We start from the raw sequence: 104298 nt of genomic DNA, 5'->3' as shown, positions 1-104298 counted from the left end.
TCACCCCTCCGCCCTGTCCACTGCACAGGAAACTGCGGCCCTGGTGTGTTGCCTTCTCCCAACAAGGTGACCTTCTGAAGTAGAGCGGCAGAATTTTTTAGAACAACAGTGCTCAGCTGTAGAGCTGCACACCTCCACCAATTGCAGAAGCATTGCGCTGCTCTCCACTGACAAGGGATGTTTGACACTATTCAGAGGTGTCTGGCACACATTTGTACAATTGTTTTTCACACCTATGAGGATGCTGTTGTGAATGATAGAACAAGACTGATTAAAAGTGTTACTGTATTTAAAGTAACTTTGTCATTACCCCGCCCAAGTCCCTACTTTGAACAGGTGTTAAAAATTCAACCACCATCATATGGGAGGTGACCTTAAAAGACCTCCTTTGTAATTGAGAGTGTGGGGAATTATTATTTTTTCTTTAATTTTTGGGGGTATATAATTGATTTACAATGTTGTGTTAGTTTCAAGTGAACAGCAAAGTGAATCTTTTATATTGTATACATGTATGCATTCTTTTTCAGTTTCTTTCCCCATGTAGGCCATTACAGAGTATTGAGTATAATTGACTGTGCTATACAGTAGGTCTTTATTAGCTATCTATTTTATATATAGTAGTGTGGGTATGTCAGTCCCATTCTCCAAATTTATCCTTCCCTGTTGAGAATTACTACTCTAGAAAGTTTTTTCACTAATGGAATATCTTCTCATGTGTACTTAAAGTCTACTTTTTGTTCACACACAAATCACTTGGCTTCTCTCATTTCCAGCTTGATTCAAGAGACAAGAAAATATATATTTTTTTATTTTTAAAATGTAATGTGACTTTGTGAGTATTCTATCTTCAAGAAGTAAATTATCTACCTTTACACAAAATGTGTCGTCAAGGTGAAATACTTTTACAATTTCAAAATACTAAAAAGATGTGTATTATTTATCATGATAACCATCAAAATAATGAGATTTCTACACATTCTTCAATTCACTTCCTTGGATTCATGAGAAATTCTATCAAGGTGCTTTCAGCTACAATTCATAGAACACCTGATTCAGTTCAGTTCAGTCACTCAGTCGTGTCCGACTCTTTGCCACCCCATGAACCACAGCATTCCAGGCCTCCCTGTCTATCAGCAACTCCCAGAGTTTACCCAAACTCATGTACATTGAGTCAGTGATGCCATCCAACCATCTCGTCCTCTGTCGTCCCCTTCTGTCCCCTTCTGTCGTCCCCCTCTGTCATCCCCTCTGTCCCCTTCTCCTGCCCTCAATCTTTCGCAGCATCAGGGTCTTTTCAAATGAGTTAGCTGTTTGCATCAGGTGGCCAAAGTATTGGAGTTTCAGCTTCAACATTAGTCCTTCCAATGAACACCCAGGACTGATCTCCTTTAGGGTGGACTGGTTGGATCTCCTTGCAGTCCAAGGGGCTCTCAAGAGTCTTCTCCAACACCACAGTTCAAAAGCATCAATTCCTCGGTGCTCAGCATTCTTTATAGTCCAACTCTCACATCCATACATGACTACTGGAAAAACCATACCCTTGACTAGACAGACCTTTGTTGACAAAGAAATGTCTCTGCTTTTAAATATGCTGTCTAGGTTGGTCATAACTTTCCTTCCAAGGAAAAGTGTCTTTTAATTTCATGGCTGCAATCACCATCTGCAGTGATTTTGGAGCCCAGTAAAATTAAGTCAGCCACTGTTTCCACTGTTTCCCCATCTATTTGCCATGAAGTGATGGGACTGGATACCATGATCTTAGTTTCTGAATGTTGAGCTTTAAGCCAACTTTTTCACTCCTCTTTCACTTTCATCAAGAGGCTCTTTATTTCTTCTTCACTTTCTGCCATAAGGGTGGTGTCATTTGCATATCTGAGGTTATTGATATTTCTCCCGGAAATCTTGATTCTAGCTTGTGCTTCCTCCAGCCCAGTGTTTCTCATGATGTACTCTGCATGTAAGTTAAATAAGCAGGGTGACAATGTACAGCCTTGATGTACTCCTTTTCCTATTTGGAACCAGTCTGTTGTTCCATGTCCAGTTCTAACTGTTGCTTCCTGACCTATATACAGGTTTCTCAAGAGGCAGATCAGGTGGTCTGGTTATTCCCATCTCCTTCAGAATTTTCCACAGTTTATTGTGATCCACACAACCAAAGGCTTTGGCATCGTCAATAAAGCAGAAATAGATGTTTTTCTGGAACTCTCTCCCTTTTTCCATGATCCAGCAGATGTTGGCAATTTGATCTCTGGTTCCTCTGCCTTTTCTAAAACCACCTTAAACATCTGGAAGTTCACAGTTCACGTATTGCTGAAGCCTGGCTTGGAGAATTTTGAGCATTACTTTACTAGCATGTGAGATGAGTGCAATTGTGCAGTAGTTTGAGCATTCTTTGGCATTGCCTTTCTTTGGGATTGGAATGAAAACTGACCTTTTCCAGTCTTGTGACCACTGCTGAGTTTCCAAATTTGCTGACATATTGAGTGCAGCACTTTCACAGCATCATCTTTTAAGATTTGAAATAGCTCAACTGGAATTCCATCACCTCTACTAGCTTTGTTCTTAGTGATGCTTTCTAAGGCCCACTTGACTTCACATTCCAGGATGTCTGGCTCTAGGTGAGTGTGAGTGATCACACCATCGTGATTATCTGGGTCATGAAGATCTTTTTTGTACAGTCCTTCTGTGTATTCTTGCCACCTCTTGTTAATATCTTCTGCTTCTGTTAGGTCCATACCATTTCTGTCCTTTATTGAGCCCATCTTTGCATGAAATGTTCCCTTGGTATCTCTAATTTTCTTAAAGAGATCTCTAGTGTTTCCCATTCTATTGTCTTCCTCTATTTCTTTGCATTGATCACTAAGGAAGGCTTTCTTATCTCTCCTTGCTATTATTTGGAATTCTGCATTCATATGGTTATATCTTTCCTTTTCTCCTTTGCTTTTCACTTCTCTTCTTTTCACAGCTATTTATAAGGCCTCCTCAGACAGCTATTTTGCTTTTTTGCATTTCTTTTTCTTGGGGATGGTCTTGATTCCTGTCTCCTGTTCAATGTCATGAACCTCCATCCATAGTTCATCAGGCACTCTGTCTATCACATCTAGCCCCTTAAATCTATTTCTCACTTCCACTGTATAATCATAAGGGATTTGATTTAGGTCATACCTGAATGGTCTAGTGGTTTTCCCCCCTTTCTTCAATTTAAGTCTTCTAAATTGAAGAACACCTGATTAGAAGTGGCTTAAACAATAAGATTTTGTTATCTGACCTAAGAAATTTTGCTGCTTCATCTTCACATTTGCCTCCTTATGATTGCAGCATGACAGCCTGGGCTCCAGGCGTCACAGTTACACAACTGAACCAATATTAGAAAAAGGATTTTCCTTCTTTCAGGAGGAAATCTTTCCTAGAAGCCACCTATCCCCTTCAGCAGAATTCCATAAATTTCTTATTGGCTGGAGTTGTCATATCCCTACCTCTAAAGCTGTCTCTGGCAAGCAGAATGATGTCATGGTTTTGTTTGACTACACAGCAGTCATTCCTTGGGGCTGGCAAAGAGGCCACTATCCTTTAGCTTATGGGAGGAAGAACATCCACAAAAATAGGATTCTGTAAACAGCAACAAGTGGGGGAAATGGCCATTTTCTGGGCAATCTGACATTTCACTCTCATTTCTTAAAGTTTATTTATTTATTTATGGCTGTGCTAGGGCTTCGTTTTTGCACAGGCTTTTCCCTAGTTGTGGTGAGCAGGGACTCCTCTCAAGTTGCAGTGCTCAGGCTTCTCATTGTGGTGGCTTCTCTTGTTGTGGAATATGGGTTCTAGGGCGTGTGGTCTTCAATAGTTGAGGTACACAGGCTTAGCTACTCCATGGCATGTGGGATCTTTCTGGATCAAGGATTGAACCCATGTCTCCTGCATTGGCAGGTGAATTCTTTACTGCCGAGCCACCAGGGAAGCCCTGTCATTTTTAAAAAATAAAGATTCAAAGACTTCCCTAGTGGTCCAGTGTTTATGAGTCCACACTTCTAATGCAGAGGACACAAGTTTGTTCCCTGGTTGGGGAATTAAGATTCCACATTAATCTTAAGGTGGCACAGCCAAAAAAAAAAAAAAATGCAGCTAAGATGATGAATTTGGGAAGAATATGAAGACTATGAAAGCTCCCTGTCTCCCCTCCAGAAACAAAATCTTGTACTTGTCTCCTTTTGCATTATATGTCCCTGATTAAGAAACTCTCAGGGAGAAGGCAATGACACCCCACTCCAGTACTCTTGCCTGGAAAGTCCCATGGACGGAGGCACCTGGTGGGCTGCAGTACATGGGGTCACGAAGAGTCGGACACAACTGAGCAACTTCCCTTTCACTTTTCACTTTCATGCATTGGAGAAGGAAATGGCAACCCACTGCAGTGTTCTTGCCTGGAGAATCCCAGGGATGGGGGAGCCTGGTGGGCTGCCATCTGTGGGGTCACACAGAGTCGGACACGACTGAAGTGACTTAGCAGCAGCAGCAGCAGGAAGAAGTCATATGTTGAAAAAAATAGGAACAATTACATCCAATTATCTTGTGAGAATGCCCATTAGTGGGATTGTGTTTGTGTCCTTGGAGTGGAATTGTGGATCTGCGGGCATCTAAGAGAAGGAGGGAAGAGAATTCTCAGCTCTGGAGAATTAGGAATCCTAGAGGTTGGAGAGGGAAACCGGATATTCTTTTGTTAGTTCAACAGCTATTTGAAGTGCGCCCCCTTGTGCCAGATGCTGGACTAGGCACTGAGGGTAGTGTGACTAAGACACCAACCCTCCTTTCCAGAACTCACAGTCCCTTCAAAGAGTCAGACACCCAACCTGGTGATCTCAATGCACTGTGGTAAGGGCTGTGATGGGACTATAAGCCAGGAGGTCCGAGGGACAGACAGAAGGAGTTCAGATCTGGTCTTGGAGGTCCAGAGAGATTCAAAGAGAAAGTAACATAAAATCCCAGACCAGAGATGAATTTATCCTGAAGTTTATAGCGCTTAAGCTTTAGGCCCCCAATGAATGCCGGGAGTGTAGCACTTTCTAGACAGCAAGGAGAAATTGGATACAATTCGAAAGGACATTTACTAAGCATTTCTGCCACACTGTCCAAAGAGATCACAGGACGGGATCAGAATCTCTAAGGTGCCAGTACTGTGTTCTGATTTTCATTCGGAACATTCTTTCATTTTGCACCTAATTTTGAATTCATATTTTTTATCTTTTTTTCAAAGCTTCTCCCCAGACCAAATTGTCTAGGTTTCAGGCCCCATTAAACTTAGATCTGCCCCTGCTTATGATCTGAAGCATGAGTAGGTGTTTACCTGGCGGAGGCAGTGGAAAGAATTTTCATGGTGTTCTAAAACACCATGTGCAAAAGCCTGAATTAATAAAAAAGGATATTTATAATAAGACAACAGCTTATAGGTCTTTGTTGATGGAGCATGGGAGAGAGGTGAGGTTGGATCACTGGCCACATTGTAAGGGGGAGAAAAAAAGTGTTGACACAAGCCAGGTCCTCTGCTAAGCACCAGTATCCACGTGATCACTTTTATTCCTCACAATAATCCTATGCAGCCATTGCTGCAATTATTTCCATTTTACAGAAAAGAAAGCTGAGAGTAGTGAACTAAAGGAATTTTCCTGTGGTTGCACAGTAAGTAGTAGAGTTAGTATTCCAGCTCAATATTGTCTGATGCCAAAGCTAAAGCATTTAATCACTAGACTCTCCTGACTGCTAAACTTTGCCCAGATTGCAGATGTGATTAAGTTTGGCAGATGTCAGAGACCAAGGAAAGAAGCAAGCCTGGTGGCACTTCCCAGGGTAGCCTGGAATGAACGGGCAGAGTACATAGAAGGCAGCTCTTACTCAGTAGGGAGGGATCATTTCTGCTGAGACCCCAGGCTGGGGGCTGAGGCAGGGCACCCCCCACAGCTCCCAGCACTGGAGCCCTGCTCTGAAGCCATAAGGGGGACACTGGGCTGAAACCAGGAGGGTCCCAGGAGAAAGAACTCTGGGTTGAAGTCCTGTTCTTCTACAATATATCTGCTCAGGGCCACGGTCCTCTTTTTCTAGAAAAACTTATAGAACTTCTCAAGGCCAGCAGGTGTAGTTCAGCACAGGTGAACCTAGAACCCAGTTGATCAAGTCTTATTCTTTGGAACCAAAGAAGTTAACACTGCCTAAGTAGATAAATGAGAAAAAATATATATTTTCTTCAAACTGATTTTCAGGAGGGACACTATTAAGTGCTTACATTGTACAGGGAGAGTTTGGCTAGGGGGTCATAGTTATGGGACAGGTGATGGTGTCAGGCCAGGATCCAAGGAAGACTTCAGTCCCTACCCAGACCATCCACTTCTTTCTTCACAGTGGCCAAGGATGGTGTTTCCTGAGAGAAAGAAGAAAGACCTTTTGTTATGTCCCCCAACCCTGATGGAGAACTCTAGTTGGCTGGTGTGACACGTCTAGAAAAATCCTTCTTCCCCCATTAGGAAGGTTTAAGTAACATATGTTAAACAGCGAACTGCAAGACCTATGCCATTGATTTTGTGTGACCGCCAATCCTAATACTTGTGAATGCCATGATGGCTAAGCCAGCATTGTCCAGTATGGCAGGCATTAGCCATGTGTGATTACTAAGTACTGAAATATTCCTAGTCTGAGTTGAAATGTGTTGTAAATGTAAAACACACATCACATTTCCAAGACTTAGTACCAAAAAGAAGAAAATATTAATAATTTTTATGTTTGATTATATTACAATGATAACATCTTGGATATATTGGACTAAATACAGAATTTATTAAAATGAATTTCACCCCATCTAGTTACTTTAAAAAATTTTTTTAAATAAATATTTATTCTTGGCTGTGCTGTGTCTTCACTGATGCATGGGCTTTTCTCTAGTTATGGTGCACAGGCTTCTCATTGAGTGACTTCTGTTGTTGCAGAACACAGACCCATGGACGCACAGGCTTCAGTAGTTGTGGCTCCCAAGCTCAAAAGCACTTACTCAACAGTTGTGGCGAGTGGGCTTACTTGCTCCTCCGCATGTGGGATCTTCCTGGTCCAGGGATCGAACCCGCATCACCTGCATTGGCAGGCAGATCCTTTACCACTGAGCCACCAAGGAAGCCCCTACTTTTAAAATTTTTTGTAAAAAAATGTATTGGCATAGAGTTGATTTACAATGTTTGTTAGTTCCAGGTATACAACAAAGTGAATCAATTTTGTGTGTGTGTGTGTGTGTGTATAAATATAATCTCCAGTCTTTTCAAGATTCTTTTTCCACATAGGTCATTGAGTAGAGTTCCCTGTGCTGTGCAATGAGAGTGTTAGTCGCTAAGTTGTGTCCAACTGTTTGCAACCCTGCCAGGCTCCTCTGTCCATGAGGTTTCCCTGGCAAGAATACTGGAGTGGGTAGACATTCCGTTCTCCAGGGGATTTTCCTGGCCCAGGGATCAAACCCAGGTTTCCTGCACTGCAGGCAGATTCTTTACCATCTGAGTCACCAGTGTGGCTATTAGGAAATGTAAAGTGTTGTATGTGATTGGCTTCTGTGGCTTGTGGTATATTGGCCAGCGCTGCTCTAGACATTTGAATAGCTAGATACCTTGAGGACCTGCTTTTCTATGAAGAGTACTAAACGCACCACAGAAAAGTCAGCCTGGTCTCATTTCTGGATGTGATTTTCCACCCATCATGTCAGAAAAATTGTATTTGCAGTAAGAAGGAGTCATCCTTACTCTATTATTTCTGTGTTCAAAGAGAGGGTGAACACAGCATGTCCTGGGCAATGGGGCTGATGTTTTCCTATATAGTGGTTCTTAACCTTGGCTGTGCATTAGAACCACCTGGGGGCTTTAGAAAATTCTGAGGTCAGGCTACACCCCAGACTACTCAAGTGGCAATGTGTGGGGGTGAGACCCGGGCATCAGGGTTTTCCTAAAGTTTCCCCAGGCGATTACACTACAGCTGGGCTGTCCAGCAATTCAGAAATCTTGCTGTATAAGAAAGGCAGGTGTCTGGGACTTAACAGCAGGTGAATATTTCATCAGATATATGTGTCAAAAGGTAACAGAATCACTGATTTCCTCACACTGAGCTTAGATAGCCAAATAAAATGTAGCTTCTTTGTATTCTAGAATGGATCTGAACTTCCTCCTGACTCCCCTTCCCCAATGGCACACACAAACACACAAAAACCCAAACACACAAAAAAACCCAAACAAAACAAAACTTTCCTAAGCCTGGTGTCTCCATCTATGCTAAACTGAATAGTCTCTCTGCACTAGCTGAAGATCTTAGACTTAAAATGCTTTGTATTTCATTTAAATTTTTTTCTTTAAATTTGTTTTATTGAAGTATAGTCATTTTACAATGTTGTGGTAATTTGTGCTGTACTGCAAAGTGACTCCAGTTATATATATATATATATATATATATATATATATATATATATATATATATTCTTTTTCATATTCTTTTCCATTATGGTTTATCACAGGTTACTGAATATAGTTCCCTGTGCTATACAGTAGGACCTTGCTGTTTATCCATCCTTTATATAACAGTTTACATCTACTAACCCCAAACTCCCAGTCTATCCCTCTCCATCAGTCCCCTCCTCCTTGGCAACCACAAGTATTTTCTCTATGTCTGTGAGTCTCTTTCTATTTCATAGATATGTTCATTTGTGTTATATTTTAGTTTCCATATATGTGATATCATATGATACTTGTCTTTCTCTTTCTGACTTACTTCACCTAGTGTGACAATCTCTAGGTCAATCCACATTGCTGCAAATGTCATTATTCCAATTCTTTTTCTTGGCCAAATAGTAGTGTGTGTGTATATGTATATATATACATATACACACACACCCCACATCTTTTTTACATTTTAATTTTCATATGTATTTAATAAATTTACACATTTTAATTTTTCCTTATAATTTGTACAGAAGACTCAAATATGGACAATCTGTGTTTTTCTCAGTTCAGTCGCTTAGTCATGTCCAACTCTTTGTGACCCCATGGACTGCAGCATGCCAGGCCTCTCTGTCCATCACCAACTCCCGGAGTTTACTCAAAATCATGTCCATTGAGTTGGTGATGCCTCCAACCATCTCATCCTCTGTCATCCCCTTCTCCTCCCACCCTCAATCTTTCCCAGCATCAGGGTCTTTTCAAATGAGTCAGTTCTTCACATCAGGTGTTCAAAGTATTGGAGTTTCAGATGCAACATCAGTCCTTCCAATGAATATCCAAGACTGATTTCCTTTAGGATGGACTGGATGGATCTTGCAGTCCAAGGGACTCTCAAGAGTCTTCTCCAACACCACAGTTCAAAAGCATCAATTCTTTGGCACTCAACTTTCTTTATAGTCCAACTCTCACATCCATACATGACTACTGGAGAAACCATAGCCTTGACTAGACAGACCTTTGTTGACAAAGTAATGTCTCTGCTTTTTAATATGCTGTCTAGGTTGGTCATAACTTTCCTTCCAAGGAGTAAGCGTCTTTTAATTTCATGGCTGCGGTCACCATCTGCAGTGATTTTGGAGCCCCAAAAAGTAAAGTCTGACACTGTTTCCACTGTTTCTCCATATATTTGCCATGAAGTGATGGGACCAGATGCCATGATCTTTGTTTTCTGAATGTTGAGCTTTAAGCCAACTTTTTCACTCCTCTTTCACTTTCATCAAGAGGCTCTTTAGTTCTTCTTCAATTTCTGCCATAAGGGTGGTGTCATCTGCATATCTGAGGTTATTGATATTTCTCCCGGCAATCTTGATTCCAGCTTGTGCTTCCTCCAGCCCAGCATTTCTCATTATGTACTCTGCATATAAGTTAAATAAGCAGGGTGACAATATATAGCCTTGGCGTACTCCTTTCCCGATTGGAGCCAGTCTGTTGTTCCATGTTCAGTTCTAACTGTTGCTTCCTGACCTGCATACAGATTTCTCAAGAGGCAGGTCATGGGGTCTGATATTCCCATCTCTTTCAGAATTTTCCACAGTTTGTTGTGATCCACACAGTCAAAGGCTTTGGCATAGTCAATAAAGCAGAAATAGATGTTTTTCTGGAACTCTCTTGCTTTTTCGATGATCTAACAGATGTTGACAATTTGATCTCTGGTGTTTTTCTAAAAAGATACAAATGAACTTAATTTACAAAACAGAAACAGACTCAGACTTAGAAAATGAGCTTCTAGTTGTCAGGGGGAAGGATTGGGGGCAAGGATAGATTGGGAGTTTGTCCCACATCCTTTTTATCCATAAAATGCTATCTTTCAGAATATCATCCCTGCCCTCCTCCTTTACTAAGATGGAGTCAAGGAAAGACACCATATGGGAGAGACACTGTGTGCACTGGCCTCATGGCAGAGGGACAGCCGAACCCTGTGGCCTGAGGCTGGTCCTGGGGCCAGGTCGGGCCAGTGTTAGCTCACACCTGGGCCCTACGTCTTCTGCTGGGTTCTGCTGCCCAGGTCTGCCATGGATAGGGCCAATCCTCTGCTGCCTTCCTCAGCATTCCTCTTCTCACTGTGGCTTGCCAACCCCAGAGCACACCCCATTCCCTCTTTTGGGGCCTGCAACCTGGCTGCTCCACAGAGGGCACATTGAAGGCTTTTGGCCTGAGCCTCATGTCCCACCTCCCCAGCAAGGCTGGGCTTCTGGATCCCTATGGCCACACCGGAGGGCTCATCCCTGCCCTCTCTCTGTGTGACCTCAACTCCTCCTTGGTTACTCATGATTAGGTTGGGCCTTGAACAAGTGTCACTCATAGAGTCAACGATGGGAAGAGAAGCACAAGCTCCGAATCTCTCAACTGATTCCATATGTCCCTTCCCAGGCTGAGGTCAGGGGAGGGCCTTCAACATGCAGAGGACTCCCTCTTCTCTCAATCCCACCCCAAGGGCCCACTGCCCACTTTTTCACTCACATGACCTGCCTTTCTGTGGGGCAGAAAATCTGTTCTAGGTGACCCAGGCTGAAATAGTATCTTCTCTATTCTGCCAGAGCAATGTGGCCTCAGCCCTTTAGGATTTGATTTTCTTTTATTTTTTTTATTTGTTTGTTTTTTTAAGATTTTATTTGGGTGCACCAGATCCTTAGTTGCGGCACACAGGATCTTTAGTTATGGCATGTGGGATCTAGTTCCCTGACCAGGGATCTAACCCAGGCCCCCTGCCTTGGGAGGGCAGAGTCTTAGCCACTGGACCACCAGGGAAGTGTCTCGGATTTGCTTTTAATGTGCTCAGTGAGAACCAAAAAACTTAGAAAATGGTTCTCACAGCAAAGCCTGGCTCTCGAGATCATGGCTTCAACTCAAAAAAATCATTTCTCCAACCTCAAATGGAAACACTACCCTCCTCTCTTAGATGCTAGCCTCAGTCACATCCCTCCATTCTGCCATCTCAGGCCGATGTTGCTTCAGGGTGACTAGGGACAGGGTCAGCCACATGGAAACGCAACAGGGAAAAGTCCACTAATGTGCATTTTCAGATATGATTATTACTCAGTATAATTACAGAGGAGCAGTTTACTGAGGACCAGGTCCTGTTCTGTATGCTTTGCATGAATTAAGTCATCTTAATCCTGATCACACCCTCATGAGAAAACAGACACAGAGAAGTTAAGTAACTTGCCAAAAGTCACACATCTGTCAAGGTCAGCTAGGGATTTGAATCTAGACTGGGCTTCAGAGTCTATTTTCTTACCTTATTTTTTAAATTTTTAATTGGAGGATATTTGCTTTACAATATTGTGTTAGTTTCTGCTGTACAACAACATGAATCAGCTTTAAGTATATGTATATCACCTCCCTCTTGAGTCTCTCTCCTCTGGGAGACTCCTCCTCCTCCTCAGACTCACCCTCACCCGCATCCCACCCCCCTGGGTCATCACAGAGCACTGAGCTGAGCTCCCTGAGCTATACAGCAGCTTCCCACTGGCTGTTTTACACATGGTAGTGTATATCTATGGAGAAGGCAATGGCACCCCACTCCAGTACTCTTGCCTGGAAAATCCCATGGGCGGAGGAGCCTGGAAGGCTGCAGTCCATGGGGTCACTGAGGGTCAGACACGACTGAGCGACTTCACTTTCACTTTTCACTTTCATGCATTGGAGGAGGAAATGGCAACCCACTCCAGTGTTCTTGCCTGGAGAATCCCAGGGGCAGCGGGGCCTGGTGGGCTGCCGTATATGGGGTCGCACAGAGTCGGGCACGACTGAAGCGCCTTCGCAGCAGCAGCAGCAGCAGCCATGTACTAGCAGTGTGCAGTGTACAGTGTAGTAGCAGTGCTACTCTTTCAGTTTGCCCCACCCTCCGCTTCTCCACCTGTGTCCACATGTGCATGCTCTACGTCTGCATCTCTATTCCTGCCCTGCAACTAGGATCATCTGTACAGTTTTTCTAGATTTCACATATATGTGCTCATATACGATATTTGTTGTTCTCTTTCTGACTTACTTCACTCTGTATGACAGACAGAATTCATCTTCTTAACCTCTTCTCTCCCTCCATGAGGACCCTTCCCCTCTGCATGCTCCCCACTTCTATTCTTGAAAGGTATAAAGACAAAGAGCTCTAAGAAAATATTCTTTTGACATGGGAGGCCCAGGATGTCTCACTACCAAAAGACTTTTCAGAAAGAGCTGAAGTACAATATTTTAAAAGTAAATGTATGTGCCAGAAGACTATTCAGTTGGGTTAACTATCAATCATTAAGTCTCCTACTCCCAGCAGAATTTAATCTGTCTCTGTGGAGTCCAAGTCCTTGCTTCAGGCTCTTTTGAATTCTAAACACTTCCATTAACCTAGTTTGATTGTGAAATGCTTCCACTCTCACTCCTTAGCCTCAATCACTGCTGCTGCTGCTGCTGCTGCTGCTAAGTCGCTTCAGTCGTGTCCGACTCTGTGTAACCCCATAGATGGAAGCCCACCAGGCTCCCCCGTCCCTGGGATTCTCCAGGCAAGAACACTGGAGTGGGTTGCCATTTCCTTCTCCAATGCATGAAAGTGAAAGGTGAAAGTGAAGTCGCTCAGTCGTGTCCGACTCAGCGACCCCATGGACTGCAGGCTACCAGGTGCCTCCATCCATGGGATTTTCCAGGCAGAAGTACTGGAGTGGGTTGCCACTGCCTTCTCCAGCCTTGCTCACTACTGCCTTTTAATTCCTTCTGTCCATTGCCTATACCTGCACAATGTACAGCATAGCCTGGTGAGATTGTATATTGTTTCCTTTAAAACACACACACACACACACACACATTTTTGTCTTGAGATGAGAAGTCAGGATTCACTTTGTTTTTTGTTGATCTATATTTTTAGTTGTACTGGATCTCTGTTGCTGGGTGGGCTTTCTCTAATTGCAGTGAGCAGGGGCTACTCTTCATTGCAATGCACGGGCTTCTCTTTGCAGTGGCTTCTCTTGTTACAGCGCACAAGCTCTAGGCACGTAGGCTTCAGTAGTTGTGGCCCACGGGCTTAGTTGATCCACAGTTTGTGCGATCTTCTCAGACCAGAGATCGAACCCATATCCCCTGCATTGGCAGGCAGAATCTTATCCACTGTACCACCAGGGAAGTCCTATATATTGTTTTCTGATTGTGTCCTCCGTGTATATTTTATTTCCCCAAACTGACTATGAACTCCTGGAGGGCAGAGACTGTATCCTGTATCAGACTCACAGCCCCCCAGTGTTAGCACAGGAGGGCGCACAGAGAAGGGGCTCAGTCAATATTTGTGGATTGATTCTCTTGGGAAAAAAATAAATGATCTCTATTTGCTTACTTTTAAATCTTTGAAACTTAAATTCAATCTCTGGCTTCCTTTATTTGTCAAATATATACACTGGGCTCTGTGCTAAACTGCGTAGGTCAAAACTTTAGTACTTCCAGTTCCTGGCTTTGGGCTAGGTGCATTCACCCTCTGTGCCTCAGTTTCCACAAATGTAAAATGGGGATATAATTGTGTTATCTCACAAGGTTGGTGTGAGGAGTATAAATGAGATAATATACACTGAAGAATTAGACTAGTGCCTGGCATGTTGTAAGCATTCAATAAATTCCAGCTATAAAAAATGGATGCACATTTACCTTATAATTCCACTTCTACCCTCTAGCTTGAATACCCCAAGCACACATTTACATGCACATGATAAAACATAATATTTAAAATATTTAAAATTTTCTATCCATTCACCCATTCCTCACATTTTTCAAGCACTGTTTGTTATGTCAATTCCCAAGAAACTCCCTGATGGTCAGGCTTTCCAGATGGCGCTAGCGATAAAAAAAAAAAAAAAAAAAAAAAAAAAAAAAAAAAAAAAAAACCCTCCTGCCAGTGCAGGAGACATAAGACACCCAAGTTCGATCCCTGGATTGGGAAGGTCCCCTGGAGGAAGGCATGGCAACACACTCCAGTATTCTTGCCTGGAGAATTCCATGGACAGAAGCGCCTGACAGGCTACAGTCCATGGGGTCTCAAAGAAATGGCCGCAAATGAACCAACTTCACAGGCACGTCAACGGTCACATGATCCTGGCCACCAGGTGGCGGTGTTGTTCAGTCGGGTACAGTATATTAGCAGTTGCCTTACACTAGGGCTTGGCCTGAACTTGCAACGCTATTTCAGAAGTAGCACAAGTTACTTTCTTTGTCCTGTGACTGGCTGTTTTTTCCTTCTGCTTCTTTTCCCGTCTACTGCTTGACTCACCTCCATTACACATCTCACCATCTCCTCAAATGACCCACCTCCATTACATATCTAACCACCTCCTCAAATATGCACCGTATAACTGGCCTCATAGAAATCTGGTTGACCAGAAATGAGAAAAGTGAAAGTGTTAGTTGCTCAGTCATGTCCAGCTCTTTGTGACCCCATGGACTGTAGCCTGTAGGCTCCTCTGTCCATGGGATTATCCAGGCAACAATACTGGGGTGGATATAATGTTTTTTTAAAAGAGCCACCTTGAACATCCTGGAAATTAAAGGTTAAATCACTAAATACCTGCAGTAAATCACTGCTGCTGCTGCTGCTGCTAAGTCGCTTCAGTCATGTCCGACTCTGTGCGACCCCATAGACGGCAGTCCACCAGGCTTCCCCGTCCCTGGGATTCTCCAGGCAAGAACACTGGAGTGGGTTGCCATTTCTTTCTCCAATGCATGAACATAAAAAGTGAAAGTGAAGTCGCTCAGTTGTGTCTGACTCTTTGCAACCCCATGGACTGCAGCTTACCAGGCTCCTCCGTCCATGGGATTTTCCAGGCAAGAGTACTGGAATTGGGTGCCATTGCCTTCTCCGGCAGTAAATCACTAACGGGTAGAAAAGGCAAATGCCCTGCTGGTCTGTCCACGCCAATCTCTCCCCTCCTCTGCACTCCAAGCCCACAGCTGGGCCACGGGGACCAATCCTGACATTTGGTGGCCACCCAGACACTCTCCATGGCTTCAGAGTCCTTCCCAGGGCGACTTTCCTTGAAGCTTCCAGTAACCAACGGGCCAGCAAGCCAAACCCGTGTTTGCCAGATAGAGCAAGCTTGTGGGTTCAGGTGCAGTGTATGTGCAGTTCCCAAGCCCCACACCTGCATTCAGCTGCTTCCCAGAACCACCACTAGGCCCCTGCACCATTTCCTCCTCCCCAATATGATGGCAATAGCCAGGCGTTTAGTAACAGCTGCCACCTCCAGTGAGCCTGTCCCGTGTGCTCACTGATTCACAGGCATTAACTCATTTCACCTTCAGAACAGGGCTGAACTGTGGCGGTAACACTTGTGGACACCATGGCTGAGGTTAAACAATCAAAGTCACGCAGCCCCAAAATGGAAGAGCTGGGGTTGAGTCCAGGTCACTGACTTGAAAACCTTCCCTCTTACCCTCCCACTCCCTGGAGGTCCCACAGGACATCACATGTTCTTGCTTCAGCAGCTAAAAGTGGAACAAAGCTGCCACCCTCACACCCACCCCACACCCACAATTCCCAGCTGTCCCTACCCCCCCCTCCACCCACCCACAGCTCACGACTCTGCAGAAAAATCAGATCTGACAACTCGACCTGCCACTCTGGAAAGGCTGTGGTCTGTGGTCTTTCCCTCTGGGGCCCCGGCTCCAGCGAGCTAAGAAGGTACCCTGTGATACCCAGACAGGCAGGGTGGCCTTGTGGCAATGATAGTTGGGCACATGGAGAGGGAGCTGACACCGTCTGCAGGGCTGAAGAAAGGCCCTGAATTTGGGAAGGAGAGAGGGTGAACTTAGGAAGGATGGGAACACAAAGGTTGACCTACGGGGACCCTTGTCCTCTGACTCAGAGCTGAGGTGCAGCTTCTCCGGGTCATCAGGAATTCTTCCACACCCTGCAGAGGGGCAGCTCCTGCATGGAGAACTTCTCCGACATGAGGGAAGGGCTCAGCACCTCCCTAGCCGGGGCAGGATGCACAGATAAACCATTCCTAGGCCACGAGGCTTCCTACGGAGCCAGGCCTAGAGTCTCTCTGGAGCGCTGGTGGCGGGGTCCACCTTCCTGCCACTGCATCGTGTGTTGCATTCCCAGCCCCATGCTGCTGCAGAGAGGAAGGAGTAGGTGGCCGTGACAGTGTTGGTTCACTACACAGTAGATTGTGTTGGCCTGAAAAATGGGTCATCATGGAAACCATGGAGGGCTTGCCCTGGAAGGGCCCTGCTAGCCTCATGTTTCCACCCGTGTCTCATGTAAGGCAGTTTCCAGAATTCTTCCACCTGTAGCTATAAACCACTAATGGATCCCAAAATCAGTTTCATGTGTCACAACCAGAATTTTGTTTAAAAAATAAAATAGGCTAGAGTTGAATACAAGGGAAAATATCAGAGTGCCTAGAACATATCAAATCACTTATTCTCTGGGGGCATTTTTGTTTCAGTTCTATATGTTTATGAGGGTAGTGAGTCACAGTATAAAATAGATTCTTGATGTAGCTGTGGTCCAAAATGCTTGTAAACGGCTGCTAACCTGAGTCTCATCTTGACAAAAGGGAAAAGCTTGCATTTTTTTTCAGAGGAGAATAACATTTCTAGTAGTCAAAAATGGGACACAACCCAAATGGTTCTCAAAGATAGAAGAGATAAATAAGTTGTGGCATAATCATGCAATGGGCATATTATATATATGGCAAAGAAAGTGAATGAACTATAGCTATAAACAGTAACATGGATGAAATATATTAACATCATGTTGAACATAAGCAAGATGAAAAGGAAGACATAATTTATGATTCAGCTTATATAAAAATTTTAAAAGGCGAAACTAAACTCTGTGGTTTACAATTACATCTATAGATGGTAAAATTAAAAAAAGAAGTAATCATTACATAACATCAGGCAAATGGTTACCCCAGAGGCAAAGGGGTTTGACGACGATCAGAAAGGGACACCAGGCAGGGAAACCAGAGGCCTGACTGTGTTGTTTCTTAACCCTGCTGGTGCTTACCTGGGAATCCACTTTAACATTATCCATTAAATTCTATGTTTATGTTATATGCATTGCTAGGTATTCATCTTTCATAGTTTAAAACAAGATCATAAAAGTATAGCGATGAAATTTTACCTTTCATTCTACATGTTTATTAGTTTCTAGTTTTATGACTTTCTGGAAAACATCTTGACAGTGAAAAGAAGTAATTATGAAGTAAAGTATGTCAGGGCCTGTTCATTCTAGACCAGCACTGGACAATAGACATTTCAGTGATAATGAGAGTGTTGTGCTTCTGTGCTATCCAGTGCCAAAGCTACTAGCACATGTGGCTGTTGAGCACTTGAGACAAGGCTAGTGGAACTGAGAAATTTCAAATTGTATTTAAATAATGAAATCTAAAAAGCCACATGTGACTAGTAGCTAACATATTGTACAACACTGGTCCAGACCCACTTGCTTGGTATAATCAAATGTAATAATGCTTTTCAGATCAACCTAAATTTGAATCCTACTTCTGTTCCTACCACTGTAAGAATTTAGGTGGAATAGTTGGTTTTTCTAATCCTTACCACACTCATCTGTAAAATGGGGATAAAAAGAAACACATCTTAATCTTGATATGAGGACTGTATTAAATTCATGAATGCAGACCACCTATCACAGACCCTGCCGGTGGTTGATGTCAAGAAATGTTGATTTCCTTCCCATAACTGTGTGGCCATCTTAAAATCAAGTGATCTCCAAGTAAGGCCTGGATGAGTCAGTTCAGATGACTTAGTGCTGTCTACACCGCATCTCTATCATCAATTCCAGGGATCTATCTACAGGGCAGCAGCACCATCATTTGCAGATTGTTAGTCCCTGACCAGGGATGGAACCTGGGCCCTTGGCAGTGAGAGTGTGGGGTCCTAACCACTGCACCACCAGGAAGTGACTGAGCACACACACAAACATAGTTGATTTACAATGTTGTGTTAGTTTCTTGTATATAACAAAGTTAGTTATATATGTTGTTGTTTAGTCATTAAGTCATGTCTGACTCTTTTGCGATCCCATGGACAGTAGCCCACCAGTCTCCTCTATCCATGGGATTTTCCAGGCAAGCATACTGGAGTGAGTTGCCATTTCCTTCTCCAGGATATCTTCCTGACCCAGGGATTGAACACACGTCTCCTGCATCTTCTGCATTGGTAGGCAGATTCTTTAGTGCCGAGCCACCAGGGAAGCCCATATAAATATATAATATAAACATATATATTCTTTTTCATGCTATCTTCCATTATATTTTACTACAGGATATTGAATATATCAATAGTTTCCTGTGCTATATAGTAGGACCTTCTTGTTCCTCTGTTTTATACATAGCAGTGTGTATCTGCTAATCCCACATTCTAATTTATCCATCCCTCACGCCCTTTCCCCTTTGGCAACAAGAAGTCTGTTCTCTATGTCTGTGAGTCTGTTTCTGTTTTGCAGATAAGTTCATTTGTATCATATTTTAGATTCCATATATAAGTGATATCATATAATATTTGTCTTTCTCTTTCTGACTTCTCTTAGTATGTATAATCTCTAGGTCCATCCATGTTACTACAAATGGCATTATTTTGTTATTTGTAATTGTTGAGTAATATTCAGTTGTATACATGTACCACATCTTTATCCATTTGTTTATCAATGGACGTTAGGTTGTTTCCATGTCTTGGCTATTGTAAACACTGCTGCTATGAAGGTATGGCTGCATGTATCTTTTTTAATTAGAATTTTGTCTGGGTATATGGCCAGGAATGGAATTGCATCATACCAGCCAGATAATTTTTATCAATTTTTTATCAGCCACATCGACTTGGTTGCTGTAGTTTACATTAAGATGTTTTGAGTCAAAGTTGATTGCACACTTCTCTGTGAGCCAATAATGTGAGGCAAGTCTTTGAAAGGGTAGCACATTCAGTCTAGGATTACACCATAGATATACTATCTCCAAAACAATGGAAGTCAGGATCCCCCTTCCCTCTTGACCAGTCTGACTGCACCTAGAATATTTTCCTCTTCTTTGGACCACATTTTGAAAGGGAGGTAACTCACACATCATGCAGTCACCATGTGTCGAGCACTGTGCTATATGCATCATGTACCTTCATCTTCCCACCAACCCAATGAGCTAGGTATTAATACCTCTCTTCCATTATACAGATAAGGAAACTGAGACTAAGAGAGGCTAAGTGGATTGCCAAAGATCATGTATCTGGTAATAGGAAGGTCAGAATTTAAACAAATTCTGTGTAATTTCAATAAACCCCTTTGTAATGAGTGGAGGGCCTTCCTTCTGGTAACTCCCCTGGATCCAGAACCTTGCCTCACTCTTCCTTTGCTTGCTCACCCAGAAATCTTGCCCCCTCCATTTCAGCCACCCACGCCCCCAGGCCCCAGTCTGGAGCCCATCACCTCTCAGAAGTGCATCATGTTTAAAATCTCCATTGCAGACATGCCCCCTCAGAACACCACCTCCTCTCGGTCCCTCATTCATTCACACCCAGACGATGGTCCTTCAGCCTCATCCAGAGCTTTGATTTCTTCCCAACTCTTTGGCTCTGTTTCCCTCTGGTGTTCCCATCCTAGTGTTATGCTTGTCTTAGATGCCACCATCTGTCATTTGAGTGTTCTCGTGCACATGTCTGGAGTCCCCTCACACTGTCCTCCTGTGCCCTCTGCCAGCACAACCCAGGCCCAGTCCCCTGCACTGCCTGCCTCCTCTACATGTGCACATGTATTGGTAAGGAGATCCAGGACCATTACCCACTATTCAGACCACTATCGGCTTATGATCTCCAACCTCACTGGGCTCTTAGGTCTCTGCAATCATTTTGGCCTCTGCAGTCAAACCCCACTTTTGAACAGCAGACACGGAACCTGAAAATTTTCATCATCGTCCTGAAACATCCATTTACCACTTCATTTTCAACAGAAGACCTTCTCTGCTCTTTCACAAAAGAAAATGGAAACCACGAAGAGGAAGTCCTGGGCCTCCTGCCCCCAGCCCTGCACACGCTCCTGCCTGTGCCCTCCTCCTACAAAGGAGGCCCCTCCTGACCAAGGCTGCTCCCATCTCCCTCCTGCCCTGTGCCCAGAAACCTGGCTCCATCAAAGAGCTTCCGTGTGGCTCCTCCCTGCCTCCTGCCTGGCTCCTTCTCCACCACGTGTACAGGCTCCTATTTGAAAACAAAATGGAACCAGATCCATGTGGTGTCCACATGTCTTCTCCATTCCAGCCACGCGCTCTCTTCCCCTCACAGGTGGTGTTTTGAGGTGGTGCCACTCTGCACCCCAACCTGTTAATATCTAGAGCCCTCCTTGATGTCCACTGAGACCACGTCTGAGGTCATTCATGGCATCCTCACTGCTGAATGTGGGTCCCTTGTCAGTCTGCATCGCACTTATACGCTCGCATTAGATGCCGGGTACCTGGGACTCAGTGGCTGCAAGACCCCTGTTGCAGGTGCAGCCTTTCCTCTCCGCCTGCCTTTCCACGTCTGCATCTCAGTCACCTCCTCTTCTGCTTTCCTCTGAACCCAGGTCTCCAAGAAGGCCGCGTCATGGGACCCCCTCCTCCTCTCTCACTGCTGCCCTCTCCCGTGACCTTTTGTAGCTTCCTACTCTAACTTCTGCTGATGATGCCCACACCTGTGTCTCCAGGCAGTCCTGAGCTCCACACTTGCTCGTCCGACTGAGCAGCCAGTGCCTCCACTCGGAGATCTCATCTCCCCTCACCCCCACCTACACTCAGGCCTGAGGAAACCAGATTCCTTACCTTCTCCACTCAGTGACTGTTCTTCCTCCCGCTTTTCTTCAGGGGATGGCGGCACTGTGGCACCCACACTGGCTACCCAGGGCCAACCTCCACTCCTTCCTGTCCCTCAGTCTCATGCAGTTCACCCCGCAGGTGGCAAATCCTGGCAGTATGGCTTCCAAGTCCTCCCGTGGCTTGTCCATGCTGTCCTGTCTAGTCTGGTCTCACTCACATCACCCCACCTCTCACAGTGGTGGAGTGACTTCTGGCTGCTGTACTGATGGAAAAGATTCAATTCTGCATAAAAAACAAGAAAACGCCACCAGTTAGGTGTAGATAAGTGTCTCAGCAGCTCAGGCTGCATTAACCACATACCATGGACCAGAGGTTTAGTCGGCAGAGATTGGTTTTCTCATAGCTCTGCAGACTGGCCATGCCAGGGTGGCCGGGTTCTTGTCAGGCCTGTCTTCCTGAGTTGTAGATGGCCATCTTTCTGGTGTGTCCTCACCTGGCCTTTCCTCGGTGTGTGTGCATCGAGAAAGACAGATCTCTCTCTCTCTCTCTCGCTCTTCTTATAACGAGGCCAGTCCTATCAGACTAGACACCCCATCTTTATGATCTTATTTAACCTTCATTTTCTCCTAAAAGCCCTGTCTCCTCATACGCTCCCATTGGGAGTTAGAGCTTCAGCGTATGAGTGAGGAGGGAGGGGATGTAATTCAGCCCATAGCAGTAAGTTATTAACCTGAAAAACATGAGATAAGTAAAGTGAGTAGTGCATATTTGTGTAAATATAGATAAAACAGGATGGAAGGACAAATACACACTACTATGTATAACATAGATAACTAATGAGAACCTACTGTCTAGCACAGGGAACTCCACTCCGTGCTCTGTGGTGACCTAAATGGGAAGGAAATCCAAAATAGAAGGGATATATGTATACATATAACTGATTCACTTTGCTGTACAGAAGAAACGAACACAGCATTATAAAGCAACTATACTCGAATAAAAATAAATAAACCTGCCAAATACACACACGCAGACACACACACACAACAAAAAGGATAGAAGGAGGAAGGAAACACTATTACTCTGGGTGTATATGATAAATAAACATGAGGTCCATGAGGCAGACTATTTTTATATCAGAATTATGCAAAAATACACACAGAATCTTAATTCAGTCACCCATTGGTGACACTGATCCTGGCCCCTGCCTAAGAAATACAAATAAACCCTTTAGCTGTTCAGCAGACTTACTGACAGGTGACAGCTGTGGCCAGGTGTGCTTGTCTCTGCATTTCTCAGAGAAGGTATGTGTCATTGGTCCCAGGCATCTTCTGTCTCTGGACCCCTGGCTCCAAACTCAATGCTGGTGCTTGTAAGCGCACCATTGGCAGGGAAGGCCGATGCAGCAGGGACAGAGAGAGACCAGATGTGTGCCTACTGTGTGTTCCAGGATTCAGGAAGCACAGTATTTCTGCTTGTTTGCACCCTGTATTCAGTGTCCTCATCTCTTTTGCCTTGCTATTTGCTGTGTGTTCTAAAGCTTATTGATGAACTCTGTGATTCAAGCTTTTTCATATGGTCAGCAGGTTTTTCTTTGCTGTGCCCTCTTATATAACTTGCCTGGTGGTGTACTTGGAGGCCACTCTGACATCATGACGGATAGACTCGTACGTGACAGGGAGGACACTTTAATGGCCTCAACTCTTCACCCTTCCCTATGTGCACTGCCTTTGTCATGTGACTTTTCAGCTCCCCCCATCAAGGGATGACATGTATTTCCTCCCCTTTGAAACTGAGCTCAGCCATGTGGTGTGCTTTGCTCCATGGGATGTTAGCAAAGGCTTGAAAGAGAGCCTGTCTGGTTGGGCTTGCTCTCCTGTACCACTTCCACCCATATAAGAAGAATGTGTGCAGGTTTGCCCACTGTTCCTAGGAGGAGGATGAAAGACACAGGGTGTGGAACCGTGGCCAGCCAAGCCCATTCTAGATCAGCTGACTCCTAACTTGCCCAGCCTAGATTAGTCATCTATCAGTTCAGTTCAGTTCAGTTCAGTTCAGTCGCTCAGTCATGTCCGACTCTCTGCGACCCCATGAACTGCAGCACGCCTCCCAGTCCATCACCAACTCCTGGAGCCTACCCAAACTCATGTCCATTGAGTCAGTGATGCCATCCAACCATCTCATCCTCTGTCATCCCCTTCTCCTCCCACCTTCAATCTTTCCCAGCATCAGGGTCTTTTCCAATGAGTCAGTTCTTCACATCAGGTGGCCAAAGTATTAGAGCTTCAGCTTCAACATCAGTCCTTCCAATGAACACCCAGGACTGATCTCCTTTAGGATGGACTGATTGGATGTCCTTGCAGGCCAAGGGACTCTCAAGAGTCTTTTCCAACCGATCCACAAATTCACTGAAATAATATTGCATGTTATTTTAAGCCACTGGGTTTGTGGCATTTTATTAAACAGTAATAGCCAATTTGTTATATTCATCTAGACAAATTCTGTGACCTCCTCACTTTTATTCCTGCCTACAGTGGTATCTTCCAGTCCATTCCCTACTGAAGTCATAGTACTCTTATAACACATAAATCTGCTCATTTTACCCATCTTCTTTAACCATTCAATGAATCTTTTCTTTACCTTTAGGATAAATTGCAACCCCCCACATAATCTGGTCCCTACTTGTTTATCTAGCCAGCCTGATTTCTTGGCATGACCCACCTCTTTCTCTAGACTTTAAATACACTGAACTCTTCACAGGTGTCTGACTGAGTCATTCTCTCTCTTGCCTCCAGGCCTTGGAACATGTTGTTTTCTCTACAGGGAGCATGTGTGAATTTCCTAGGACTGCCTGAACAAAGTAGTACCACAAAGTGAGTGGCTTAAAACCGCTTAAATTCATTGTTTCCTGGTTCTGGAAGTGAGAATTCCTAAATCAAGTTATCAGCATATTCATGTGCTCTGTGAAACCAGGAGGGGAGACTCCTTCCTCACCTCTCCCTAGTCGTTGGTAGTTGCCAGCCATTCTTGGCATCCCTAGGCTGGCAGTGGCTAAAATTCAATTTCTGCTTCTGTCATCACATAATCTTCTTCCCTTGTGTCTTCACCTCCTTTTCTTTTTTTAAATTTTTATTGTTTATGAATAATGAAGTCCTGGGTCTTCATTGCTGTGTATGGTCTTCTCTAGTTATGACACATGTGCTTAGTTACAGCATGTGGGATCTAGTTCCCTGACCAGAGTTCGAACCCGGGCCCCCTGCATTGGGAGTGTGGAGTCTTAGCTACTGGACCACCAGGGAAGTCCCACACATCCTTTTCTTATAAGGACACTAGTTGGATTGAATTGAGGGCCCATTCTACCCCAGGATGATCATATCTTTTTATTCCCCCACGTTTATTGGGATATAATTGACAATGATGTATAAGTTTAAGATTAGTTATCTTAAATAAGGTTAGTTATCACCTCTGTCACCACACATAATTAACATTTAATTATTGTAATAAGAATGTTGAAGATCTACTCTGTTAACAACTTTCAAGTATATGATACAGTATTGCTAATTATAGTCGCCATGCTATACATTAGATCCTCAGAACTGATTCATATAACTGGGCATTTTTACCCTTTGACCACCAAGTCATACTGATCTAGGGTGGCATCATCCTACAGCAGCTTGGGTTTCCAGCCAGAGATTGAGGTTGGGTTGTGGTGCTGAGAGCACCGAATCCTAGTTACTAGACCAGTGGTCAGTGACAAGGCCCTGGCCCTTCGGCTGTGCAGAAAAGAATTCCCACAAAGATGGAAAGTAGTGAAACAAGTAAAGTATTTATTGGGAGGAAAATAGAGTACAGTGTGTATGGTTAAACACACAGGCAAGCTCAGAGAGAGTCACTGAGTCGCACCCTTGTGGCAGTTTGAATCACTTTTATGGGCATTTCTTCCGGGTTTTCTTTGACCAATCATCTTGCTTTGTCTGGTCCTGAGTCTGTATTTGGTTTGTCTCAGGGTCCTCCCGTGTGTGTGTGTGTGTGTGTGTGTGTGTGTGTGCGCGCGCACGCGCGCATCTCTCAGCCAAGATGGATTCCAGCAAAGAGACTTACGGGTAGTTGAATCACTTACTATGAGGTGACAACACCCTCTCTCTTTTGACCTCCAAGGAGCCTTTCTGTGTATGTGTAGTCAGGGAGGTCTCCTTGACTTCAAGAATGAGAAATATGTTGTCTTTTATCTCTTATCTTGGCAGGGCCCAGAATCCTCCATCAATCCTGCTTTTATGGAGTTTCTGTTGTTATGGAATTTCTGTCCACAGAGGAGAAAGTGTTCAGCCTGGGGCATATCTATCTTCTATCTCAATACATATAGCTCACATCTTCTTTATCCATTCATCTGAGCCATACTTTCTTGTTTCTTCACATGCCTGTAATATTTTGCTGAAAACTGGACGTTTTGAATCTTATCCTGTACTGATTTAGATTATTTGCCTCACTTCCAGGATTTGTTGTTGCTTGCCTTGGGTGGTAGTTGTTTGTTTAGTGACCTCTCTAAACTACTTTTGTGAAGACTGTATTCTTTGCAATGAATGCTATATGAGGTCTCTGTTCCATCAGCTCAGTGGTCAGCTAGTCATTGAACAGAGATTTCCTTAAATGCCTTGAGTCAAATTTTTAAAAATAGAAAGAAAGAAAAATATACTCTCCAGGTCCTTGAAGAATGGCTCCCTTTTGGGATAATCCTTTATACATCAGTCATGCCATTTACAATTCTGCCTAAATTTTCACATCCTACTTAGTTGGAGCATAAAGATCAGCTACATGTAGAAGTGTATAGTTTTCTCAGATCTTTTTTGAGCATGCATCCTTCCCTGGACATGAGTGTGGCCTTCTAGTTTCCCCAGTCTACAAAGCAGCTTGTCAAAAGTTTTATTCCCCCAAGAATGTCCTACGCAGCTTTTCCTGCCAGGCTATCAGTGTTTCTGTCATTTGCCCCAGTGGTTATGTTTGGCCCCAGGTCACAGTGGCTTTCCTTTCAGTGTTTTTGAGGGAGGATCTTTGCATGGCCCCTCCTCCACTCTGAGAGAGCTCTGATTTAGAGGAAACAAAAGCAAGCACTTGTGCCAGTCCTTCATGGAGCCCCTAGACCAATCAAAACAGACAAATGCTGTCCTTGGGATTAAGGTCTGCTCTGGTCCCTCCACAACCAGGTACCCACAATGGGAATGCAGGCTGCTGTCTTCAAAGTCACCGCCATCCTGCAGAGGGGGATGGGACTAAGGTAAATTAAAATGCCACAAAGCTCTCCTACTGTGTTTTCAAGGCCTTAGTTAAGTATTCACTTGTTGCTGTAAACATTTCTTTATCGTCCAGTGTTCTGATGAGGTTTCTGCTGACACTTTTTCCCCAGGTTTTTCAATGATTCTGGGCATGGACAACCTCCCCGATTTCCTTATTATGCCTGTATTAATCTACTCAGGCTGCTAAAACAAAATACCAATAAGTGGCTTCAATAAGTGAATTTTTTTTTTTTTTTGCACAGTTCAGGGGGCTAGAAGTCTTAAGGTGCCATCAGGGTTGGTTTCTGGTGACGCTTCTCTTGCTGCTTCCTCACTGTATCCTACATGGACTCTTCTCTTGCACACAGGGGAGAAGAGAGTGTCAAAGTCTTCTCTGGTGTCAAAGTCTTCTTATGAGGACACCAGTCCAATCAGATTAGGGCCCCATCCTTGTGGTCTCATGTAACCTTAATTACCTCCTAAAGTCCCTGAGTCCAAATACAGTCACAATGGTGGTTAGGGATATAACAGATAAGCTTTATTTTTTATTTATTTTTTAAAACTTTATTATTGGGTTATAGTGCTTTACAATGTTGTGTTAATTTTTGCTGTATAACACCGTGAATCGGCTATTTGTATAATAATTCCTTCCTTCTTAAGCCTCCCTCCCACCCCCACCCCCAGATTTTAGAGGGACCGAATTCAGTCCATAAAACCACCATTTTCACTGACATCATCCTTGACTTCATTATTATTACAGTTTTTCAATGAAAGGAAATTTTTTCCCTGTAATGTTTTATCTTCCATTCTCCTGGAAGATATTTTTTGATTTTTGGCCATGCCGAGTTTTCATTGCTGTGCACTAGCTTTTCTCTAGTTGCAGTCAGCAGGACTACTCTTCATTGCAATGTGTGGGCTTCTCTTGCAGAGGAGCACAGGCTCTAGGTACATGGGCTCGGTAGTTGTGGCACACAGGCTTAGTCACTGCACGGGCAGGTGGAATCTTTGTGGACTAGGGATCGAACCCCTGTCCCCTGCTTTAGCAGGTGGATTCCTAACCACTAGACCACCAAGGAAGTCCTGGAAGATTATATTTTAAAGTCTACTTGTGAGGAAGTTTGGGAGCTTCCAGAGACCTTGTATTTGTTTTTATTTCTGTTTTTGTTTTCATTCTCTATATTGGGAGGCAGTGGAGGAGAAGGGAGTTAAGAAAATCTTGAGAGTAATGAAAACAGTGCCTGCTGTGCTGATATTTAACAGGCTAAACCATCCTGGGGAAATGGATCGAGTTAGAGAGTACCTCATTTTGACTCTGAGTTTGCATTGCTCATGGTGCCTCTTTGATTTCAGCTATTTCATTAATGCCTGCAATGCGGGAGACCCGGGTTCAATCCCTGGGCTGGGAAGATCGTCTGGAGAAAAGAATGGCTATCCATTCCAGTATTCTTGCCTGGAGAATTTCATGGACAGGGAAGCCTGGCAGGCTATAGTCCATGGGGTCACAAAGAATTGGACATGACTGAGCGACTAACACTTTCACTTCATTTCATTAATAATTGCAATTTTATACAGTCACTTAAGACCCAAACATTGTTCATCATTGCACCATATTGCTATAGATATTTTATGAGAGTTTTAGCATCTAGAGCCACATATTTCCATGGACACTATCAGCTTTGATGGGCATGTGTTGTTTTTAAGCCCAATCAGTGCTTTTAAAACTGAATCACACTCTCAGGACTGATATTTATCCAATTATATGTGTATAGATATAGACATTTAAATTTCTAAGGCAACTGAATAAATGTTAAATATCATCCAGAGTCATCAAATCTTTCTTTAATTGTGGTTTCATTTCCACAAAAATGTTTGCCTTTGTTCAAAATCATGAATCCGTTGAGTCCAGGGAAGTTTAATAAGGGAAATAGATGTGATCTCTGAATTATATAACAGTCTGAGTTGTGTCTGAATATCTTCACTTCCTTGAACTGACAACAGTATTTCACATTTTTAGCCTGTAGTTTCAAGTTCAGTGTGTGCAGATGTCTTCTCACATCAGTGAGAAAATAAAACTTCATGGTTCATTTGAACTCTTGTTGTAGAGCTTCTTAGACTTTTTAAATTCCTGAAATCTCAGTGTCAAGAAAGCAGTGCAGTAAATCTCACAAGTAACCACAAATTAATAATCTCACTGTGCTAAAATCAAATAAATAGTCATTACCTGCCTTCTTATTTTTACACATGGTCCCTAAATTAGCAAAGTTTGAAAGTCCACACAGAGGAATATTCTCATTCTTGATCCACCTCATATGCAAGGGATGAATTTGCCTAAAAAAATCATTATTCTCCTGGTGCTTGTTGTAGTAGAAGTTAGGCACACCAACTCTTCCTTTGGACTTGAATAAACCACTCAAGCATATTTTTTTAACCATTTATTGTACATGACCCACATGTGACCAATGAACTCTACTTTCCTATATATGCTCACATTCTCCGGAGTTCTGCAATTTTCTTCTCCTTAACAGCCAAATCACTACAATTCAAACACCACAGAATGCCTGGAAGTCCAGTGTCTTTTCCCAAATATTTCCAGGAAGTTTTCAGACTGTTGGTATCCTCCTGATTGTCTCCTGCTCTTCCTTTCACGTCTGATCATCTCATCATTTTATTTTTCTCCTTTCTGCCTCAGACCCTCCTAGTCTATTTCACCACATGGCCAGCTTCCACTTTATCCCTCAAGATGACCATTAATTCAAGGCTGATGCTATGTTGAGCTGGTTTATCAGCTGTAGTGAAGACAGAGGAACAACATGAATGACACTATAGAAAAGGGAAAACCAACAATCATTATCATGTGGCCCCGTTCTCACAGATTATTACCATGAACAGGAAAGTTCCTTATTGCCCATGTCCTCTTTCTCTTTTTAAAAATTAGATGACTTCCCCACCCCCGCCCCTGCCACCACCCCCCAATCATGCCACAAGGCATGTAGAATCTTAGTTCCCTGACAAGGTATCAAACTGGCGCCCCCTGCATTGGAAGCATGAAGTCCTAACCACTGGGCTACTAGGGAAATCCTGCCCATGTCCTCTCTTGAGCCAGATACTCTGTTCTGTTCTTGGGCCTGTTACTCATCTCTGTGAGAAACACTTCTGTCCTCCAGGACATTCTATTTCATGGTCTCCAGTGCAAGCCTCATATCAAGGTAACACTGTAAGTTTCTCCACTCAAGGCCATCATCCTTTTGTTGTATTATGCTAAGCAGCTTAGCTTTTCTCTGACTCTACCTCTAACCCCTTGACCAGGCAATGCCTTTGAATCACCAAGAAGCCCGTTGAAGTGCCTTCCCTCACAAAAAGCAGCATCCACCCCCCAAACCAATGCTGCCCTCAAGTGCCAGAGCAATCTGTACACACTGAAGACAGCTTCTAATATGTCAGATTTTTAAGCTGCTTTATTTAAAAATGATGTCAAGCCTGCAGTAGAGTTATCAGAACAGGACAAGGAAATCCAGTGTGCTGTTGACCCAGATTTATCAGCTATTACCATTTTGTCAGATTTCCACGATCATGGTTATTGTTTTTAAACCATTTGAAAATAAATGGCCTACATTTACTCTTAAAGATTTCTGTGTGTATTGTCTAAGAGTAAGGTCATCATCAGCAATGTGACAGACTGTGACATCATGTGCCTCCCTGATGTGATGCTCTAACAAGGACACTTGCCATTTCTAGCATATTCCCACCCAAAAGGCGTAAATTGAGTCTGCTGCTACTGCTAAGTCACTTCAGTCGTGTCCGACTCTGTGTGACCCCATAGACGGCAGCCCACAAGGCTCCCCCGTCCCTGGGATTCTCCAGGCAAGAACACTGGAGTGGGTTGCCATTTCCTTCTTCAACGCATGAAAGTGAAAAGTGAAAGTGAAGTCGCTCAGTCGTGTCCGACTCTTAGCGACCCCATGGACTGCAGCCTACCAGGCTCCTCCGTCCATGGGATTTCCCAGGCAAGAGTACTGGAGTGGGGTGCCATTGCCTTCTCCAAAGTTGACTCTAGTCATAAACAAATGCAGTACCTCAAAGGAGGGACATTCTATGCAATAACCAGCCTATATTCTTCAAACATGCCACAATCAGGAAAAATAAATAAATAAAAACTCAGGAACTGGTCCAGATTAAAGGAGCCCAGAGATAAATGACAACTATATTCCATACATGATCTTAGACTACATTCCAGAGCACAACAACAAATCACAAAAAGGGCAGTTGGTAAACTCCATGAACTGTAGATTACACAATAATATTGTATTTGTATTGTATCCCCTAATTTTGACAACTGTACTGGATTATATATCTTAACAGATTTTTGCATGTGGCTACAAGTATTGACCTGAAATATCTTCAGTTTCTCCTTAGCAAGCAGTCAGATCCTATTATTAATAGTTTTGTTAGGCTAGACATTATTTGGTGAAACTGTCAAGGGAACTAGACCTCAGGCTCACATGAAATGAAGATGCTTTTTCTCTTGGAGAGAATCCTATTTCAATGCCAGTGGTCCTACAAGAACTGACACTTGCCTCTCTCATGTGGCTCACACTTATGATGACAATGATGATGTTTAGTTCCTCAGTCATGTCTAACTCTTTGCGACCCTATGGACTGTAGCCCACCAGGCTCTTCTGTCCATGGGATTCTCCAGGCAAGGATTTCCTGACCCAGAGGTTGAACCTGCATCTCCTGCATTGGCAGGCAGGTTCTCCACGCTCTGAGCCACCTGGGAAGCCCGGCTAACACTGAAATGACTGATTAGCATCTTCTCCAGAATGAACCCTTGCTAACAGCTGCAAGTGGGGCTATGAGAGCTCAGATACCCTCTGGGGCAAGGAAAGGTGATGGCAGAAACACAGAAACAGAGTTTTCCTGCTTCAGGTCAGAGTGAAATAGGCAGAAACTGGTAGTACGGAGTCACCCTTGTGGCTCAACAGACTCCTTCAGGCTTCTTGGGTGGAGCCAGTTCTGCATGCCAATGGTTACTGCAGGAAACCATCTGCAACATCTAGACTGTCAGAGGGAGACTGGAAATCAAGGGCAATTCTGGTCAGTCCTAGGTGGGAGAGCCATGTGTTGCAAACTAACAGCAGGATAGCAGAGTTCAATCCAGGGATCTTGGGACAGCAGCTGATGCTCCAAAATAAATGATTTTATTATTGACAATGAAAACCTAGCTTTACAAAATGATTCTGGAGGTGCGAATAAGCAGTGATGCATCAGACTGCCCGCATTCAAATCTCAGCTCCAGCATCAAGCAACCGTGTGATTCTGGGCGAGCTACTTTATCTCCTCACGGCTCTTATCTCTGGTCTTTAAAGAGGGATATGAGTCTTCTATTGCTGCTGTAACAAATTTCCACAAACGACTGGCTTAAATCAGCACAAACTTACTTTCTTGCAGTTCTGGAGGTCAGAGGTCTGGAATCCCTTTCATGGGGTTAAAATCAAGGTGTCAGCAGGCCTGCATTCCTTCTGGAGGCTCCAGAAGAAAATCTCTTTCCTTGCCTCTTAGAGATTCTAGAGCTGCGTTCCTTGCATTCCTTTGTTCAGGGCTTCTTCCTCCATCTTGGAAGTCAGCCACATAGCATCTTCTCTGCTCTCTGAATTCTAGCTCATCCCTCACATCCTTTCTCAATGCATCTGAACCTCCTGCCTCCTTCGAATAAGGGCCCTTGGGATTACATTGGCCTACTCAGAATAATCCCTAATAATTTCCCCATCTCAAAATTTTTAACTCAATCATGTCTTCAAAGCAAAGTTAAAGTTACTTTAACCATGTAAAGTAACATATTCATAAGTTCTGGGAATCAGTACCTAGACATTTTGGCTGGGGCGGGGGGGGGGGGTGCAATACCTTCCCTGGTGGCTCAGATGGTAAAGAACTCGCCTGCAGTGCAAGAGACCTCAGTTTGATCCTGGGTCAGGAAGATGCCCTGGAGAAGGAAATGGCAACCCATTCCAGTATATTTGCCTGGAGAATTCCATGGACGAAGGAGCCTGGGGGACTACAGTCCATGGGGTCGCATAGAGTCGGACGCAACTGAGTGACTAACACACAATATTCATCCTACTTCAAATGGACATGATAAGTTTGCACACTTCATAATATGACTGTGAAAAGTGAATGAGATAAAGCACATCAGGCACTTGGCATGTGTAAAATGCTTTACAAATGTTAGCTATTGTTAGGACCTAGCTAAAGTCTGTAAAAATAGATTTTTTTCAAGAAAAAAAATTATTTACTCAGGAAGTGTCCTCGAAAGTTTTAAATTCAAATCAGTGATTAGTGAGAGAAAATAGGTAAGCTTTCCTCATTTTCTTCCTTATTCTTGTGAATAAATGTATGCAAATCACAATCTAAAGAGTTAAATTTTAAATCCTCATCACCAGACATTTTCACTTTCTAATAAATAAAGTATCAGGTAAAACCATGTTCTTAATGCCTCTAATCACCTACATCAGTAAATTACCCCTTCCTCCCTGTCTCTTCTTTTACTCTTTTTTCTCCTTCAAACAAGAAATAGACTATCTGGATCCCATTCCAGCAGCCTTATTCAACTTTCACTAACCTTTGAGACTGTGGTTATGGAATAAAAGTGGTTACCATTACAACATGCTTTAGTAGGAACCCTTCTAGGTATAAGTGGTAGAAAGCCAACTCAAACTGTTTTTTCTTCCCCTTAAAAATAGGAATTTATGGCTTGTGTAACTGGGTTGGATACTATAATGTGGCAACTTCAAAAGTGAAAGACTTAGTCCCCTGCTGTCTACACCTCCAGGGAGTGTCTTAGTGAAGAGCAACTGTCTTGCCCAAGATCATCCAGTCATCGCAGCTTCACATCTCCCCACAGGGTTGCTGAAGCCTTCTTATGACCACATGATAATTCAGCTTCTCCTTTTGCCCACTGCTGTTTTCTTATTTTTCCTTCCTTTACGTGGGTGCATGCCTCCAAAGACACTCTCAGATCAAACTCCTCAGCACTAATCTCCAACTTGTAATGTACTTCCAGGGAACCCAATCTGTGAGAATAACTGAGATATCCAAGTGTCTCAGGTAGATCAGACCCAGAAAACAAATGCTGTTATATTTGTCTCCAGACCTCTCACTCCTTCCCCAACTACTGATCTGATTTTGTGTTGGCATGATTCTTATGCAGCTTATTGGCACAAAGTAGTAGAGATGGTCAGTGGCAGCAGCAGACATGCATATTCACAAAGAACAAAGAAAGAAGAGCTTTGCTGTCTCATCTCCATAGACCCTAAAAATTCCCTCCTTGTGCAAAAAGAACTCTCATTTGGGTCAAGTGCCCATCCCTGAGACAGTTACTATTTCTAGGAGGATGAGGTCCTCTCATTAGTCATCCTTAAGCAAGGGAAGTGGGGCCACATACCTCATGGATGGATAGAGAGTGGGAACATGGTAGTTCTGAAAAGAATAGTTTGCACAGTAGAGATAATCCATTTTTCATCATTACCAGGAATGAAATTTTTCAGGAATCTTGGTGCAGTAACGTACCTATCCTTCTTCACCATTCCATACATCCTTCTGGAAATAACTTTCGCATACTTTTTTTTTTTTTAATTTGACAAAGCTTCCCTGGTGGCTCATACAGCAAAGAATCTGCCTGCAGTGCGGAAGACCCAGGTTCAATCCCTGGGTCAGAAAGATGCTCTGGAGAAGGGAATGGCTACTCACTTCAGTATTCTTGTCTGGAGAATTCCATGGACAGAGGAGCCTGGCGGGCTGTAGTCCATGGGGTCACAAGGAGTCAAACATGACTGCACAACTTTCACTTTCACATACTTTTTTAATTTGACAAATCGGGAAAGAATTATACTCAGAATGCAAAATCTAGGGATCTCCTAGAGACATGGGTCTGTCTCTCTTTTTTCCCTCTGCAAGAGGTGTCTAGGATTTCAATCACAAGCTGATGGTGTTGGTCATTGTCATTACTGCCTGCTAGAAGGGTTGAACACTTTCTTGCATTTATCACAGTCTAACTTGACACTAACAGCTTAGGAGGCAATGGAAACCCAAGTGACCGGGAGAAGATAAGCTATTAGCTGATGCATAGAGGTTCAATTTTCTTCATTCTCCATGTCCAGTCAATACCAGTCAGCCAATACCTGTTGCTCCTTTATCAAACTTCCTGCTTGTCTTTTCAAGAGCAGAGAGCATTGAAATTAACTTGAACAGTGTTCTCAAAAGGGAAGTTACTTGCTATAAAAGAACGATTTTACTCTTCATTGCAACTGAGCTCTCTTCCTCCAACTGTGAAACTGATTGAGGTTCCTAAGTCTCTCAAGACATCTCTACTCACAGCCTTGTGATTATTTTTATAAAGGAGAAAAAAGAAGCCATAGGAAGGAATGGTTGATCACCCATAAAAATATTCTTTCTTTTTTGAATTTTCTTCTCAAACTGTGGAGGGAGGGGAAAGGAGTTAGGAAATGTTCAAGGAGCATTATTTCCTAGTATATGAGTATCTATGGTCCCCTTGCAATTGCTGCCCCAGCAGAGCATGGTCCTTGGGAGGTAGATGACAAAATGTGGGAGAGACTTGAAGTTTAAGATAGGTAGGGTAAAGGGATGATCAGCCAGTAGGTTAGGAAAGAGAGAAGCGGGGAGGGGTGGAGAGGGGAAGACTTTGGCAAGTTTTGTTTTTTTTTTTTTAATTGGGGTATAGTTGCTGTACAATGTAGTGTAGGTTTCTGCTGTACAACGAAGTGAATCAGCTATATGTGTGTGTGTATATATATATATATCTTCTCTCTCTTGGACCTCCCTCACACACACACCCCCTCCCCCTCTAGGTCACCAAGACCTAGACCACCTCAGACCACCAAGCTGAGCTCCCTGTATGGCAGGTTCCCACTAGCCATCTGTTTTACACATGGTAGTGTATATGTCAGTCCTAATCTCCCAATTCATCCCATCACCCCACCATGTCCACTCGTCCAATCTCTACATCTGCATCTCTATTCCTGCCCTACAAATAGATTCATCTGAACCAATTTTCTAGATTCCACATATATGCATTAATATATGATACTTGTTTTTCTCTTTCTGACTTACTTCAGTCTATATGACAGACTCTAGGTCCATCCACATCTCTATAAATGACCCAATTTCTTTCCTTTTTATGGCTGAGTAATATGCTTCCCTGGTGGCTCAGATGGTAAAGAATCTGCCTGCAGAGGAGGAAACCTGGCTTTGATCCCTGGGTTGGGAAGATCCCCTGGAGTAGAGTATGGCAACCCACTCCAGTATTCTTGCCTGGAGAATCCCATGGACTGTATAGCCTGGTGGGCTACAGTCCATAGCGTCACAAAGAGTCAGATACAACTGAGCAACTAAGCACAGCACAATATTCCATTGTATTTATGTAGCACATCTTCATCTGTCGATGGACTACTTTGGTAAATTTCAAAGACCCTGATGGAGCAGGAATCATCCCTGTGGAAGAGTTTGAGAGTAGCAGGAAGAGAGAGAGCAGATTTTAAGGTGTTTATTCCTCTTTAGGCATACATGCCTCACTTCTTTAATTCCATGAGAAAATGAGTACAGGTCTGAATTACTTTCTGTATCAGGCAAAGTTCAGTCAGAAAAACAGAAACCACCCTGTTTCAACAGAGGGAATTTCACACCAGGGATTTGTTACATGGATGATGTGAAACTGGAGAATCCCAACATGGGTACAGAGGCAACATAAAGATTAACAGCTACAGGAAGTGGTGACCACCCTCCGGGTTGGAGGGAACCTGGGAGGAGTTGGTGTAACTCAAGCCCAGAAGCGATGGCCATCTGGTAGGAGCTGGACGTATAGTGGTGATGGCCAGCGGGAGCTCAGGCCACAGGGAGAAAGGGTGACTGGTGGGAGCTGGAGTTTCTGGTTAAAGGCAAGCACTTCTGAGACCCCTCTTGAAGCCGAAAGCCAGGGGAAGAAGCACTCTGACTCCTCGCCTGCTCCTCATCCTCCAGTTTAACTGAACATCCCAGAAGCCAATGGGCCAAGGAGCCTGGCAAATACAACTCTCTCTAAAACAGAACAGAACAAGGAAAGGGTGAGGAATAGATCCCAGAGCAGAGAGGCAAATTACTGACACATAACTTGATTGTCTGTGTTTCTTTGAATTCATCTCTGTGTGTAACTGAACCATGAAGCTGATTGTCCTTGATGTGGGTTACGCATGATTCAAGAGCCATGCAGAAAGTCACGGTTGAGTACCTTTCCTTAAATATTAAAAGGTGAAAAATAATTACTTTACTCATGGTCACAATTCTGCAGGTTGTCTCAAGTGCTTCAGTAGACACCAACCCAAATAGTTCAGGCCTCTCTCTCTCTCTTTTTTCTTCTTTTTCCCTTTTGCTCCTCCAGTTTCTTCTTTTACCTCTCTACTCTAGCTGTTCTACAACCACCTTGATGCAATTAGTCAACTTTGAACTCATAGTGGCGTTACCACCCTACCCTTGTCTCTTTCATGTCCTGAAGACTGGGTGGGAGTCGGGCGGGGGTTGGGGGGGATGCTAAATCTGACTTTTGACATCCACCACCTCGAACATAGCTTTGTTCTGACCCTGTTTACCTACCCTGCCTAGAAAAATGACCTGTCAACCTGGGACTACTACAGCCATCCAAACATTTTGGCCTGTTTGTTGTTTTCTTTGCCCATAGTTGTATTGGAAGTGATTTGGGATGGGGTTGCCACTGTCAGGCTTTTTTATTTTGGTATCATGGTCAAAGTATGGCCAAATTACTTGGCTTTCAAATCCCAACTCCACAGTTTCCTAATTGTATGACCTTGGCCAAGTAACTTAACTGCTCTGGGTCTCAGTTTCCTCATTTGTAAATGTAATCATAATAATAGAAACTACTTTATAAGGTAGAATATTAGAATCAAATTAATTTATTTACATACTGAATTTATATATGTGTGTATATGGGTGCCTTTGTGTGTAGACACACACATAGAGGTGTATCAACTTATATGTGTGTGTGTGTGTGTGTATGTGTGTGTGTGTATCTTAGAAAATTGGCATAATGTAAGCATGGTATAAATATCAGCCATCACTATTGTTATTATTTTTCTCAGTAAGATTATAAATGCTGCTCCAGCCTATCAAAAAAGATCACATCTATCTAATTTTTTTTTTTTTTTTTTTTTTTTTTTTACCTAACACGAAGTCATGGCTAGTTGGGTGACTTTTTAAAAATTGCCATTTGCTAACCAGTCAGTCCAAAAATTAATTCACTGTGTAATTCACTATGAATTACACTGTTATTTGTCTCTAAGTTGTAGAAATTAGTTTCATTTCTCACTATGTTTAATTGTGATTGGATCATTGTAGACTTTTTTTTCTGTCTTTTTTTTTTGTGGTTTAAAAATTTAAATTTGTTATGGAAACAAGCTCTTCAGTTGACCAATGATTAGCTAATTTCTGATAATAGAAAAGGAAACAGATTGCCCCAAGGCTGCTGTTTTCATTTCCTCATGGGAAGAAGAAGCATAGCAGAGAAGAAAGGCAAACTCAAGGCATTGAACCTCTGCTACCATGGGGAACTGGGCTGTGAATGAGGGCATCTCCATCTTTGTCATTGTAAGTACCAATAAGAAAGAAATTACAAATTCTCTAACTTGTCTATGTTCTCTTGAAAATGAAAATAGAGCAAAGCTTTATTTCATTCGTTTGAGAAATTGTGTTGAAACTTATTTATGTGAACATGCATCCATCTGATGGATATAGAATGAGTCCATTCTTCCACATTTACTCATGGAAGGAATGTATCTAGGGGCTCACTTCGCCTAGTTTATTTCTGGAATTTTTTAGAAGTACTAAATTAAACTGATAAGAACAGAAGTACTAAATTAGCCAGCATTTCACAGTGGGAGTATAAGACATTTCATGATAATGATCCCTGAATATGAATTGGTTACAATGTTTACTTAGAAGCAAGTTTTTCTATTTTTTATGTACTTATACCACCTAAAAATGGGCAATTGAAACTTTATACAGTTTTCCAAATAACAAATACAAGATTGGCTGATGTCCGGGAAATTGGCCTGTATTTTCAGTAATTACCAAAAATAATTGAATTTCTCAATTTTCTCTTTTTAAGAAGTATCTTCTTTCTTCTGAGGTAAACTTTAGTTATTTATGAAGTTTTTTTTTTTTTAAGTCAAGGAAAAGAAATTGAAATAAACTATCTAGATATATGTATATAATGTATGTATGATATATATTACACATAGTTATATATAAATTAATATAATCTATCATGAGAAACAACTTTTAAGTAAAGATATGGTGATTTTTCTAATAGACATGTTGATTTCTTTAGTTTTTAACATAACAAATATTAACTATTATTTTAAGGTGGTGGTCTCAGCAAAGCAATCACAGTGGTTGGGAAGATAGAAATATGATTTATAAGTAGCTTTTCCAGTAGCCAATGAAAGTATTATCCAGATTTTTTCAAAGGACACCTATGAATGAAATTTTTGAAAGAATTGTCATGAAGTAAATGACTAAAAAGTAAAACTTTTTTAGCTGGAGAGGTAGAAACAAGTGGCACAAATAAAATAAAAGCCACAATATTTTTTTCATTAAAAAAATCAAACCAAATTAACACTAACGAAATGCAGAATTGTTCTGAGGACTCAAAGCTCTTAAGTTGATTTCTCATTTCTGTTTTAAGAACAGATGACTCCTCTAGAAACTAAGTTCAAATTATACTTTTAGCCCTTACCACAGTTTTCCCAGGGAAATGACCTCCATCTAAATTATGTATTCATATACTTGAAAGTGAAGACACAGCTTGGAAATCAAGAGTAAACATGACAAAGTTAGGAAATGGAGAAGTGGCTTTAGCACCTTCTTCTTTGTAAAGTGAGACTATTTTCCAGCATTGAAGGACATTAAATAAACTGAAAGCTCAGTTAAGATAGCCACTGGGGACCTGAAAGTGGAGCACCGGGCAGAGTCATTGTTGGATGCAGTCAGTGCTTGAGATGAAATCAACCCTCACAGTCTAGAAGAATCTCCTTTTAATAATAATAATAAATCCCATGCCTCTCATCCCCTTGGGCTTCCCAAGTGGCTCTATTGGAAAAGAACCTGCCTGCCAATGAAGGAGACACAAGAGATGCAGGTTCATTCCCTGGGCTAGGAAGATCTCCTGGATGAGGACATAGCAACCCACTCCAGTACTCTTGCCTGGGGAATCCCATGGACAGAAGAGCCTGGCAGGCTACGGTCCATAGGGTCACAAAGAGTCAGATATGACTGAAGCAACTTAGCATGCAGTCATCCCCTCATTGATGCTCACTTGAAGCAAAATTCATCAAGTAGAATTAAAGACTTGCCATTTTAGCTGAGGAGATTCCCACTAACTGGGGCAAGATGCTGTGTAATGGAGGGAGATCTTCCACCTGTGAGAATTGAGAATAGAACACAGAGTCTTCCTGATGTGAGAGACAGCATAGTAACAGATTCCTTTCCCTTCAAGTCACTTGCTATCATCTATCAACCTAAGAGAAGGAGAAAGAAACAAGAAGAGATAGACAGATAATAACGGCATAGTGGCCAAGTAGTAGAACAATCACAGGGGACAAGACAGAGTGCAAAGGTTACTGCCAAAGTGCAGAGACACCTTTGCAGGAAAGAGCTGGTTCGAAGCTGGTTCCACCCAGCTTTGTAACCACCTTTATTGAGGGCTGTCCATGGGGAAGTCTTGACCCTGGTCTGACTCCAACCTGGTGTGAAATTTGTCTGTTGAAACTTGAAAACTTCACGCAACCATTTCTATTTGTGCAGCTGGTATGGCTGGGGATGAACGTCTTCCTCTTTGTCTGGTACTACCGGGTTTATGATATCCCAGATAAGTTCTTTTACACTCGAAAACTTCTTGGGGTAAGTATAAGTTCCATTTCCCATGTTATTGACTGGCTCCCATGTCTAATCAGAGATTCTTGTTCCTATTCCTCTTAACATTTTAAAGAAATATTCTGACCAACCCAACAGCACCATCGGCCTCAGTCCCTCCATTGCAACCCCCTGAGCAAGAGTCTTTAGGTCTTCCAGTGTGGGACAAACAAAAGGGTGGCAGAAGGTCCCAGCAGCAACCTTCCCCTCCCAAGAACTACTGTGCATCTGTTTAGCTTAAAGGAGAAATCTAATACTGACTCTGGAATAGATGGCCAGGTTGAAGAGACCCATCCAGGGTGACACAGGTAGCACAAGTGGGACTTTCTGTATTCTCTAAATCATCTGATTCCTACTACTTTTTTTCATGAAAAGCCCTAGTGACATGTTATGAAATAATCTTCAGGAAATAAGCCTCTCCCTACATATGGAGCCTTTGAGGAACTTGCTCAAAGGTCACATCCGTTGACTAGACTGGCGGAGCAAAGGCCCCTGCGTTTCCTTGGGTCCATTAGCATTCTCAGTTTCCTTGAACTGCCAGAGTTCTTCTTCATCATAAACAAAATAATTACAATTAGGGCTGCCTCAGAGGATGTCATTTGTTACATCATGCTGAAACCACAAATTGATTACTTAATGATACTAATTATAATATGTATTATGCATCATATGCGTAAATATTATAGCATATAATTATACTATGTTATTATAATTGTTGTTAATTTATTCAGGTTGATGCTTAAAAGGATGATTTCCTTTTGCATTTTCCTCCCCCCATATTTAATTGCATATATGCAATTTCTTTAGGCATTACAAGGAACAGTTTTAATGTCAAAGCATTACACCATACCTACTTAGTTACTGTTGAGGTTAGTCTAAGTGCTAAGAAAATCTTCTTTACAAAGCCCCAGTTTCTATATTGAACTCTAATTAATGATATGCATACCAAAGTATTTAGGAGGAAGTGAACTGATGTCTGCAACTTGGAAATGCATCAAAAATAAGATGCATTGATGGATACAGAGGTAGGCAGATGAATGGATAGATTAATGGACATGTGCTAAAGCAAGCTTCATAAAATGTAAAAGGTAGAATCTGGGAGATGAATAAACAGGTATTCATTGTGAAATTATTTCAGATTCTCTTTGTGTTTGAAAATGTTCAGAATAAGAATGTTGGGGTGGGGAGCGAGACCTTAAAAATAAATCCTTGGCTCTGAAGAACCTTCATTCCCAGATAACTTGATGTCTCTGGAATGTGGTCCTCATGCTTGCTGGGAAGCCTGGGGGTTGGGGGGCCGAAGTGAGATGGGGGGGTGTTCTGGGCTCACAGGAGTCACCTGCTTTTCATTCTGCCCTTTCCAGTCAGCGCTGGCCCTGGCCAGAGCCCCTGCAGCCTGCCTGAATTTCAACTGCATGCTGATTCTGCTGCCTGTCTGTCGAAATCTGCTCTCCTTCCTCAGGGGCTCCAGTGCGGTAAGAACCAACGTTTACAAAGTTTGAGTTCCTCAAAATTTCGAAGGCCATCAAGCTCAACGCCCTTTTATAGGAAAAGCAAACCAAGGGTTTATGAGAATTCCAACCACTGTACAATATTCATTCATGTACAATCAAGCCATGCTTGATTCTCTAGTTTATTTTTATATTATCTGTCGATGGAGCTCCCTGAGACAACTTTTTAACCTGGAACAGACATTGAAAACAAAACAAACCCCGCCCCCAAAAAACAAAACAACCAATCTACCTATACTTCCACAATAGCAAAAAAGTACATGTACACACACACACAGATATACATAATATGACATATATATATATGTATACATATAGAAATTTATGAGACTGATGTGAAATTTGGGGATTAATCTCATAGTGTCATGTTTTTCAAAATGTTTAAATCAGAGAAAATCTCTTTGATGGATAATATCCCAAGAAGATGGGAACAATGAGCCATGAGTCACTATGTAATGAATGTGACAGGTGTTTGGTCCATGGAATTGAGGAGTTCAGAGCTTTCTAAATGCCCCAGGCTCCTTCACCCTCGCTTCAACAGTCTACTGAACCCCTAATATACTATGCTGGAAGAAAAAAAGATTATGTAGGAAGGACTTTTGTAATCTGTAAAATGGCATACAAATGTCTTATTGTTATACAAAGATGAGAAGCAAGGAACTTGGAATCTACATACATACTCAAATATGATACAAAGGAAAATGTGATGGGTCCCACAAAATGTTACAAAGAAGGAGCTACAGGGAATCAAGCAAAGGCAAAGGAAATTGTATCAAGTGGTGCAGGGGATGAAAAAAGAATTCTTAGAGAAGGTGGCATCAGATACGGGCATAAAGGATAAAAATAAGCCTGTAGAAGATATAAAGCACAGGAAATGGTGAAGAAATCATATTGAAAGTCCTGTGTGATCATGACTTGTGGCTTCTCTTTGGCTGTGTTGGCCATTCCTGACCACACCACAGAGGGTAGCTCTTCCAAACTTAGGGACTGATGCCTGGGAGGACCCATTCCACTGCTCATTAGTGACTAGTTGCCTCTGTTTGGGGGCTTCCCTGCTGGCTCAGTGGTAAAGAACCTGCCTGCAATGCAGGAGACCCAGGTTCAATCCCTGAGTCAGGAAGATTCCCTGGATTAGGAAATGGCAACCCACTCCAGTATTCTTGCCTGGAAAATCCCATGGACAGAGGAGCCTGGTGAGCTACAGTTCATGCAGTTGCAAAGAGTTGGACATGACTTAGCACGCATGCAGCCTCTGTTTTTCCTTTTAATAAAATGTTCCTTTTATATTAACTAGCTTTTTAAAAAATTACCTATTAAATAGAAGTCATTTATAGTGGAGAGAAGCAAGCAATCTACTTTGATGAGAGTGAAGGATTTTAAATGGTAGATACCTGAGGTCAAGTTGGAGCTTTGCTAGTAAACTTGGATCTGAAATGTATAGCTTAGGTGTTAATCTTAATTGATAATCAGTGACTCCGTGGGGGAAGGAAAGTGATCTAAACTGTCAATAACAATTAGAACTTGCCTTGAACTCTACCTCGCTTTTCCTTAGTCTTACTAAATTCACATTGATCCTAAAGAGATTTTTTTTTTTTAAGAGCAATACAACACTTGATTTACAAATATAGGGTTAACAAGCCATAACTAACACATTGATCACAAGGATTTCCAAAATAATCTTCTCAACCTAAGAAACCACAGAGGTAGAACTCCATTTGATGGAAAAGTTTTCTTTTTTATTGAAGTATAATTGATTTACAGTGTTGTGTTAATCTACACTGTATACCAAAGTGACTAAGTTATACATATATATACATTCTCCTTTATATTCTCTTCCATTCTAGTTTATCACAGGACACTGACTATAGTTCCCTGCTCTCTACGGTAGGACCTTGTTGTTCATCCATTCTAAATGTAATGATTTATGTCTGCTAGTACCGAACTCCATCCCTCGCCAACACTCCTCCCTTTTGGCAACTGCATGTCTGTTCTCTATTTCTGCAATTCCATTTCTGTTTGTAGATAGGTTCATTTGTGTCATATTTTAGATTCCACATATATGGGATTTTTCTTTCTCTTTCTGACTTTTTTCACTTGTATGATGATCTCTAGGTGCATCTCTAGGTGCATCTATGTGCTGCATTTCGTTCTTTTTATGGCTGAATAATATTTCATTGTATATGTGTACCACATCTTCTTTATGCATTCATCTGCTGATGAACATTTATTTAGGTTGTTTCCATGTCTCAGATACTGTAAACAGTGCTTCTATGAACATAGGGGTACATATCTTTTTGCATTATAGTTTTGTCTGGATATATGCCAAGGAGTGGAATTGCTAGATCATATGGCAATTGAAAAGTTTTCTTGAAGGGTGACCTGTAAAGTACAACATCTGGACATTTTCTAAATGAAGTTCAGGGACTGTAGCTGTTTTATTCTCCCCCAATACCTCCTGTTCAAATAGTTTCTATTTAGAGGAAGTAAACCCTGAGAAACAGGCAGTGTTTTCACCAGGACAGCCTGTTAAGAAATCCTTGTTACTCCACAGGCTCAGATTGCACTGCCATTTCGTGGCTATGATCAGCACATGTTGTAATGCCCACTTTTAGGGTTCCTGTGACCTTAAGGGAGTGAAGATTCTAATGAGGGTCTCTAAAGACAAGGGTGAAATGAGGCTGTTCTTCAAATTGCAGAGAAGTTCGGCTCTCTAACGAGAGACCTGTACATCAAAGAATGCATTTTTCAAAAATGAGGAGCAAGTAACATTCTTTTATAGATGGGGTGTGTCCTTCCTTCCAGATTTCCCAACCTGAAATGTGAACTTGGCAAAGAACCTTCTTTTTTGATTGGAATTAAAATGAGTGGACATACTGTGACTCATTGGAAACGGAAACAGCTGTCACTTACTGAGTCTTCATAAACCTTACCTCCATGAAATCTGCATGTCAGGCCAGTGAGGTGGGGATGAAATTCAGTGAGAGTGTTGAGGTTCCAACCCAGGTGTTTGTGCCCCCAGAGCCTGTTCATTTTCCCACTTGGCACCTAAACTCAAAACTCTTGTGGTGCTGTTATAGTCTTAGGAAGTCCATCAAATTATATGAATGTTTGGGCAGGCTGAAGAACCTAACCTAGAAGTGGCAAGGATGTTGTAGATTCAAGGATTTATTAGTTGGCCTTTATGAAAACTAAACAGTCACAGAACTTCAGTGTCTAATGGTCTTAATCCTTTAGAGCTGGTTTTATAATCCTTCTGGTTAGCTGGAGAAAGAAAACCCCAGGGTTGGCCTTTCCCAGGGAAGATAGGGATAAACTCTCTGAGCCTGCTCTGTTGAGGGAAATGGGGAACAGTGGGATTCAGCAGACAGACGTCCCTAAAGAAACCTTAACAACCTCAGCTTGGATGGAAGTTCTAGTCTGAAGATCAGAAAGAAACAGAAATGTGAGAGAGTGAGCTCTTTTCTATAACCTTATATAGCCTGAGAGTCAGAAGCTCTCAACGTAGCCCTCTATCCAACATGTGGTCCAGAGCAAGGCTCTTAGACTTGCTGTCTCATAGTTGTTGTTTTTTTTTCTCTTTGTTGTTGTTTTTAGCTAAAAAGCAAATGAAATAATGTGAATGTAAGAACAGATATGAATGATATTCTAAAATTGTATTAATTGACTAAGTCTGTCAACTAGTGAGTTGTCACTGAACAAATATTTGTTGAGTGCTAACTATGTGCTAGGCACAGGGACACATAGTGAGTAGAGGGTAAGACATGGATGAGCCATGAGCTCAGAGAGCTTAGAGTTTTATGAAAGAGATAGAAGATAAACATGGATTTTAAAATTATAGACAGTGCTATACGAATCCAGTGGTGATCTTCATATTTATCGCATATTCTAATGCTTCCAGGTTTCTGTCAGCTTCTTTGCCTGAGTTCTGTAGAGTCAAGGCTGGCTTTGCAATTTCTCTCAAATTGCATATAGATACCTAATTCAGATTCATTTATGGCATTTGTGGTGAGACCAGGTGAACATAAAATAGAACTTTAAAGTTTCCGTAACACTCATGTTACAGAAGCTAATGTTATGCTCCATTAAATATGCACTTCTTTGTAGTTCTGTTTCTCAACTTTTTAAAATTTTTTTACTCTTGCAGTTTGAATCAAGCGTAGAAATCTGCCAAGGTGACTCAGTAATCTCCCTAGCACTTGAATGTTAGCTTATTGAGATTGAGCAAGGCTCTAGCTGACAGTAACAGAGGGCCTCCCCGTTATAAGTCAATGGAGTGGAAGTTCCCTGATGGTCCTGTAGCTAAGGCTCCATGCTCCCAATACAGGGGGCCCAGGATTCAATCCCTGGTTAGGGAAGTAGATCCTGCGTGCTTCTACTGAGGATCCCTCATGCCACAACTAAGACCCAGCACAGCCAAATAGATAAATATTTTTCTAAAAAAAAGAAGTCACTGGTCATTCAGTGAAGAAGCTATGGTGCATGATGGAAGCTTGGATCATTAGTGGGTGGCTAGTGGTAATTCACAAGTGACTCAAAAGCATAAAAATGGTATCTGCATGGTAGCAAGGAAGAATAAAGCCCTGGGCAGTCACAGACATCAAAGCCCTCCCTTCCCAACCAACCATCTCACCACCACCCCTCCTTGTCAGGAAACAGTGAGGAAATTGTATCTGGAAGCCTGGTATAATCATGATATATGGCTTCTCTTTGGATGTGTTTGCCATTCCTGACCACATTATAGAGGGTGGCTAGGAAAAAAATGAGGGATTGGTGCCCTAGTAGGACCCCATTTTACTAACTCATTAGTGACTACAAGTCTCTGGTTTTCCTTTTAATAAAATGTATATGGTGGTGGTTTAGTCACTAAGTCATGTCTGACTCTTACAACCCCAAGGACTGTAGCCCACCAGGCTCCTCTGTCCATGGGGATTCTCCAGGCAAGAATACTGGAGTGGGTTCCCATTCCCTTCTCCAGGGGATCTTCCCTACCCAGGGATCAAAGCTGGGTCTCAGGCTTGGCAGGAAGATTTTATTTTTTACCACTGAGCCATCTGGGAAGCTTCAGTTTTGTTATCTGTAAAATGAAAATAGTAATATTTATCTGGTTATATTAAATGGTGTAGTGATTATGGATAAACTGCCTGGCTCATAGAAGGCACTCAACAAAGCCTAATTTTTTCCCTTTTTCTGGAATCATGCATCTTCCTTACTAGTATTTCTGCAGTTTCAGGAATCTGCTTTCATGATCCAAACAGCCTGCCCTCCCTAAATGTAAATAACTCCAAGATAGTGGAGTAAGCACAATTTTCCATGTAATTCTATTTTTTCTGTAAAACCAGAATATTTTATTAAAAATAAGTAAGTCAAATATTTTTTTAATTTTATTTTATTTTTAAACTTTACATAATTGTATTAGTTGTGCCAAATATCAAAATGAATCCGCCACCCCTGTATTGAAATTAAACATGTTTGCTGCTGCTGCTGCTAAGTCGCATCAGTCATGTTCGACTCTGTGCGACCCCATAGACGGCAGCCCAACAGGCTCCTCTGGCCCTGGGATTCTCCAGGGAAGAATACTGAAGTGGGTTGCCATTTCCTTCTCCGATGCATGAAAGTGAAAAGTCAAAGTGAAGTCGCTCAGTCGTGTCTGACTCTTAGCGACCCCATGGACTGTAGCCCACCAGGCTCCTCCATCCATGGGATTTTCCAAGCAAGAGTACTGGAGTGGGGTGCCATTGCCTTCTCCATAAACATGTTTAGAACCAGTTATTTATAATACCTAAGTTTTTTGTTTTGTTTTGGGGTTTTTTTGCTTTGGTCTCCTTAAAAGTTTTCTGAATCTATATGCCAGTACATCTACCCTTGGAAACAAAGCAGCCAGAGCGAGCACTTGACCCCTTTTCAGGAAAACAAGGTTCTGATTCAACCAAAAAGCAGAATTTTTCTCTATTTTGGGCGATGACCTGAATCCAGATTGAAGCATTGAAACCCACAGCCTCTAACATATGTTCCTAAGAAAACTACACTAACCAATTGGCCATAATTCCATTGTAATGCCAAGGTAATCATAAAAGGTATGAAATATCAGATTGTTGATATCTCTAGCATCAGGGAACTGGGGTTTAGACCCCAGCCAACTCTGCCACTTATTAACTATGAAACCTAGGGGAAGGTAACCTCTCTATGCCTGTCATGTGGTGATAATAATGGTACCTCCCGCATAGAATGAATGTAAGAATGAAATGAGTCAATGCATGTAAAACACTTCTGCACAAGCTCTTTGTAAATACCCTTGGCTATTATTATTTTTGCTGTGATTGCTTTAATGATTTCCCATGTTTTGTTGTCTCTATCAACATGTGCAGGTGGACACTTTTCTACCTTTCATAGTGTGTATTTCCTGGAAGGGTGCTATTCTAAAACTATTCACTTGTAGAACTGTTTATTTGTCTGTGTCCCCACTGGACCTTCAGATCTTTGAGGGCATTCCTGTCCTTATAAAATTTCTATATCCTCTCTTTATTGAATAAATTAATCTGAACTAGAGGCTACGTAGTTAGATGCTTTCTGTCCAAACTCATATTTTATACAATTAAGCAATGAACTCCATGCAAGGCTTTTTATGTTAATAGTATGAGAATCTAAAACATTGTTTAAGCCAACCATGCTACTCATTGGCTGTTTGACCTATCTGAGCCTCAGTTTTCTTATCTGTCAAATGGGTAGGATGATATAGGTTTGTTTTTTTTTTTTAGAGAATTGGTTGTAATAATTAAATGAGAAAATATGTGTCTAGTATCTGGCACAGAGAAAACTTTCTTGTTAACAATTACTATTTTTCCCTTTAATCCAAAGTGCTGCTCAACAAGAATTCGGAGACAACTGGACAGGAACCTCACCTTTCATAAAATGGTGGCATGGATGATTGCACTTCACACTGGTAAGTTCATTCAGATATTTGAGATTGCAAAGAAAACTTGGAACCAGAGTATTCCCTCTAAGATACTTTTAAAATAAGAGATCAGCCTTTGCAGGTAGGTTGAGATTTTTTTTTGAACGAGTTCTGTTAGAAAAATATTCAACACTCTTTCGGCCATCCCAACATTAGGATTTATTCCTTCAAGTCTTAAAACGTTATTCCCTAAGGCTCTTCTGATAAAATCCCAGTGCACTCCCCCTTTTCCACACTTTTTAATGTGAAAATTGTTTGTTAGTTCACATATAAGAGCTTTTGTTCATTCATTTTTTAAAAAAATACTTGGTTGAACATATAGATTCATGGATTTCTTGCAGTAACCCTACAAGGACCATAGCCCATAAATTGAGAATCTAAGATAGACGTTATAAGCTAAACATTTTATTTGTATTATTTTTTGTATGTGTATATATAATAGTATTCATGTATTTATATGTGTTAAATATTTTGTTTTATTATTATAATTACTAAGAAAGTGGTGTTGGTGTAAGAAGGGATCCTTATCAAATCTCCACTACTTTATTATAGAGTCAGGAAATGGCAACCCACTCCAGTATTCTTCCTGGAAAATTCCTTGGACAGAGAAGCCTGGCAGGCTACAGTCCATGGGATCACAATGAGTCAGACATGACTGAGCGACTGAGCACCACACAGACATACACACACACACACAGGGACTATAGCCAGAAAGTCAGCTCCAAATAAAATTATGTATACCACTCACCCTCTTTGTTTCTCTTCTCTGCTCTCTTTAGCAATTCACACCATTGCACATCTATTTAATGTGGAGTGGTGTGTGAATGCCCGAGTCAACAATTCTGATCCTTATTCAATAGCGCTCTCTGACATTGGAGATAAGCCTGGTGAAACTTACCTCAATTTTGTTCGACAGAGAATCAAGGTAAGCCTCTAATTTCCTAATTCAGATGTTCTCTAGACTATTAAAACTGAGGATTAGATTTCAGTGAGTGAACAATTTTACTTGATCAGAACAGCAACAATGACAAAAGTAGACTAACTATATCAGAGGGCCAGGTCTGTAGGTTCTAAGAATGTGGGCACAGAAAAAAATGCCTCCCATACTCTTGATGCTAAATGTTGAAGGTCACGAGATGTTTTCCAGTTTCTTAAACTCGCCTGTAAGAACGAGTATACATGAAGCCTGGAGCAACTCAGGCTTATCCTTGACAAGGCCCAGCAGTCAAAGAAAGCCAGAAACATCGTCTAGTCAAACAAACTTGGGTTTATTACTTACTGCAGCAAAGAAACCTCACACTCTGAGGAAATCTGGGGTTTCTCAGGAGGATGTTGAGAAAGGCTTGTTGTGGGATTTGTGTCAGATGATTTGGGAGGGGTTTCAGAAAACAAGCATTTGCTCTGGGTCAGATTCAGTCCAGAATTGGGGATAGTTCCAGCATTAGGTATCTTAATAATTTTTTTTTTCTAGGAGGCAGAAGAATGGGGCTAAGTCTGTAATAGGCTAAGAAGCAGCAGTCATGCATGTGTTTGTCTTGACTGGTCTTGAATGACAAGGTCACAGAATGACCTTGTCTGATGTTGGTGTTCTATGAAACTGTTTATGTGAAATAGGGAAGCTTCTGGCTGAGGTGTTAATACCAGGTCAGCCACCAGCTGACACCCATCAGCAATGCTTTTCCTCTTCCTTGCTTACAACATCTGAGAGGTGGCCTCTGTCTGCTAATTGCTCCAGCAGCAGCCATATGGGCAATCCATAGGCAAGGATTTCTTCCCTTCCAGTAGTTGCTAGAGCCTTCTACACTCAGAGGGAGAAGGTCAAAATCATCTTCATGTGCCCAGTCATTGGGTAGGATAGCTGAATCAAATCACTCACTATACACTGAATTCTAAACACATTTTCTTGTCCATTAGATTACAAAAAAAGTCCTTTAATTTTGCAGAAATCATTATCGTCAGGCTGATATTAAAAAACGTGATCTATTTAGGGACAGAATTAAACAGCATCAAATAAAATAGGAATTCTTTTCTATGATGTCTTGGATGACTTTTCTTTTATGTATACAATGATACATAGAGGCGGCACTGCGAACATATCCAGCGAGCTGGCACTGCAGTGCTGGGCCCAGATCACTCTGCTGATGTCTGTGCTCCCCCGCCCTTCTGTGTGCTTTCATTTTCAATTGTCTGTATTTGTGTTTCTTCCTCAGAGGATTGCCCTGGGGCCACTGGAGGCCCTTTGCCCACAAGCTCCAAGATCTGAAAGGGCCTAGGTAGCTATCTTGCTGAGCTGGTCTTAACCAATAACTGATGGGTTCGGGCCACAAAAACCCAGCTTCTTTGCCTCTAGTCAGGCTAAACACTGAGGTGTATTTGACCCTCCACAGTTTCCCTGCAGCATCAGGCTGAAGATTTGGCCCAAGATCACCCTCTTGGAAAGGACCCTGATGCAGGGAAAGATTAAAGACAAAGGAAAAGGAGGCAGCAGAGGATGAGATGGTTAGATAGCATCACCGACTCAATGGACATGAATTTGAGCAAACTCCGGGAGATAGTGGAGGACAGAGGAGACTGGTGGTCTGCAGTCCATGGGACATGACTAAGCCACTGAACAACAACACCCTCTTATTTGACTTGACATGTTCCTCTTTCCTGTCCTGTTAACCATTCTCTTACCAGTTTCTCCAGGAGCACATTCTTTCAAAATCACTTACCCATGAATCCTCATCTCAGGATCTGCTTTGGAGGAACATAGCTTAAGATGTGGCATGCCCAGAATACTTTTACAAGCTAAGCATTATGACACTTTCCAAATCAAAGCGGGAAAAGAGCTTCTGACCCTTTTAGGACATAGAGTTGACAAATGTCCTTTTTTCTGATACTGAGAACTACTTCTGTATATCAGTTGATATTTCCTGTGACACTTCAACCATGTAAGACTTTTAATTTGGAACTATCCATTCTAAGTCTATATGGGCTTCTCTGATGGCTCAGTGGTAAAGAATCCTCTTGACAGTGCAGGAGACATGGGTTCGATCCCTGGGTCAGGAAGATCCCCTGGAGAAGGAAATGGCAACCCACTGCAGTATTCTTGTCTGGAGAATTCCATGGACAGAGGAGCCTACAATCAATGGAGTCACAAGAGAGTCAGCCACAGCTGAGAGACTAAACAACAACAATTCAAAGTCTATACCACCCTGTTGAGGGACGGTTAGGATTATCTAAAGAGGGAAAGAACATACCTATTGCCCTATTCATTGGACACTCTATAGATAGGGAGTCCTGCATCTGAGAGCATACAAATAATGTGTGTGTGTTTGTGTCTGTGTCTGTGTATTTTACAGAATCCTGAAGGAGGCCTGTATGTGGCTGTGACTCGGTTGGCAGGCATCACTGGAGTTGTCATTACACTGTGCCTGATATTAATTATCACCTCCTCCACCAAAACCATCCGGAGGTCTTATTTTGAAGTGTTTTGGTACACACACCATCTCTTTGTGATCTTCTTCATTGGTCTTGCCATCCATGGAGCTGAGTGAGTATTTAAACTCCAAGGCCAAGTACTTTATGCCCCTCAGTTCCCAGATGTGGTGCTCTGTTAGAGGCACAGTGTCCTTGTCTTGGTGTGATCAGCCTGTCTGTTGAGAGAATAAGAGGTGAAAACAGAAGTCACTTTGATAAAAACCACTCAGTACCACTTTAGTTTCTGGTATGCAACTCATAACTATTTATAGTGCAGTTATTTATAGCAAGCTTGAAAAATACACCAAAGTTTTGAATATCTTTGCAAGCATATATAAAGCATGCTGAGAGTGCTGGTAGAGTCTTGGATGTCTGCAATGATGTTTCCCATGGCTTAATCCCTCGTAAATTAGACAAACTCCCAAACCAGGGAGGGTAATGATTCATCAGGTGAAAGGGTCTGCTGTAGTTCAATGAGTTTTGATTCAAACCAATCATTCACTGATTACCTACCGTATATGAGGGCCAATCTCAGACACAGTGGGGAATACTAGAATGAGAAACACATGGTTATTGCCTTCAAGCATCCTAACATAATAAAGGGAAGACCTAGCTTCTATTGAGCATCTGTGACAGCCATGTTTCTTTTAACCTGTAAAAGGAAGACATGCTCTTACTGTCCTCGTTTCCTGGGGAAATGATAGACAAGGAAACAGACTAAAAAAGGGTAAGTACAGGGTTGGCCAGAAAGTTAATTTGGCTTTTTCTGTACCATCCTATGGACAAACCCAAATGAACTTTTTGACCAACTCAGTATGTAGCCAAGCCATCACCAGTGGTTTAGATGGGATTGGAGCTCAGAGGGGCTAAGGCAGGCAGTGATGAATCTGTCCTAGAGACACTCAGTGCCTGGATGTGCGGTTGAGAGAGTTTGCCTTATTGGGACCCCTGTTTCATACCAGGCTTCCTTTTTCTACTGTTTCACACTAGCCGATTCTCCCACCTGCACGCAAAAGCAGGCCTGGGAAGTTCCCCAGTGGGTATGGGGCTGCAGATAACTAAGAGTAGAGGAAGTAGGTGCTCAAGGCTCAGTGATTCTGCTCTGAGTCAAGTCAGCCTAGAAGTGGCTGAGACTTGAGTATGAAAAGGGGAAGAGTGGGGAGAAGCAGCCTGTGGCAACTCCTCATGTGCATTCTTTTTTAAAAATGTTTTATTGAAATATAGTTGAGGTACCATGTCATGTTAGTTTCAGGTGTATGGCAAAATAACTTACTTATACATTCTTTTTCATCTTCTTTTCCATTATGGTTTATTACCAAATATTGAATATAGTTCCCTCTCCTCGTGTGCATTCTTAATCAACTTGCAGACCCTGACCCCTGGTCATCCCTTTCTAAGCACTGAAAAATCTGTATAGACAAAGACTCTTTCAGTTCAGTTCAATCACTCAGTCGTGTCCTACTCTTTGTGACCCCATGGACTGCAGCATGCCAGGCTTCTCTATCCATCACCAACTCCCGGAGCTTACTCACACTCATGTCCATAGAGTTGATGATGCCATCCAACCATCTCATCCTCTGTTGTCCCCTTCTCCTCCTGCCTTTCTTTATAGTGTAACTCTCACATCCATCCATGACTACTGGAAAACCCTCTTAAACCAATGAGTATCTTTAAACGGGACTTGGTCATCATCCAGTTGTTTCAGAGAATCCTAGAGAAAAAAAAAATTAATCTCTTCCCCTCTCTGAGTAATTCCACCACTTTACATTTGTATAGATTCATAGATTTGTATCTTTTTTTTTTTTTTTTTTTGGCCAGGGATCATGTGGTATCTTAGTTCCCAACCAGGGATTGAAACTGTGCCCCCTACATTTGAAGTGCAGAGACTTAATCACTGGACTGCCAAGGAAGTCCCTCACAGATATGTATCTTACTGTGGAGCAGGCCAAGGACAGATATGTTCCCTGTTCACCTGAGGAAAATCTGCCACTTACACTGGTTGACTGATTACTTATTCTCATAGCTAGGTAGCAGCTGAACTGGGATTAAAATGCAGGTTTTCTGACTTCCAGTCTTGGCACTGAGAAGAGAAGAAAGTCAGATTTTTTTTTATCACTCCCCATGTGATCTTGAACATTAAGAACTCTAATAGCTATCATTTGTTGGATCATTACTTTGTGTATGGCGTCTTATATGCATCATGCCAATTGATTCCTAAAGTAAACTTTTAATGAGGTACTTATGCCTAATCTTATGGGCTTCCCAGGTGGCATTAGGGGTGAAGAACCTACCTTCCAATGCAGGCGACATAAGAGTTGCAGGTTCGATCCCTGGTTGGGAAGATCCCCTGGAGGCGGGCATGGAACCCACTCCAGTATTCTTGCATGGAGAATCCCATGGACAAAGGAGCCTGGCGGGCTACAGTCCATAGGCTCACAAAGAGTCAGGCATGACTGAAGAGACTTAGCACGCACGCACATGCCTATCTTACAGCTGAAGAAACTGAGGCTCAAAACAAGTAAAATAACTTGCCCAATTTGCCACTAAATTAGCAAGGGGTGGATGTGGGATGTGAAACCAAGGCTGTCTGGCTTGGGTCCAGAATTGCTTTCACCAAATCATTCTGCTTCTAGTTACCTGGTCTCTTTAAGCCTCAGGGTCCTCATATGTAAAATGAGGGTGCTTACATTTCAGGCCTGTTATGAGAACCAACTGAAATAATTTGTGTACAGTGCCTTTCCCATACCTGGCACATGACAGATGTTCAACACCTGGTAATTCTCTTCCCTAGGACCCAGGGATAGAAAGCGATGGTTAATGACCTTGAAGTAAAACACCCTCTGAATATACCAAGTGGCCCAAACTTTTACAAAGGGCCTTCTATGTGTCATCTTATATATTTTGAAGTGTTAATGTTAGTCACTCAGTCATGCCCGACTCTTTGTGACCCCATGGACTACAGCCCGCTGGGCTCCTCTGTCTATAGGATTTTCCAGGCAAGGATTCTGAAGACCTTGCCATTTATGTTTCTAGAGACCAGAGACCTGACTCTTTCAACTTTGTGCCTCCCTCCACCTGTTCCTACTCAACCTGCATTGTCTTATGTTATAGCAGTTGCTCAATTAATACTTATTGAAGTGAATGGGCTCTGAGCATTTCAGGGAGCATACTATCAGTGTTGACGTCTGTGAGAATGGCATAATCTCCACAAAGTCATCTCAAGTGAATTTCAGCCTTTTGATTTAATTTAGACAATTTTGAAAAAACAAATAAAGTAGCCTCAGGGCTACTGTAGATGATTGTAAAGGTCGTCAACTACACAAGCGTACCTGGCCAATGGGAATGAAATTAGTCCATGCTCTGCTGGCCAAACTCTTTGCCTCTAGGACTGTCCTCAAATAGGTGGGGCATCTTGTTCTAATTTTCAGAAAGACCCTGTACCCGTCAGCAGTTGCTCTTTTAGATTTGCAGTTTTTCTGTTTCTGTTTCTAAATGAGAATAATATTTGAAACAGAAGCACAAATGTTGCACTTCAGAAAACATGTATGGATGATCCAAAACTTACCCTGTAGATGTAATGTTGCATATAAATATCCTTTGTGCCACCATACATGTTTTTCCTTTTTATTCTTTTTCTCTTTTTTTTTTTTGGCTATGCTGTGGAGCGTGTGGTTTGTGGGATCTTAGTTCCCAGACCAGGGATCAAACCCACATCCCCTGCAGTGGAAGCTTGGAATCTCAACCACTGGACTGGCAGGGAAGTCCCCATATAATTTTTTTTTCTATTGCTAAAGATCATGCATTTTTCCCTTCCTCTAATCTATTTGGAGGGGACAATAAGATATTGCTTGTAAATGAAAAGTGTAAGACCCATATTAGAATACTAAAAACATGTCCAGAATCTCAAAAAATTAAGAACTTAATGTCCAATTTCTAAATGGTCAGGTCTTACATTTCCTCCTCAGGCGGATTGTACGTGGGCAGACTGCAGAGAGTTTGTTGAAACACCAACCAAGAAACTGTTATCAAAACATCTCACAGTGGGGAAAAATACAGAACTGCCCAATCCCAGAGTTCTCTGGGAACCCTCCTATGGTATGTACAACCCATTGTTGCTATTATAGTTTCATTACCAATAATCTTCAAACTGCATCTAAGAAATACATACAAATGTCATAGAGTTGTCCATTATGAATGTCATGGAACTGCTAGGATAAGTATCCAGTGTTTTTCTGCTATGCTAATTGTCTAGAATTAGTTCTTGAAAAGTAACCTTTACATTAGTCTGTTATGAGCATCCTGGTATAAAACTTGGAAAAGTATTGTTTTTTTAAAGTGCATTTGGATTCAAGAACTTCTATCTCTTCTGGATATGATGGCGATGATATCAGTTAATGATTTTCAGAGGGATTCCATCCTGAGCTGAATTGGAAAGCTCAGATAATGATTTATAATATAAGGAGCCAGGAGCCTCCTCAGATACCAGGAAATAAGATTTTCCATCCCGCTTTCAGAGCTGGGTGGAAATTTGTGAGATGGTACATAGGGCTGCCATTAGGTATCAGGAGGTCCTGTCTGTGAATAAAGGAGACTGGAGAGCTAGGTTCATGGCAACACCCAATGGCACTTCATGGTAAAGCAGGAGTGTGGCAAGGGTGACCAAGGGGAAGGAGGCTAAAATATTTCCCTTTTGTTGGGAACTCTCAAGAACTCCATTTTGTTTATTCTCAATATCTCTGTTCCATAGAGTGAGACGTGAACCCTATGATTTTCATACCTTTTCCCCCATTGGCAAGCAATACATGTTATCGGTTATTATGTTAGCTATTGGTATAAAACTCAGCAAAAATCAACGTTTATATAGGTCTTCTGAAAAGGATCATTAATTGTGTCCTTAAACACAGTATAATATAAAGGCAAATTTCCCATCCCATTTCTCCTTCCTTTTTCCCTACTCTCCTAATATAGGAGTACTCTTCCTCTAGAAACAGCATGCTGTCTGAGGACTTAACATCTTTTGCATCCTTACTTATTAATGAAAGTAACCAGACACATCACTGAACTACCCCCACTACATAGAGACATCAATTGTTGTTGTTGTCGTTGTTTTAGTCACTCAGCCTCATCCGACTCTTTGCGACCCCTATGGACTATAGCCCACCAGGCTCCTCTGTCCATGGGATTCTCCAGGCAGGAATACTGGAGTGGGTTGCCATTTCCTTCTCCCGGGGATCTTCCCAACCCAGGGACTGAACCCACATCTCCTGCATGGCAGGTGGATTCTTTACCGCTGAGCCAACAGGGAAGCCCAGAGTCATCAATAGAAAGGATTAAAAGGGAACTGTATTGCAGGTCCTCTTCTGAGTTGGGGAAGGCACATTTCCTTGAAGACAGCTGGAGTCAGAATGCTACTACCTTAACAGACACGTACCTCAGAAATGCTCCTGGGTTTCTGGGAAGATTAGAGGCGATGTCCAACACCTGGCTGCATTCAATGTGGCCCCAGGTGGCCCCCAGGAAATAGATGGATAATGCTAGATGGTTTGAAAAACCTGTCCCATGAAATTGAAGGCCAGTAGCAGAGAATTTATGACCTCCAGGCAGATATTTTTCAACTTTAATTGGAGATAGGGCTATTTGGGTGCTCTCAACTTCCAACAATAAGTTTCTTAAAAATTTTCATAGGAAGATCATAAGTGAGAGTACGGAAAGTCCTCTGGGATTTCTTCCCCTCTTGGAATCCCTTCTGGAATGTCATATTTTAGATGATATCACCTTCTAAAATTCTTTTCTACTTCAGATATTCAACTAGGAACCTAACTGACTGAATCCCAGGATGGATCTGTTTGGGCTAAATATTTTTGGACAGCCAACAATGCCACAGAGTAATTCCAGTGGTCTGAAACATTGCAGATTCTGACAAGAGGGGACCCTAGAAAAAGCTAAAAATCTCTGGATCTGTCCCTATTCAGCAAGTACATTGCTCTGAGAACTTGCCAGAATATTGGAGAAACAGCTAAATTCTTACATGAAATTTCTCATCTTGTGATGAATTAAGCTTTGACTACGTGACTGAGAGAAAGTAATTGCAATGTTACATTAAAAATATGATGTTGTTGAAATGCTATCCTTTAGAGAAATGTTAATTCCGAAACCAACTTTACTCTGCTGTAGGATTATTGCAACTCCTATTGCAACAATAGGAGGAAATCCCATTCTTGGGGGCAGTTCCTCTTGGGAGAGTTTCATACTGTAGATATAGTTCCCCAATGTGACCAAAGAGAATGTTCATTTTTACTGGCTCAGAAATTTATTTTAACTTTAGGTATTTTCATGCATTCTTTTATGGAAGAAATTTACTAATATAATATCAAATATTTAAACAAGCCCACAAATGTTAATTGCATTTCTAAAATGTTTTGTCCTCGTGAATCTTTTATTAACTACCACCCCTTAACACATGCTTTTTTTCATTGTTTGTTCTGATTACAGACTTGGAAATGGATAGTGGGTCCCATGTTCCTGTATCTCTGTGAGAGGTTGGTACGGTTTTGGAGATCTCAACAGAAGGTGGTCATCACCAAGGTAGGCACTGGCTTAGGAATGACTATCTAACTATATCATGGACAAGTCTACCCAAGTTCTCTACAAAACTGTCAGAACTGTCTTTTACTTGGTTTCTTTTGATTAAACTTAGGGCAGAGCGATGACCTATGGTTTGTTTCAATGCCCCTAGCCTGATAATCAAATGATTGGACCTTTTCATTGGGGAAACTAGAATTTAACATTTTCTGTTGAAAAATGAATGAAAATGTTTTATGTAAATGAATTTGCGTTTTGTGTGTGTGTTTGTGTGTGTGTGTGTGTGTGTGTGTTAAGGGGAGAGGCATGAGGGATGATGTGATTAGTTAAGAGTAAAGGAGCAAAAGAGATGAGTTCAAAAGGTCACAAAGGTCATTTATTGAGCTTTAAAATATTCAGATGCTGAAAGAATCAGGTAACCAGGGCAGGTCTTACTGAGATAGAGATCATTCCCCAGGTCCTCTTTGCCTCCTTCTCTGCTTTGTATGTAGTAACAGAATGTCAGAGGTAATGTCCTCAAAGTCTTCAGTAAGCTAACTAAACTTCATTGAGAGTTGAGTCTAGTAACTTCAAATATATAGCGGTTTATTCCTCTCATGTAGATGCCACTTCTTATCACTAAATAAATAAATATCTAACTAAATAAATAGAAATAGAATCACCTTATTATAGTTTCAGGAAACATCAGACGAGACTATTTTTATCAAATAAAATTGAATTCAATTCAGTTCAAAAAGTATTTACCAAAGTTTACAATGAGTTGCTTTTGCAAAACACACAAAACCTTCCTGTCCAGCTACCTCTTCTTTCTGGACCTCTATGGCAGGTCATAGGAACGTAGTCCAGCTGGCAATGGAGATCTTGAAATATAGGAAGCCACAACAGTTCTCCTTTTATGATATTTATATTGTATGAGGAAAAGCCCACAGATCAGCAAAAAGATCAACCACAAAATTTCCCTTACTAGACTAAAATGAACTAACCAGACAAGTATTTCTGCTAGGCCTATTTCTAAGGCAAACTTGTTTTCCTGTGAATAAAATGAATATCCATTTTCTTCTCATGTCAACACATGTAAGAAACGAAGTACCCTCCAAAAGTATTTTGTGACTGTGTTGTCCACTAGGACATTTTACTCCCTCCTATCCCAGTGTCGCCTGTGGTGGCAACATTGCGATATGGTAAAAATCATGTTCACCACACAAAATTGCAATGTGAGCAGCATAATTTGCGAAGTCATTTTCATCAATCGTTATTTTCTGTTTTCAAAATGAAGCTTTACACCTCCTTAATTCAGTGATGAAGGGACATGGATTGCAGCCTTGTCATTTAAGTTATATTTGAATCACAAATTTTGGAAACATTTGACAATTTTTCTTAAAAGAATTTCCTATTCTCCTACTCCTCACTCATGAAAAGAAAAGCTCAGCAGTATCAGCCAACATTGTGCTCAGTCCCTTCAGTCGTGTCTGACTCTTTGCAGCCCCATGGCTGTAGCCTGTCAGGCTCCTCTGTCCATGGGATTTTCCAGGCAAGAGTAGGTTGCCATGCCTTCCTCCAGGGGATCTTTCCAACTGAGGGATTGAACCAGTGTCTCCTGTGTCTCTTGCGTCACAGGTGGATTCCTTACCACCGAGCTACCAGAGCAGCCCCTCAGTCAACATTAGGAGACTGATATTTTGTTTCTATTGATTTTCCTTTCCTTTGATGTCCCTTGGTTTGTTTTCTGTTGTACATATAAAGTCCTTCTAAGATCTCAGGAATTATCATGGGAACAGCATATTACAATGAAAGCACTTTGTTGTGTTCTATTTTTATTTTTATTTACCAACTCACCAGTTGATGGGCATTTAGACTGTTTCCAAACTATTTTGCTATTGTAAACAAAGCTATTATGAACATTCAGGTACATGGAGAACGAACAATGGGTGGATGGGGCCTGGCTTTGGGAGAGATGGACAGTGTACTCCCCAAGTAGGGAGAAACAGAAACAATGCATGAAATCAGGCAGGCTCAAGGTGGGACTTGGGACAAAGACAGACCAGCACCTTAGGCTTGGTTTGGGGGACGTTGCTATAGAACTGTGAATGGGGTCACCTTCTGCCTCTGTCTGGCTGCTAAGGCTCTTGATCATACCCCCTGGGGAAACAGGAAAGCTGAGTAGGAAACCATCTCTTCTTCCTGTTTCTAGCCACTGCCTTGATTTCTTAAAGGAAAAAAAAAAAATCACAGTAAGCCGGAGTCTTAGGTTGAATTCCCTAGCCAAGACTCAGAGACAGAGAACTGCATGCAGAAGGCTTATCCGGGGCGTGTTCTCTGGAGATGAACTTGTAAAAGGAAAAAAAGGCAGGGCTGGGGGAAGAAAATGGGTGGCTGTCAAAGTGGTTGCAACTGCAGCCTCAGCTGATCCTACAGGAAGTGCTAGAGCTGGGATGGCCCCTGGGAGTTGTCCCAAAGTGAGGACAAGGGCCAGGCCTTTGGGTCCCTGCATCAGAGCTCATTGTGGGCCACTGGCTACAGCCAAGGGCTATTCCCAGTTAGAGATTCATTTGCTGGAAGAACTACTCTGTTGGCCCTGAAGAAGGAACCTGGGTGGGGCCTCTTAGCTCAGCCTCTTATCCATACAGACACTGAAAGACAAGTACTGGGAGAAAGGGGCATTTCCAGAGACATGTTTTATTTCCATAGGTGGTCACTCACCCTTTCAAAACCATCGAGCTCCAGATGAAGAAGAAGGGATTCAAGATGGAGGTGGGCCAATACATTTTCGTCAAGTGTCCCATGGTGTCCACGCTGGAGTGGCACCCTTTCACCCTGACCTCTGCCCCCGAGGAAGACTTCTTTAGCATCCATATCCGCATCGTGGGGGACTGGACAGAGGGACTCTTCAAAGCTTGTGGCTGTGATAAGCAGGAGTTTCAAGATGCCTGGAAACTACCAAAGTGAGTACAGAGTGCCTGTTACAAAGGTGCATGAGTTCAGGAAAATATGTCACTAAATAGTTTTGCTTCTCCCATCTCTTACTCCAGTAGCCCCTGAGTCTTGACAAAACACACAGATTCTACAAACAGAGGTAACGATCTCTGTGTTCCCCATCTTACATGTGGTGAAGTGTTAGTCTCTCAGTCATATCCGAGTCTTTGAGACCCCATGCACTGTAGCCCACCAGGCTCCTCTGTCCATGGAATTCTCCAGGCAAGAATACTGGAGTGGGTTGCCATTCAGTTCTCTAGGAGATCTTCCCGACCCAGGGATCGAACTCTGGTCTCCTGTGTCTTCTGCATTGCAGGTGGATTCTTTACCATCTGAGCCACCAGGGAAGCTGTTTATGCATATCTGTATAAATCTTATGTAAAATATAAAATATTTGAATCATATGTTAATCATGAATATTCCCCAATGCCTTTACATTTGTAAGGGTCAAGGTCAAGGTATATTAACTTTCAATCAAAGCTATACTTAAAATTTAATTGCTGTACATTATTTGAGGGGAAATGCCAGGTGGCGCTAGTGGTAAAGAACCTGCCTGCCAATACAGGAGACATAAGACACTCTGGTTCCATCCCTGGGTCGGGAAGATTCCCTGGAGGAGGGCATACCAACCCTCTCCAGTATTCTTGCCTGGAGAATCCCATGGACAGATGAGCCTGGCAGGCCACAGTCCATAGAGTCGCAAAGAGTCAGACATGACTGAAGTGACTAAGCATGCATGCATGCCAGATATTACTCAGTTGGCCTCCTTCTTCCCACATGCCTAACATGGCGTCAGGTGCTTAGTAGATGCTGAAGAAAAGTTGGTCAAATAACTCAATGACTAGACAAATGAAAAGTGGAGATAATAAATTCATAAGATATTATAGCATGGAAAACTTCTCACTTTAATGTGCAAGAATTTCAAGTGCGGGCTGCCCTGGCGAAACACAGACATGTGTGTGTGGGTGTGTATGTGAGTGTGTGTGTGTGTGTTTGATGTGTGAAGGGAGGTACAGGAAAAAATACCCCTGAGAGTTACCGCATATTTTAGCTAAATATTTAGTTAGCTAAAAATTCCTCTTCTTACTTCCAACCCCAATGTTCACACCGAGTTGGTTACTTGAAAGCCGTCTCACGGAAGAAAGTGCCACATCATCAATACATTTTCCCGGTTTGAAGTGATGTATTGCACACCCCCAGTGATAATGTGTGCCCCCTCTGCCTGTGAAGAGCAAGACATCTGTGTAACCATCTCCCCCCATACTTCCCTCCAGGATAGCTGTTGACGGGCCCTTTGGCACTGCCAGTGAGGACGTGTTCAGTTACGAGGTGGTGATGTTAGTGGGAGCAGGGATCGGGGTTACGCCCTTTGCATCCATCCTCAAGTCGGTCTGGTACAAATATTGCAATAAAGCCCCAAATCTGAGGCTCAAAAAGGTAGGTTCTTTGTTTTTTTCAGAGAGCTTGGACTGGTCATCACACTCTGCCAAGTGAAGCCTCAAAGAGCCATCAGGGCAGTGGCTGGCAGAGATCAGGCAAAGTGAAGACAAGTTCTGGGTGGTTTCAGAGAGGCAGGCTTCTCACAAAAGGGCTATTTGATAAATTAAAGGTGTCTCTGGGACTTACCTGGTGTTCCAGTGGTTAGGACTCAGTACTTTCACTGCCAAGGGCTTCAGGTTCGATGCCTGGTCAGGGAACTAAGATCCCACAAGCCTCACAGCACCACCAAACAAACAAATAAATGTGGTTCTATAGAAGCAAGCCTATTATTGAAAGTAATATACCATAGAAGCAGGCCTATTATGGAAAGTAATATACCATATTTGCATGGTATTACTAGAAATTCAGAAGAGAGAGAGCTAAAGTGTTCACAATCCCAATCCAGTAATTTTCCTTTTGGTAAATTCTCTTCCAACACTTTTCCACTTGTTTATATATTTTTAGAAAGCTGCATATATTGAGTACGTACAATTTCATGTCCCAGTCTTTTGGAAACATATAGTGTTTTTCAGTGTTGTCACAAGCTTGCTAATAATCATTTTTGATGAGTCCTTCATGTTCCGTTGAGAGGATATAGAATACTTTTTCTATCATCTTATGTTAGATATTGAGGTAGATTCCACTTCCAGTCACCCCTCCCCCACATTTATTTGCAGGGGGAGGGCAGGAGACATGTCCTTTCATGACACTTTTACTTTTTTACTTTATATGGCTGTCTCCTCAGAGTAAAGTCCCAGGGGAATTTTTGGTCCCATGTAAGTTGGGTTTCATTGCCTGAGAAACGACATCTTTAATAAAGCTTGAGTCACTCTAATGACTGTTGTTGTTTAGTCGCTAAGTTGTGTCCAAGTCTTTGCGACCCCAGAGACTGTAGCCCAGCAGGCTCCTCTGTCCATGGGATTTCCCAGGCAAGAATACTGGAGTGGGTTGCCATTTCTTTATCCAGGGGATCTTCCTGAGAGATAACCTCTAATAGGCACATGGAGCTGACTTTGACTTTCATTCTCCCTTCCCCTCTTTTCGATGTTGAGGAGGTGTGGGTAGAACTACTTTTTCCCCTAGAACTCAGAGGTGTCTGGTGTAGCAGGCAGGGAAGTTTCATGGTGGCAACCATGGCTCATCTACATCCTACTGATCTTTCTGAAAGGAGAGTCCAAGGAAGTGACGAAATCTGAGAGGGCAAGAGCAGCCCCAGGGGGCAAGTGGTGGGTTCATGTTTTCTTCTTAAGCTACAGATTTCTAAGAACAAGCTGTTTATTTACTATCCTGCTGTGTAAAGGCCAGAGCAGGTTCATGCAAGCTAGTTTGTCAAATATCTAGAGTTCTCTGAAAACATATGTTTCTAGGCATTCTGAGCAACAGGGAAAAGTGGAAGGTGGGAGGGTAGAAATCCATATGTCAATGCTGATAGGTCTCTATTTAAATATAATCTACTCAATTCAGAGATATAGAGAACTAACTGGTGGTTACCAGTGGAGAGAAGGGACAGGGAAGGGCAACATAGGGGGAGAGGATCAAAAGATACAAACTATTAGAAATAAAATAAGCTACAAGGATATACAGCATGGGGAATATAGCCAATGATTTATAATAATTATAAATGGGGTATAACCTTTGGAATTGTTGATCACTCTACTATACACTTGTGATTTATATAATACTATACATCAACTATACTTCAATTTAAAAATAAAATATATATATAATGGTTGGATGGCATCATCAACTCAATGCACATGAGTTTGAGCAAAATCCGGAAGATGGTGAAGGACTGTGAAGCCTGGCATGCTACAGTCCATGGGGTTGCAAAGAGTTGGACATGACTGAATGGCTGAACAGCAAATAATCTGCTTCACGGTCTGTCCGCCTCTCAGATCTACTTCTACTGGCTGTGCCGGGACACACATGCCTTTGAGTGGTTTGCGGACCTGCTGCAGCTGCTGGAAACACAGATGCAGGAGAAGAACAACGCGGACTTCCTCAGCTATAACATCTACCTCACTGGCTGGGATGAGTCTCAGGTAAGGACAGGATCCCCAATCTCAGGTCTCTCCCATAGCACCCAGGGCTTACCGACTTCCCTTTGGCTCTTGGAGTGTCTTGTGTACTGGTTTTAAGAATAGTCAATGTGTTCAGGTGATCCACCACATTCACTCTGACTCAGTATGCCCTTATATTCAGACTGTTGAGACTAAATTCAAAGCTGGTATCTGTGGGACAGGTCAAAGCTAGGGAGCCTACAAAGAAGTCAGAGCCATGACTGTGACCTTGTTAGAGCAATGCCCCACCCAGGGGTATTGAACCAGGTGGATAAGATGATCCACTGGGTTATGGGAGAAAAGAAAATATTAGCTTTCTCTCACTCTCTTTCTGTGTGTGTGTGTGTGTGTATATATATATATACACACACACACACACACATGCATATGTATGTTGCTGTTGTTTAGTCACTAAGTCGTGTCCGACTCTTTTGTGACCCCATGGACTGTAACCCTCCAGGTTCCTCTGTCCCTCGGATTTCCCAGGCAAGAATACTGGAGTGGGGTTGCTATTTCCTACTTCAGGGGATCTTCCAGACCCAGGGGTCTCCTGCATTGGCAGGCAGATTCTTTACTGCTGAGCCCCCTGGGAAGCCCATAAATACACATGCATATATATGGGTATATATATGGGTATATATTCCTTTAATTTGTATTATGTATGTTTTATAATATACATAATACATTTAATAAGGAGTCATAATAACTGGTAATAATTCTTAAGCATATGCTTGTGCCAAGTATTCTTCTTAGTGTTTATATAGATTGTCTAATTAAATCCTCACAACCACCTTATAAGTAGCTATTAGCCTTATCCATATTTTACAGATAGGGAAGCCAAGGCCCAGAACAGCTTAGGTCATTTGTCCAAGGGCATCCAAGTAATAAATGCTCCAGGACCTGCACTCTTAGCCACTTCCAGTAGTTCATGATAATCATTTGTAAATAAATCAGTATATATCTAGTGAAGGTGATATATGTATGTATATATGTATACATGTGTGTAGTACACATATGTATATATACTCCCTCCTGAGACATTTAGCAATGAAATTGTGAATTTTCAATGGATAAAACAATTACAGCTACAAGTATTGATAAGATAACAATTCACGAGACAACCCCCCACAACAAAGAACTATCTGGCCTCAAATGTCTAAAGTGGTGAGACTGAGAAACTTAGAAACAAGTTAATGATTCCTAGCGGGTAACGTGTTTCTAAATAAGCAAACATTAATGACTTGGCCCAGAAGCAGCATAACTGTCCTCCTGAGTGAGGAGCTAAGGCAAGAGTTTCTGGTCACTGGCTCAACTGGCCACACCCATACACTGGCTCCTCATCAGAGACATTTTTCACATGTGCCTTGTACCTGTGAAAACTGACTTCTTCTCATTCAGGTTTTGGCATATTGCCTATCATAAATTCTCCAAGTCTTCAGAAAGTTTTGTAGGTCCCGTAGGTCCCACAAACGTAGGTCCCGGGCCACATGACCATGAAAATTGCTGCTCTAGAAAAAGTGGTTTTAAGATGTCACTTCTGCAATTTAAAGACAAAGCAACAACAGACTTTGATAAAAATGAAACCCGGGGGAAAAATGTATAATATATAAATTGCTCTGCAGTTCTGTTTTTTTTTTCAAAAACCAATTTTTTTTTTCCCAGTGGGGAATTTTTTGCATTGAAAAATAGTTATCTTGCTTTGCAAAACTTTGTGTCTACAGGATTATTAAACCAGGGAAACCACCCTTCTTAACCTCTTCCATCCCCATTATCCATCCCCTGTCCAGTAAATTTAAAATCTGATTTAATTGTTAAATTTAATTAACCATTTTTACTAAAAAATACCTGTGGTTCAAACTGAGGCTCCCTAGAATGGTAACAGAAAGCAACCCCCCCCCACCCCCCGCCACACACACACTATTAATAGCTTTAGGCTTGGTTTGATGTCTCATTACATTAGCAAAATATGAGTGCATTTTAATCTATGATTGTCTTAATTCTTAGTGATTCTCTCAAAACAGTGGGAGTATATTCAGGACAGACTGCTAGATGTACTGCAGAGAGAAAAACAGTGAAACAGAATTTAAATCGTACCCACACTTTAAAGTCTGGCTCAAATGCTGCCACCCTGAGACCTTCTCATATCCTCCACTTGTCCTCCCTTCTTTGTTCTCATGGAGATGTTTGTGCCTCCTCTATGGCATTCATGGTACCTTAGTCTACAAACAGGATTGCCCACCTTTTTACTTCAAGTTCTCCCTTTCTAGACTATAAATGGCTTGAAATCAGTGCGTCCAGTGTTGTTGACCGCCTAGCTTCTGGCATAATGCCTTGCTTCATATATGAACATTTAGAATGGGTAGAGCTTGGTTTGTGGGATAGGTTCGTCTATCTGTGTGTGTTTATAGAGCATGACTCTTTTTTCTGAATTCATGTCCTTTCCTGCAGGCCAGTCACTTTGCTGTGCATCATGACGAGGAGAAAGATGTAATCACAGGCCTGAAACAAAAGACCTTGTATGGACGACCCAACTGGGATAACGAGTTCAAGACCATTGGAATTCAACACCCCAAGTAAGGAGTTCCCCCAACAGAGTGTTCTTGAGGCTTACAGTCTATGTAAAGCAGCAGCTCCCAAACACAGCTAAATTTATATATTCTGGAAACTAAAATATCTAGATAACTATATTCACACTCATAAAATGTTCTAAATATCTCTCACTTTAAGAAGTCTTTAAATCACACCCAACATTGACTGGTGAGTTCCAAACAGATTCCTAGGCCCCACCTCAGGCTTTCTGAACCCTGCTGCCCCCAAGTAGGCCTGTAACTCAATTCTTTGCTTTTATCTCCTAAATTTCACTCATGTATCTGCTTCTATTAATTCAACAAGATTTATATTGTTTACTAAGGAGACACTGGCCCCATTTTCATGTATAGCTTTTGGGTCCTAGATCATAAGTTGACAGATACCCCAGGTCCTTCCTGCCCTCACTAAAGCTTTAGTCATTATGAAGCTTTGAGGAGATCTTTTATCTTGTTAGAACACATGACAAACTCAAGAAATCACCATAAATACTCTCTTTATGTCATTGCTTCTTACACTTTAATGAACATGTAAATCACTTGGAGGAGCTTTTTAAAATGCTGATTTAGTATATGTGGGGTGGGGCCCAAGAATCTCCATTCTTGGCTTTGAATGGCTTTTTGAGTTTTCTTGAAATCTTAACATGAACAAGGAATTGGAAATACAGTCACATCAAAGAACAAATCATCACAGCTTTGACATTTAAGCCAAATAGATATTTTAGGGCAGATTTGAAAAAATTGTGAAGTCATAACAATTTAAAAACACAGCTGACCTACTTCAATAATATGAATTCCTGAAAAGCTGACACCAGGGCTCTGGTCTGAAACCACAGCTAGAGGAACAAGGCTTTAGAATCTAAAAAGTTGAAGGACAAAGCCACACCAAGTTGTTAGCAGAGTTGCCGTTCCTAAGGCGGGTTTGTTCCTGATTTTAAGGCACTGGAGGGACTTCCCTGGTGGTCCAATGGTTAAAAGTCTGTGCTTCAAGTACAGGAGGGTGTGGTTCGATCCTGGGTCGGGAACTACACATGTCCCATGGTGTGGTCAAAAATAATTTTTTTTTTAAAAAGATGCTGGAGTGTTTGAGAACACAGAGCCCTGAAAGGAAGTAGACCACAGGCTCACAAATTCACCACCATTTTCTCTGTGGTAGAAGTTTCCATAAACCTTGCTTGAATGTCATTTTTTTTTCTCAATAAAGTCAGCTGCCTTTTGAAGTAGCCAGCTGCCCCCATAAATAGGACCAAGCCACCCTTCCAAGGGTCACCTGAACTCTATCATTTGTGGAAAGACAAAGGAGCTGAGGAGACTGCTCTGAGGCCTAGAATCAGTAGGAAATCTCCCCATGTGCTTTGTAATTGATCCCATCCCAAAGCCTAAAACTGTCTTTTTCTTTCTCTTTTTCTCCCCAAAAGTACCAGAATAGGAGTCTTCCTCTGCGGACCGGAAGCCTTGGCTGACACCCTTAATAAGCAGTGCATCTCCAGCTCCGACTCTGGCCCCAGGGGAGTGCATTTCATTTTCAACAAGGAAAACTTCTAACTGGTCTCTTCCTTGAGGAAATAAATGTGGGTTGTACCACTGAATAACCAAGTAATGCTAGTGGGTAATATAAGTTCCTCCCTTTAAAAAAAAAAAGAAAAAGGAACTATGATGTGATGATTTTCCCTGAGAGGAATGTCAAAGATTTTTAATGGTGATAAATTTGCATTTGTATGGAGCTTTATGGTTTTCAGAGCAATTATATAAACTTTTTTTTTCCATTTTTTTTCCCTTCACAGTAATGCCAGAGAAACGTAGGGCAAAGATTCTCAGACTCAGTTTTCAGGATGAAAAAAAAAAAGGTTCAAAATGGTGAAGTAACCTCCCTAAGATGAGACTGGCTCTAGGCCATCTGACTCTAGGTTTGGTGATCTTTCAGCAACAGCAGGTTGCCTGGAAATTGGTTTGCATGCTCCCCCAAAGAAGAAGCAAACCAGGGAATAATTATTCATATTCCCTTTTGTGTCATCTTTGTTATCATTATTGTTCTATTGAAGGAAATTTTCCAAGTAGGAGATAATTTATGTTGAGAACGATTCATCACTTAATAGTGATGACATCCTCCAGTTTACCAATACAGCAGCCTAACTGGGTCAGAGATTTCTCCTAGAAAAGAATATTAGACTGACTGGATGTATGTATGACCCACCATTTACACTGGTGCTTGGAAGAGAGTGGATACTCATTGAAAGTTAGCTGAATGAATGAAAAGACATTTAGAACCATACAGTGCCAAGGTAGAATCAACTGAAAGCCTTAAACAGTATTATCTGAGGAAATCACTTCTGATACTCTAGTTGACCAACTCTAGTTGACCCATTCTCTTAAGGGTACAGAACAGGCTAAGGTTAGTAACCAATAGGTTGTCCTGTCCAAACACTCTTATTTGAAGCATTGCACCAAAGGGAGATGGAGGCAGAGAAATGAACTCCTCTCATAACTCTGGCTGGCTCCTTTAGTCCTGCTCCTGATGCTATGAAAGAAATGCAAACTAATTTATTGCCCAAAACGTTCCTCTCCAGCCAGCACTTGTGAATCTGAAATTAAGAATTGTGACAAGTATGTATCTGACAGCTGCTTTAAATAGCATCCACCCTTTGTTTTACTTAAATACACATGGAAAATTGATCTAACTGGTGTAACTAATGATTTATCCTTCTATCATCATGATCATAATAAAATTTACATCCCAGAAACTAAATCCCTAGCTCCAATAGAATATTCTGGATATTCATGAGTTCAAGAATCTCTAAATCACTGTTAATGTAACTGCCCCTACTTCTGGGAACGAAAAACAGCTTTATTTGTTATATTCTATGCAGCCACAGATATTTAGAAGTAATCAACTTTAATAATGAGAAAGAAGGAGAAAGGAGCAGAGGGGACGGGCAGAAGGCCAGGTTAGGAGGAAAGGGGAGGGAAGGAGGAAGACAATAGAAGGAAAGTGAGAGAAAGCCAAAAAAAAAAAAAAAAAGGCAAAAGGGAAGGGTAGGGGAAGGGGGTCATTTTCTACCGCAGATTTCTTAAAGTCTTGTATGTATTGAATGTAATTGCAGGAGCCATACACATATTCATTTTATTTTGGTCACATAAGGTATTGAATCTGAAATTCTAGCCACAAATTTGATGCTGAGTGGACCTATTCAGGGGACCAAGCTGAACTAGAAAGAACTCAGATGTTCCATTGGGTCCCCAGGATGCCCAGGGCACTGAGGGCATCAAATCAGGCTTGCTTTGGGAAGGTCATTTCCCCACGATGTCCAGGACTGTTTCTTCAAAGAGAAACTTAGGTCCACCCCATTCACACTGCACCTGAGGTATCAGTTCATTCATTCAACAAATTTGTATTGTGCTATTGCTATGACTCAGGCTCCATGTTTGTGGTTTCATTTCTTTATGCCAAAGTGCGAGCCAGAAGGGACCAGGGTTACAGGGAGTCTGAGAATCTGGGCCCTTGCTCCCTATGTGGCATAAGTAAAACCAGCTTCATTTGTTGCTCTGAAAATATTTCTCCAGGGTTTTCTATTTTTGACACCCAGAGAGTTACGCCCTGTGTTATCCTGGTTATAAGATGAAAAATGAGTGTAAACGCGCTTGTCATTATAAGAGCTTCCTTCCTGTTCCCCAGCCACCAGCTGCCCGTGCAGCCTTTTTAGCATTAGTATTTAGCAACAGTTACTCAATTAAGCATTATTTTTCATCTCAAGGCTATGAAGGCGTTTCTTTTTTCTTTTGCTTTTGCAACATTGTTTTTATTAATTTGAATACTTGTAGATGTTGTGTGTGAATAGTTTGGGAGAGGGGGGCCCTGGGAGATAATTCTTGGGAAGAACTATCAAAATTGCACTCAGTTATTAAAATGAATGAGCTCTCTCTGTGTCTGTGTTATTGATCTTCGTATTCAAGGATGGACTCAGAGGGCATAGATTTTCTCTGCCCCAGTGGGATTGAGATTCTCTGTGTTTTCGTAGATGACATGTCAAACACGGCACAATTTCTGGATTGAGTAGGGAAAACTAAGTACTGAGTTCTGTACTGATATCCGGGTGACACTCACAACACTGGTACAAGGAAATGGACAAGAGAGTATCACCTGATATTGTAGATAGAATTTCAAAGCGAAAGAAGCCCTAGTATAGCAACTTTTTTTTTTTTCATTTCCACTCATCTTTTAGGTTCTAACTTTGCAGTGAGGTGCCATCAAATCAGGTTGTGAATAGATATACAGTCATGGTTCTGTGTTGGTAATTGTTCTAAATGAGTCATCCAATTATGATTCCCCCATCTAGGAAAGGTATAGAGATGTGGGCATATGTTCCTGTGGGGGTCAGCAAATGCTGCCATGGAGGGAAAGGTCATTAACTCAAATAAACATCAGCAACATCAACAGCTAATCTTTAATAAACACCTTCTACTATGTCAAATGTTTTAATCCCTCAGGATTTTTCAAGGTAGTTGTGTGCATGCGTGCTAAGTCGCTTCAGTCGTGTCTGACTTTTTGCAACCCTATGGACTGTATAGCCTGCCAGGCTCCTCTGTCCATGGGATTCCCCAGGCAAAATACTGGAGTGGGTTGCCATGCCCTCCTCCAGTGGATCTTCCCACCCCAGGAGTTGAACCCCCATCTCTTAGCAAGGTAGCTATTTTATCTCAGTTTTGTTGATTAAAAAAACTGAAGCTGAGAGAGAATAACTGATAGGCTCAAACTATCCCACAACTACTGGGCAACTGTATCAATATTAAGTCCATATATTTCTAGCTAAAAATTTCATGTTCTTTATGCCACGCTAGCAGATTAGACAAGGTATAAGTAACCAAGGATTTTTTTAAAGCTATTGTGCTGCTGCTGCTGCTGCTGAGTCACTTCAGTCATGTCCAACTCTGTGCTACCCCATAGACAGCAGCCCACCAGGCTCCCCCGTCTCTGTGCTATTGTGCTAGGTACAGATAATGCACTAAGAAGAGCTGGGTAACAGTGGTGTATAAACCTTTGGTTTATACTATCTAAGCATCTTGGTAACTTAATTTAGAAATATTGGTTAACCAGATTCATGCTAATTTTTACTTTATTTTAATGTTCTTGGCTTTGTTGAGGTATATAGTTGACAAATAAAATTATAAGATATTTAAAGCGAACAACATGATGATTCACTGAACGTTTTTCCAAAGAACAACTTTCAGTTATATAACCACAGTGCAATGAATCAATCCAAGAAATTTAACACCAACACAAAACTATCATTTACTATATAGTCTATGTATAGGTGACGTTGTATCCTTAGTGCATTGCATTGGGAGGTAGGTATTATCAGTTTGTCCTGTTATTATTGGTATTAAGTTTGACCACCAGATTTTTCTGTTATAAATGTAAAGGTATTATTTTACTTTTGTAATCAGTAATTAACATTTGGGGAATACTTCCGATGATATCCATATCATTTTCTCCAATAGTCTTTCACCCAGGCATTTTAAGATACATTGATGAAATCACACTGAATTGATTTTTATAATGATGGTTACTGAATATCTAGATTCTTAATACAACTAGATATTTTATTAATATCTTAAACCTCAATAACCTACCAATTTCTTTCCCCTCCTCAGATTTATTGAGATATAATTGACATGGAACATTGTATAAGTTTAAGATGTACAACGTGTTGATTCAATACATTTATATATTGCAAAATGATTACCACTATAGCCTTAGCTAACACTTCCATCCTGTCACATAATCACAATTGCTTTATTGGGGTAAGAATAATTAAGATATATTTTTTGCAGTATCCCAGACATTTTGACATATTTCACTTCCATTTTCATTTGTTTTGAGATATTTCTTGATTTACTTTGATTTCTTCTTTGACCCTTTGGTTGTTCAGGAACATGTTTAATTTCCACATATTTGTGAATTTTCCAGTTTCCTCCTGTTACTGGTTTCTGGCTTCATACCATTGTGGTCAGAAAAGATACTCGTGATTTCAATCTTCTTAAATTTACTAAAACTTGTGTGAGACCTATCATTTACTCTATCCTAGAGTATGTTCTGTGTTTGCTTGAGAAGAATGTGTATTCTTTGTTGTTTGATGAAATGTTCTATATATGTCTGCTAGTTCTATTGGTCTGAAGTATGTTTCAGATTCATTTCCTTGTTGATTTCCTGTCTGAATAACCTATCCATTGTTGAAAGTGGAGTATTGAAGTCCTCTACGATTATTGGATAGTTGTCTATTTCTCCCTTCAGATCTGTTAGTATTTGCTTAATGCATTTAGGTGCTCTGATGTTGGGTGTATATATATTTATGATTACTATAGCTTCTTGACTAATTGCCCCCCCTTATCATTATATAATGACTGTCTTTGTCTCCTTACCATTTTTGCCTTGGAGTCTATTTTGTCTGATCTAAGTATAGCTACTTTTGCTCTCTTTTGGTTTCCACTTGCATGGAATACCTTTTGCCATCCCCTCACTTTGAGTCTATGTGTGTCCTTAAAGCTGAAGTGAGTCTCTTGTGGGCAACATAGACTTTTTGGGACCCTATGGACTGTAGCCCACCAGGCTCCTCTCTCTGTCCATAGGATTTTCCAGGCAAGAATACTGAAGTGGGTTGTCATTTCCTTCTCCAGGGGATCTTCCCGACCCAGGGATCAAACCCAGGTCTCCCACATTTCAGGCAGACTCTTTACCGTCTGAGCCACCAGGGAATCCCATATAACATTATAAAACAGTCTACCTTACAGTGATAATTTCAGTTTAATTACATACAAAACCTCTTTTTACTACCCCCTTTTATATTCTTTATGTCACCATTTACATCTTTTTATATTGTATAACTAAACAAATTGTAATACTTTTGTCCTTTAACTTTTATACTAGAGTTAAGTAGTCAACACATCACCATATTACAATGTTAAGGTATTTGGAATCTAACCTTATGCTTACTTTACCAACGTGTTGTCTTATTTTCACATCTAATTAGCATCCATTCATTTCAAGCTTGAGGAGCTCTTTTCAGCATTTCTCTTAGGGCAGATTTACTGGTGAGAAATTCCCAGTTTTTGTTTGCTAGGGAAAGTTTTTATTTTGCCTTCAATTGTTTTTTTTTAAGATTTACTTATTTTATTTATGGCTGTGCTGGGTCTTCGTTGCTGGGCATGGGCTTTCTCTGGTTACAGTGAGCAGAGGCTACTCTTCGCTCCAGTGTGCGGGCTTCTTCTCATTGCAGTGGCTTCTTTTGTTGCAGCCTGCAGGCTCTAGACCCAAGGGCTTCAGGAGTTGTGGTTCGTAAGCTCAGTAGTTGTGGCTCCAGGCTCTAGAGTACAAGCTCAGTAGTTGTGGCACACGGGCTTAGTTGCTCTGCGGCATGTGGGATCTTCCTGGACCAGGGATCAAACCCGTGTCCCCTACATTAGCATACAGATTCTTAACCAATGGACCACCAGGGAAGCCCTTGCTTTCAATTCTGAAATACAACTTTGCTGGCTAAAGTTTTCTTGGCTGGTAGTTTCTTTCAGCATCTTGAGTTTTCAGCATCCTTTAGCATCCCATTCTCTCCTGGCCTGCAAGGTCTCTGCTGAGAAATCCACTGATAGCCTTATGGAAGTTCCCTTGCATGAGAGATTTTTTTTTCTTTTGCTGGTTTTAAAATCTTTGTCCTCGGTTTTGGACAGTTTTGTTATTACATGTCTTGGAGAAGATTGTTTTGGATTGACATTTTTAGGTGACATTAGCTTCCTGAACTTGGATGTCTAAATCTCTTCCCATGTTTGGGAAGTTCTCAGTCATTATTCTTTAAATAAGCTTTCTACTCCTTTCCGACTCTCTTCTTCTAAAACTCTAATGGAGTATACATTATTTTTTATCGTGTCCCATAATCCCTCAGGTTTTCTTCATCCTTTTCCATTCTTTTTTTCTTCTTACTCCTTGATTGGATAATTTCACTTGGTCTCTCTTCTTGCTCAAAGATTCTCTCTTCTGTTTGCTAAATTCTGCTGTTCTATACTGACTTCTTCAATTATTGTATTCTTCAGCCCCCAAAATTCTGTTTTTTCATTTTTTTCTATCTTTTTGTTGAACTTCTCATGTTCTTGTATTTTTTCCTGATATCATTAAGTTGTTTATCTGTGTTCTCTTGTAGCCCTCTGAGCATCTGTAATTATTTTGAACTCTTTATCGGGCAATTCCTAGATCTCCATTTCTTTGAGGCCAATTACAGAAATTTTACTATATCCCTTTGGTGGAAGCATGTTTCCTGATTCTTCATCATTCCTGCAGCCTCAAATAGGTGTCAGCATGTTTGAAAAAGCAGTCGCTCCTTCCAGACCTCATGAAGTGAGTTTAGGGAAGGAAGCCTTTTACCTGAAAGAGGGGCATACTGGATCATATGGTGACTCTGTGTCACCTGGTCCAGGGTCCCGAGCGTGGGGGTATGTTGCAGCGCCCAGTCTGGGGAAATGTGATGTCTCTTCAGCTCAGGCCACTGGACTCCACAGTACAGAAAACTGTGTGGTCCTTGGTGAGTACTGCATGGGGGAGAGGGGTTCTGTAGTGGCTGCTAAACAGTACCTCCAGCTCTGCTAGCTAGTGTAGGCAGTGGGGATGGCCAGAGCTGGTGGCATGCACACACTTGGTTGTGGCAGCCAGCTGCAGTTCCCATGCAGTGGCGGAGGCTCCTTGCAGACACACTCGTAGTGATAGGAACCAGGGCTGGTAGCGAGGGCCAGGCTAACCATGTGCCCTCTAGTAGCTGCTGGGGATCTGGCTGTTGACACGTTCTCTTGCAGCTGCAGACACTTCCCTGCAGGGTGTACACTGCGGTGTAGACTGGTGATGGGTTCAGGCTAGGGGCATGGAACAAAGCTGGAGGTGCTAGGTATAGGTGGGCAGGGTCGTGCTGGCCAGTGACAGAACATGGCCGGATCCCAGCTCACAAGCTGCTGTGGGAGCCTTGGTTGTTGGTGCACTCACCCATGGCTGAGCACACTCCAGCTTGCAGGCTTCAGTCAGAGGCCAATGACTGGCGTCAGGCCAGTGGTATGCAGGTGCACAGCTACAGGGGCTCGCTTCCAGGGCAGGCCCGGCAGTGGGGTCACTGAGGGGTGGGTGCTGGCCTGGCTGTGAGCCTGACTCCAGGGCGCTGGTGAGGGTGGGGAGGGACTCAGGCGGCTGGTATCTTACACTTGCCCAGCCACCGAGACCTCAGTGCCTGCAGGTGTGACCAGCTTCTGGTGGGGCCGGGGTGACAGTGCTAGGGTAGGGGGCGGGGCAAGACTCAGGTGTTAAGCATCACTGAACAGACTACCTATGGGGCAAAGGCTGGAGACATCAGCAGGGCGTCCACGCAGGTGTGCTGGCCATTGCCTTCATCAGTGGAGAAACCTGCAGAGTTTTTCTGCACAGCGGGTCTCCGTGAACCACACTCTCTCCCACTGCGTGTCTGCTAATAGTTAGCAGCTAGCCTCTGCCTTTCTTCCTGGTTCGTAGCCGGCTGTATTAACCTCTCAATTTGGCCAGTGGGGTGGGGATGAAACTGAAGCAGAACCTTCCTGCAGTATCGCAAGAACCCAAGGAAGCTGTCATTCACCCCACTCTTAGGGAAGGAGTGAGTTCCTGGTGAGGGCAACTCTTTCTAACTGGGAGGTTCTTTCTTGGCCCTGAACAATGCCTGCTTGGGAAGGGGGTGGTGGCAGGGAATGATGTGGGCAAAATGAATTTGTTTTTTCTTCTCTCTTTGTGTGATGATTCCCAGGTGTTTTTGTTGTTGTTGTTCCACAGTGTTACTAACAGTTCCTAAGTGGACTCCAGATGTCTCCCAGAGCTGTTTTTGTTCAGGAAGAGTGTCCAGTCATTAATCTTTGTAGGGAGATTAGAAAGCTGGGTTCTCCTATGTCACTATATATTAATTTTTGGTTGGGTTTTCCTTGCATTGTGTGGACTTTCTCTAGTTGCAGCAAGCAGGGGTTGCTTTTCTTTCCAGTTCGAGGGCTTCTTATTGTGGTGGCTTCTCTTGTTGTGGAGCAGGGCCCTAGGGCGCTAGGCCTTCAGTAGTTGTAGCAAACGGGCTTAGTTGCTCTGCAGTATGTGGAATCTTCCCTGACCAGGGGTCAAACCCACCTCTCCTGCATGGATAAGCAGATTCTTTACCACTGAGGAGAAACAAGAGAGGTGGGTTTGATCCTTGGATCAGGAAGATCTCGAGGCGAAGAAAATGGCAACCTACTCCAGTTTTCTGGCCTGGGAAATCCCATGGACAAAGGAGCCCAGTGGACTACAATCCACAGGGTCGCAAAGATTGGAACGTGATTTAGCGACTGAAACAACAAGCAAACAATACCAGGGAAGCCTCCTACGTCACTATTTATCCCATAACCTAATTTTCACTTTAGAATGGACCTATTAAGAAATGGAATTATTTTGCTTGGAGAAAAGGCTTCAAAGTGATTCAATAATATTTATGAAATCCATGTTTTTAATATTTATTTTATTCATAAAGGATTTCTGACAGAAAAGGCCAGTTATTGTCAATATTGTTGTGTGTGTATTATGAAATAAAATTGCATGAGGAAGAAGCCAGTTTGGAGTTTTAAGCCAGATTTTCCACTTTCCTCTTTCACCATCAAGAGGCTCTTTAGTTCCTCTTTGCTTTCTGCCATAAGGGTGGTATCATCTGCATATCTGGGGTTATTGATATTTCTCCCGGCAATCTTGATTCCAGCTTGTGCTTCATCTAGCCTGGCATTTTGCATTAAATACTCTGAATATAAGTTAAATAAGCAGGGTGAGAGCCTCGACATTCTCCTTTCCCAATTTGGAAACAGTCCATTGTTACATGCCAGGTTCTAACTGTTGCTTCTTGACCTGCATACAGGTTTCTCAGGAGGCAGGTCAGGTGGTCTGGTATTCCCATCTATTTAAGAATTTTCCAGTTTGTTGTGATCCACACAGTCAAAGGGTTTAGCATAGTCAATGAAGCAGAAGTAGATGTTTCTCTGGAATGCTCTTGCTTTTTCTATAATCCAACAGATGTTGGCAATTTGATCTCTGGTTCCTCGGCCTTTTCTAAATCCAGCTTGTACATCTGGAAGTTCTCGGTTCACATACTATTGAAGCCTAACTTGGACAATTTTGAGCATGACCTTGCTAGCATGTGAAATGAGTGCAATTGTGAAGTAGTTTGAACATCCTTTGGCATTGCCTTTCTTTGGGATTGGAATGAAAACTGACCTTTTCCAGTCCTGTGGCCACTGCTGAGTTTTCCAAATTTGCTGGCATATTGAGTGCAGCACTTTCACAGCATTATCTTTCAGGATTTGAAATAGCTCAGCTGGAATTCCATCACCTCCACTAGCTTTGTTTGTAGTGATTCTTCCTAAGGCCCACTTGACTTCACACTCCAGGATGTCTGGCTCTAGGTGAGTGATCACACCATCATGTTTATCCAGGTCATTAAGCTCTTTTTTGTATAGTTCTTCTGTATATTCTTGCCACCTCTTCTTTTTCTATATTTTTTTTAGTATCAGGGCAATATTTTTTTAAAATAATAATCATGCAAAAGAATCCTGAATATCAAAACTCTAAAGGACAAGATCAGTATGTTACAGTTTCTCCGGGTCTGTTTATCTTAATAACAGGTCTATTGAGCTGTAACTCACAGACCATACAATTAACCCATTTAAAGTGTAGACTGTAGTGGTTTTTAGTCTATTCACTGAGTTGTGGAACTGTCACCATAATCAATTTTAAAACACTTCATCACCCTTTAAATAAGCCCTGTACCATTAAGAGTCACTCCCCATTTCCCCCTAATCTCCCCAGTCTTAGACAACCATCAATTTACTTTCTGTCTCTATGGATTGAATTTGCTTATTCTGGGCTTTTCTTATAAATGGAATCATTCAATATGTAGTCATTGGTGATTAACTTCTTTCACTTGGCATAATGTTTCCACCTCTTCCTAATATCTTCTCCTTCTGTTAGGTCCATACTATTTCTGTCCTTTATTGAGCCCATCTTTGCATGAAATGTTCCCTTGGTATCTCTAATTTTCTTGAAGAGATCTCTAGTCTTTCCAGTTCTATTGTTTTCCTCTATTTCTTTGCATTGGTCACTGAGGAAGGCTTCCTTATCTCTCCTTTCTATTCTTTGGAACTCTGCATTCAAATTGGTATATCTTTCCTTTTCTCCTTTGCCTTTTGCTTCTCTTCTTTTCACAGCTACTTGTAAGGCCTCCTCAGACAACCATTTTGCCTTTTTGCATTTCTTTTTCTTGAGGAATGTTTTGATCACTGCCTCCTGTACAGTGTTACGAACCTCCATCCATAGTTCTTCAGACACTTTATCAGATCTAATCCCTTGAATCTATTTGTCAATTCTACTGTATAATAATAAAGGATTTGATTTAGGTCATACCTGAATGGTCTAGTGGTTTTCCCTACTTTTTTCAATTTAAGTCTGAATTTGGCAATAAGGAGTTCATGAGCTGAGCCCCAGTCAGCTCCCGGTCTTGTTTTTGCTGACTGTATAGAGCTTCTCCATCTTTGGCTGCAAAGAATATAATCAATCTGATTTCAGTATTGACCATCTGGTGATGTCCATGTGTAGAGTCTTCTCTTGTGTTGTTGGAAGAGGCTGTTTGCTATGACCAGTGCATTCTCTTGGCAAAAATATGACCCGTAGAGTTTTCTAAATACTAGGCAAAAGATCAACCAGGTAGCCTGAGATTCTTTAAAAACTATAGTCTTTATTATCCTGTGGTGATGGTTGGGAAATAAAATAGCCTCAGGAATTGGATATTCCAGTTAATAATTAATACCAACAGATTTGCAATGTTCAAGGAATTGGGATACTTTATAAAGTAGAAGAGGAAATTCAGTCCTGATATATACTATTTTATGGACAAAACGAGGTACCAAGAAAGATTATAATACATAAATAGTGGACTCTCTGAGTTTATTTTCTTGATCTTACTCTGAGAACTATTAGCTGTCTGACTTTGGGAAATGGTCCAAAATATTACATTCTGAAACTTCATCTTTCAGAGAATACTACTAAAATCTGATTTATATTTTTAAAAAATGAGGCTCAAAAATCTTAAGTTTTAGAATTACATGAGAATATTAAGTAATCACCAAGTTTACCATTATATTAGATCACTTGCTTGCTAAACACTGCTTCCTCTTTCCAGTCATGCAATTCCCAATTAAGTAACAATAAAAATCACTAGCTTTCACATAAAAAAAGTGAAACATCCCTCTTGCACATCAGATGGAGGGAAATTCAGGGCAGAAGGAATGAACCACCTTTATCTTTCCTGAGATTCCAGAGGAAATTTCAGATCTCCTTGCATTTGTTGATAAGAAAAAAGAATCATGCTTCTAAACATCTCCCAGGAATAGCTAATGTGCCTGTATTGGCTGAAAATCACCAGAGCATACAATTCACATAGTAATTCTTCCATATGTAGCTAATGAAGTTCAGCAGACCTCTCTGATGATCCTGTTTTTCGGTTGGGGGCTCAGCAGCACCCACCCATGGCTAAAATAGTAAAGTCAAGTATCTCCGTTGTCAGCTTCCTGGTGCATTTATTACTTGGTGTTCCATTCTTCTAGGGCCACTGTGCCTGTTACTTGACAGATCAAGGCAACAGCGGGTTTGACCACATCCAACTCACAATGTAATTAGACTGTCAACCTCCTTTTAAGAATATGAGTTTTTGCACCTTTTTCCTTTGTAGAAACCATTCAGCAAATTTTACTTTCCATGTGCTCGGTAGAAAAATGCATTTTAAGAAGTCTTCCTCTTTAAGATATTGTATATCAAAGAATGTGGAGATGGGAAGAGGGGAAAAAAAACGAAACATCACTAGATGATACCGGCATTAATTAGAAGGAGTGAAACAAAATAGGGAATATTACAATAAAATAGAGTGATTTTTTTCCTTGCTTTAAAAAAAAAAAAGAGTAAATGTTTTCAATGATTGCCATTTGGCCCTGAGTTTCCATTACTCTCTGTATCCATGTCCTCTGCAATGTGGCTTCACGGTATCTTCCAGCAAGAGCAGGAATCTATTCACTCACCCCTTAAACCTCGGCTATCCTTATGACTTGGCACTGACCAGTGGAATGCAGTGAAATTGATGTGTGAGTTCCAGAGTCTAGGCCTCAAGAAACCTGGCCTGCTTCTCTGTTCTCTTTTGCCCTTCTGCCTTTTCCATGGCAGTATGCCCAGGCTAGCTTGCTCAAAGGTCAAGTGTGGAGAACAGAGCAGATCCAGCCTAGTAGTGCCAGCCAAGATACCAGACATACAAGAGCCCAAGACTAACAAAACTACTAACTGTGAATGTATAAGTGAGCCCAGCTTAAATCAACAGAATCACCCAAATGACCTCTAGATGCATAGAAAATAGTAAAAAGTTCTTGTTTTAAGCCTCTAACTTTAGAATAATTTGTTACATGACAAAGCTGCTGACTAGACAGGTCTAGGATGAGAGGTGATAATATACTTGTTGACACTGCATGAGAAATTTTTTCTGGGGATTACCATAAAGAACATGTTGGCTTTACTTTGAGTAAAAACACAATATCCTCTGAATTATCATGACTGATGTGGAGTTATACTTGCTTGGAAAATCCCTGGGATTATGGATCCCAAAGGTGTTGCCATGTAGAAAATACAAGTAGTTTATTTTAGACAGTTCTAACCCAATAGATAGCATCTTGTCCTGTCTATGCAGCAATAAGCTATCAGACAGTCTATCTGAAACAGAAGTAAAAACTGGGGATGAGGGCAGGAGGAAGTGTATGAGCCACCAAAATAGAACTAAAATCCACAAACAGTACATTTAACTCTGCCCAGGCCAATCTGAAATTCACTCAGAGCGTTTTCATACTTGCCATAACAAGCTTAGTGATCTTGGTCCCAAATCCATAGTTGAAGAGAAGTAGCAAGTTAGAAGAAGAGGGCGGCAGAGGATGAGATGGTTAGATAGCATCACTGACTGAGTGGACAAGAATTTGAGTAAACTCCGGGAGACAGTGAAGGACAGAGGAGCCTGGCGTGCTGCAGTTCATGGGGTTGCAAATAGTCAAACACGACTTAATGACAAAAAAAACTACAGGACAGAGTGGTATCAAGTGACATCTGAGAACCTAAAGAAAGAGCAAAGAAAGACATGCTACAGCAGAGTCAAAAACTCAGAAGCATAGCAATCTGGAGTCATGTAGTGTAGGGGAAAAGAGGTCCATATACCACAACAAAACATAAAGACATCATTGTATTGTATTTCCTTTTTTTGTACTGTATTTCTTCATTCATTCATTCATATTCAACACATGCTATATACACCGAGCGTTTTCCTCTGGTCATTGTACTGGCCGGAACCTAAAGGGTGGAGAATGTTAATTAGAACCTACAATTTGACACAGTATCCTGTGTGATGGCAGGGATGTTTTTACTGAAAAGTGTTAGTTGCTCAGTCGTGTCCGACTCTTGCGACCCCATGGACTGTAGCCCACCAGGCTCCTCTATCCATGGGATTCTGCAGGCAAGAATACTGGAGTGGGCTGCCATTCCTTTTACCAGGGGATCTTCCTAACCCAGGGATCGAACCCAGGTCTCCTGTGTTGCAGGCAAATTCTTTACTATCTGAGCCACCAAGGAAGCTCTACTCCATTCAAAACAAGAAAAAAAAAAAAGAGTTAAATCATGCTAGCCAGCACATGCACAATGGTTAAGATTTTTGTCTCTGATTAAAGGGTAGATTTTCACTTATCTGGAAAGTTCAGACATTGAAAATGACTCATTTCAGGGTGTTCCTAGATGGCTTAAGTTTTGCATTATTGCTATGTCCAAGTTATGTCTAATGTGGGTTTTGTATAGTTAGTGTATCCCTGTCCATTATAGGAATGTCCACATTTCTTGGAGAAAGACAAGGAAAACTTGTGTAGATTTTCCTTTAAAAAGTAAACTTTGTTTATAATTAAAGACAAAAATACAGAATTAGATTGCTTTCAAAGTGGGGAGGGGAAAACAAAGTTATGTGATATGTAAGACATTAAAAGAAGAAAAATAGTTTTATTCTTCTGAAAATAATGCCTTAAATCTTCTGCTGAAAATGAAAAAATACAGAATACACTAACAATTTTTTTTTTACTTTTCATTTTCTTTTACTGGTATTTAAAAACAAAATTAGTTATTTTCAGAAATGAGGAAGTTTTGACCTGCTGGATAAAGTTCTGCTGCAGGTGGTGTTGATTGCTTTCAGATGGCAGAGAATGGTAAGCTCTTCTCTGCTGCTGCTGCTGCTGCTGCTGCTGCTGCTGCTGCTGCTGCTAAGTCGATTCCGTCGTGTCCGACTCTGTGCGACCCCATAGATGGCAGCCCACCAGGCTCCCCTGTCCCTGGGATTCTCCAGGCAAGAACACTGGAGTGGGTAAGCTCTTCTCTAAGTGAAGATTAAACTGGGAAAATGAACCCAAAGCATGCCTAGCACTTAGGGAAAAAAACACGAAACTCACAAGTCACATGGAAAAGACAGATTCAACTACATAATAAAAATTTAGACACTTCCAGTTCGAGATGAACTGACCCTAAGCAATTTTCTTCCTCTTTCTTCCAAGACTTATAAAGCACATTTAAAAATAATAATAGTATAACAGGTGCAAAAAGAATAAAAGAGGGCCATCAAGGGATAAAAGATTTCAGTATATTCCTAGAAGCTGGGTAATTGGCAAGGAAGTGGTAATTCACGAACTGGGATGAAGAAAACCAAAACCAGAATTCTGTGAATAGGAGGCTAAAGCTCAGGAAGATGCCTACCTGTTCTGAAGGATGCCAGAGGGTTTCAATTCTGTTCAGTCACTCAGTTGTGTCCAGCTCTTTGTAACCCCATGGACTGCAGCATGCCAGGCCTCCCTGTCCATCACCAATTCCCAGAGCTTGCTCAAACTCATGTCCATCGAGTCGGTGATGCCATCCAACCACCTCATCCTCTGTCATCCCCTTCTCCTCCTGCCTTCAATCTTTCCCAGCATCAGGGTCTTTCCCAATGAGTCAGTTCTTCACATCAGGTGGCCAAAGTACTGAAGCTTCAGCATCAGTCCTTCCAGTGAATATTCAGGACTGCTAGAGGGTTTAGGGACATGGAAATATCAGGTATAAAGGAAGAGAATAGTGACAACTGTGACTAAAAAGAGTAGAACATCATCCAACTAATGAAAATCCCAGAAAGAGTGCAGAGATAGCAGGTGGGAGAAAAGCATCAAAGAGAGAAGATAATTTTTCTGAGCTAAATAACACAAGTTATCATGCTGATAGGATCCCACTGAATAACCAGTACATTGAAAGCCAATCCCCACATCTAGACACAGTGTTACAAAATTTCAAAATATCAGGTTAAAGCAAGATGGAAACAGCCTACACAAAGCACAATCAAACAAATCAAAACACAGCTAACCCATAATGTAGAAAGAAGCAAACAGTTTCTACCAACACTACAGACTTGAAGATCCTGAACTTCCATACCTCCTCATAGTTTTGCTACAAGTTATATTCAACTTGGAGTTCTATTTGGTCTCAGACTAGGTTCCCTTGAAAGCAGAGTTTAAAGCAAAGATTAAAGTGCAAGAGGTGTGCTCTGCCATCTGAGCCACCAGGGAAGTTGGGTCAAGTTAAACAAAGTATGCTTTTCATTTATTTCAGATGGGACTGAACCTTTAATTTGTGAAATCTGTTGATAACTCCAGATATTAATAGAGGGTGCCAAAACTGAATTGAGCTGTAGGACACCCAGCTGGTGTTAGAGAATTGGTCAGTGTGGGGCAAAATCCATCCATACATCTGGCAACCAGAAGTGAAATAGTGAGAGGAGAAAGACTTTCCTTTTCATCACCCTCCTCCCATCCCCCCAGCCTCTAACCCACGCTTTTGCACTGTATGGTCCAGCCTCAGTGACACGAGAGAAACAAGATGTCATGCTTTGTGTTGGGATATTTCATTGAAGTCTGGGGAGAAAGGAGCCACCCCACACAGATGGGGCTCTGACATGAGGGAAAGAAAGGAGACATTTGAGAGAATCAAGGAGGAAGCACACAGTTCATGTTCTATAAGCCAGTTGGTGTTCAGGCGCCCAGTCATGTCCAACTCTTTGCATCCCCATGGACTGCAGGATGCCAGGCCTCCCTGTCCCTCACCATCTCCCAGAGTTTGCCCAGGTTCCTATCCATTGCATTGGTGATGCCGTCCAGCCATCTCATCCTCTGATGTCCTCTTCTCCTTCTGCCCTCAATCTTTCCCAGCATCAGGGACTTTTCCAATTAGTTGACTGTTTGCATCAGACGACCAAAATACTGGAGCTTCAGCTTCAGCATCAGTCCTTCCAGTGAGTATTCAGGGTTGATTTCCTTTAAGATTGACTGGTTTGAAGAATTGAAATAGACACATGTACCCCAATGTTCATCACAGCACTGTTTATAATAGCCAGGACATGGAAGCAACCTAGATGTCCATCAGCAGACGAATGGATAAGAAAGCTGTGGTACATATACACAATGGAATATTACTCAGCCATTAAAAAGAAAGCATCTGAATCATTTCTAATGAGGTGGATGAAACTGGAGCCTCTTATACAGAGTGAAGTAAGCCAGAAAGAAAAAAGCCAATATAGTATACTAACACATATATATGGAATTTAGAAAGATGGTAACGATAACCCTATATACAAGACAGCAAAAGAGACACAGATGTATAGAACAGTCTTCTGGACTCTGTGGGAGAAGGATAGGGTGGGAAGATCTGAGAGAATAGCACTGAAACTTGTATATTATCATATGTGAAACAGATCGCCAGTCCAGGTTCGATGCACGAGACAGGGTGCTCAGGGCTGGTGCACTGGGATGACCCAGAGGGATGGGATGGGGAGGGAGGTGGGAGGGGGGGTTCAGGATGGGGAACACATGTAAATCCATGGTGGATTCATGTCAATGTATGACAAAAACCACTACAATATTGTAATCAGCCTCTAAAATAGATAAATTAAAAAAAAAAAGATTGACTGGTTTGATCTCTCTATAACCCAGCTAAACACTCAATTGTAAGGCAGAATAAAGACATTTTATGACTTCCATTTTTTTTCTTTTTCAAATCATTTGTTGATTATATAATGTATGTAAAGCTAAGTGTATAATGGACACTAATCTTAAGTGTACAACTCGAGCCATTTTTTACATATGTAGGCACCATGTAACACCACACAGATTGAGATCCAGAACATTTCTAGAAACCTGATTTCCCTCTTGCCCCTCGTCAGTCAATACCCTGACCCTTAGCGATAATCACTGTTCTGACTGCTAATATATACTTGTTTTTTGCAAGCTCTGAATTTCATATTCATAGAATCCTGTAGTATATGCAGTTTTGTGCCTTCTGTTCAAAAGTCTTCCTGTGAATCATTCATGTTGTGTGCAGCAGAAGTTTGTCCTTTTTTGTGGTGGTGTTACCTTCAGTTGTGTGATGCCACTAAAATTCATTTACCCATTCTTCCATTAATAAACATCTGGTTTGTTTCAGGTTTATTTCCAATTTTCAGTTATCATGAATAAAGCTGCTCTAAATATTTTTGTATATCTTTTGGTAGACATATGCATATATGTAGGAGTCAGATTCCTAGATCACAGAGTAGTGTTTGGTGTTTTGTTTTGTTTTTACAGATTTTTATTTATTTATTTTTATTTTTGGCCCTGGCTCGTGGCATGTGGGATCTTGTTCCTCGACCAGGGAACCAACCTGAGTCCCCTGCATTGGAAATGAGCACTCTTAACCACTGGACTGCCAGGGAAGTCCCTGAGTAGTGTATGTTTAGATTAATAGACACTTCCAGACTTTTCCAAAGTGGTTGTCCCAATTTATAATTTATAGTCCTGGACTTCCCTAGCAATCCAGTTGGCTAAGACTCCATGCTTCCATGGCAGTGGACACAGATTCGATCCCTGGTCAAGGAACTAAGAGCTCACATGCCATGAGGTGTGGCCAAAAAAAAGAAATAGAAAATATATAGTCCTACTAGCATACTATGAATGTATGATAATTAAGACAGTGTGGTATATTTTATAAAATAGGCTATATATTTTTCAAGTTTATATAGTCAAGTTAACATAAATGTATATAAATCATAAATATATATAAATCAAGTTAATATATATTCATGTAAACCAAATGTACTATTTCACTTAAGGGAGAGGTTGGTCTTTTCTATAAATGATACTAAGTGAAGTGAAATGAAGTCGCTCAGTCATGTCCGACTCTTTGCAACCCCATGGACTGTAGCCTACCAGGTTCCTCCATCCATGGGATTTTCCAGGCAAGAATACTGGAGTGGGTTGCCATTTCCTTCTCCAGGATAAATGATGCTAAAGCAATTACATATCCATATGAAATAATATAAACCTTGACTTCTATCTTACCAGAAAATTAGAGATTAGTATAGACTTAAGTGACCTAAATGCAAAATGTTACTAACAAAACATGTAGAATAAAATGTAGATTATCTTTATGATATGGGGGTAGGCAAAGGTTTTATAAACAGCATATAATTAGCATTAACCATAAAAGAAAAAAATTAAAAATCAGACTTTATAAAATTAGGAAATTTTGTTCATTGAAAAATATTAAGAAAGTGAAAAGATAAGTCACAGATGGGGAGAAGATAATTGAAATACATATATCCATAAAGGACTCATTTTTTAAGTATATAAAGAACTTGTACAGATCTATAATAGAGACAAAGATATTCAAAATGGACAAAACACTTCAACAGTCACTTCTCAACAAAATATATCTACATAGCCAATAGCCATGAAAAATTCTCAACTTCGTTAGTCATCAGGAAGATGCAAATTAAGATCACAAGGCAATACTACCTCATATGGACCAACGCAGCTAAAATTTTGAACTTTTGGTGTTAGGGTGGACGTAGGGCAATTAGGACTTTAAGACATTTTCATCTTTTTAGGTACACTAAAATTAGCCTCCCATTACTCTTTCTTGAGAAGTCACTTAAGGCTGTATTTTTTGAAAAATGAGGAAGTAATATAAAACAAACGAGGAAATAGGATCTAGAAAGCAGTGGTTCTAACCCAAGAGAGCAGAGAAAGAATATCGCAGGATTATGACTGTGGAATATTTCAGGCTGAGCAGGTATTTCAATCGAAGCTACAGGAAATAAATGAATGGGATGGAATACATAAAGTGATGGGCAGTTGGGTTTCTTGAGCATATGGGAAAAACATTTGATGGGAGCTTGGATAAAAAAAGAATCAATTCAGACATCACTCTAGGAATATCTTCTTTTTAGTAGCAAGGACATGACATTAGAGCCATAGAGAAGGAAAAATATACTAGCACAACTCAGCTCAAAATTAATAATAATAAATAATGAACCTGGAATGTTAGGTCCACTAATCAAGACAAATTGGAAGTGGTCAAACAGGAGATGGCAAGAGTGAACATTGACATTTTAGGAATCAGTGAACTAAAATGGACTGGAATGGGTAAATTTAACTCACATGACCATTATATCTACTGCTGTGGGCAAGAATCCCTTAGAAGAAATGGAGTAGCCATCATAGTCAACAAAAGAGTCCAAAATGCAGTACCTGGATGCAATCTCAAAAACAAGAGAATGATCTCTGTTTGTTTCCAAGGCAAACCATTCAATATCACAGTAATACAAGTCTATGCTCCTATCAGTAATACTGAAGAAGCTGAAGTTGAATGGTTCTATGAAGACTTAACACCCCAAAAAGACGTCCTTTTCATTATAGGGGACTGGAATGCAAAAGTAGGAAGTCAAGAAATACCTGGAGTAACAGGCAAATTTGGCCTTGGAGTACAGACTGAAGCAGGCCAAAGGCTAATAGAGTTTTGCCAAGAGAACGCACTGGTCATAACAAACACCCTCTTCCAACAACACAAGAGAAAACTCTACACATGGACATCACCAGATGGTCAACACCGAAATCAGATTGATTATATTCTTTGCAGCCAAAGATGGAGAAGCTCTATACAGTCAGCAAAAACAAGGCTGGGTGCTGACTGTGGCTCAGACCATGAACTCCTTATTGCCAAATTCAGACTGAAATTGAAGAAAGTAGGGAAAACAACTAGACCATTCAGGTATGACCTAAATTAAATTCCTTATGATTATACAATGGAAGTGAAAAATAGATTCAAGGAATTAGATCTGATAGAGTGCCTGAAGAACTATGGACAGAGGGTTCATGACATTGTACAGGAGACAGGGATCAAGACCATCCTTAAGAAAAAGAAATGCAAAAAGACAAAATGGTTGTCTGAGGAGACCTTACAAATAGCTGTGAGAAGAAGAGAAGCAAAAGGCAAAGGAGAAAAGGAAAGATATACCCATTTGAATGCAGGGTTCCAAAGAATATCAAGGAGAGATAAGAAAGCCTTCCTCAGTGATCAGTACAAAGAAATAGAGGAAAACAATAGAACTGGAAAGACTAGAGATCTCTTCAAGAAAATTAGAGATACCAAGGGAACATTTCATTCAAAGATGGGCACAATAAAGGACAGAAATGGTATGGACCTAACAGAAGAGGTGGCAAGAATACACAGAAGTATACAAAAAAGATCTTCATGACCCAGATAACCACGATGGTGTGATCACTCACCTAGAGCCAGACATCATGGAATGCGAAGTCAAGTGGTCCTTAGGAAGCATCACTATGAACAAAGCTAGTGGAGGTGATGGAATTCCAGTTGAGTGATTTCAAATCCTAAAAGATGATGCTATAAAAGTGCTGCACTCAATATGTCAGCAAATTTGGAAAACTCAGCAGTGGCCACAGGACTGGAAAAGGTCAGTTTTCATTCCAATCCCAAAGAAGGCAATGCCAAAGAATGCTCAAACTACTGCACAATTGCACTCATCTTTCACGCTAGCAAAGTAATGCTCAAAATTCTCCAAGCCAGGTTTCAACAGTACATGAACTGTGAATTTCCAGATGTTCAAGCTGGATTTAGAAAAGGCTGAGGAACCAGAGATCAAATTGCCAACATCTGTTGGATCATCAAAAAAGCAAGAGAGATCCTGAAAAACATCTATTTCTGCTTTATTGACTACACCAAAGCCTTTGACTGTGTAGATCACAACAAACTATGGAAAATTCTTAAAGAGATGGGAATACCAGACTACCTGACCTGCCTCTTTAGAAATCTGTATGCAGATCAAGAAGCAACTCTTAGAACTGGACATGGAACAACAGACTGGTTCCAAATTTGGAAAAGAGTACGTCAAGGCTGTATATTGTCACTCTGCTTATTTAACTTATATGCAGAGTACATCATGAGAAATGCTGGACTGGATGAAGCACAAGCTGAAATCAAGATTGCTGGGAGAAATATCAATAACCTCAGAGATGCAGATGACACCACACTTATGGCAGAATGCAAAGAAGAACTAAAAAGCCTCTTGATGAAAGTGAAAGAGGAGAGTGAAAAAGTTGGCTTAAAACTCAACATTCAGAAGACTAAGATCATGGCATCTGGTCACATTACTTCATGGCAAAAAGATGGGGAAACAATGGAAACAGTGAGAGAGTTTATTTTCTTGGGCTCCAAAATCACTGCAGATGGTGACTGCAGCCATGAAATTAAAAGATGCTTGCTCCTTGGAAGAAAGGCTATGACCAACCTAGACAGCATGGGCTGGTACACTGGGATGACCCAGAGGGATGGTACAGGGAGGGAGGTGGGAGGGGGGTTCAGGATGGGGAACACATGTACACCCGTGGCAGATTCATGTTGATGTATGGCAAAACCAATACAATATTGTAAAGTAGTTAGCCTACAATTAAAATAAATAAAATTTTAAAAAAAGCAGAGACATTACTTTGCCAACAAAGGTCCATCTAGTCAAAGGTTTGGTTTTTCCAGTAGTCATATACGGATGTGAGAGTTAGACTATAAAGAAAGCTGAGTGCAGAACTCATGTTTTTGAACTGTGGTGTTGGAGGAGACTCTTGAGAGTCCCTTAGACTGCAAGGAAATCCAACCAGTCCATCCTAAAGGAAATTCAGTTCAGTTCAGTTCAGTCGCTCAGTCGTGTCTGACTCTTTGCGACCCCATGAATCGCAGCACGCCAGGGCTCCCTGTCCATCACCAACTCCCAGAGTTCACTCAGACTCATGTCCATCGAGTCAGTGATGCCATCCAGCCATCTCATCCTCTGTCGTCCCCTTCTCCTCCTGCCCCCAATTCCTCCCAGCATCAGAGTCTTTTCCAATGAGTCAACTCTTCGCATGAGGTGGCCAAAGTACTGGAGTTTCAGCTTTAGCATCATTCCCTCCAAAGAAATCCCAGGGCTGATCTCCTTCAGAATGGACTGGTTGGATCTCCTTGCAGTCCAAGGGACTCTCAAGAGTCTTCTCCAACACCACAGTTCAAAAGCATCAATTCTTCAGCGCTCAGCTTTCTTCACCGTCCAACTCTCACATCCATACATGACCACTGGAAAAACCATAGCCTTGACTAGATGGACCTTTGTTGGCAAAGTAATGTCTCTGCTTTTCAATATGCTATCTAGGTTGGTCATACCTTTTCTTCCAAGGAGTAAGCGTCTTTTAATTTCATGGCTGTAGTCACCATCTGCAGTGATTTTGGAGCCCCCCAAAATAAAGTCTGACACTGTTTCCACTGTTTCCCCATCTATTTCCCATGAAGTGATGGGACCAGATGCCCTGATCTTCGTTTTCTGAATGTTGAGCTTTAAGTCAACTTTTTCACTCTCCTCTTTCACTTTCATCAAGAGGCTTTTTAGTTCCTCTTCACTTTCTGCCATAAAGGTGGTATCATCTGCATCTCTGAGGTTATTGATATTTCTCCCGGCAATCTTGATTCCAGCTTGTGCTTCTTCCAGCCCAGAGTTTCTCATGATGTACTCTGCATATAAGTTAAATAAGCAGGGTGACAATATACAGCCTTGACGAACTCCTTTTCCTATTTGGAACCAGTCTGTTGTTCCATGTCCAGTTCTAACTGTTGCTTCCTGACCTGCATATAGGTTTCTCAAGAGGCAGGTCAGGTGGTCTGGTATTCCCATCTCTTTCAGAATTTTCCACAGTTTATTGTGATCCACACAGCCAAAGGCTTTGGCATAGTCAATAAAGCAGAAATAGATGTTTTTCTGGAACTCTATTTCTTTTTCCATGATCCAGCGGATGTTGACAATTTTATCTCTGGTTCCTCTGCCTTTTCTAAAACCAGCTTGAACATCTGGAAGTTCACGGTTCACGTATTGCTCAAGCCTGGCTTAGAGAATTTTGAGCATTACTTTACTATCGTGTGAGATGAGTGCAATTGTGCGGTAGTTTGAGCATTCTTTGGCATTGCCTTTCTTTGGGATTGGAATGAAAACTGACCTTTTCCAGTCCTGTGGCCACTGCTGAGTTTTCCAAATTTGCTGGCATATTGAGTGCAGCACTTTCACAGCATCATCTTTCAGGATTTGAAATAGCTCAACTGGAATTCCATCACCTCCACTAGCTTTGTTCGTAGTGATACTTTCTAAGGCCCACTTCACTTCACATTCCAGGATGTCTGGCTCTAGGTGAGTGATCACACCATCATGATTATCTTGGTCATGAAGATCTTTTTTGTACAGTTCTTTCTGTGTATTCTTGCCGCCTCCTGTTAATATCTTCTGCTCTGTTATACAGTGGAAGTGAAAAATAGATTTAAGGGACTAGATCTGATAGATAGAGTCCCTGATGAACTATGGAAGGAGTTTTGTGACATTGTACAGGAGGCAGTGATCAAGACCATCCCCATGGAAAAGAAATGCAAAAAAGCAAAATGGCTGTCTGAGGAGGCCTTACAAATAGCTTTGAAAAGAAGAGAAGCGAAAAGCAAAGGAGAAAAGGAAAGATATAAGCATATGAATGCAGAGTTCCAAAGAATAGCAAGAAGAAAAAGCCTTCCTCAGCAATCAACGCAAAGAAATAGAGAAAAACAACAGAATGGGAAAGACTAGAGATCTCTTCAAGAAAATTAGAGATAAAGGAAATTAGTCCTGAATATTCATTGGAAGGACTGATGTTGAAGTTGAAACTCCAATATTTTGGCCACCTGCTATGAAGAATTCACTCATTTGAAAAGACCCTGTTGCTGGGAAAGATTGAAGGTGGGAGGAGAAGGGGATGACAGAGGATAAGATGGTTAGATGGTGTCACCGACTCAATGGACATGAGTTTGAGTAAGCTCTGGGAGTTGGTGATGGACAGGGAAGCCTGGTGTGCTGCAGTCCATGGGGTCGCAAAAAGTCGGACATGACTGAGTGACTGAACTTAACTGAATGATCTCTATTATCACAATATCATAATGTCATAATAATGTAAATGTTTATTGGTTTTCTGATTTCAGAATTATTATAAGCCTACATCATTTTATTGCATTTTCTTTTATTGTGCTTTACAGATACTGTATTTTTTTACATATTGAAGGTTTGTGGCAACCCTGTGTGGAGCAAGTCTATCGGCACCATTTTTCCAACAGCATTATTTTTAATGAAGGTATGTACGTTGTTTTCTTAGACATAATGCTATTTGCACATATATTAGACTATCATATAATGTAAAGAAAACTCCTATATGCACTGCTGCTGCCGCTAAGTCACTTCAGTTGTGTCCGACTCTGTGCAACCCCGTAGACGGCAGCCCACCAGGCTCCGCCGTCCCTGGGATTCTCCAGGCAAGAACACTGGAGTGGGTTGCCATTTCCTTCTCCAATGCATGAAAGTGAAAAGTGAAAGTGAAGTCACTCAGTCATGTCCAACTCTTAGCGACCCCATGGACTGCAGCCTTGCAGGCTCCTCCATCCATGGGATTTTCCAGGCAAGAATACTGCAGTGGGGTGCCATTGCCTTCTCTGCCTATATGCACTGGGAAACCCCAAAATGTGTGTGACTACCTTTATTGAGATATTCACTTTATTGAGGTGGTCTAGAACTGAAAGATCTCTGAGGTATGCTTGTAGACAAATCACAAAAGAGTTAGGCATGTATAAACAGGTTTGAAATTATGTGCACCAAAATCTTGCTATGTTAATCTGAGGAAGTAAGAGGGGCTTGGGGTTGGTGAAAGGCTGTTCTCACTTTTATTCCATGTTGTGTTATGCTGTGTTGTGTTATTTTTTGGATATTTTGATCAGATTTCACATGATCAGATTCATGCATAGATTTTGTTTATAAAACAGCCTATTCTAAGTTTTGGTGGGAAACATAATTCTGGTCAGCCCATCTTACATCTTTCCTCTTTTGAAAACTTTTCAAGGCTTTAGAGCCCTGACTTTGTAACATGACTTAAAAGGGACTGTGTTTACTTCTTTGGCTTCACTTCTTTACTTCTTGATTTTGTACCTAATAATATTGATATTATGAGGGCTTCCCCTGTGGCTTAGATGGTAAAGAATCCACCTGCCAGTGCAGGAGACCCAAGTTTGATCCCTGGGCCAGGAAGACCCCCTGGAGAAGGGAATGGCAACCCACTCCAGTATTCTTACCTGGAGAATCCCATGCACAGAGGGGCCTGGGGGCCTATAGTACACAGTGTCACAAAGAGCCGGACACCACCGAGTGACTAAACAATACAACAAACAACATTATACCTAATATTGGGTGGGCTGGAAAGTGCCATCCTGCCATATGCCTACAAGTCATACTGGGTACTTGTGAAGAACACGACTATTTCATGGTCCTTTTTGTGTACAAAATACACTCAACCTTTGCCTAAGGCTGACAACCCCAGGGTTCTTCCTTCCTGTCACAGTATTAAGCTCAAAGTCCAGGTATGTTGGTTGATACCCAGGAGTTACTGTCATTTCTACCTGCAAGCCAGTCAATTCTCAGTTAGCAGCCAGGAGCTCATTGCCAGCATTGTTTTCCAACTTTCCCTCCTAGATCTACAGGTTTAATAGATACAGGATTTTCTTCCCAAGGGACTGCGAACAACATTTTAACACTTTGATTGCTATGTCAAACTCATTTATTTTAGGTTTGCTTATGCTATGCCCTACTTTCTATCTCAATTTCTATGTCAGTAGTTAGTATTAGACTCTGCTGAAGTAACAAACAACACCCATGTCTCAACAGCTTAAAGCACTAAAAGTTTACCTCTTGCTATACTACATGACCATTGCATGTTGGCTGGGGGTGACTGGAGACTCTGTTCAACATTGTCCTATGTGGACCCAGGCTGGTCAGGCTCCATCTTCTTGCTCCTGTGTGCTACAGGTGCTATATGCTTCATTTCATTCAATCCTCGCAATTATTCCTGCTTTTCAGATAAGGAAATTGAGACATAAAGATATCTAAGAAACAAGGCAGTTAGGATTTCAGTCTGATTGGTTTGTCTCCCACCAAACTTAGCTACTACCCTTCATGCTGTTTCTTCATAGAATAGTGATGAAGGATCAAGGTAAATGGATGAAGAGACTGACGTTCACTGGGATGAAGGGGGGCAGTTTAAATTCAAAAGATGATCTTGGAAGAATTCTTTTTTAAATGTATTTATTTATATATTTTGGCTATGCTGGGTCTTCATTGCTACACACAGGCTTTCTCTAGTTGCAGCGAGCAGGGGCTACTCTTGGTTGCCGTGTGCAGGCTTCTCTTGTTATGGAGCACACAAGCTTCAGTAGTTGTGGCATGCAGGCTTAGCTGCTCTACAGCATCGAACTTATGTCTCTGCATTGGCCAGCGGGTTCTTAACCACTGGACCCCCAGAGGAGTCCTTGGAAGAGAATTCTGCTTTCAAATCCAGAAGTTTAATTAGTGACAATATATAAGAGCAAAATTGGGTTATGATGTTAAAAAAAGAGTTAACAATTGAGTGAGAATAAAGTGCATCTATTTTAGTAATTTCATTTACTTTGACAAGATACTTAAGATATAATCCTAGAATACAGTGTGGTTTTGTACCAGATCTAGGGCCACTGTGAATCCTGGAGTACCTGTGATTATCTGGGGAGCTTGGATGTGAGAGGCAAATGGCCGTGGAAAGGGTTGGTGTTGCTTGAAGCCCTAGGAGTCCTGTGGATGGTCAACCTAACTGAAGCAGCATTCTGGGTGGAAAAGAGCCACCCTGAATCGAGAAATCTATGTTCCTCTTACAGACTTGTGACGTGTTTGCTCGTCTCCCACTGTGGGATTGAGAATTCAGCTGTTTACTGTCTAGTAGAACTCGTAGAAGTGCAAAACTGAGAACAGACATAGAGAACAGCCATGTATTGAGGCTGGATATGAAAATTGTCTCTGGACTTCTGTGGCAATCCAGCAGTTAAGACTCCGCACTTCCACTGCAGGGGCGCGGGTTCAATCCCTCTTTGGGGAACTAAGATCCCAAAAGCTACGTGGCCTGAAGTGAAGTGAAAGTCACTCAGTTGGAGCCGACTCTTTACGACCCCATGAACTATACAGTCCATGGAATTCTCAGCCAGAATACTGGAATGGGTAGCCTTTCCCTTCTCCAGGGGCTCTTCCCAATCCAGGGATTGAACCAGGGTCTCCTGCATTGCAGGCGGATTCTTTACCAGCTGAGCCACAAGTGAAGCCCAAGAACACTGGAGTAAGAGGCTATCCCTTCTCCAGGAGATCTTCCCAACCCAGGAATCAAACCAGGGTCTCCTGCATTGCAGGCAGTTTCTTTACCAACTGAGCTTTCAGGGAAGCCAACCCGAAAATAAATGAATAAATATTTTTTTTTTTAAAAAAGAAGGAAAATTGTCTCTAACAGTCCATGATATCAGTGACACTGTGAGGTAAGCGGTGACTGTCACCATAGCTGCAGCCAAAAGGGTTGCCATCCACCTCCTCAGTGCATGACTGAGTTGATCACAGCCTTCTCCTTGCGAAACTCTCCTCACTGGACTTTCCAGGACCCCACCCTCTTCTGACTCTGCTGTCATTTTCTTCTGACTCTGCTGTCCGTTCCCCAAGCCTTCCGTCTCCAGTGCACAACGACTCCATTTGCTTACCCAGAACCTCCACTTACCCAGTCACCTGCCGCTGACTTTTCTCTTTCTCACAGAACAGGCAGCTCATTTTCAAGTCCTGTCCACCCTACCTTCAGAACGTGTCCAGCATCTGACCTCCATGGCTGCTCGTCACCTCTGCCTTGACTATCCTAGTCTGGGCTGTCGTCATCTATCACCTGCACTATCACAGTGGCCCTGCTGTCGGGGCTCTTGGCTTCTGTCCCTGCCCGCCTACCGTTCACTCTCAACACAGGAGCCACAGGGATCACTCCCTCCTCTGCTCAGAAACTTCAGAGCAGCAACATCTCACGCAGATATGGTCCCATATGATCAAGTCCCCTGGCACCTATTTGGTTTTATTTCCCATTACCTCCCTCCTTTTCTCACTCAGCTCCAGCCACACTGGCCCTTTTCTTGTTTTAATATTTATTTATTTATTTGCCATGCAGGATCTTTAGTTGTGGCATGTGGCATCTATTCCCTGGCCTGGGATTGAACCCAGGCTCCCTACGTTGGGAGGGTGGAGTCTTAGCCACTGGACCTCCACGGAAGTCCCTCACACTGGCCACTTTGTCCCTCAAACATACCAAGCCTGGTTTCACCTCAGGATCGTCATGCTTATGATTCCTTCTGCCTGGAAGATACCTTCTGTCACAATTCTGTGTGACTCACTCCCTCATCTCCTTTCGACCTCAGATGGAATGTCACCTTTACGAGAGAGGTCTGCTCTGACTGTTGTGTCTAAAACAGCAGACTTGACACTGTCCCCTCCCTCCCTGAGTCACGCCCTCCCAGTGTTACTGCTTACTTCTTATGACTTCTCTATAGTACTTTCTACCCTCTGAACATACCTGCTTATTGTCTGTCTCTCCACTAGAATGTAAGCTCCAGGAGGGAAGAGTTTTGTTCATTTCTTTCCCAAAAGCCCAGAATGGGGTGTCTGGCACATGATGAAAACTTAAGTAACTGCTAACTGCATAAATTACTGACCTTACACTGTTCTGTGTATGGAAGAGTCTAGAGAAGGAAAGTAGGTCTTGGGAGTTTGGCAAGAGGTGGCCTGGAAGGGCCACTGAGAAGTACAAATGAGACCCAACTGAGAGGTAGTGAAAGAAGCAGATCAGTCACTGCCTCCTGTCTCTACTACTTATACTCAGAGGCCTGGGAAATGCGAATTCCAGTGTGATAGGTTTAGAGGTTGACTTATTTTAACCATATGAACAAATTACATATGTTTTATGGGAAAAGCTGGAAATCTCTGAATATCCATCTTGGATAAGTGATCAAAGGCAGCAGGGAGCCATGGTTTTTCATCTCAGGGAGAACAGACTTTGGAGCTTAGACTTCAGGACACAATCAATGGCATCCTTCTGTCCCCTGGTGGCAGCACAGCTAAACTGCACAGGGAGACAGATGCCTTGAAGAAAAAGAAAAGGCAAAACAAAGACGTCAAGCAAAGGTTGCAGCTCTCAAAGCCTGTACCCACCAGAAGTACGTGCACATGGGTGTGTTTGCCTGGGAGTAAGATCTCTAAGTGATTTTCCTTTCCGAAATCTGATCATGCTTCCTTACTCACGTGACTCCAGCATCCCAGGGGACCAGTTTTCATGAAATACATTACCCCAACAGCTAGGTTTGGATATAAAACACACCCCTTAATCCAGGCCCTGGACAACCTCCTCTCATAACCATCTGCCGAACGTGTTTGTAGAAAGGATTTCTCTTGTGGCTGGGAGGTTGACAAAGGCAACCTCAAAGTCCCCTCCAGCTCTAGGTTTCAGTGACTTCACAATGAGCCCTTGTCACTCCATTCCCTTGTCTGGAGTGGGAGACTGGCCAGCCCTAAGTTTTCTGCTTCAGACTCTCCCTTGCTGGAGGCATCTCCATTCCCCTTGAAATCGTCACTGCTTGCATCTTACTTCTGCCTAGCAACATGCTCCTTTTTACAGTTTTTTTAAAATTTTTTGGCCACACCATGTGGCATTTGGGATCCTAGTTCCCCAATCAGGAATGGAACCTGCACCCCCTGCAGTGGAAGCAGAGTCTTAACCACTGGACTGTCAGGGAAGTCCCTAAGCAACACATTTCTTATTCTTGATTTTGTGTAACTAGAGATCTTATCTTTAAACTGTGTCGTGAATGTAGTGGACTCCCAAAGTTAGTGGTTCTCTCTAACATGCATATGGATTGCCAGAGGAGAATGTTAGAAATGGAGAATTTCAATTCTTCCCCATGTCACTCTCCACCTCTGATTCAGAACATCAAGCAGGGAGCCTGGGTATTTTCCTTTTAGCTGGCACTTCCAGTCTTCCCTGGTGGCTCAGAGGTTAAAGCGTCTGCCTGGAATGCAGGAGACCCAGGTTCGATACCTGGGTCAGGAAGATCCCCTGGAGAAGGCAATGGCAACCCACTCTAGTACTCTTGCCTGGAGAATCCCATGGAGGGAGGAGCCTGGTAGGCTACAGTCCATGGGGTTGCAAGAGTCTGTCACGACAGAGTGACTTCACTTTTACTTTCTTTCACTTTCCAGTCTTCCCACTGTAGGTGGTCTATGGACGACCTTTGGGAGATACTGGAAAAAATGGTAACAGAAGAGAACAGAGTTCTAAGGCCCCTCCTCTGACACTGCCCTGAACCATTAAAAGGAAAGTGTCAAGCAGTTTGTAAATATCATACGTAGAATTGGATTTTCTCAGAAGATATGTCCTGTAGGCTGACGTGGAGAAGAATATGATCCAGTGTTGCCAAGGCTACTGGCCTCAGCCGCTGATCACTCTCCTGTCTTTCTGGCTTCTGGGTCATGGCCAGCTTTAAGCCAAACTTCCTGCTTGAACCTGCTCCCTTGTTTGGTGCCAGTCTTGGCTGGATTTTCTATTTATCCCATCTTAATTCTGTAAAGTCCTATAACATATTATGAAGGGGCAAAGTACCAGAGAAGCTTCTGGACAGATGCAAACGGTTGATTTAGCATCAAATATATATTAGATGAATAGACTGTTGCTTAGCTGCCGTCTATGGGGTCGCACAGAGTCGGACACGACTGAAGTGACTTAGCAGCAGCAGAGAGGAGCTGCGGAGAAGGCAATGGCACCCCACTCCAGTACTCTTGCCTGGAAAATCCCATGGACAGAGGAGCCTGGTGGGCTGCAGTCCATGGGGTCGCTAAGAGTCGGACACGACTGAGCGACTTCACTTCACTTTTCACTTGGGTTTTTTATTCTGTGATACTAAAGGCCCTAACCTGCCCTCTTCATTTTATAGATGAATCAAGTACAGTTTAGAATGGTGAAATGATTACTTCAAGATCATGTAGGCAACTGGAGTTAGAGCCAAAACTAAAATGGAGGCTTGTTTCTCCCAGTCAAGTGCCATTGCTGACTCTAGAGAGGCAAGGCTACAGGCCTTAATGAAGCTGATCCCAGTGAGTGGTGCTCTGTGTGATTTTTTTAAAAAATGTTAATCGTAACTCATTTTATTTTTGGCTGTGCTCAGTCTTCATGGCTGCACAGTCTCTTTTCTAGTTGCAGCAAGCGGGGGCTGCTCTTCGTTGGGTGCATGGGCTCTCGTTGCAGTGGCTTCTCCTGTGAAGCACAGTCTCTAGCCATGTGGGCTTCAGTAGTTGCGGCTCACAGACTCCAGAGCACAGCCTCAGTAGTTATGGTGCGTGGGCTTAGCTGCCCTGCAGCATCTGGGATCTTCCTGGATCGAGGATCAAACCCGTGTCCCTTGCATTGGCAGGCAGATTCTTAACCACTGAAATACCAGGGAAATCCACTCTATATGATTTTAGATACTTTAACAAACCTTATTCAGGTCAACCAGTGAGAAACAAAATCCCATGGCATCCTTAGATTTTCTCTCTTCTTGGCTCCCTAGATCTACCAGTCATGAGTTCCAGATAATTCAAGCTCCACTGTATTTCTTACATTTACACATTACCTTCCTACTTCCACAGCACTTGCTGTCCTGAACACTTGCTGTTCAGGACAGTCATCCAGAAGAAAACCTACTGCAAGTTCTCTGAAGCACACACGCACACACACACACAAATACACATAATTATAAATAAAGAGCTGGGCAAGTATGATACCCTGAGCATGACAAAAAGAGCAGGCCCAGTGTGTATGATTTTTGTGCTTTGTTGGGGGAGCTATACTGCAATTCACAATGAATTCCATTTTAGAATGGATCTTTTTAAGGGCTGGCACAGCATCTCTTTAGCTATATGTGTATATGTTGTATATTTATACATGGCAGAGGGAATTCTCTCCCATGTACAGATATATGTGCTTGCTGTTTTCCAGAGTCTTAACTCTGTTCTCTCTCCTGAAGACAAATGACAAAAGAAATACAATCTATTAAGAATTAAAAGGTACTCATCTTATAACCAGTACTCTTGCCTGGAAAATCCCATGGGCACAGGAGCCTGGTAGGCTGCAGTCCATGAGGTCGCTAGGAGTCAGACACAACTGAGCGACTTCACTTTCACTTTTCACTTTCATGCATTGGAGAAGGAAATGGCAACCCACTCCAGTGTTCTTGCCTGGAGAATCCCAGGGACAGGGGAGCCTGGTGGGCTGCCATCTCTGGGGTCGCACAGAGTCGGACACGACTGAAGTGACTTAGCAGCAGCAGCAGCAGCAGCAGCATCTTATAACCCCAGAGAAGGCAATGGCAACCCACTCCAGTACTCTTGCCTGGAAAATCCCATGGGTGGAGGAGCCTGGTAGGCTGCCATCCATGGAGTCGCTAACAGTCGGACACGACTGAGCAACTTCACTTTCGCTTTTCACTTTCATGCACTGGAGAAGGAAATGGCAGCCCACTCCAGTGTTCTTGCCTGGAGAATCCCAAGGACGGCGGAGCCTGGTGGGCTGCCATCTATGGGGTTGCACTGAGTTGGACATGACTGAAGTGACTTAGCAGCAGCAGCAGCAGCATCTTATAACCCAATAATTGCACTTTTAAAGTGTTTGAGAAGCATTCACACATGGACACAAGGAGGTTTGAGCAAAGGTATTCATGCCAGCATTGTCTGTAAGAGTGGAACACTGGAAACCACCTAATGTCCACCAATACGAAATGGAATAAACTATGGCCTGTCCATACTATATGATACAATATATCAGCTAAACTCAACAAGGTGACTCTATATATGTTGACATTAAAAAAAAAAAGAAATCCCAAAGGCATACTGTTGCCTAAAAGGAGCAATATGCAGAAGAATATGCATTATATACAATAATACATGCATATATGTATATAAATGTGAAAAGAAACAGAATCATATACATCAAAATAGCAATAATTATTAGCTCCTATTACACTTGGGAGTGGATGGCAGGATAGGAGATCAAAAGAGGACAAGATGGAGAGCAAGGGGCTTTTAAGCTTTTGTTATGTGGAAAAGCTTGGTGTAAAACAGTGCATTCACGTACTGTGTAATTTAAAATAAGTTTTTCAAAGTAATGTATGATTGTTTCTAACCACATAATACATAAAGTGACATGTGATACTTCCCTTTTCTTCCCCATAATTTCTCTCTTCCCCTATTGGTCGGCATTTCAGTTGTTTTCTTCTTCTTTTTTTTTTTTAATTAGCTTTTACAAACAGTATTGCAAGGAAACTTTTTGTTTTTATCCATTTATGTTATTATTTCTGTGATATAGATCTTAAGAATTGTGATCATGGAACATAACACTTAAAAAATTGATAGATGCTGCTGAAGTACCCTCCAAAAAGAGCATACCGATAATTCATAGAACAGTAGTTCTGTGGTAACTCGCTAGATCATATTATCATAATTGCAACAGTAATAGCTGCTTCCAGACATACTGCATTGGCCTTAAGGCCAGACAATAGCTGACTTAGTTTCCTTCCCCTTGCCTGTTGACCACTGGTGGAACAATCACAGAGCCTGCCGCATCAGCCTAATGGTGGAGGAGACTGGGATAGTATGGGAGGGGAAGGTAGAGGCTGGTAGACCATGAAACTGACACAAATTAATGACCCATGGGCCACATTAACCCACAGGCATGTTTTCTTTGGCCTGTACAATGTTAGGCTACACAGTGCTTAAAAATAT

The 104298-nt window shown here is 41.9% G+C and overlaps 1 protein-coding gene, 2 long non-coding RNA genes and 2 other non-coding genes across 5 annotated transcripts; 3 read left to right on the top strand and 2 right to left on the bottom strand.

Moving 5' to 3' along the window:
* Positions 1 to 11185: 11185 nt before the first annotated feature.
* On the bottom strand, positions 11186 to 11258 carry TRNAG-CCC (transfer RNA glycine (anticodon CCC)). The gene has a single exon. It is a non-coding gene; the product is annotated as a tRNA-Gly (tRNA).
* A 26807-nt stretch (positions 11259 to 38065) lies between these two features.
* LOC129639315 (cytochrome b-245 heavy chain) lies at positions 38066 to 71141 on the top strand. Its single transcript, XM_055564390.1, has 13 exons — positions 38066 to 38196; positions 40414 to 40509; positions 41886 to 41996; positions 48888 to 48972; positions 49764 to 49909; positions 52329 to 52519; positions 56412 to 56541; positions 58939 to 59031; positions 61717 to 61970; positions 63276 to 63438; positions 65376 to 65522; positions 67989 to 68113; positions 69544 to 71141. Exons 1-13 carry the CDS (start codon positions 38152 to 38154, stop codon positions 69668 to 69670), a joined length of 1713 nt encoding a protein of 570 aa, XP_055420365.1. The 5' UTR covers positions 38066 to 38151; the 3' UTR covers positions 69671 to 71141.
* A 4950-nt stretch (positions 71142 to 76091) lies between these two features.
* LOC129638864 (uncharacterized) lies at positions 76092 to 77384 on the bottom strand. The gene is made up of 2 exons (XR_008708077.1): positions 77139 to 77384; positions 76092 to 76529 (listed from the first exon to the last, which is right to left on the bottom strand). It is a non-coding gene; the product is annotated as an uncharacterized LOC129638864 (long non-coding RNA).
* A 294-nt stretch (positions 77385 to 77678) lies between these two features.
* On the top strand, positions 77679 to 98955 carry LOC129639820 (uncharacterized). Its single transcript, XR_008708621.1, has 3 exons — positions 77679 to 77783; positions 94659 to 94753; positions 98267 to 98955. It is a non-coding gene; the product is annotated as an uncharacterized LOC129639820 (long non-coding RNA).
* A 1567-nt stretch (positions 98956 to 100522) lies between these two features.
* On the top strand, positions 100523 to 100595 carry TRNAS-GGA (transfer RNA serine (anticodon GGA)). The gene has a single exon. It is a non-coding gene; the product is annotated as a tRNA-Ser (tRNA).
* The last annotated feature ends 3703 nt before the right edge of the window (positions 100596 to 104298 follow it).

This window comes from Bubalus kerabau, chromosome X (assembly GCF_029407905.1).
Source record: "Bubalus kerabau isolate K-KA32 ecotype Philippines breed swamp buffalo chromosome X, PCC_UOA_SB_1v2, whole genome shotgun sequence".
NCBI classification, from domain to species: Eukaryota; Metazoa; Chordata; class Mammalia; order Artiodactyla; family Bovidae; genus Bubalus; species Bubalus kerabau.
The sequence above is the reverse complement of the archived record's forward strand: the minus strand, read 5'-3'. Positions and strand labels throughout refer to the sequence as shown.

Bases quoted from the DNA above. Each gene is read 5' to 3' on its own strand.
- LOC129639315 (XM_055564390.1), top strand. From the start codon at position 38,152: ATGGGGAACTGGGCTGTGAATGAGGGCATCTCCATCTTTGTCATT. The intron at 49,910-52,328 runs GTAAGCCTCTAA...TGTATTTTACAG, and splicing joins TTGTTCGACAGAGAATCAAG to AATCCTGAAGGAGGCCTGTA. The intron at 56,542-58,938 runs GTATGTACAACC...TTCTGATTACAG, and splicing joins TCTCTGGGAACCCTCCTATG to ACTTGGAAATGGATAGTGGG.